Below are 144,179 nucleotides of genomic sequence, written 5' to 3'. Positions count from 1 at the left end.
GTCCTCAACTAGGGAACATGCAGTACAAAACTGAGACAGAACGAAGAAGAGAATAAATATTGGAAGGCAAATTATTTCCTTCACCTTAATAATGCAGAAATATACATAAATAAATATACATATATAAATATAGAATCTTTTTGGACTAAATGCAAATATACATCAAGAAAAATTTTACTTATCTACTAAAAAGCATGTGTTTAAATTAAAGGTGTGTTAGTTTCTACACCATTTCTCCTGTCAGGTATCTTGGATTTTACTTGGCCAATTTTAGAGACTTCCTGACTTCCACTGCTTTCCAGCAGATGAGGTTGTGACATGCATAACTCTCTATTAATTCCTCAAAGGAGTTAATCTCTTTTTAAAATAAAATGCAATGAAACTAATCAAAAAAAATGTGTGAAGGGAGCCAAATTTTTCTAGACAAAATATGTCAGCAAAAGGACACAGCCTCATCTGCGACCACAAACATGGCTGATGCTTTATTTGTTGTTGGGTCCTTGAACTTTGAAAAATATTACAGTAGAAAAGAATGGCCTATTCTGAAATCAAAAGTAATTAGGGAAATAGCATATTTTGCCCTCACACATGGCAAAGTACTGCATTTAAGTACCTGAAACACTAGGAAGAGTAAAAACCTAACAATTTCAGGACCTTAGGCTTAGTGCTATAATTTTATCTTTTCAGATCATTGTTGTCCTCTTAGTGGGCCTCAAAATTTCTATTTGAACAGAACAGGAATCTTCTTTTTCTTCTCTCCTGGTAATGGACTCTGGATGATAATCTCTTATAAAATGCTTGGTCTAATCTGAGTTTTCAGTACAAGTCTCTAGGTTGAGTTAAATAATTTTAAGGAGGGCACAGTCATCTTCAACTCTGCTATGTGGTAAATTCATACATTTTTCTTAGTGGAAGGAAAACTTTTCAGCAGGCAGCCAAGTTAACAGCTCTCTGTTCAGATGACCTGTGTTGGATGGAGTGTGTTTGTCATGGGGCAAGGGGTGATGTGCCACAGCCTAGAATTCTCACGTAACTCACTGCCAAGTCCTAGAGAGAACAAGTCACTCTCATTTTTAACAAGGACACAGCGGGATAAGGAGAGCCACAAGTACTTTTCACTTGATCTGTCTGTCTCAAGGTAAGTTCCACAAGGCATTCCCTGTTGCCATTAGGGTTGTATGGAGGTGGCTAAGGTGCACTTGTGTTGGGAAGAACAAGCTGCCCTTTTGCAGTAAAGCTGCAAGCATCTCATTGCTGAGGGAGGATTGCATACCACTGAGTTCTACCCTTCAGATCTGGTCTCTCACATCCAAGAGCCGATGGCTGCTCCTTCTCTCCCAGTTAAAATGGGATTGTCTCCTTGAAATACTATGACAGGGCAGCACGAACCTATTGCTACACTCCCGAAGGGGGGGAGGAGGAGGAGAAAAGCACACACTGCTGCACCGGTTCTGTTAAATGGAGGGACAAAGTCAAAGCGTCAATTTTGTATCTTGCTTATTCTGGGGTAGGGACACCAGCACAGTGAGTACTGCAAGCCTCTTTGCATGAAGGGACTTGCCAGACCCTGAGAAAGGAGAGCTGTGAGAGTCTGACCTCTCAGCACGTCTGAGCTCCTCTCAGTGTTACCCAGTGTGAGCACCCCAGCTGACAAGTTCCCCACCTCAGGAGGATTTCTGTGTCTTTCTCTGCCTACTGATTTCAAGTTGAAACTCATGGGGACAGACACCCAGGAAAGGTGTGTCTGATAACTTGATTGCAACTTAGCAAAATGCCAAGTAAATTTGCTACCCATAGAAGCAGGACAGAGTCATTTCAATGGTTAAAGACCTCAGTCTCAAGGTATCCTTTCCCTTCAAGGGCATCTGAATCTCTCTGAGAATAGGCTGAATTTCATCAGTAGAGAAAAGAGCTGCCACAGGTATGAGCTGGTTTTTGTTTCTTCTGTTTCTCGGCTTCTTCACTGACCTTCCTTGAAGGGCTACCACAATATCTGTGTTCCTTGTCTTTCTGTCCCCTAACCCAACTTTTCCTGATGCTCCCTCAGCTCCTTCCAGTGCTGGCATGTTTGGAAAGATCTTCCAGCCCTGACTGTGCACTGGCTGATTCAGCCACCACATCTAGCAAGCTTTCTACTTGTAACTGCTTCCTCTTAGTGACTCCTCCTGTGAGCCAGAGTTGTCCTGGAGATCAGCAAAGCGACAGGTTTTGTCTTCTCTTGGCCAGGAACCTTTTATCTCTCTGATTGCTGAATGTCAGTGCTGGTGATGCCCAGCATGCAAGGATGGGTTTGTACCCTGAGTGTATTGACATGAGCTACGACTTTTGTGCCCCTGGGAATTTGGGAGACAATTCCTACCAGTGCTGCAGTGTTTCGTTCACATGGGGATAGAAGCCAGCCACAGGTTGTCCACAAAATTCTTCCCCAAGAGCCAGCTAGCGCAGATCCCAAATGCAGATCTGATGCTTCAAGGCAAAGACTGGGAAAGGATGCATCTTTTTTTGCCAAGTTTTGTGACAAAATTATATATACATATCGAGTGAACTGAATGTTGTTTTACCAGCAGACTTCACATTCTGCTCTGGAGAGAGGTACATGTCTTCAACCAACCCGTGTTGAATCAGGGCTGTGAAAGTCAAGGCACTCTGATTTTAGGGCCAAAGATTTCTGCCCAGTAATACTACACCTAGCCATTGTCTTTTTCAGTATTTTTGGCTTTTTCTCCTGAGGTCTCTGTTGAGTGGTACAGGAAGAGATATGAGCTGTTTCTGCTGCTGATGCCAAGTAAAGCACTGAATAAATGTCAAAATATTTGCATCCCAAATAAGCTGCCCATTCTTATTTTTCCTGTAGAGCATAATCATCTTTATTCCAGACAGGTTCTCTCACTCCATCAAGATCAACCTGGCCTACTTTTTATGTAAACTTAAGTTTGCCTAGCTAGATGCTCATATATTTTTATTTTAAAACCAAATTGGAAAATCTGTGAACATCCAGGAGGAGTGAATATTGCAGAATCTGATTCTCCTCCTATGCACACTTCCTTCATCCAGTACAAAGTAGACTTGAGTTTTGCCAATCTGGTCTTCTCTGAGAGAATTTACAGCCACACGGGGAAACAATCACAAAAGTCACAGGCAAAACAAGCTGTCATCTTCAGCAGAAATTGCCAGTGTGCTTTAATCCCCAAAGAATGTTGTCTTCCTCCCCAGATATGATCAATTCACTCTTTGTAATTGTTAAATGCAACCCTGGCTGTTATTGTGCTCTGAATGATTTCTGTATTTTCATTATTTTGCTGCTATTACTAATGCAGATTCACTTGTTCCTGTGGAATTGCTCTTGGCTTCTATGCAAATACCTGTCATCTTTATGTCTCAATCAATCTCATTAAAAAGAGAAGGTAAAAAAATTAAAATTAAAATGTGCTCTTTTTTCTTTTTTTTCTTCTTTTTCTGACAAGCAGATGCTACATTTCAGCTACTGTTCTTTGGTTACTAAATGTTATAAAGATGATCAAAGAGATGGTGAAATATTAAGTAGTTACTTTCATTGCCTCAAGGACAAACCCAATGAAGCTTTAGTGAGCTGTTGGAGTGAGTTATGCTACTTGATATGCAGTTTAGTGTTTACCAGTTACTATTCAATCAGATATCTTTATGAGAGGTAGCCTGCAATCCCTAAAAATATTGCTGGGTGGAAATGAATTCCTGCATGACATCATGCAATAATTTTCATAGGAGTCGTTGCCAGATGAGGAGAAAAATGAAATGAGACCAACTGATGAAATAAGCTAAGAGTGAGGATTTAGATTAATGGCAAAAGAAATCAGATGCAGGTGGGATATGATGAATCCTGCAATTTTTCAGCATTAAGACAAGGAATCAGAAGAATCCTTCGAGAGGATGTACATGATGTTTATTTGTGCAAAGTGACCTTGTGAGCCAAAAGCCATTAATTTGATAGCGCAGAACACGCTCGCCACCCTGTGGTTGCTGGGAGATTTAGGCAGATGTAACGCATTGCCTCATTAAAAAGCAATTAATCCTACCTGCTCTCTAAAGAGAAGGGGCTTGCAGGGGCTTTCGGGGAGCTTCGAGGGGATGGAACAATGCTGCCTGCTCCCTTGGGAATGGAGGTTGAGAGGTTCTAACATGGCTGGGAAGAGAGGATTTATTTTGAAGGTGGAAGAGTCTTGCCTCTGTGGGTGAGCTATATATTTAACATGTTCCTGAGTTGACAGAATTTGGCTTGATTTTCACAGGATGATGAAAGACACATCCCAGAGAAAAGCCATATGGGAAAACTGTGTTTTTTCTGTAATTCTACATCAAAAATTGCCCAAACATTTTTCTTAAAATTTCCCCTGAAAATATAAGCATGCTATAAATGCCTAGACGATTCACAACATTATTCATAGCTTAATAAGAAAGTAGCCTTACACTTCCTTAGTTTTCTGAGAGAAATCCCTGCCTCCTAAAGGCAATTTTATTCAGGAGGCTTTCTTTATTGTAAGCTACTTTACCTGAGAAGTCTTTCTCCTTCTGTAGAAGAAGACTGAGACGATTATGCTCCTACCCTGGGAGTGCTCCTGGCCAGACTGGATGAGTCTCTGAGCAACCTGGTCTAGTGGAAGGTGTCCCTGCCCATGGCAGGGACTGGAACTAGATGATCTTTAGGGTTCCTTCCAAACCATCCTATGATGCACATCTAAACAATCAATGGATAAACATCCTATCTATAAACTTCAGAAGAGTTTTACAAAATTATAAGCATTGTGAATGAAAATTCTCCAGTGGGAAATGTCAGGTGATGTTTTTAATGGAGCTGCCTTCCAATATTATCTGTATTTTTGTGAATGCTTGGTGCTCATGTGAGGTACCTACTATTACAGGTCAATAAAGCAGGTGCAATGCAGACAGGTGGGAAATTAATTTTCCACAGAGCAGCACTGCATGGGCAGTTTGAGCTGCATGGGTGCAATTGGGTTCTCTGAGGCTGTGGACAATCTCTATGTCTTGTGGTCCTATACTGCAGGAAATTTCTGCACTGTGGACTGCAGCTTCAGTGAAGGCAAAGGTTTTGTAGAGCATAAAGCAACATCTGTCTGACGCTGCTGGATTAGCTTTCTCCATCTTCGTGTTGGGTGACAAATGTCTCATCTCTCAGAGGAGCTGGAGTTGGTCTCTTCTCAGAACACCTCTCTAGTGCCATACTGTTCCTTTTCAGAGAGGCAACTCAAGGATGACCAGCACAAACTTTACTCACCTGCAATTTAATTTAATTTAGAACTGAAAGACTTTAAAAGTTAAGTGAATGCATTTAACCCACTGCACACTTGACCTTCAATACAAATTAGCCACTGTGGACTTCCTACCTTACGGTGGGAGTTTATGCTAACATTTTTCTTCTACCAAATGCTTTTCCATCACACTGAGATCCTGTAAAGGACAGGAATAAATATAGCCACTCACCTCAAAATCAAGATTGGAGGTGAAGAAATATAACAGCAGTGCAGTGTTACCATAGTAACAAAAGCTCTAAAGTGATCTAATCTACTGTTAAATTCTAGCTCAGAGATGAACAAAAATCAACATAACAGAATAAATCTTATATTAGAAAGGGGATGAGGATATTTTGAGACTGATATTATATTTGTGTCCCAAAATATAACACGAAAAACATATTTGAAAAGAGAGGAAATTTTTAGCCATTAAAGTTGCACATTTACTGTATTTGTTTCTAATTTGGATTGTAATTAATCTCTGGTGAGGTTGGCTGTCAGATGACTTTTTGCCATACTGCCCAAGTTTACTCACACAGATATATTGCTTTTCAGAATATTCCCCTCCTGTCACTCTGGTAATGCAGATGGTGAACAGTGCCCCATACGCTTTATGTCCCAGATTTTTCCAGCCATTAAAGCCTCACACCCATCAGTGCTGCAGGATCTAAATGAGTTCAAACACTGAATCTCTTCAAAACTTGGTTTAGAGCATTAGGGGCCTCTGAAGAGTCTTGTATTGCAAGGCAGAGCTGTTCTCAGTGTGTGTTTCTTTCTCTAGTCAATCTTGATATGCCAGTAGGTGTTTTCATTCATTCTGTTAAAAAAAAAAAAAAAAAAAAAAAAAAAAAAAGGAAAAAAAGAAAACTATTAATATTTCCCCTGAGGTTCATTACCTCTCTCCCCCAAATAAAAAGTCAGTTTTGAAAAAAGCAAAGTAGAAGTTCTAAAATTTAGATATTTTCTGCACCATTTCGTGGCATACCACTCTGAGCATAGACACTGAACAGGATGAATTTTCTTTCAAGTTTTGTTTTAATATTCTTAAGGACAGTTGATGCTACAAACAGTTTTAGCTGTTTGTGAAGATTCAGTCTTTTTGGTCTGGGGAAATTAAGGTTGGGAGTTTTAATGTTAAGCTGTCCCCATTTGTGCTGTATGTTTGAGATTTTTTAAATACCTTCTATTTAAGCATTTCCAGAGTAGATAAGAAATTCATATTAGTAGTCTAGCTGAGTTTGATTTAATTTTGACATATGCATAATAATGGGAGAGTAAAAAGAAAATATCTGAACTGGCATCAACACATTTGAAATCATTTCTGAAGGAATTTGATAACTGATGTTTTCAAATGTTCAAGGTAAAGAAAATCTATTCTAGTGACAGAGTTTGACCAAAAAAACCCAGTCCCTCTGAATCTAAGCATCTGGCATATATTTCATAACAAGGTATGTCTTTGTGATCAAAGACACCCCAGAATCTCTCTCTGCTTCATACTGAAGAATAAATTAACTTTGTGTATGTTTTAAAAGTAGGTCTTTGAGTGTATTTCATCAGCAAGAAACAGATGAAAATAGTTTGCAGAGCATCCCTTTCAGACTACCTTAATAGCTTACAAACAGCATGTGAACAGCATGCTTTTCAGTTAAGTTTTCCTTTTCTAATGGAAGGAGATGTGCTCTTAGAAAATGACAACTCATTTGCATGCAATTTGCACACTGCTTTTTTACAGGAATACATTTGACTTTTTGCACTTTTCTCTGGTGGTTGCATTTCATTTTCTCGGTGCAGAATAGAAGCGTTAAGATCACATTTTAACTTAAGAGCATTACTTGCAAAGACAAGAGGCTGCTCTTTCCAGCTCTCTCTTCCAAGCTGTGTAAAATCCAATGAATTTTTTTCTTGGTATCAAATCATGTATGTGTTTCTTTCTCCTCTATACCATGCACCAGACACTGTCAAATCTTCCATAAAGTTCTTGCCTCATTATTGAGAGATAGGGAAAATAGAGCTATTTCTGAGGCAATAATCTTTGCTTTTATGGTCTATTCTCCTTCACATTGATTGCTTGAATTTGAAACTCTCATGGCATTTTGCAGGCAATAAAAACCAGAGGAAGAATGTGTTTCTTTTTGCCAGTGTATTATTATTAAGCCAGGCAGAGCTGCTTACAAACTTGGTGCAGTCACTGCCACCAAATTCAGGAAAATGAGGAAAAAAGAGCAATTTCCATGGAGGATGAAGCTGGAGCTTCCTTCAGCTGATTCACAGGTACCCTTTGCTTTTTTTTATTTTTCAGCTCAATTTGCCCTCATTCTGTTTGAGCAAACTTGAAAGCATGAAATTCACTGGGAAGTAAAAGTAAGATCATTCTCTTCTCAGGCCACTGAACCAATATTCTGAAGTTCAGTGCAGTTTCCAAAGGGACTGGGAGGACTAGAGAGTCTCTGCCCCTGTGCGTGCATCAGGATATGTTACACTCTAATGGGTATTTTTGAGGTTTTGCTGTATTCTTCACACTAATGTGGTGAAGTAAAGGGTACAAGATGATCTATATTGATCAGAGGAGCAAAGTCAAATTTATGGTTCAATTTTCAGGCATATTTCCTCAACAGGATTAAGATCCTTATTGCATGTGGGAGTCACAAGAGGATGCAAAAAAATATTTAAATATTTATCCTGCTTCTTTATATGTGTGTGTATATATATATGTATTTTTATATAATGTAGATTCAGGTAAATACAGCAACATGGGTAGAATCTTTTGGGTGAGCACTACTTTGATGTCTTATTTTCATCAAACCTGAATCATTATTTTAGTTCTGTTTTAGGGTTCCAGCTAGCATTTCAATCCCCATGCTTCCTGTATTTTGAAATCTTTTTTTAAGTAGAATAGTCAAAATTTGTCAGTTGGGAAAAGGAAGATCTCAGTGAGAGCAAAGAGATCTGGGCTTACTACAGAAGAAGCAAAAGAGTTTATGATGCTACAACAGGCTACAGATCAAACCTTCTCTTTTAGTCACACCTTCCAGGCTCTCCCTGGTCATTCCTTTCATTAATTTATCCATTGTTTATGTGGTGGTGGGTCGTTTGGGTTGTTTTTTTTTTCAAGTACTGTTTGGATGCTGGTTCCCATAGTGTCCATGGCAATTAATTTTGACATTTTAGGTATAGATTGTGGTCAAAAAGATAAATCTGCTCTCTTTTCCTGGATTTAATTGGCTGCCTGATAGTTGTTTAAATTAAGAAGCATCAAATCAGACTGGAGAATAATGAATAACTTGTTCTTTAAACTCCTTTGCAATGATATTCCTTAGTTTTACAAAAAATCCCTCCTACCTTTCCTTGACCATTGCTTTCCAAGTTTAAAAACCCTTAGCCTGTGTCATCTTTCTTTGTATGGATATTGTATTTTTTTCTGGGATTGCTTGATTTGCTTTATCTGTTTTCTTTTGCTGCTCTATCCTTTTTGAGGTGGGATGCCTAGAAAGACATGCAGAATTCAAGCTGTGGGAACACCATGGGTTTATAAAGTGGCATAACAATGTTTTTTGCCCTTGTTTTTCATCCTCCATTAATAATTCTTGCCATTCTGTTTTCCTTCCTCACTGCTCCTGATCCATGAACTAACATTTTCAAAGAACTATCAATAACGACTCTCAGATCTTTCCTGGAGGCTGGGGGGTAATTTAGAGTACATTAATATATATATATTTAGACTATTTTCCCCTTTAAAGCTATGCTTTAAATTTCACCTGACATTGATTGATTGTCCCATCATTCAGCATTGTTAGATGATTCTGCTGCTTCTTGTAATCAGTTTTCATTTTTAGTCCCCTGAATAATTTTGAATCATAAAGAAACTCTGTCACCTCACTATTTATTCCTTTACTGAGCTTTAAATGCATTGGGGACAATTCATATGGACTCACAGTATAACTTCCCTACACTATGAAAATTACTATTTATTTTCATTCTTTACATTCTGCTTTTTAATAAGTCATTTACCCTGGAAAGGACCTTCTTTAGTTCCATACAGCTTAATTTTTTAAAAACTCTTTTGTGAGAAAACATGTCAAAATCTCATTGGAAATCCAAGTCTGGAAGATCAATTGAAATGGCCTCATCCCCATTTATCATCTCTTTCAGAGAGCCTGAATACACTTGTGAGACAGGCTTTGTGTCCTGGCTTTCCTATGTTGTGTTTATTTGCCTGTGTGCTGCTTATATCTTTATTGCAATTTTATTAGTTCACTTGGTATAAAAAGTAAGATTTGCTGGTCTAGTTTTCCACTTGTCTGCTAAAGGAATGCTCAGGATTCTGTATGTATGAAGCCTGTTTAAGCTAGGAGTACTTCCATGTGTGATTTCTCTCAGGACTCTTACTGAAATACTGCTAACTTACTCTTCCGCTCTAAAGCCTTGCTTGTTTGCATTTTGGTTTGAGGCAGTTGCTCTGGCTTTTCTCCTGTAGAGAAGCTATATGTCATCTCTCAATTATTTCCTAACAGCCACTGACTGCATTGATTTCACTCCTCTAATAAAGCACAATCCTTTTGACTAATTGTTGCTTCTAGAAACTCTTCGGCCAGCATGCTCCTGTTGATACATCCTTTTGGAAGAAAATCTTTGCTTTTTGTAAATTGATCCTGGACATCACTTTTGCCTGTCCATACTGTGATTTTCAGATTTGACACCCTGATGTGCCCTTTACCACTTTCTTTAGCTGAGTATAGCTTCAAGTTCTTGATTTTGTTGAGTTTGCTGGAAGCTCAAAACTAGATTCCAGTGTAATTTGTTGTCGTCCTTGCTTTCCTTCATAAGAAAAAATGAAATGGTTAACAGTATTGACGTGTGAATTATCTCTGCAAGACACTCAAATCAATCCTGTGCTGAGGGATTTCACATCCCCCACCACTCTCTGGAGACTTGAAACATGAGGATAAATGAAGACACAGTGGCGTGGGCTTCACTCTGTTGCTAATGCGTAGCTGGCTGAAGTCAGTGCTGCTGTATCTTTGGTGCTGCTGTTGCTGGAGATGTGCAGATTAAAGCTCAGCAGCTCTGCTGCCTCCTCTCCTGCCTGCAGTGCAGGCATTACTCAAGCATTTCCTTACAACAGCACTTCTTGCCACCCTGGTTGTCAGAGACCTCACCCTAGACAGACTAACTCCAAACCCAGACACTGTATTCAAAGTTCACTTTATGTGCGTGATTTCTACCAAATATCTGAGTATGTTATTCTGAAATCAGTGTATGGAAAGCAGCTCCATGAAGGCACTTGTTATCAGTGACCCCTCCCTTTCTTTTGCTATTAATATTCCCAGTGCTGCTACTGGCATCAGTAAAACACTTTGGAAAGAAAATATCCCTTTAAAAGAAGTCTCTAAGCTGGCTCACCATCTCAGAAAAACCAAGGGAGAAAGCTGTGGGTATACACTCTGTGACTGTACAGATCTCTTGTTCCTCTGTTTTGAGAAGGGGATTTGTTAATATCCTGGTCAGAGCAAGGGCAAAGACAGGTGGTGGAAGTAAGGGAATATTTCTATAGGAAAAGGTTTTCCTGGCAGCAATCAGATTTGAGTTTTCACCTTCGGCCAGTTCATGAAAAAAGCCAAACCCAAACCAAAGAGAAACTCAAAAACACTCCTTCCCAAATGAGGTTTCATCAAGATAATATTCACAGATAAACCAAATATCGAGCTTCTCTGACTGACTTATTCCCTTTGCATGTATTTAAGGTTTGTTTCACCTAGTGAAAGATCTAGCAATTGCTTTTTAGACAGAATATTCTGCTCAATGTCATAACACCTTTCTGATGAGGTACCCTGCTGCCAAGGCAGCAAACCTGGACCTTACAGCATCTAAGCTTCAGTTTCATATCCTAAATGCAGGGACAATATCCACATTGCTAAATTTGCCTGAGATTTAGAAGATACAGGAGTTGCTGAATTCATGAAGAAACAGAACTCTGAAAAAGTCTTTCTAAGAGGACATCTAGTTCAAGGATCCTGCAATATTGAATAAGGTATTTAGGCAATAACACTGCAAAATTTTAAGAATGCAATGTCTGACTGAATTAGGAGTTTCTGCTAAAAAGATCATATATAACTCCCTGAATGGTAATAAATGCAGTACTTCAGCTTTCAAGATCTCTTCTGTGAAAATACTCAATATTTAGGGACTGTAAATTTGGCATTTTCCAAAACTTAGGCGTTTGTCTTGTACTTTCTGTTTGACACTGATTTCTGTTGCTTTTAAAATGATTAAACAATCCTTACTAACTGAGTATGTCTTCTGTAGTCTTGGGCTTGCACCAGCATTGGTATCTTTCCATTAAATAGGGATGACATTTGTTAGCTACATGAGATTCTTTATCAGTTCTTCCAATTCATTTCAGCTTCACTTCGGCATGTGAAAGACTGTTAGGGTTGGAAGACTTCTCCAATAGCTTATTAATCTCCTTTTAACTCTAGTAAAAGTACTTCCCCACTGCAGACCATCTCTAATCCATGGCTATCCCAGTCTAGGATACTGCCAGGATATTATTAATTTGCATAATAACTTATTCCTAATGCTATGTGTTGCTGTCTGTATTTCACTGTATCTCTTCACAATTCTGATGACAAAGTGGTATGTGTGCTTATACATGTGGTCATACATTTTCTCATAAACAAGAAGGGTGTAATTTAATAATTTCCATAGTGGTTTAGGCTTCTTCTGTTTTTTGTGGGGGTTTTGTTTTTTTGCAGGGTTTTTGGCACACCAGCTCTAGTCTAGTCTTTGAACTGGTTTGGACTGGAACATTGGTTTGTGTTTGCTGTTGGCCTTGGGGGTAACTTTTATTCCTTATCCTACTTGCACCCTCAAAATCTGTTCCACCTACCTAGAAAATGCATTCATTCCTCATCATTTTAATATTTGCAAGGAAAACCTTGGGTATGGATAAGAAAAAGAGATTTTTTTTTTTTTACTTCAAACTTTCTTTTCAAATATTTTTTCTTTAAACTCAATTTCTGCTAGTCTCTTACATATTTATACACAATAATCAAATATGTTTTTGAAATGTAAAATATTTTAGTATAACTTTGAAATTATTTCCTGTTCCATTAAGGTATCTGGAACAGCTGCCACTTGTCTTTTACTCAGCCAGGGTCTTTCTCACGTCTGAAAGGCAGAACTTTGATACTCTTATTTTGCTACATCTAAAGTAACTCCCTGTCCCTGCACCAGTAGATAAGTAGAATATAAATGTTGAGATCTGTGATGCAAATGTCAGAGAAAAGTTTTCACTAAAAGCTATGAGGAAAGCTACTGGAGCTCTATAAAGTTTCCAGTAATTTGTATTAATAACCTAACTTTGTGGCTAATTAAGCTGTTACCCTTTCAGCTCAATATGAGACTTTTTTAGTAATTTGCATGCTGACCCTTACCCACAAAAAATAGAACACAAGTAATGATCTAAAGGCCTGTCTTAAGATGATAATGTTTCAACTACTGCACCCTTTTCCACAAAGTTAACAGGAATTGTTATGAATCTGGAGTTCTCCACAAGTAACCCAATCATAGTACAAATAAGTACATGATTCAATCCCATTCAGGGAGAGAAAAACTGACAGGTGATGCTTGCACTTTTTTCTCTGTTGGGAATAGAGCAGGTTGGTTGCACTTCTCTTTGTCTAAAATAAGCCCAAATTTCTGTGCAATGCAGAATTCAATTCAGAGCATTCACATACAACAGAACAAGCACTGTGTGCTTCAGAAAGCTGTAAATCCCAGTGCTGGGCTGAAACACAGCCCAGGGGAATGCAGGCTTGGCTGGCAATGCTTCTTCAGGCTGACAGTTCCTCTTCTCAGAGAGGAGCAAGCACCTTCCCTTGTTTCTCCTCTGGTTGTAAACCAGGGTTAGTTAGTATGCTGCAGCCGTGTAGATTTTCATTTCTGAAAAAACTTAGCCTGAGAGGTATTTGTTGATGATTGTCAACAATCAGATGAATTATAGATGATGTTGGTAAACAAAATGCTGCCTTGATGAATGATGACTTGGCTATACTATGACACGACTGCTAAGTCATTCAAAGCACTGATTAAACCCATTACAGTAAAATAATCACCATCCATTACCTTTAATGTCGTGAACTGACAACCTAGTTAAGGCAGCTGATGGTGTCAGCAAAATGATTTGTTGGTCCTCATGTCCAATGACAATAAATCACTTCGATAAATCAATGAACAGTAGCAATAAAACAATATATTTTCATTTTTCTTGACATTCAATTACAGAGTGTGTATACAGACTTATTCTTAAACATTCAGTGATACAGCAGGATTCAGCATCCACCAGTAACTAATGCATACAGTTGTTGAGATCTTGTTTTGTCCAATTGTGTTCTACCCTTGGTTTTGTTTTTTGCTGCATCTGCTCTTGTGATTCATCACTTGTCTTACAGAGCCAGATCCATCCTCAGGTAGAAAGGCAGATTTTATATTCCTTTTCCCTGTGTCTGAAGAAGTTTCTTCTTCTAAATTGGTTTCTGTAAGTATTGCATTTTTTGCAAGACTTCAAGGATAATGATCACATTCCTCTTTTTTTTCCTTTCTGGTATCACCTCTAGGCTAATAAAGTCTATAATCTGGTTCACAGGTTAAACAAAAAGTGAACCTAACAATTTGATCAGACAGACCTGGGCTGAGGCTCCTGTGCTGCCCATGAATAAGCAGTGGATGAACACTGCTAAGATCCAATTCAGCCAACAGCCACCGTCTCCTCCCTGTTTTGCTGTCGTTGGGGCTGTGCTGAACACCAGTCCTGGCACACAGACAAATTGGTTTGGGAGCACTGGATTTTATCCCAGAAGTATACACCTGTATCTACCCGTTTCTCTCTCTTATCATAGATATGTTCATGAGGGGATGTGTTAGCAAATTTTGCATATGTAGAGAAGTACCAAACCCTAGAAATCAATCCTACACTCACCAGAACACGTGAAAGGCAAGACACTTCCCAGGTACTTGAAATTATAACATATTTTTATTAGATAAGCTTACATGCTTATCTCAAGATCGACAACCTCAAAATCTTTATTTATTCTTTTTGGCTAAAGAAAATGAAAAATAATTTTTTTCTCTGAGTTCCTTCCTCTTTCCCACCCATGTGCACACATTCCCCCGGACTCTAAAAGTACCCTGAGGAATCCACAGGGCATAATTTTTTGACATAATTTGGGTTACCTCTTATCCAGGAGCGTAATAAGAAGGCAGAGATGGAAAACAAGATGGTTCTGGATTCAGTGATTTGTCTTTTCCAAGGAGTCCTACCATTCATGCTTCCTGAATCTCTCCTTGGTTGGACTTAGCTTCTTTGTGTCATACTTGCATTGTAAGAAGTTTACCAATCATCAAGAGCAGGTATTTTCCACATTTGTACAAAGAGAAGATTCAGTGTTGGTTTCTGGTAGTGACTTAACATGGGACCCATTTCCTTGAGCACTTGCCTGCTGCAGACAGAAAGAGCATCGAGATGAAACTTTTCCATGTGGCTACATTGCAAGGCATATGAAAGATTTTTCTCATTTCTTTCTAAAAATGGATCTGTCAGTAGAGAATGATTGGTCTCAGTGGACATATGGGCAGTTAGAACTAGGAAAGCTGAATGTCACTACAGGATGGTAAAAATGAAATGTTTGACTGTAAATTATTTTTTATGTCATATTTAGATTACAATATAAAAAATGCAAGTAGTCAGTATGAGTTATGTAGCAGACATGAGGACGTGTCAAGAAATGCTCCATTTTTGATTAAAGTGAACTGACTTTGCAGGAGACATAAGTTGATCCTTATTCTCAATGTAATATGTGCAGCAAACACTTCTGCAATGGCCACCTCCAGAACTTTGTGGGCTATGTGCTGTGTAAGAGTTATTAAGAGGTCATTTGAGATAACAGTCATCAATTTGGCTCTCCAAAACTTCAGCAGTTGCTCAGATGAGAGGAAGTAAAACAGATTGCTGTCCTGTATCAAGTCATCTGCCTGTGAGGTCTGTACAAACAGTTAAAGTTTGTAAAAGGAGGGACACATGGAACTTTTGTGGAAAAGTTAAGTATTTTCAAAGCTTCTATTAAATGCAAGAGATTATCTGTGCTAACATGGGTGAGACTGCAGTTTCTCCTGTAACAGTGATTCATTTAGCTGATGATATCCCACCCTCCAAACTGTACCTACATCTGTATGTTCAACCTCATAGCCTTTTCCAGGAACTTCTTGACACTGATGCTTTGCAAGGCAAAGCAATGCCAGTGCCTTTAATCTCTAGGTGTGCTTTCACCTAAAACTTTGCACTTTTTGGGCCTGTTTTGGCTGGTTCATACTTTCATACTACATCTAAGTTTTTCAACTCAACTTCACAATGGTCAAAAGAGGGCTGGGAGCCTGTGGACTGAGATCCCTTCCCTGCTGTCAGAGAACCATTGGGACATGGTGGATCAGTCAGTGCTCCCTCTCCATGTCACCATGCTGTCACTTGCTGTTGAAAGGAGAGGAAGGGAACAGACACTCCACAGACCCTCTCTTCTCCTGACTAAAGCTTGAACCAAAACTTGCAGGACAGCAGGGTCAGGTGTTCCCTCATCCTAGCTTTACCTGAAACATGATGCCAATGGCTTCTGGCAAGGTAGTTCATATTCAGCTAAGGGCTGAAATCAAATGACCGCACAGACATTGAGATGAGCATGGCCCTTTAGAGTCCTCACCAGAGACTGACAGCACCACTGTCCTCAGCTCTGGAGGAAAGTTAAGATGGAATTTCATGTTAACCTGGGTCAGGCTGGCCAGCTCTTAAGTTTGACTAGGCTAGGTGATATTTCTGCTGGTGTAGACACAGACTGTTTATTAGTCTGCCTGTGGAGAACGAGAGGACCTAGTGAGCAATCTTCAGGATGTGCTGTTCTGTACCTTGTTAAAACTGCAAACAACAAGAAAATGTGTGATGCACAGTAGATGAACTTTGAAAATAACATTCAGCTGATGATTCTTTATAGAGTCCTAATTTTGTCTGAGGAGTTGTGTAATTTTTTTTTTTAAGTGAAGTCATCATGTTTTGTACTGTCAAGAGCTAAATTATGAGATTCTTGTACAATGGTGGTATTTACTGTACCTTTGGAAAACATTCAGCACTGTGCACTGTGCACTGGCTCTGTCTGAGAATGTACACCCCAAGGTATTGTTTCAATGAGGCAAAGGCAAGTTTTTATGAAATTTGCTTTCCTACATTCGTTTTAAACTTTTGAGAGATCACACTTCAATATTCCTGTTATCATTGCCTTGAGATTAACTAGACTATAACAAAAAAATATTGATTTAAAATGTGTATTTTTACTTAGGCTATTAACATTTGATATAGTTTTAAAGTTTTCTATAAAACTACTTTTATTCAGTATATATATGATGACATCATATTTCATGATAGTCTGTGGTCCCCCTTAGTTCAAAATAAGATGAATGCATTAACCTTTTTCAAATGTCACCTATAAAATCCATGCAATGAAATAGTTAAGCACATAAGCCCCAACACAATCAATATTTCTTGGTGAAACTGGCTCTGCAGCATATCTTTGCCATCTCTATAAACATTTGTATAGCAACTTTAACATTTGTGTCTGCTTCCTTTCAAAGCTGATGTAGAATTTCTGAAGGTGTCCTAGCTTGTTAATAGCATCAAATATTGAAAGCCTACTCCGAAGTTCCCTTCCCAAAGTCCTTCTGGTCTTGCTCATGGCTGCAAGAAATGAAAAATTAAACACTGAGAACACACAGATCCTGTTATTCAGCTTGAAAGCTCTAACAGACCCTGGTGATCCCTGCAGTGCATCATTCAGTATTGCTGCATGTGGCACAGAAGAGACTGGGCAGATTTGGCTCATTACAGCAAGTAAAGTTTAAAGGCTTGTCCTAAAATGAGGGGAGAAAGAAAAATAATGCAACTACCATCAGGAGATGGACAAGGAATTTAAAAAAAAAAAAGGCAGTGATCAGCATCTGAATTGTAGCTGGTATTAGCTTCTTGTTAACATTTTATCTGTCCACGGGTCACTGTCACCATCAGAGCAGCAGTGTGTGGAGTGACTTGTGCCACAGCTGGCAGCCAGCAGTGCGTCGGGGCTCAGGCCAGCAGGGCCACTGAAGCATCCTCAGAGAATGAGCATCCTCACGGGCTGGACAAACATCAGGATAAGGGCAGAGAGGGGAGAGGAGGGGAGCCAGTACATCCAAATTTTACGACTCTCCCAGTGCTTTTCCTTTGTCTTTGACACCTGCCCTGGAGTACGCACAGCACACTGCTGATTCACATCTTGTCACCAAGACCAAAGGAATGATTATATTCTGATAAGAAGGAAATTTTATTTCACTCTTGTCTAATAACTTACAGCAAGTAACTGCACGGTAAAGATCACTTTCTGGAGAGAGAAGGAGAGGTTCTTAAATTGTCCAGGTATTTTAATACCTTACCATTGAAGCCTCCAGAGTGCCTTATTATAGTCCTATAATAACATTAAAAAAAAAAAAAAAAAAAAAGCCCTCACCTTTCTGTTTTCAACTTTGTCAGGTCAGCATAGGATGTTCAAAACCTGATTTTTTGTTCATTAATTCTGGTAAGGGCTGGGGTAGAAGGATGTAAACAGTTTTTAAAAGCATTCTTCCCATGACTTGCTGGGAAAAAGAAGTGAAACTTACATTTCATCATTAAGTTTGCTGTTTTGACTAAAATGTAACAGTTGTTCATTTTATTATATCGTAAGGCTCCCCCATTTGCCGATAATCTCTATTTATTAATTTCTCCCATAAGAAGAATGTATTCAGGACTGGAAATCTGGTATACAATGAGGCCATATCTGTATTTGAATCCTGAGCTGGTAAATTGCAAATATTTCCCCAAATATTGGCAAGATTCAGAGCAATTTAATGATCAACTGGAAATACAGAGTTAAGCAAATATCTGTTTATATACAACCTGCCTTTCAGAATGTCTTGCAGAATAGCTTTTCTATTAGATCTGTATTGGAATATCTCTGGTAATGGAGTTTAAGAGCACATTTACCTTTCTCACAGCTGTAGCCAATTGGTGACCCATAGTCCCTGTGAAGTAAATTATGTTCTCGTTATTTGCTCTGCTTCTGGCAGTGAGACATCATTTACTCTAAAGGCAGGAGGGGGAAGGAGAGTTTCAGAGTAAATGGTGAGTGAGCTCTCTGAAAAACATCCTCCATCAGATCCAGCTGTACCTGGGTAAGATGCTCCTGGCTGATTCTGGGTACATGGGGTGCTTGGGCAATGGGACTTGGAAATCTCACTTCCATTTCTTGGGCCTCTTGACTTTTGTTGATTCTGGGAATTTAAACTCATCAGTAAGTTAGCGTTGCTGTGGCATGGACAAGTGTCCCACTGAGCCATCCTTGGTTCAGGCTGGTTGTTTTGGTAGGAGGGGCACTTTTGTGACATCTTTTTAGCAGAGCCTGGAGCCTGTCTCCACTCTGGGTCAGTCCTCAGGAATGTGGTGTCTCTGAACAGCTGTTACCAGTGTGGCTGCACCATGAAGCTCCACTTACAACCTGTGGCTGCAGAAAACTTTTTGCTGGCATTAAACAAATTGATGAAATAAACAGGCTGACAACTGTTTTGTTGGCTCCAGGAAGGGATCTGGCTCCTTTTGTCTGAAAAACGTGGTGATTGGTAGAAGGTTTTATCAATATAAACAAGTCCTTCAGTAAATTCTCTATTTATATATTATCCAGAAAACAAAAATATTTGCTATTAGTCAGGATATCTTTCCTGCTATCTGATTTTCCAATGGTGCCTAAATGATCAGCACAAGTCACAGTATTTGTGTCATTACATCATTCCCTGCACAAACTTGTCCAGCAGAAAGATTTACAAATGTTATAAAACACAGGGGCTCTCAAGCCACATGTTTGTTGATAGAGGGAGCCACATTATCTGTCGCAATTCAGACAGGTTATGTTTTCCTTTTCCTGGTGGCCATTCTGTCATGCCACTCCCACAGCAGGAAGTAGCCAACAGTCAAAGCAAACAGCTCACAGATCAAGCATGGGTCCTTTAATAATGGATTTTCTTCCAGGTTACCTGAAGAATATTTGCAAACACACTCAGGAATAGTCAGGCTTGATTAGGAAAACTACTTGTATCCAGACTCTGACATGCCATGATTGAGGGCTGGTAAATGCAATGCAGATGTGGCCTAGGTATCTGGCAGGTTTGTATGAGGATCAAAACCTTTACAGTTTTGTTTCCTTTCTCATTTTCCTTTAGTGATTATGAACTGCATTAGCACAAAGAGAAGTTAATTGTAATCTCTTCATGCCACCTGACCTGTTTTTGTAATAATTGAAATTTCAGATAAGCAATTAAGTGCATTCATGGCAGAAAAGCATAATGGTTGAGGAAAGTAAAGGAGTTTGCTTTTCTTTTTTTGTTTGGTTTTTTGGGTTTTTTTTAATGGATAATATGGATTATTCATTACATCATTTGCTTTGATGGTTAACAAGACACATTGAGCTCCAAGGAATGGCATGGGATTTAAATGGCTTTGTCAGAGGCATCCTTAGTTCCCATGAAGTCCATAGAAGTCCATAGATCTCCATGCAGAACATCTCCACACACACCAGAATTTAATTCTTTTTCATATGTGTTTGTTTCATTTTGTTGTGCCGCAGATATCTGAATTCCTCATTGTCCTAATGCTCAGTTATAGAGGGTTGCTGTGTTGAGCAAGGGTGGAGAGATCTTGGGAATTGAATTTTAAAGGTGTTTCTGCTGCAACTACCAAGAGCAAGTTACTGTGTGGTAATGAGAATGACAGCTTACACCATGCGGAGGAGTTCAAAGTCAATGCAGATTGAAGCAGATTTCTGCAAGCCTGCTGGCTTCACACTGTCCTCTGATGTCCCTCTTGCCACACAAAAGGGAGGCAGCACCGCCTCCTTGTGCCGATGTTGTGGTTTAAAACAGGAGTCTGAGATTTGGTAAACTGGTTGAAAACGATTTCTAGCATGCAAGTAGAAAATGTGATGCCAAAGTAAAATGGTTTTTAATTCAAACACATATCCTCAAAGCGTGCTCATGAATATTCAGATTGAAGGTACTTATGCAGGTGTCTTGAAAGACACCTGAGAGTTTATGAACTATTCCAACAGTGACACCAGAATGGGCTGAATCCTATTTCAGAAATTGCAGAGACGCTGTAGCAAACTGGTAGCATTATTTATGCTTGGTCTTATGAGATTATGGTTACACATCCTGTGTTTATTATTGCTTTTAAGCTTTGTAGTCTCTTTAATCTATCACTGAAGTACTTTCACCATCCTCCTTCTATGCCTCCATACTGGGTCACACATGCATCTGAAATTTAACAAATGGTTCCCTTAGTTAATCATTCTGTGAAAGGCCTGTAGTTTGTTTGTTTCTAAGGTATGCAGTTCCTGTGGTTCTTAATCAACAAAGACATAAATCTGAAAAGAAAAAAGAGGAAAAAATAGAAAAAAAAATCCTGCAATTATAAGGTCTAAGTGAAGCAGTCAAAAAGCCAATGAATGCTGGAGGAAACTTTATTATGTACTGTCAATAAATATAACAATAAAACTTTTTAAATCTCTGGAATCCTACTAAGATTACACCCTCTTCCATAATAAAAGGGATTTAGTACCAGTGTAAGATACACTGCAAAATGATGCTGCCTTCATGTGAGATAGATGTGAAGTGTCAGCAGTGAGCACTCCTGCACTATTTAGGTGTCACATGGTCCCTAGGCACATAAATCTAAATAGGCTGTTTGTGAAGAAATCTGTTTGTAAATGTGCCACAACTGTAGTAAGTCAGCCTGGGAATGGCTCTGATGCCTCTCCTGGCACCTCCAAGAGACTTCTTCAGTGAGCAGTTGTACCACCCTCCTCACTGTGCTACATCTCTTTTCCACCATGATAATTTTTGTAAAATCGGGGCCAGTTTTTGCCATCCTTTTCAACTGCTGATGTAAACATTCCTAGTTCCTGCACTGTGGACACAGCCCTTTTATGGCACACATTCACATTCTGGTGTCTCTTAATCCTGTGATGGCAGCAGATACTTCTGCACAGCAAGTGGATAGGAGCACTGCCTTGTCCTCTGGCAGAGTTGTCTTGGTCCTCTGGATCGTTCACCTCTTTTTGTAGTAATTCCTTTATCCAAGTTTAAGCTCTTCCATGTTTTCTTGCCACTGGTGCCATTCGCTCAAATTTTTAGCTAAGGAGCACTAGGATTCTTTCCACTTCTGTTTGAAGTCCATACCTGCCTCACATACACTAGCCCCTTTGTAGTTTTCCTTTTGTCTCTGTTTTGAGCAGCTATTTGGGCCAGTGTCCCCAGTCATTGACACCTCTGCAGAAAGCTGCCTGCTTTATACAATACTTCTGTAGACAAGTGTAAACCCTAAACAAGATCAGATTTCATTTTGTGCTGCTTTTAGCCCCAGCCTGCTGCTGCCAGCTGGCCTCAAAAGCCTTATTTTCCATCACCTGTAGTTGGTCACACTTGCCCAGCTTAAGATTGCTGCTTATCACTGTTGTTTTAACAATATTGCAGCTGGCAGCACAGCCCAGCTGGAATCTAAACATCGATTTGAGAGTACAGCTGCAAATATGGCAGCTGAGTGACGGGTGCCTGGCTTTGGCTGTGCATACACTCCTTGCTTTTCCTGGAATTGCACTGCAGACATCATCCTCGGAACTAAAGCCCTCTGCATCCTTGGGCTTTGCACGCACTGCTCACCCCTTTCTTCCTGAAATAGCTGCAGCACTGGGGATTACAGATGGCTCTATTTCACATTCTCCTTGCACCTCACCTTTTCTCGCTCCTTGCGGCTTTCTTTAAGTTAAACCTCTTTCTTTGTTTGTGTGGAAGATTTTGGTGTTGGTTTGGGGGTTTTTTTCAGTGTTTGTTTTTGGGGTCTTTTTTGCCCCCAAAATGTGATTTTGCTGGGTTTCCTAGCCACTTGAGTGGTCCAAGTGGGGTGGTAATATTTGGAGATGCCTCTCTGGAGAGAAAGCATTTCTCTCTCAGCAAACTCTCCTGTGGTTGGGATCCTAGGTTGGTAGGGAGCCACCTTGAAAGTTACAGGTAAATAAGAAAGTTTAAAATTCCTGCTACTTATTTTTGTGTAAGTACATGATAGATCTCTTCTAGTTTATTTTTTGGGGGAAGATCATAATGCTTATTCAGCATTTCTATCAGATGTCTTGTGTTAGTGTTATTGTTCTTATCTTCCTTTTCTTTTTTCTTCCCGATGTGATGGCTAATACACATCTCCCTTCTGCCTTTCAGTTCTCTATCTTTTAGCATCTATCCCTAGATCTGTATACAGACTTTGCTTTCCCTGCATTCATGGTTTGTGCCAGATTGTCTTTGCTAGAAATTCAGCATGGCCAATGATCTGAGTCACTCTATGCTAATCATCTTTGCTGCCTCCCTGTGCATCTCCCTGGCCTGCCTTCACCACATTTCATACACCACACATTGGCTCATGAAACAAGAGGGCTTCATGCTGGCAAATCCAAATGGCTCTTTATTTAGCAGCTTACTTCAGAGGTGCTGCAAATGCAGCACGGACGACTCTTACCATAAATAGGTGGATGTCATGGTTCTGCCCTCACAGTGTTTCTCCTTTTTTGCACTTCAGGTTTGAACAGGGAGGATATCTCTAGGGCACAGACAGTCGTTTAAACTCTGATTTCCATGAGTGTTTAGTACTTTTGCAGGCAGCATGCTTACTCTTTCTAGAAAAGGCAGCTACTATGCCAAACAGTAGACATCAGTCTATGCCAAACAGGCAAGCATCTGGAGTTGTGAGTGTATAATTTTCCTGTTCTGGGAAAAAAAAATTTCCCTTTTATTCCACCCACAGGAAAAAGTCCACGTTTTTAACAGGAAAAGGGTTTTTAAATCTGTTTGGTTTGTTGGGTTTCTTTAAGTAAATGGTGAATTTAGTTACACTGCATGCGCATTTTTTTAATTGTAGTTGTAGAGTTTATGTAAATCTTAAAATGAGGAGTTTAAAAGAGGATCAAGAAAAATGACAGAGTTCTTGACCTTCTGACTATTCTTATATGTATTTTGTGTTCAGTGAAGTTGTTTTTGTTTAGCTATTTGCATCTTTTCTTTGATTTCCTGGAGAATTCTCATATCTTATTCAACCTTTTATGCTAGGTTGTCTTTCTTTTCTGTTTTGACTATTAAAAAAACCTTTTGATACTGCTATTACAGAAATATACAGCAATCTAAAAAATTATAAATTCTTGTGCCAAAGTAGCACAAACTGTTAGATTCTGGAACAGGTCTGACAAATACAGGGTGGGTATAGCCATACATATAGAGCTACCTGGGATTTATTATCTTCAACAATTCAAATAATTATTCCTCATTGTGGATAATCAAGAGTGAGGGGAATTAAATATGCATTTTATTTAACAGAAATGTTTTGAAGATGTATGGAATTCTTTATGAATAATTCATGGTCTTTAAGATCAGAACCACTGAAAAAAAAAAAAAAAAAAAAAAAAAAAAAAAAGTGGGCGATTCTGCTGGGATGTGCCAGTTTAGAAACAAAGCAACACTCTTGCCACATGTAACGCAGCTGAAACAGGATGGCTGTAACATCAGGGAAAAAGTTCTTTCCTAAAATGTCTGTAGCAATATAGATGATCTCTTCTTCAGAAAGTAAATTATTCATTTTGTCCTTGATCAATAGCAGTTGGCATATACTTGTGGCTCACTGTTTCTCTATTACAAAAAAGTGACTCACAGGGGAAAAGAAACGTCATGCTTGGGGAAAAGAGCATCAAGAAAACCCTGCCACAATGAAGCCTTCTCCATCTTATGCCCCTACCAGGCATCTCTGATTAATCAACCCTTTCAATGACTTTGGCACTAACAAGTTATTTAAATTTTCCTTGCCTCTCCCACTTCACTGCTCTACTTATTTTTCTACAAGATTAGATACAGAATGGAAATCTAAAAGGAAAAGAAATATTGGAAGGTGCTTTTGATTTGGGACAGCTGGAGAGCAGCAGGTGTAGTGTGGGCTGTTAGGGTGAAGCCTGTGAGGAACAGGTGACAGCTCTGCCACTTTATGTGAACTTTCATATGCTCTCTTCTGTGAGTCTGCACCAGCAGAGTAATATAAGTATAAATGATTTTTCTTTTTTTCATCTCCACATCAAGTCCCTGGCTTTGCAAGGGCTTTTCAAACTGAAGTCAACAGGTATTTGCTGGTGCCTAAAAATCATTGCTTCTTGTTCAAAGAACTGGAACTTTGTGGCACAGGTAAATTATCCCCCAGTTGGTCACTGCAGGGTCTGCTGGACACTGCTGGGGAAACCCTGTCAGAGGACAGCCTTGGAGCTTTCTTGCATTTGTGACATTCTGGCAACATATTCTCTCCTTTCCATTACAGGGAATGCATGAAGCAAAGTGTTCTCCAGGACTGATATTTCTGTCTGGTTTTCCCAGTACTTTGAGGACTTCTGTAGATCCATTTTATCTAGCATTTTAAACCTCTTGGGAAACTGGATGCAGTCTGTTTGTGTTCAGCATTCAGAAGCTGAAATACTTCCATAGATATTCCTATATACAAGCAGAATCCTTTCCCTGTGTATGGTGGCTGTTAGCATATCTGCTCCTCTTCTCAGGGATGAACACCTTTGGACACTCAGGAGAGGACACCTTTGGCTATATTGGCATGGGCTTAGGTAGAAGCAGAGTCTGTCCAGTTACACCCTAATGTCAGGACATTTTCACTGCCTTGGGTACAAAATGATTCTTGTCTGGAGGAGCCAGACAGAACAGAATGGACCAATCTTTCAAAATACTCTTTTTCCACCCCTTTGCTACTTTTTCCAAGCATAGACAAATAAAACTGTAGTTTGGTGGTAAGGTTCAGCCAAATCAAACTGTCTGAACACTGAGCCATTTTTGGAACTGCCGCAGTGTGCCCTGCACCACTTCTTTTCCATTTTACATGCATGCAGAGAAGGTCAAGCAGTGAATTAGCAGACACCTTTGATGGTGCCAAAGACAACAACCTGCTTCAATACATTATCAAATAATAGACTATAAATTATGTAAGCACTGAAATGCCAAGCAGTAAACAGCATTTTCAGTGCTAAATAGAATCACCAAAATCACTAGAAACTGCTAACCCCGATGATGCAATTCTTTTGAGGAGTCTAAACATTAACTCTTTGTCACCATCCTTCCTTTTCTTTCTGCCTCTCTGTCAAATGTGATCTCTTTTTGATCACATTCCCTTGCTATGCAATTCTGTGACACTGGGTTTCAATTCATGTTCAGACCAAATGCATAAGCTGACAGAATTCTAAGGCAGCTCGGGAGTGGCACCACGTAAGAATAAAAATATTGAGTATGCAAAGCTAGGGAGTAAAATTCCTGAAAATGGAGCTGACAACATGGAGCTGTGATCCTTTGTGTGCTGCTTAGCTCCACACTTTCCATAAGCAGAGAGGTGAAAAAGCCAGAGGCTGTGCATGCAATCAGTGTGATACCTCCTGAGGTAGATTCTGCAGCCTCTTGGAGATGGGAATTGAAGCTGGCCATGGCTTCCAGCATCCATGGTAGTGAGAAATCAGGAAAAAAAATTGAAAATGTAAAAGACAGATTTTATTAGAAATTCAGTAATGGTTTGGGGTTTGATGGGGTTTTGGTGTTTAGTTTGGTGGTCTGGTCTGCCTTTTTCTTTTAATAAAGAAACATCAAAATAAATAGGATAGACAGAAAAGTCTTGAGCACCTTGGTTTTAGGAAACACAAGAAACTTGTTACTAAGAGCTTGATATATCCAAGTCAAAGGAGTCTTCTAGAAGTTGAAGCATCCTTGGGGAGGAAAATATTTTATCTACAAACTTGTTTTCACAGAGTTTCCCAGAGGCTGTGGACAGATATTGTTCTGCTAATGCAGTTTGTTAGATACACAAGGGCAAGGAGTGCCACATGTGCAGAACACCATCATCATTTATTGACAAAATGTCTCATAGACTCAAAGGACTAAGTAAAAATTAGGCTAAACCAAGCCAAGCCCAAAACCTGAGATAAATATTAACGTGCAAAAAGTCCACAGTCTACCATGGTGCTTGGTCCCTATGACAGCAAATGTCATGATCATTGGGTACATAGCAGGACTTGGGCAAGTGCTGAGGTCTGTAGGGAAATGACTATTAGTTCACAAACACTTTCTATACAGGCTGCTATCAATGCATTATTTTGGGAATCTACTAAAATTCATGGAATCATTATCAAAGGATAAAAAAGGTTAAGTTAAAATACATCAGAAGTTCCAAATCAAGGGATTTGCTACTGAACATTTTACTTGCTAAGGCTTTTTCTTTCAGAGAACTCTGCAATTCCTAAAAACAACTCTTTCTTTTTCATGATCACATATAGCTTTTAGGACCAAAAAAGAAAAAAGCATCTTTCTTTGTGTTTTATCTCGGTATTTCACTGAACAGTGAAAATTTTTTAAAGCCTCCAAAGCAAAGACAATTTGCAAAATAATTTCTCTACCACTTTGAAAATAGAAACCATCAAAAGATCATGCAATGTCCTGTGCTTCTGTGAGAGAACCTAGGGTAGGAAGCACATATAATTAGATGTTTCACAGCTGAATTTTGCTCTGATTTCTGTACTTGTGAAAATTTCCTAGTAATGCTGGTTAAGGTAGGGATGCTATTGAGTACCTCTTAGTTCAGGTGCTCTTGCTTCCTTTTTCTGCAAGCAAACTTGAAGTCATGATCAGAGAAATATCTTTTCTCCTTGGTTTACTACATGGAACAAAAGAACAGAGGTCTGTTGGGTAGAGGTGCCCAGAATTAGATTAGTTTAACAGAAAAGCAAAAAAGGAATACTTTGCTGCATCTCTTTGGAACAGGGCAAGTCATCCCTTGCCAGTGGGAGTCCCTAACCCAGGAATATTCTCCAAGTTTAAGCATGAGTTGTGATTTTGGTATGTATAAACCAACTCAAATTCATAAAATTAGACATCTACTTGGCAAGCAATGAATTCAATTCTTAGTAAAAGTACCACTGTCCTTACATGAATCTGGAGGCAGTGGAGATACATGACTCAAGAGCTCACTGCTAGAAAGTGTCTCCCATTTGCAGAATTGTCAGTTCCAGTATATTTCACTGTTATAACTTCTATACGAAACAGTGACAATGTTGAAGAGAAAACTTGGGAGATTAACATAAATTAAGTATTTCTATTATCATAGTAGAAGGTTTCAGCTATTGCAAAAAGCTAATTCTCTTTAAGCCAGGACTGGCTGTTGTGGAGTCTTACTGCTGGTGACAAACCAAGGATCTGTAATTCTGTCTCCAGAAGTGCTCATAAATGGACAACTAAAGCAGGCAAACTTATGTCATGCCTCCCCCTAATATACTCTCAGCCTCCAACTTCATACCTCTCTGGTGAGTTCTTAAGTCTCTTGTGGCTGGTTCATTTAGAACCCTAAATCATCTCTTTTTCAGGTAGTCACACAGTTTTTTCCTTGAATCAGTGTCCACTCTTGCACCCACAATAACAAGGAATTACACAAATCTGCTTTCTGCTGTGTTCAAAACCAGCTCTCCTGGCTTCATTTGATAACCCATAGCTCTTGGAATGAAAGAGAGAGTAAAAAAGTTGATTCTAACCCTTTACTTCCATGCCAACCCTTATTTTGCAGACTTGTACCAAATTCTTTTAGATCAGCTCTTTTTTTCAACCTCCTTATTTTGACCCTAGCTATATTTTTACTTTTTTTCAACCTCAATCCAGTCAGAACTCTTCTTTTTCTCCCTTAGCTATTTGACCTTGGTGAAAATTTTTATCAAAAACCTTTTGGAAATACAAATAGATCTCCCTTTTCTGCAAGAATCTGCATAGCAGGAGTTCCCTTAGCAGTTTTTCACAGCTCTGGTGGTTTTCCACACTCTGTCGATGTATCCTTTATTAGAGTTTCTGCTAATTTGCCCAGCGTTGTCATGATTACAGGCCTGTGATTTCTCAGATCTCCCTGGAACCTTATCTTAAGGATTGATATTGCACCTATTCTTTAGATTGGAGGATATTTTAAGTGGTTGGTCTACTTGCAAATTGCCATTAATAACTCAACTACTTTAGCTGAGTTCTCTTACATCCCCTGGGCGACTGCCATTGGTTTTTGCAAAGGTTACTGGTCATGTGGAGCTGAAGTTAACCAGAATAATTGTATTATCTGCCCTCACTGGCTCTCTGATTCCTCTCAGCACAGAGCAGTCACTGCCAGCAGCTTCCTAAGGAGCATCCTTACTACTCCCTGGATGTGGTTCAGTGCAGGCATGTTTCCCTTTTCCTGTTCTAATGATGTTTCTGGAGCTAATTCTCCTTTACAATCCTCTCCCCATCCTCCTCCAGGGAAGATGCACTTAAAACTAAATGGAAGAAAAGGCAAATACTGGACCTTTTTCTGCTTCCAGCCTGCTCCTGTCCCATGCTGTGCCACAGTCAGTTCCCTTTGTAGGTGGTGTCTGGCTTCAGCATTAGGGTTGGGCTTAGAAACAAGTACACTTAGGACTGTGGGATCTGTTGTTTCAATGTTTTTGCAGAACTGAGTGGATTCAGAGTTTAGTATCTGAGAAATGTTTGATTTTTTCTGTAATGAATCTGGAGCTCTAATCTCATCATGGGATCAGAAAACTAAGTAGGATCAAATAGTATTTACTTTTCTGCCTTGGCCTCCTGCCAGAAATATGCCACATGACACTGACAGATCAGTAGAAGACAAAGAAAGAAAGAAATCAAATAGGAGCTATTTACAGATGCTTAACTTTGGTGCTGTCACCTTCATACATGGCAGAAATGTCACCTTCTCCTACACACATCGAAGAATGCTCCTTACAACAGCTGTGGTCTGTCAGTGACGAAAGCCAGAGTTTGTGGTAGGATGTGAAAGTGTGAATATTGGCCATGATCAGCCTTGGGAACTTTTTCCTGCTGCTGCTGCTGGCAAGCTTTCTGCCCAGAAGCTGGATGACTTTCTGGTGTTCTGTCACTGAGGTAGCTTTAGATTTGAACAAATATCCTATCTGAAGGGCATATTTGGTCTGGGTTTCTATTTCCCCAAGAGCTTTATAGACCTTTGTAGTGGCTTGACTTTTGTACCTTGATTTGTGTACCTTGACTGTTAGTCATTCTTTATTTCTTTATGCATAAGTGTGCATAGTGTTAATGCCAAGATGGCAAGGTTGCATAACAACATGTGGAGGCTAAATATTTTAATTTCTTCGATTTTTTTTTTTTCTCTGAAGAGAGTCTTTGTAAGTCATTTTATACCTCATTCAAAATTCAGTCCTCTTCCCACAGTTCAGTGTCACTGCTAGCATTTGGTAAAATCACTCCTATAATGAATTTGAATTGAGATGTATGAGGGTGACCAGTGGCTTAATGGCACAACTGTAACTACTCCTTGAATCAGCTCCTGGGTAATAAGCAAGGTAAGAATAGCTCCTCATCTTGTGTGCTGCACTACCTGAGGTTCCTGCAGGCAATCATTATTACCTGCTACTTCATACTCTGTTTGGCCAGATAATGTCTTGCAATTAGGCCTTAAGAGCAAGCGATGGAAAGCTCTCCATAAAAGCTGATTATATTTGGGCCCAGCAGCACATCCCTAGCACCATTCTCCAAGATTTATGACCTTTTTGATGTCTCTCTGCTGCTGCTCTGATACAGAGGCAAGCTGTTTATCCAGGCTGCTGCAGTCCAAACCTTCAGCAGTGGTGCTCTGGCACAGCGGCACTGAAGTCAAGGACAATATGGCCTGGCTCCTTCTCACTTACATCCCTTCATATTCTGTACTCTGAGCTGTGTCCTGCTGGCACTTTTTCATTTCTTTTATCGTCACACTCATTTCCAGTGGTTATGAATACCATGTCGACATTTACTCAATGGATCCACTGCTGGAATCAGGCTTGCTTCCTGGTTTTTACATAATGATGCTGAAATGTTTTGGGGGCTGTGGGAGATAGCACAAACATAGAAAACCTTGAAAGTTTGGTGAATGTCAATAGAGTTTGGAAATTAACCTTTCCTGTCGTTTACATTGCCATACATGGAAGGGATGGACAGTTAAACTGGCCCCAACTGTAGCCCCACATCCTGAGGGCATACAAACTCCTCTGCTCCTGCATAGCAGCAAGTAAGCACAACTGGCTCCCGAGGACAGGCAGCCCTGCAAGCCTAGGCTTAACAGATAATTCAGCTGGGAATCTGTAAGGGAATTTTCAGCTTTCCTGCACTCCAAAGAGGGCATGTGCATGTGGCCAAGATGCCTTCTTTCCCTTTCCCAGAGCTGTTGTGGTCTGGGAGGGTGTGCAGCAAGATTCTCTTGGTTTGTATTTATTTGGATAAACAACATTGATGTCCCCAAGGCTGGCAGTGCAGCCCCCAAGGGCATACCACATGTTACTCTGTGAGCAAAGGCCATGTCACTTTACCCACAGGCCAGGCCAGTCAGCAGTTATATCAGGAGAAATATTCATCAGCACTGAGCATGAGCTAATGAGCCCTAATGAGATTTCTCTTCAGCTTGGAGCACATGCAGAACAGGCTTGTAAAATATAACCATATCACTTTCTAAGAGAGAGTACAAAAACCTCACCTGAGAGCTTTTGGGTCTCCAAGCACTTTGAACTTCATCTGGTCAAGCAAAAATTAGTCAAAGTCTGGTGTTTATTACTTCATTTGACAGTGTTTAACAAGTTGTATTTCACCTTTGTGGTCCATCTAAAAAACCACCAAAGGAAGGTGGGCATGAAAGGGAAAACAATCTTGCAATTATGTTTGGGTTGTTATGCCTAAACTGCAGTCAGCTTAGTCCCAAAAGTATTTGTTTTTTCCGTCTCATACAACAGGATGTGTCAATTGTTAATAAGTTATATCATGCTAAACCATGTCATGTGAGTGAAAGGGTAAGGAAAATTGTAGTGTAGATGAGAAAAAGTAAATATATTCATAAAAGTGAAATATGTGGTGGATTATGTGTTTTCTTTCTGCTTTTAGCTTACAGAATTCAAGAGATTTAAATGTCTTTTCAATATCTAAAACTTTTCTTCTCTAACCCATATAGTGAAGTATATCCCAGCATTGTCACAGCCACAGGAGCCCTTCTGAGTGAAAGACATGCAATCTGTCAGGGTGGGAAGGCTAACACAAATCTGTTAGCACTTGCTTTTCCTACACAGGTCAGCCTTTGGAACACTGGCCAGATTTCAATTTGGGTAGCTATACATCTGTTAGGACTTCAACTGTGGCTTGTAAAGTTTGTTTGAATCCTTTGAAAAGCAAGTAAATCCCATGGAAATGTCAAGTGGGATGGGATTTCAGAGACAAGGGAAATTTGAGATCTTGGCTGGGATGTGAGGAGAAACCAAAGTGCATCTTTTTCCTTCCCCAGTTTCCCATGGTGGATGCCAGTGAATCCCTGCAGGCAGCAGGGGCACTTCTGCATTGCAGGTCCCAGCTGGATGTGCCAAGAAGCACAGTACAGAAGCCAAAAGTGGCTGCAGGTGGGTCAGAGGGAGGTCAGAAGTTCCATGTGTGTGTTTGTGGCTCAGGACCCCAAAGCACAGCTTCTTGGCTTGGGCACATCTCTGTGGGGTTTTACTTGTTGTGCACAAATCTGCACCTCTCTGGGGTGCAGCCCAGGGGATCTGTCCACCACCAGGCAGTAGATGTGCCATTAGTTGCCCTGACATCATCTGTAAAATGATGCTGGAGGTCTTTCTTTGCTACAGAAGTAGGGACAAAAATGGGCATTAGAGCTGCAGAGCACTTTGATAGCATGGTAATGAGGAGTGTAAAGCACCTCAGAGAGACGGACAAGCTTCTTTTTCATCATCTGCAGAATCTCATTAGCCTACCTGCCGTTCCATTCTGTGCCTTAAGAGCGATGTCAGGACCTTACTCTTCTCCTCTTGCAGAGAGCTGCGCCTGACCTGCTCCCCCTGCACTGAGAGCAATTGCAGGCAGATCAAGGATTGGAGACTCCTCTTTGTCACCTTCCATGCAATAACCTGCTTCCTGACAGAAAAAGTGTCAAAGGACAACTATTCCAAGGATGAATATATCATTGGACAGTCTTACAGCACTAATTTGAGCTCTCTGAAGCAACTTGGAGCTGTTCTTTTTCATTTTTTCCAGGGCTACAGCTGTGTAAAGACTTAGACATGCCTAGCTTTCCTTTTAATGCTCATTTGCTTGCTTTTAAGTGCTTGTGTCACTTTTCATTATTTTATATGCTGAGGAGCAGATCCTGAATTTTTTAGCCATGTTTGGCAGAACCTTGTTCCATAAATAATCCTATTAATTCCAGTAGATCTTTTTGTGGAAAACAATACTGTTCAGCAGTAGCTGAGGAGTCCCAGCAGGAAGCTCCTGGAAAAGTGGTTGAGGAAAATGGCTGCCAGAGATTGGAAAAATATTTACGTTTAAATTGTTTTCCACATCGGCCACTGGATTAAGTAAAATAACTTTTTTTTCTTTGCTGTAAAAGCTCCAGCAAAAGTAGGAAAAACCTTGGATGACCTTCAGGGATTCTTTAAAACAAACGTGCAATATTCATTCTCACTGTTTAGTGCTAAAATAAGACTCTGTGACTCTTTGGCTCCTAATTGTCACCTCAGGCATCTTATTTAGCCTACCTGTCATGAAGGTAAAAGTATACAAAACGCTGCAACTCCTGCAAAGTAATTGAGCCACTTTTTTAACCTCCTTCTATCAATATTAATAACCTACTCTAACTGCACAATGTTTCTTTTTTCCTTTTCTACTTCTTCTTCAATCTGCTATAGGGATTAGTTAGTCATCTCCATCTTCTTTAGGGGCCTTACAAATGTTAATTTTTCACTCTTGCCTGTTTTCTTTTTTTTCTTTTTTATTAAGTGTCAGAATGAAATTAATTTCCCAGAAGGATATTTAGTGTCTTTCATGTATCAATCACAGCTGAGTTCTTCCTTTTCTCATGCAGAGATTGTTTCTCTTAGGCTGCATGAGGTCAAAAGAGTAGAAGATAGGTATATTGTAAAAATATTTCCATTTCAGACCCCTTTAATATATTTTAATGCTGGAAATGCTCACACAACCAGAGTGAATTTAAGGAAATTTGGTTTCCAAATGGCCAAACAAGAGGTTGTTAGCACTGTCTCTGGGCCAGTTTTAAGTATGAGAGGAATTAAACAAATTTTCTCTTCACAGGTATCTCCGTACTTCAATCTTTGAAATTCTCATGTATGCTCTGCCAGGCAGCTCTCTTTCTTTAATATGAGATGATAATTATGGCATGTTGTGGAGGATCATTAAAGTTTCTTTAATTCATTTTATGTCATAATAAATTGTACTTGAAAGAATTAATAGCCACTTGAATTCTAATGAGTAAGAACTTCAGGTTTGTCGCTAAACTGTCCTGAATGGCAGGTTTGTGAACTTTGAAAGGGTGGACAGAAAGCATTGACAGCCTATTTTCTTCATGCTGACGAACATTTCTCCTTTCTTTAGGGATTAAAGACTAATAGCTGAGCAGTGTATTGTAACCAGGCTCAAAAGCAAGTGGCAGTGTTGGTTTGAGGAAAAGCATGAATAGTCAGTCCCTATTTTAAACATCCTAGGCAGGCTTTTTTCTCCTTGAGCCATAAGTAGAATCACAAAAGAATTCAGGTTAAGAAGGGGTCCACAGAGGTCCCACATGTTGCTCCATGTGAGGTCAAACTGGGTTGCTCAGAGACTTTTTCAGTCTGGTCTTTCAAGCTTCTATGGAAGGAGAGCGTATGACCTCTCTAGCAGCCTGTGCCACTGCTTCACTGTCCCCAAGTCGAAACATTATCTCCTTGTAGCCACTCTGAATGTCACTTATTTCAACCCAAGTCTGTCAGTTTTTGCTCTCCCACCATTCACCTCTGTAATGAGCCTGGATCCATCCTGCAGCAATCCTGGGGACTGCTTTCACGTGTCCACAGGCCACTCCTTCATAGGCACTGGGGGCTACTTTCAAGTGCCCACAGGCCATTCCTTCCTAGGCTGAACAAACCTTGCTTTCACAGCTTCAGGTCACAGAGCAAGTGCTCCTGCCCTGGCCATCTTGTGTCTTCCCTGCTCTCCCTCAGTTAAATGATGTCTGCCTTCTACTGGGCATCCCAAAATGGATGCAGTGGTCCAGAGTCCTCAGTAAAGGGGAATAATCACATCTCTCAATTTACCAGCAGATCTTCTCCCTGAACAGGCAGTGCCCAGCCTGCATTGCTGCAGGGAGTTTGCCTTCCAGAGGTTTGGGGCTTTGTGTTTGTCCCTGTTGGATTCCATAGGTTTCCCCTGGTGCTGACATGAGCAGTGCATGGTTATTGATGTCCGTGGGCAGGGCTCCTGGACTCCACAGCCAGGCAAGGTTTCTCTTGCCCCACATCTCTGACCTTCGGGTACCTTTTGCTGGCTGGGAAAGGCGTCAGAGGAGAATATATGATGCAAAGTGTGATTCTAGGCAGCCTTTGGTGTCTCTTGTGCATTATTTTGGTCTAGTCAAACCCACTCATGGACAGTGCAAAGAAAAAGTACTTCTATAACTGTGCTTCTACAGACGTGATAGAAACCTAGCAGATGGGCTGCGTCTTTTATTATCGACTGGGGATGAACAGACCTGAACCCGAGGAGCAGCACTAGATGGAGTGACAAAGATTATTCTCTAACTTCACTCTTGTCTCTTGCATATGTCTCCTGTGGTCTGAAAATACATGAGGTGTTTATATCCTCAGATTGCCTCAGAAAAATCACACAGATAAAGGGCTGAGTGGGGACCTTGTTAGCCATCAAAGCCATAAAAGTATTGGGGCAGAGTGAAATAAAGTAAGTCAAAACTTCCCAGTTCCTCCAGTCCATAGCACAAGCAGAAGCTCACTGCTGAAAAGCATCTGCAGGAACATTAGAAGGGTCTGAGACTCTTCCATGCTGGGCTATGTCCTTCTTGAGCTAAATAGAGAGGTAGGACTGTTTATACAAGGCCATAATTCACCTTCAAGGAGGGAAGTAAGAGCCACAGTGCAGCTGCTTGTTGCTGCATTGGAGACAGCTCCATGTGAAGTGCAGCTCTGGTTTCTGCAGGGGTGCAGTTTAGTAAGGGAGCAACTCATCACAGCCAAGTCGTGAAGTCAAGAGTCAGACAGTCACAGGAATTCGTCATGAGCCTAATTCCATGCAATTTCCAATCCTTTCCCTTACACACGTGTGTTCTCTTCCCGAGTCACTGCACTCCCTCTGGTGGTTGATTTACTGTCTCAGCCTCACTCCGTTTTGGAGTTGAGGTTTCATGCGAGCAGATGGCTAAAGGAACTGAGAGAGCAATAGAACTGCTTTTATTAGGTTACTTTATTGTTTTATGTTCTCGACACCGAGGGCACAGATAAAGTCTGTCCATTCAAATGTATTTAGAATCAATCACCATTCGCAGAAAAAGGTGAAACTAAAAATATTCTGTTCAGAATGGCTATTTCTGGAAAGAGCCTGAAACATATTTTTATCAGGTCAATGATCTGTTTGCCTCAATGATCTGCTGTTTTAAGATCCATGTCGATGATTCACAAAAGGTAAATCAGTGATGTCTCAAGGCCCTTTCTAGTAATTTCCTCTAATTTCCTTTTAGGATCTGCTCCAGCTCACATTGCCAGCTTTTCTGGATAGAAAACACCTTTTTCTTCTCATAGCATGGCAGTCAGGACAATAGAGGCTATTGCTGCTTGTAAAGCCACAGGGAGAAACCATATGCTGGAAATCATCAAAAGAGAAAGAAATATCCACTTCGAAAGGATAAACCTCTTTTGGATGTGTTTTTTATGTCATCTGTTCATGCAGGTGATTGATTTGCCTACACATTTTTAGAGAATGCTTATTGTTAAGCAAAGCCACTGATAAAGAGGCATTCAGTAATTAAACACTGTTCTGAGGCTGGGAAACATCAGTCGAAACAGTATTTACTTAATTAGCTGTCATGCTGTGTTTCAGAGGAGAGAAACACAAGCAGATGCTGCTGTGACCTTGCTTGCCTGTAGGTTGATGCACTCCAGCACCTGCTGACCTTCCTGCCTTAAGGAAAAGAGCTGCTCCCACACACTCAACAGCTGGATTTAGGTGCTGACCTGGCCACATCTACACTGTGGTGAAAGGGCTCAGAGCTGTCGTTGAAGCAAGTTTATTGAAGGCAAGAAAGAGAGAGTTGGGGTGGCTCATTTTATTTCCCACTGTAACCTCATCGATCCAGGTGACAGCATGGCCCAGGACAGGCACTGCTGCTTGGTCAGAGGATGGAGTCTCCAGATGCCCTTGGTTCCTCTGGCTCAGTGCTTGCAAAATTCAACCAGAGCTAATTTTAGAGGCCAGTCCTATCAAGCAGACACCCTTACTACCATCTAAAAAAAGATCCCGTGTTGACTGTATAACCTTGAATTAACTGTTTGTCCCAGACATCATCTAATTTCATAATCTGTAACATCATCATTGAATATCTGTCATAATTCACTTAATTGCATCTCTGTTGCTACAGTGTTTCAATTTGGGGAAATTTCTGTTTTCTTACTCAGGAAAACAGTTTACACTCTCAAGACCAATTTGCCAGCTGGAGCATAGTTCTTCTGCAAATGGATGCAAAGATAAGGCTCTCATAAATATCTGAAAGCACCATCATCTCTGCATTTACACATTCAACAGCATGAATCTCAATGACAGTGCATTCTTGCTCCTAGCACATGATGCTCTGATGGTGGTCCCTGCAACAGGCCCTGTGGGTTTTCAGGTATGGTCGTAGCTCCAAGCTGGCACTCAGGAATGTCTTTGGAGTGCAAATTCCACATAAAGATACCAGGAAGTTTTTTCCCCCCCTTTTTGACAAGAATTTTCTTCCCAAGAGGATATAACTGTGCTCCTGAACTGGGAGTGAGAGGATGACCAGCAATTGATCCATGCATGGGACTGTGCTGATGTGGCTGTGTGCCATTTGACAGTCAGGTGCAGAAATAGGACAAAGTTTCCCAGTTCAAAACCTTAATAGACACTAGAATCTATTCTTTAAGAGCTTGGACCATATGTTTAAAACAACTCAGAGATCCATCTGAATCTTCAGTTATGCTCAGGGAGTTTTAGTGTGGTCCTGTTTTAGTGCTTGTTCCAATATGAGTGAAATGTCAGTTCTGTTTAGCATATTAGCCTGATTTTACTGAATGTACAGATACTTGCATATTTCCATCAAAGTCTTATCTCCCTGGTATTACAAGAGAAGCTTTCAGTCTGGGTAAGAGGTTTATATTCTTTAACAATTGTCATTTCATTCTTAACTGATGTAAATGAAAGTGGAGCAATGTGTACTGTACTGATAAAATGGCCTCACCAAACAAAAATGGAAAAGAGACAACCTCCCTGCAATTTTTGTTCATTATGTTCATGATTTGCTACTGAGCCTGACCCGATATTTTAAAATATCTCTGTCTTACTAGTTGTATTAACATAAAGAATATTTATTATAGCTTTGGTTCCCACTAATAATTGGAAAAATGCCTTGTAATCCTTGTGATATTTTTTGATCTCCTGATTTTTGCCTATAGAAGAATTACTGCTATAATCTGAAATAATTTTTGTGGTTTGATATATGAAACCCAAAGTTAATCAAATTGCAATGTCTTTCTATCAGTGAAAATTGTTTTGACATTCAGAGAATGTTACCACTTTTTCAACTATGTCAACTATTACTATCCATTTCATCAGTATAACGTGACCATTTATACTGATGTATTTCAGTATGAAGAGATACAGCTTAAATTCCTCTGTATCCAAATATTCTTGCACCCTTTATATTCTTCAAACTTCACATTTTGTATTTTGGAGATTTTTTTCAGCCTGCTTTTAGTCTACAACTGCAAGAATTAAAGACTCCATATGGAAAAGACAAAACCCCAAAAGCCTCACATGATTTGTCCTCGTGGCACTTGTTTAAATCCTGAAGGGTGTCATTATTCCAACTTTCAGTGGGCTACAGCAAAAATTTAACTAAATAGGAATTTTTTTGATCATAGGGTGAAATTCTGCAGTTTTCATCCCATTGAGGATGAAGGTGACTGAAGGTTTTACTTATTTCAGAAGACCTTGTAGGTTGAAGATCTTTCAAAGGAAAGGGAAGAGAGAGAGATAAGGAAAAAAGTCACTAAGGTTTTAGAATTATTTTTTTTTTCTGGTAGTCACTGTCATTCTCATGAAACTTAGAAAAATGGACCCTCTTTTACACATACAAGTAAAAGAATACTCTTACAACTCATTATAAGTCTACCATTGTTAGAAAAAGATTGTCATGATTTTTCCTTACTTTTTTTCTATGTGAATAGAAATTCTTACCTTGAGTAGGCTTAAATGACTGAGGGAAAAATAACAAATATTTGGTACAATTGCGATAACTCTTAAGTTTAAGAATTATTATAATTATTTTTAAAATCTTAATTATTCCCCTTAAGAAACATCTAGATTATGAGGCTTGTTTTAAACATGAGAATGATGGAAACTTTTGGTCAACACAATTCAGAGAAAAGATGCTGTCTTTTGTCTCATTAAATTTGCTAATTCTTTTTGATTATGAAAGAAAAAAAAATTTAAAAAACCATGACAAACAAGCTAACAGCAGCTTTTAACAAGATTAAGAAATCCTTCCAAGCAATGGAAAGGATTAAATGAGTTAGGTTCAGCAGAATCACCCATGGCTCCCTCACTTATTTAAAATGCACATGACTTATAAGCTCTGTGTGTGTGAAACAACTATTTCCAGTTTAAAAGAAAAACAAATGAACAAAACACTAAAAAAAAAAAAAAAAAAAAAAAAAAAAAAAAAAAAAAAAAAAACACTTCTTGTAGAGAAGCCCTGGTTCCAGGCAATGGCCTGGTGCAGCTTGACTCAGTGACAGCAAACAGTTCACAGGGCCCCTTCCTCAAGGATTTATATTTGTAGTGAGATATTTTATCTCAGTCAAAAGAGTAAACAAAAACAAATGGGTACTCGAAGACAAGATTCAGCATCCAAGCCTTCTGATGATATTCTTGAAGCTGTGTTCCTCCGTTGTGTCACAAACAGTAATTTGGCAGAATTTCTGGGATTTCTCTTCCAGTTGATGAAATTAGTTTACCAGTCCACAGGGACAATTTGGACTGTGGAGTTTTCTTCTGTTTGGGTTCCAGTAAAGGTGCCAGAGAAAAAAAAAGGAGATGAATCAGCAACTGCATGAAAAATAATCACAGTTGTGAAAAAAAGAGGGCCTTATTTAGCTCTGGCTTCAGGTCTGCAGAGCTTTTACCCCATGAAGTAGACTATATAAAATAACAGCACCTTGCATTTTCCTAGGAGCAATACAAAAAGCAGGGGCCCTTGGATCCATGAATGGGAGCATAAATAGTGCCATAAATAGAGTGCTTCACCTTCAGGGACAAAAAGGGTCTGGGCTGTAGAAAGTAAGAATGCTTTGTTGTCCCTTGGTATCACCAAGTGAGACATGAAAAATAGTGCAGCTGAGAAGGAAGAGCCTTTTCCCAGCGTGTTAAAAGAGCCCTGGTTAGTACAGCTGGGCCCCCTGATTTCAACACCACTTGAAATACAAAATACTTGTGTCATGAAAAATCAACATTGCTCATCTCTATCCCCACTCCAACGCCATAAGGAATTTGGGGTCATGAAGCGAAACTCGCTGAGAAGCCATCCCCTAAGAGCCACATGGTTTGTCCCAGCTTTTGGGGCGGATCTTCCATCCAGGGAGTTGGCCTGGGAGCTCTGTGTGTTCCTGCCTCTCAGATAAAGGAGACGGGCACAGATGTGAAGGCAGAGATGTCTCCAGCCCTTGCCTGCCTGCTGCTGCTCCTGGCGGGCTGCCTGGGATGCCAGCACCCTGCCTGTCGCTGCCTGGGCAGGGTCTTCATCTGTCAGGAAAGCCAGGTGGTCCAGGTTCCCCGGGACATCCCTGCCAACACCACCGAGCTGTAAGTAGGCAAAGGGAGCAGCTAGGAGCAGCAGCCTTGTGGCTGGCTCTCCAAACGAGCTGCTGCTTGGCAAGCCAAAGGTCGGGCTGGCAGGGAGTCACTTGGGAGACTCCACGCCAGCTGTTTGCAGAGCACAGCCCTTCCTCTGACGCTCACTTACTTACACCTTGAAACTCCTCTCCATTTCTCTGATCCTGCTCATTGTATGATTGCTGTTAAGAAAGGATTTTGCACGTTATAATGTAAAGCGCAGGCTAAATTTGAAATGAGCATCCTTCGTGCTGTGACAGTAATTTGAGGCATAAAGTCTAAGCTTTCTTTACAGTTTTGCTTTAGCATTGCTGGAATGTGTAGAGCAACTTGTCTGCCCCAAACAACTTGATGATGAAAGTTTGTTTGTACTTCAGGAGCTTTCCAAAGGTTTGTGCTTGTTTGCCAAGAAGCAACTTATTGTTTTCCCTTTGAAATCTCAGGGGCATTGTAGAAAGGGCTCTGGAAAACATTCAGGGAGGGATCCTCCTCCACCGGAGGAGCAGCATGGCTGTGGCTGGAGAGAGTGAACAGTGTGAAGATAGAGGAGGGGTTTTGTCTATGCTAAAGCTTCTCATTATTTTTCATAAAGCTAACGTGAGCAACAGTGTGTGGCAGCCGTTTTCTGTGTCAATAGCACGGGCAAACAAACGAGTTTGTGCAACAGCAAGTATGTGACTGCAAGTGATTGTTTTCATTTTAATAGTTTTAAGGCAAATTATGTCATCCTTTGCCAATACCCCCACAGACGTCTGGCAATGTTACAACCTGAAGCAAAACCAAAAGGAGTAGTCCTGGATAAAGCCCTTGATTAGTAAGTGGAGTGGCAAGTTTGATGGGAGGATACCATGAAGAATGATGTTACTATTTAGAACAATATACCCCCATGCCAGTTTTACACACCACAGTATATGCATGGTTATTCTGCCATAGTTTTCCTAGGGCAGAAGTTTTGTTTTGTTCAGAAGGAGGAGTTGTTATGTTCACTGACTAAGCAGACTGCGGTGAAAACTCGGGAGAAATGTCTGAATTAACCACAAAAGGTCAGTAAAAGTTTAAATCATTCTCACAACTAGAGGGAAAACTAATCCATTTGTGATTTAGGTCATCTAAATCCTGAGTGAACTGTGCTCCAGGCATATACGGCTAATTTTGTTTAATTTTGCTTTGATTGTTTCCTTAGATTACACTGTTAAGGTCTGCCTTCTAGGGATTAAGCAAAAGCATTTTTTAATTATTTCTGCAAAGTAGAGTATCGCTGAAAAGCACCTGCTAGTAAAATGGGATTTGTTCTCTCCTTGTTAACTTCTGGAGAGTTTGTGGAGGATGCTAATTTGTAGGTTCTTAGCACCAGTGTTATTCTCTGAAAGAGGCAGAATACAACATTAGTGTGACTGAAAACAACAAACGAATTCTTTCTTCTGCCAGTGCTGTGCAAATACTGGAGTTAGAATCTCTCTTGACTCTCTTCTCACTTTATCAAAATAAACCAGCTTTTGGTTTCTCAAGAAGTAATTCAGGTCCCATTCCATTAGTGTAGACCTGGGACTGATTTCAGCATGCCTTAAAAATTTGAAAACTGCCTAGAGTAGCTTTGATTATACCAAACCTTAGCATTACCAAAGCCAGATACATTAGCTGAAGAGCTATCAAGTGACAAATAAATCTTAGATTTTTCCTTCAGGATCAAAGGGGAACTCTAGAAAAGTGCTTTCCTCTGCATGTCTCCACTGAGTACCCAGTGGGGTGATTTGGGTGACTAAAATAGGTTTTACTGCTCCAGATGACACTGCAGGTGCACTACTGGTAGCAGAAGAATCTTGCTTTATGTTTTCTCAAAAAGTCTCAGTGAGTGAAAAGGGTTTGAAATCAGTGTACCAACTTAAGCACAGAAGGCCATGGTGTCTAAGAACCCTATACAGGACACAAGCAGAGACTTCTTGCTATGTACAGCTTCTGCAAGTTACTTTTTTTTCACTTAAGAGTTCATTCTGGGAGTCTGGGTGCAGTCTATTTTTATTTAATATAAAAGAGAGGGATTTCTTCAGTACGGCTTCTTACGGCTCTTCACCTTCCCTTACTTGATCTTGATGGCTTTCCTAAGTTATCTTAGAGTCCTTCTCAAGTACCTTTAAAACACCAAATAGCATGCTAGTGAATGCTTTAGGGTGAGAACAGGAGCCTGATTAGCCTCAAGCTGATCAAGCCCTTGTCCCTTTGCTGCATGTTTCTATTTCACTACAGCTGTGTCTGAAGTTGGGACACTGGCATGTGGCAGCCAGCTCTGACACTTAGTAGGGAAACTCATGAGAAAGGTAAAAATAGAGCCCTCACTAACAATTATCTCCTTGCCATTGCAGAATTTTTTAATTGCTATGATTTTTTAGTGTTTGAGGGCTGGTCCTGAACACATGCTGCCTTGAGGGATTTCTTTGTGATTGGCTTCCCAACAGAGAGAGCTTAGGCTCCAAAGGAAACATGACCTCTGCAGTGTGGTGCATGAGACAGGGGTTTGATCCCAGCTGGATTAGCATCTGCTTTCACAAGGGTGTTGCAAAGGGAAGGCTGGTGGCCTCTTACAGAGAGTGATTTCGTTTTGCACTTGCCTTGTGGAAACTGAGTAGGCATCAGAATCCACAGGCTTTCATCATTCTAATTTCTGCCACACCTACTTTTTCCTTTAAGGCCAAAATCTCATGAGAGGATAATTACAGCTTGGTTTGTACATTGCTTTTTGCAGATTTCCAAGCACTCTGCAGCTGGCATGTCCTGAGTGTTTACAGGGGAGGCTGTGCTTATTAGCTGTTTTGCTTTTTAATCTTCACCTGGATAGAAGAATTTTTGCCATTTTTTATAGATACCAAACTGCTTATGAGATGGCTCTGATTTACAACTTTAGAGTCAGTCTATTAGAAACCAGAGGCCAGCTGTTCAGATTGGAAATGTAAGCTCACCTGTGGCAAGTATTGCCTCAGGGGAAGAGGGGAGAGTGACTCAGTAGCAACTTCAGGGAGTTTGCTCCTTGAAAATCTATTCCAGCCTTAAAATCCAGTGTCAGGTTTTGTAATCCATCATCAGGATTCAGTAAGATTTCATTTATTCATTAGAGGTCTTGCTTTGAGATAATAATACAGACAAAAATAACATGGTCAGAAGGGATCTTTCTTAAGATTTAACAAACTACTTTAAGCAGAAACATTTGAACAGCACCAAGTAACAGGATAACAGGAAATGGCCTCAAGTTGTGCCAGGGGCAGTTTAGGTTCAATATTAGGAAAATTTTCTTCACGGGAAGGGTCATCAGGCATTGGAATAGGCAACCCAGGGAAGTGGTGGAATCACCATCCCTATGAGTGTTGTGGATTGGCACATGGGGATTAATGGTGAGCAGGGTGGTGCTGGCTTCAAGGCTGGACTCAATTATCTAGGAGTTCTTTTTCAGCCATAATGATTCCATGATTCTAGGAGGCAGTTTAGCCATTGTCAGAGCAGTTTAGAGGTATGTTATAGAGAATGTTTTCTCCCAAGCATCTGCAAACTATAAACAGCAGGGTTTTTTATTTACTCACTGCATAGGTGTTTTCGTACAATTGCTCAAGGATATTTACTTTAGACTATCAAGTCAAGGCTGAGTAGATGTCTGAGCACTAAAACATCAGCTGCCTAGAAATAGCAAGTCCTGTGTTATGTACTGAGTGAGTCAGATGTGCTTCCCAGTGACAGAAGCTGCAAATGATGTGAATTGTAGTTGCAACACTGTTACTGACAGCTGCAATTAGGATTTTTTTTTTCTTTTTATTCTTTCACACTTAGAGTTGAAATTACACCGAAACCTGCAAACAGCTGCACTTCTTACTTGGGTGTTTATACTGATGGACTGACCTTAACCTAAGAAAGGCAAGGTGTGAGAGGATAAAGTAAACTAGTGAGATGCAGACCCATGAAGCTTTGAACTCTCTGTGTTGTGGTACTTATTCACAGAGTTAGTCAATAAACCCACATTTTTTGGGGAATGAGATGAGAATCTTTTCCACAGCAGAGCATATTGAGAACATATTACATGCTGACTAAAGACTTTCTAATTACTTTAGGTTTTAATTCAAATCAGCTTTGCATCTGTTAGGGTTACATTCTTCTTTTCCTGAATTTATGCTCAGTTCCTACTTTGAAACAAAAAGCAACAGAGTTGCTGTAATATTCCTGTCTGTATATCAGTGCAGTGGTCCAATTTTTAGGCTGGATTCCATACTTGACATTTTAATTGGGAGGATAAAAAGAAACAGGCAGATCATAAGAGAGGAAGAGAAAGAAACAGAAGAAAATTACACAAAAGGATAAAACTCAGCAGGACAGATCCTTGGCTGGTATAAATGACCAAATATATATCTTTACAGAAACATTCCGTTTCTAAACCTTCAGGAGCTTTTGAACACAAGGAGTTATACTGCACACAATGGAAGCTGCTTTGCAGTGCAGCACTCTGCTGGCTTGCTCCTGATGCTATAAATAAATACTTGCACAGGGCTCTCACCTTGCTCATAGGGTCTACAGCTTGATGCATGTATGAGAGAGGTATGGCCAAGTTTGAAGATGTATAGCTGTCTATGTATGTGTGTGTGTATGTATGTGTGTATGTATGTATAAAACGTATCTTTGAAATGGAAGTGCATTTGCTTAAAATTTAATGACTTGGGAAATGACTGAGCTTTTTGCAGGGAAACAATGAAAGCCAAGACTTGATTGTGTTTGCATGCAGCATTGGGAGGGTACTAAGCTGATCCCCTTCACTGGGGTCAGCTACGAAGAGAATTTCTCAATGTATAAATTCCATTTTTCCAGCAGTCTCTGCCACACACATGCACACACACGCACACACACAGACACACAAACCAGCCTGTGTCACATCCCCACACGTCCAAAAGCAGGCAAAATGGGCTCCTGGGCTAATGAGCTCCATGTCCTGAAATAGAGCCTCTCTGTTAGACATTTTAGGTGTGTTCTGGTTCAATTCCTGCAAAGAATCAATACATGCCTACTGAATGAGATAATAATGTTTTTCTTAAGTGTTTGGAAGATTAAAGTAGTCATTTGTAGGAGTTAAATTTTCTTGTCTCAAATATGGTGTCTTCATCTTGTGTGTCTCCCAATTCAAGTCATGAATATAGTTGAAAACCCAGGAGAGCTTGACAGTAATGTTATTCATGAGATGGGATCTGGTAAATACCAAAGTTAGTGTTGAGGCACGGCAGGAAAGAAAAGCCCTACTAAGATCTGAAATTAGTAGTTTTAAACAAAAATGTGGTAAAAATGGCAAAGCTGGTAAGCCTAGGAGACATCGTAAAGTAGGATGGAGGTCTATCTTTTGCTTCTCCAACAAGAACATGAATCACTAAGCAGATTTGAGGAGTCCTGAATTCACTGGTGTCGCGCAGCAGTTAATTTCCCTTGCTCTGTTAGGCTAAACACTTCAACAGTATGGATGATATCCTAGCTTCATTTACTCCCCTTACGACAGTTTCTCACAACTCATCAGTTTTCACTCTGCAGAAGTAAAACACTGTATTTCAGACTTTGTTGCCTTCTCGTGTCTAATATTAAAATGTATTAACTCCATCTCTCATCCCATGCAGGGACACTTTGGCACAGGGTATCCTATTGGGTATCACTCAAAGATGACTACTGCTAGCTGGCAGAGCAGAACATAGTCAGAGCTCTAGGGAAATGCTTTCACAAATTTGAGTGACAATAAAGTGCTTGTGTGGTTCAGTCTCAGCTTCAAAGAGCTGCCTTCCCATGCCTTCCATAGGGAGTTCAGGGTATTTATGAAGAGAGGGATGCAGAAAGGGGATGGGTGCACTCATGCTCTGACCCAGCAGGGTACTGTACTGTAAGAGCTACCAAGTCAGGACAGTTCATCTGTTATCCCTGTATTTGTGCAGTTGTGCTTTCAGCTCCTCAGTCAGGTTTATAAATGGCATCTTGGGAATTTGAGTTAATAATTTTCTAGATCAGACACTTAGCAAATTCATATCAGCATTGCAGTCTTGAAGAGTAAAGCTTATTATCTCCCTCAATATCCCAGGCCATGCCACTAAATAAAACATAAAATTAAAAAAAAGCTTCTCAAATACTTGATAATCCCAGATACATTTCTGCGATGATTTCTGGAGAAGAGATCCCCAGTGGGATGTGTCTTCAAAAGCTGCAAATCACATTCCTCTGGAAGAGTATCACACTTAAAATGTGTGTCAGCTGATAAGCCAGCAGGAGCAAGTCTACTGTGTACCTCCAGGGTTTTCTTTGCAGATGCTGAGGGGGTCTCATCAGGCTGACATGTCACTGGAAATACCACTTGTGTGAGAGTTTAACAAGGGTGACAGAAGAGTGGATGAGGAATGCCACAAAACGGGAAAAGGGTTGGCCAGACGAGAGATGCTAAGCAAGAATATACATCCCAAAGGGAGAGCTGCTCTAACTGCAATCAGGTTTTGGGCAGGAGGGGGTCCTTCAGAGCCAAGTCAAGCTATCTGCCAAAGAAAAATAGGTAAACCTGTGGGACACCCAACTGAGGAGCTAAAAAATCCATGCCTCAATGTGCCTCACTCTCTCCTCTCTTGCTGGGAGTTTAGTTAGTTCTGCTTAACTTTCCTGAGTCCTTGTGCAAGCAAGTTAACAGATAATTAGGGTAGGCTCACAGTTAATTTAAATTGTCATAGCTTCATTAACTTCAGTGGAAAGCACTCCGTTCATTTTCACTGTCTGGCAATGGGGACCTCTCTCAGCCATGTGTTGTTCATTTTGGCAGCAGCTGACTGGGAATGAGTGCGGTGTCTGTGCATGTGTATGTTTCAGTAAGCAAGATAGTTTGGGCACAAAAGACAGGTATTATTTTTCATGGCAGTCTATTAGTTTTACACAGTGAGGGGCAAGCACTCTGGTAGGAAAAGCCACTTTTCTTTGTTTAAGACCTTGACCTTTTCAGACAAAATCTGTAAATTATTTCACACGCTATGCCTGTAGTTTGATTGGGCTGGTCTTATTAGCAGTGAAATTTAAGTCATTAAAATGAAGCTTATTTCAAATTATAGGTCAGACCAAGCATGGATTTCATGTAAAAGTATAGAAAATTATTTCTTCTAATTGTCTCGCACACACTAGAATAAGGAGCCCAATTTCTGCCTTTTACTCAGGTGCAATTTCTTTGATCTTGAGAGTCTAGGGTCAGAAAAGCTTGTGGTTTGTTTACTTTTGCTCGATGTTTTCCTCCAACTATCCTTAAGTCTTTCAGGAGCTCAGCCTGGAAGGTAGGGATGCTTTTTATCTCCCATTACCTTATCAAGCTACCTACAATCATTTGCTCCTGGGTCGCTAGAGGAGAGTTTACAGACTGTTATTATATGCAAAGGGAGATATGTGTCTGAGTGAAACGAAAACAGCCTCCAACCCAACTCAGCTGAACAAATCCTTGCTTTTCATAAGTTTACTGAGTTTGCCAGCCTCCCTCCTTGCCTGGACTAACGAAATAATGCTGTATCCTTAATGGTAACACACTCAGATCTTCCTACAGACAGGACAGCCTCAATTTCAAGCATATACCCACAGGACAGCCTCAATTTCAAGCATATACCCACTGGGTGAGCTGCAGGCTGAAGCTTTCAGCTCTGCTGACTCTCTTTTCTATTCAAGAATGCTATTACTAGTCAGTATTTTAACATATTTGCCTGGAAATTCTGTTTTGTGGATGCCTATGAAGCATGATTCTGAGAATGGTGCTATTGACATAAAGTTTCCCCATATCCACATCCATGAGGATGAATTTCTGGTATGAATCCTTGTCCAAATACAGCCAGCTAATTTGAATTCATTTGTAAATATTTATTAGTCAGGAATATATGAATCTTCAGCGATTTTCCAAAAACACTGTGTGCATAAACATGCAGTGGGGAAAATTTGCAGGTTTTCAGTGTTTGATTCATCTTTTGTTTGAGAGTGGAGCAAAGGGGGAATATGCTTTCAAATGAAGATCAGAAGATTTTTTTTTTATTATTATTTGAAAAATTAGCATGCAATGAAGGAATGGATGGACTGTGTGAAGATTGGAAAAGAAAGTGGTGCTTGTTTTGTCAGGAGAGTTTCTAGTGTCCTATATTTATGTTCTAAACATAAAATTTGGGATACCATGGCATACTTATAAAGACATCTTCCCTCCCTCTTACCCCAAAACCAGATCCTACCCCAAGAAGTGTGTCTGCACACCTGTGTATGTGCACAGCGTGTCTGTGTTTAACTTTTTCCTCTGCCAGCTTGGCCCTGGGCAAAGAGGATGTGATTGGAAAACAGTGGCATGGATTTATAGCTGTAGATCCTAAAATGGTCCAGGCTGAGGTGAGGGAGTAATAATGGAAAGAGGGACCCTCTGCCTGTCCCTTTTTCCCAAAACCAAGAGTATGGGATGGGAAGAAGTGATATGTGGTTATTCAAGGTTGGTTTTCTTCACTGAAAAGGATTGTCACATAGGCAGGCTAAGAATTATAATGGTTTTCTTTTGAGCACACCTTTGAAAGCCTTTTAATGGTTTCATAATCTGTGCTATGCCTTGTGCTTGGAAATAATCTCTGGTGTAACAGTCCTGCCTACACTTGGCTTTGAGAGGTTTGTATTTCACTGCTTACCTTCAGGGTAAGCTTTGATTTCTTATTTTCACTTGTACCATTAACACATGGTATAAACACATTAGGGTATTGCCTTTAGTAGCCCAATAGGCATTTTTGACGACCAGACCCTTTGTAAAAGGGTATCCTGTTCTGTGGGAAATATTCATGCCTGTGAGAGCCACAGACATTCACTGAGGTACGAAAGTACATCTGTCTCCAGCAGTGGAAGCACCACCTGTGCTGCTTTCTCTGGCATCTTCAGTCTCTCCACAGCTTTAAAAAAAGGAGCGCAGATCACCCAAATCCATTTTTTCCTTCTTGATAACTACTGGGAAACAATCAGTTCTGAAGAGTCTGTCTTTGGAGTTCAGTCACCCAGCAAGAATATTTATAGACATACATAAATTTCTGAACAAGCAAGTATAAGTAGAGGGGCTATAAACCCATGGAAACACAGTGGGTTGATGCCAAAAAACTTCTCTGTCCCCAAAGTTTTGTTTTGCCAACAGAGCTGCTATGGAAATTTTTGCTTTTCATTTTTGGCAAGTGAAGAGTCATAAAAGAAGCACAGGCTGTGCTAGGAAATGACAGCAGACCACGAAACACCTTGGCAGAACAGCTCTCTCTAGGTGGAATTACTGGTTTGGGGGAATACTCGCTACATCCGAATCCCACAAGCTGTAATTTCCTATCTGCAGTATATTTGTTGCCATGGCAGATGAAGCCCAGTCCTCATTCTCTAGTCCTTTGAAATCAGCATTAGTGGCCCCTGTGAGGGAATACCCTACAAGAAAATCCAGGGTCTGATTCCACAGGCATTCATAAACATCCTAATTGCTTGCCCAGGCTGCTCCACTGTTTCCCAGTGGGACAAACCGCAGGTGCAAAAGTACCTGTCTGCACATATTTGCAGATTCAGGACTTTGTGCTATTGCAGTAGACAGGAAACCACTGTGGAGAAAAATAAAATGGGTATTGAAAGCTCAAATGAAATAGGTAAAAAAAAAAGTTTGCATTTTATTTTAAATTATTAGGGGAGATTTTAATTGTTTTGATGGGCCACGTTGAATTGATAAGACTGTCTTAGGGCTCACAATGTTTTCTATAAGTATTTACATTTCACAATGTTCCTGGTAAGGATGTGAATGTGATTTTATCCATGACAGTAACAGCAAAGCTATGAGTTGCAAGAGACGAGCAATTTCCCCAGTGTACAGGGTTTAACCCAGTGACTTAGCCCCACCTTCTTCACCAGACTGTTCTTATATGGCAAAATATTTCTCTTTTCCAAATAGCAAACAAACAAAAAAAAAATTACCTCGCATATTTGTATTTTTCTAACAACTATTTCTCAGCAGAGAAAGTTATAACTCTACTATTTTTTAATGTCAAGAGAGTCATAAAGTTCCAGGGCTTTTTCCTTCAAATGTATTTTTATTGACTTGGTACATCTGCATCCTCACCTTTTCCACTTTCTTAATTTCTGTACTTTTCTTGTATCAGTTTCTGTCACTGTACTAGAAGAACACCATTTCACAGTAGTGTTGCAGTCAGTAATTTAAAAACAGCTGAGATGGAGATTTCTGTGAGTATTTCAATTATGGCTAACTGTCGGCTCTGTTATGGTCAGTAGGATTGCCTATGGAGCACTGATTGGAAGGTTTTCACCCTTTTATGAGTTTAATTGCTCTCTGAGTATTTCTCCTTAGCTAAAGATCTTCACAAATGTATGAATGTTCCATCTACAGGATTTTTTAAATATATATTTACAGTATTCATACAACAAACAATATTTCTTTGACTTCTTTCATTCTCTACACGTTATTGCTGTGTTATGTCAGTGTGGCTGAGCACACTGCCTGGGCCCACACCGCAGAAATCATGTTGGGTTTTGAACACTTCAGTGTAGAAATTGGAGCATGTCCATCCAGAGCTTAACAGAGCACTGTACAGGCTGGACATGGATCCAGCAGTCTCCATGAAGTTCCCACTGAGGAGTGCTTGTCCTTGGAAGTACTGATGCCCTGGCCTGGTGGGGCAGCTTGTAGCCTCAGGCCTGAGGACCAGCACCAGCTCGGGCTTTGTCATTTTGTTTGTCTGCCAGAGGTGAGGACACTGTCTGGAAGGGACGCTCTGGCGGCACTGGAAATCAGGGAGACTGGGTCTTTGTTCAAGGCTTTAAAAGACTGCTTTTTTTCACCCTCTGTGTCAGGCTGCCAGGAGCCGGCCTTGGTTCTGGGTGTGGATTCATGTCTTTAGTGTCCTCCAGGCTGGGCGCACACGGGGGTTATCAGCTAAAATAGGCAAGGAGGCAAGGGGTGCCGCAGAAGTTCCTGCTTGCATCTCCTTGAAGATTTTCTGCATTCCACAGAAAGCTTGTTAACCTCTGGTCTGGTGGGGAGGCAGACTGCTATTTTTATTAGCCTGACTTGCCAGCTAGAGTACATCTTTTACAGTGTCCATTGTATAAAGGAGTTTATAGATTTCCGTAAAACACCACACACTGCTATCCTACTTTTATGAACAGCTTTGGGCTTCAGCCTATGTTGCATAGCAACACTCAGGGTTTTGTTAGTCTGAACTCAAGTGATTCAGGATGGATCTCAATCCTAGAAGCCCCAAAGTCCCAGAAGCCTTGAGCTTCAATAATATACCAACTCATTTTCTAAAAATTTTCCCCGAAGAGGGAAAAAGGTGCACTCAGACTATGTGGAGGTCTAAATTCCACCTTCAACATCAAGTATAGCATCAGTGCAGGAGTATCTGTGTCTTTAAGTTCTTCCTAGTGGAAGGTCTTTTTCCAACCTCAGGATCTGAATTTCAGCAGCTGCCTGATAGAAGCTACTGCCCATGTTTCCTCTGCCAGCCTGCCCAGGAGCATGCTTTCCAAGCTATGCTTAGCTTGCATGGTCATCTGACTGGTCTCCACCCTTGCTGATCTTATTGAAGAAGTGGTGGTGGAAAATACTGTCTAAAAAGAAAACAGTGTCAAACCAATCACTAGTCATTCCCTGCTATCCCCATGCTGAAATAGCAATACTCACTGAGAGGCTACTTCTGACAGATAAAGATAATCAGCTAAAACATCTGTGTGCCTTGGAAGATTACCTTTGAATGAAGGAGATAGGAAAATAAAAAAGCATACACAAAAGCAAAAAATATTTTGGTTGTGGCTTTCTATATTTTAAATGCTTGCTGCATAGGATGAAGAAGAGGCTGTGATGCTTAATTTCTTTTTTGCCTCTTGGACAGTGAGACCTGTTTTCCTCAGGGTAACCAGTCCCCTGAGCTGGTGGGCAGAAGTGGAGAGGAAATACCACCCTGTATTCCAGGAGGAAGTAATTAGTGATATGCTGGGCTGTCTAGAAATTCGCAAGTCTTTGGCACCAGATGCAATTCACCCAAATGCACCAAGGGAGCTGGTGGAAGGGCTCACCAAGCCACTGTCCGTCACTTGCCATCAGTCCTGCTTAACCAGGGAAGTCCCAGACAGCTGGAGGTTAGACAACGTCACATCCATCCACAAGAAGGGCCGGAAGAAGCATCCAGGAAACTTAGAGGCCTGTCAGCCTGATCTCGGTGCCAGGGAAGGTTATGGAACAGATCATCTTGAGTGTGATCACAAGTGCTCACAGTGTGAGCACTTACAGGATAACTAAGGAATCAGGCCCAGTCAGCAGGGCTTTAGGAAAGACATATCCTGTCTGGCCAGCCTGACCTTTATGACCAGATGAGCTGCCTAGTGGATGAGGAAAAGCCTGTGGATATAGCCTGCCTGGACTTCAGTACAGCCCTTACTGCTGTCTCCCACAGCACTCTTCTGGAAAAGCTGGCAGCCCACGGTTTGGATGGGTGTGCTCTTGGCTGGTTTAAGAACTGGCTAGATGGCTGGACCCAGGGAGTGGTGGTGAACAGTCCCACAGCCAGTAGGTGCCTAGTGGTGTCCCCCCAGGGCTCAGCATTGGGGCAGCCCAGTTCTTGATGATCTGGATGAGGGTATCAAGGGCACCCTCCATCACAGACAACACCAAGCTGGGTGGGAGTGTTGATCTGCTGGAGGGCAGGAAGCTCTGCAGAGGGATCTGTACAGGCAGGATAGATTGGCTGAGAACAGCAGTATGGGGTTCAGCAAGACCAAGTGCTGCTCTTAGACCTCAACAACCTATGCAGCATGACAGGCCAGGAGGCAGAGTGGCTGGAAAACTGCCCAGTAGACAAGGACCTGGGGGTGCTGGTTGACAGCATTGAACATGAGCCAGTGTGACCAGGTGGCCAAGAAAGCCAGTGGCACCCTGGTCTGTCTCAAAAATAGTGTGGGCAGCAAGACCAGGGCAGTGTTGTCCCGCTGTACTTGCCACTGGTGAGGCCACACCTGAAGTGCTGTGTCCAGTTCTGGGGCCCTTACTAAAGGAAGACATTGAGGGGGTGCAGAGACTCCAGAGAAGGGCAATGGAGCTGGGAAGAGGGTGGAAAGGGAGTACAAAACCAGCAGAGAATATTCTTTTAAACACAGCAGCCTTATAAACAAAGCCCTGAGAAATAAACATCCTTTACAACTGTCAAACTCAGAACAAATGTTCATTTTCTCATTGCCAGAAGCAGTCCTTAATCTGAGAAAGTGAGAGAGAATGACTGCGATCATACCTACTCTTTGAACAATCTATTTGCAAGAATAGATATGAATGTCACATTAAAAAAAGAAAAAAAAATGTGGTTGGCTATTGAGGTGAAATAATCAAAAGGGCTGAAATAATAAGCACTGAATCTAACCCAACAGGTCATGGGGTGTAAATTAGCAGCATATTTTCTTGACAAAGTAATCAGCTACAAAATCCATGCATTCTTACTTTTTTTTGCAGGGCCAACTTGTCTTTGAAACTTAAAAGACTTTTTGCCATGTAAAACAGAGGAAAAAGATAGGAGATTCTGCAAGGAAGGTGCAATTAGAGTAGAGTAATGATGCAGACCTTTGAAATAAATCTGAGGGAATGATTCTGGAAGGGTAAGTGTGAACCTTCGCAGGGACACGTCAGGTTCAGTGGTTGATGCTGACTGTCATTTTTGCTTGCCCTTAAGCTAAACCAAACATGGTTAACCAAGCCTCTTGCAGTAAATCCTATCAGCTAGATAAGATGTGCAGCACTTAATGTACAGAACATTGGCTGATTGTGGATGTCGCCAGAGAAGAATGTGAGGCCAACTCATTTTTTGGTTAGAAACTCTGACTGGGATAATTCCAAATCTCAGCATGAAGAGATTATCACTGCACCACTGATCGGTTAACCTCTGTTCCCATTATTCAGGTTTCTGCATGCAATAAATTGTCTGTCCAATGCATATTGAAAAATCAGTGGAAGAATTCCTATTGATTTCCATTTGATTGTGTGGCAATATTGGGCCCAGTTTTTAGTGCATTGCTTTAGCACTTGATCATCAGCACTGAAGTGTCAGCTAACAGAAGCCAAGGAGTTGTGGCAACGTTTTTCTCATGTGACTCATGAATGGATGTTTAGGATAAAATGAGAGCATTAGAAATAGCCAAGTTCTTATACAGCTTATACCCTTTAATTACCTTCTGTCACAGCAAGTTATCATTGGTTTTAATTTAGCAGACGCCCTCAGACTGGCAAGATGTGCTGTTTCATCCCTGCTGGAAATGTTGGTTTGGTTTTTTAAAAAAATTTAATATGAGACATCAAGGAGGGGGAAGGAGAGCAGGGGTTTCAAGCACCCTGACATCCAGTACTGTATCTTATGTTTCCCTAACTCTCTGTCCAAGGTGAGCAGTCAAGATAAGCCAATGATCTGCAGCCCATCTAATTTGTTTTTCCATCATTTTCTTAAGTTGTCTCATGTGCAATAATCATTGCAGTGTAAGTGACACTGCTGGGAAAAAATCAATTCTTCTTCACTGAATAGAAAATAAATTACACTACACTTGAATCATAATTGGTATTTTGGTTTTTTTTGTTGGACTTGAAGTTAACCAGTGAGTACTTTGCCCAGGAAAGTTCTGTGTCTTCTGGCAAAGGCACTGCTTGCTATAAACATTAAGGAATCTACTTCCGATCGAAATGTAATAAAAAATGCTTATGGATCTACACTGAATTTTCTGTCAGATGTTCAATATTACGTCCTTGAAGACTTTATAGTCTCTGAATATTTATTAGCAAGATGGAAGTCTGTTCCCAATAGGTTTTGAACCATGCTCACCACTGGAGCATGTGAACGACTTTCAGTAGTACATCTGTCATATATTCTATTATTACAAGATTACTATTCCTCTTCTGCTGTTTATCTATAATTCAACCACAACAATGAAAGACTCTTATGTGCTCTACATGAGCACAAAGCCCACATAACTAATGCCAGCTTTTCAACCTGAGGATGAATAGGAGTTAGCAGAGGTTATCAGCACCTTGCATTGTTCTCACACATCTTAGGGGGTTTTCCCATAATGTGCCAAAAAGCTTTTCAGTTTTACTGTATTTGATAAAATAAATTCAGGACTGGTAGTTTGTACTTGGCTTAAATTTAACAAAAAGTTTTATTGGAGAGGGGAAAAACGGAGGGCTGGGGGGTGTTAAAGGGCTATAATTTTCTGTGTGGCCCTTATTCTCCAGAGCTGATACTCGGGATGTTCAGGATAAAACCCCTGTGATGAAAGGGGAGCTCCTTAGTGACCAGGTCCCCCCGTTAGTGAGACACTGCAGCCTCCCAGGAGCAAAGTCCCTTTGGAAAAAAGAGTCCAACAAAACAAGCAAAAAGCCTAAAGGGGGAAATGAGATGCTAATGGCATCTCCCTTGTTCCCCTCCAGTGAATAATCCTTAGCTGAGCACTGAGGTTAGAGAGAGCTTCTGAGTGTTCTCCAACACCCTTTCCAAACTTAGCCCGTGGAAAGACACTTTTCCAGTGTTCTAACCAAGAATCTCTTCACCCGAGCATTAAATCCCGTAGATAATGTAGGGTACTTGGTGCTTGCTTATCTATTTAATTCTGTCCTCCCCATAAATTCCTGCAGTTATCTTCATGGGGGGAAAAAAAAGATTCTTTTTGGATTTTATTTATTATTTTGGGGTTGATTTTTTTTTTCCCTCTGGGGAAAAGGAAAGGGGGTTTGTGTTTATGTTTGGATAACCTGGAGTATTTTCAGTATCCAGCTCTGTGTACAGCTGTTCTGGGAGAGATACTGAAAAGCTGCAAGTGGATTCTTTTGCCATTTTATCACATTCAGACAAGAGAAGACACCCCTTGGCTTACAATGATAAGCTACAGCCTTGATCGATTTGATCTATGCTTTTGTTCTTCTTCATAATTTGAGCTATTGATTCTATTTATTAAAACTAATTTAAAAAACACAAGCCCTGAGTGCTCTGCTGTTCCATACAGTCTGCTCTAGGCAGTCTGATCTGAAGCTAATCCATTCACTACTGATTTATTTTCACTTTGTTTTCAAGCAGAGTTCTGTTCTGTGTTTCATTTTTTGGTCCTCTGTTTCTCTCTGAGAAAAAAGGCATTTTGTTTCACACCTCCAGTGCAAGCAGAGGGGTTTAGATTCCTTTTTCTGATATATGAAATGAACTAAGGAAAATTTACCTGACTTTTTTTCATGCAAGTTTTGTTCAGAAGGTGGCCCACTGTGTATTGTTCTCTGTTGGCTTAAATCAAAGCCTATATGCTAGGAAAAAAAATTATTTTCTTAAATTCACTCCATCTTCCCACCTTGGAGTTCACAGGAGTCACCATGTTCCTAAACTAAGGGCCAGCAGAGGATATATTTTCCTTGTACATCCTGGGAACCACAGGTTTGTCTAAGGGCTGGATGATAGTTCTCTAAAAGTAAATACCTTCATTCATAGATAAATAGAATTAAGACCTAATTATTCCGAACAGGTTAAAAGATGAACCTTAAGGAGACAGACACTTTTCAGCACCAAGCTGGCTTTGAGTTTGTGGGCAAAGATCAGCATTTAGTGGTTTAGTGGTAATTTATTTACTGTCGGTGCATTTTGTAAGTGATGCTATTGGGCCTCCTTTCCCCCAGTTTAACACAATAATTTAAATCTTTAACTTCCAAATTATTTGGCTGGTTCAAAGCTCTCTGAGTGTCCTGCTTGTGCAAGGACTGCATATTGTGCCTACTGCATCTTTCAGTGTTTGCTGTTGTAATGTATTCTTTCCACAGTAAAAAAACCCTCATAGTCAGTTCCTAATTTATGCTAATGTCTGCCTGGTCATCCTCACAGTCTAAAGCCTGCAATTTCTCTTGCAGTATGTCAGAACTATCAGCTGAAATCAAGCAGGCAAAACATAAACCTTGATATTGTCCATGAAGGGAACAGGCACAAGGTAATATAGAGTAAGATGCTCTGAAACCTTGGTCTGGCTTTGATAACACTGGGCTTTACTTCAGAATCAATATGGGCACAGCAAGATGGAGCCAGTTTTGCTGAATATTTCTTTGTAGGTAAGAAAATGCCTTATGTAGTGCATTAGGAAGATATCTTTGCTTTGACTTGAAAGCCACAGGTAGATTATTGATGAGATACTTGTTACAGCCAACATTTAAGCAAAACCACAGTTGTTTGGACACAGTAAGAAAAAAACTCCCCACAGCCTGTTTGCAACATGATCTTCCCCCAAACCTTCCCAGAGATGTTGTATAGCCCAGAGAGCATCTTCAGCAAAGGGTCAGCAACTCAAATTTGAACCATCAGCTCTGGCTAAGGCCATACTATTCCCAGCTTCCACTTCCTTGTGCCCAGGTCTCCAGGCAGGGTTACAGCCCAGCAAAGGCAGATCATGGTAAGCTTTTCCTTCTGTAGGAAGGGACCTCCTCCTTTGCCTGCTTTCTCCCTGCAATGTCAGCTATGGCTGTAAGTTAATCAAATCTCCTATACACAACAGGGAGTCTTAGGAGATGCTAAGGGTATCTTAAGAATCAGACAAGATATGTGTGTTCAAGATATACAAAATACTCCTCCAGCCTCCAAATAATTCCAGTCCAGGGGGTTGCTTGGAATTTGTGTTGAGGCATCAGTCCTTGCCCACCCTCTACAGGACTTCTATGGACCTGTAGCATCCCTTAAACTTTCCATGCCAAAAAGTCAAATGGGTTATTTCTCTTACAAAATTCTATTGTGCCTGATCAGCATTAGTGCCCTCCTCTTTACCTTTCCCAATACTCAAATACCCTTTTTGAGATGGAAGGGATCAGAACTGCGCCCTCTGTTTTTATAGTAGAGAAGGGATCAGAAGGTATTAGAAAAACAGTGCAGCAAACAAGTGGCACAAAATCCCAAATCATTTAGAGTATTACGAGCCTCAATCTGCCTTCTTGTCTACCTCCCAAAGAGGGCCTGGAAGAAGAGTAAGGGACAACTTGAGACTTTGCACTGGCAGTTCAATTTGCCTGATTTTACAAAGATTATCAAAAATACCTAGGAAAAGAATTTGTGGTGAGCTGAAGCATTCTTTTAATATTTTCATTATTAAGGAATGCTGAAGCGTTCTTGTCGCATTTATTTTTGGTAGTGTCTTGTGGAGCCAATTCTGTGCAATGAAATAGGAGTCTGAATGAGGTGCTGAAAGCATTAAATGGTATCAGCAAGTGCCACATCTACATGCCTTTTATTACCCAGCTTTATGCAAGATGCTTATCACAGTCATTTAGAGAGCTGATGTCACAGTCAAATCAAGAAATATGATGGAAGGGTGTGTAGAAAGGGGGCAGAAGTCTCATCCACTGAGGTTAGGTGTTGCAAAGAATATATTTTTCCAGGCATAACTGCTAAAGACTTTCCTAGAGGTCTTCCATATCTGCAGCTGTGCCATGAGCAGGTCAAGTTTCTCCCATCTCTATCTCACTCTTCTATCACCCTTTTTAGGAGGACTGTGTTTGTTTATTATTTTTAAGTGTTCCATAGAGAGTTCATGTTCGAGAAGCACTCTGAAGGTGAAAGCACGAAGGACATCTTTATTCTGAACACAACCCAGCATTTCAGTTGCCAGGGTGGTCAAGATGGCCTCTTTCTGAAACAGTTCTACTCACTTTTAAAGGCAATAAAGATCCATGCTCGACAACAGTGCAGGCTTTGTCCTGTGTATTACTGAGAAGAGACCTGTCAGTCTTAAAGTAAATAGTACAGTTAGTATTTTTAAGGATAGTGGAACACTAGCTGCCATGCTATATTTAGTCAGGGGCATCATTTTAATATGTGAAAATAAATCCATGGCCAATGGAAGGTGGATAGATAAACTTAACTTTTTGCAGTGGCAAAGTAATTCCTGATAAAACAATAGGAAAATGTAATTATTTATTTGGTTTTGTACAAGGAGAAATAAGGAGAATTCCGTGCATTTTCATTTCCTTTCAAATTGTTGATGTCTATGGGGAAAGGACCTCAATAACAGAGAAAAACTATGAGGGAGAAGAGAGACTCTCAGGAGGGTGCAGGGCAATATTGGAAGAGTCCAGGCACCTGCAGTTGATATCCCTGTGATTGTTTCCCTCAGAAATCCCCAAGAGATGAGCTGAGAAAAGTTATTGACATGGGAAGTCTGTGCCTGGGAAGAGGACCAGTGATATGGGAGTGTGTGTGAGCAATGGCAGTGAACAGGAATGTTTACAGAACTTGAATATAATACAAAAAGTGCATTAAAGTGAGAGGACTGTGACCTCTTTTATAATTACAGGAACCTGTTGCTCACTTTAATCTCATGGATACTCCCATTCTCAGTGGGCTTCATGGTTCACCCCCTTGCACATGCAGCAGCAATTCCAGGAGCCAGCTTCTGAGTCCCTGAAAGAGTCAGCAGACACATTCAGATTAGAGGAATGCATGACCAAAGGAGATTTCCTTTTTTGCACGGTGCTGGAGTGACCAAAGTTGGGGATTATTTTTCTGCTTGGTCACTTTAAGTGTTATTTCAAAACTTAAGCATTTAAAATTTAAATGTGTGCTTCAGTAGTTAAGAAGAAGTCAATTCTCCACTTGTCATGGTGTGGGAGAAGCAGGAGCATGTGGAACAGGCTCAGTACATTTCTGTATTTCAGGACTGCTGTGTTAGCACAAGTCTGGCTGGTGCCCTGGGAAGAGCAGAGTAGGTGCTGTTTGCCTCTGGGACTCCTTCTTCCAGAGAGGCCGTTTTCTCAAGAATTCCATTTGAGTTACTTGTGTTTGACACTCATGCTGCTCTTTGGAAAATACAGCACATAGTAGATAGCAGAGAGAATATTTACTTTTGCAAAGCTTATATTCAGATAGGAAAGAGGAGTACAGTCGAGTCTCCAAGTGCTGTTTCTTAGAGGGCTTCTCACTGCTCTGGCACCTTGTTTGACAGGACTTCAAACAAGCCTTTGCATGTATCCAAATTAATCTAAATATTTGGTGGGGACCCTGTGACTTATTAGACTGTGTGCTAAGTAGGGAATGTAACAGTGAATGTCTTTCTTTTTATTTCATTAATATTCTGGGATATTTTAGCTGTGTCTCATTAAGCAGCATAGGTAAGTGCCTATGAAGATATGGATGAGAAAGGAGATAAAAAGCATTCTAACTGTTTCTAATTTATGTTTCGAGTTTGTCTGTTTCGAATTTATCAGGATGGAGTGATACAGGTAAGTTATTTGGTGTTGTGCTGTCCAGTGATGGTTCAGCAAGAAGTTTTGTAGAAAAGCTTCCTTTTCTCTTTTACCTTTCCTAAGGCAACTCAGAACTTAAGGGATTTTGTCCCTGGAGGATTTGTCTCAGTCCATAAAAATAGCATCATGTATGGTGCTAACACAGAAAGTCCCAAAGTCTTAAAGGTAGAAACACTACACACAAAGAACACTTGTCACCTTTCCAGTATGACATCAGATGATGAACAAACCCCTGCTCTCTCCCTGCTGTGAAGTAAGATCTTTTTTGACACATTCTTGGGACAGGAAGAATCTAAGTGACTGGCTGTGTGCGAGCAGGATGGCTATTCTTGCACTGAATCAAAAGAGGGGAAGAAAGTTGTGAAGACAATACCTAAAAGACCTCCCATCTGATTGAACTGTGGACATTTTCCAGAACCATATTTGCTTTGACAAGTTGCCCATGGGAAAGAACACAAAGTAAAACATTCTTTTTGCAAGAACAAAATACCCAGTACTTGTACAATGCTCCTTTTGTTAGGAAAATATCCAGAGATATTAATATAAATAGATGTAACACCAAGAATGTGCTCAGAGTAAATGAATTTTTAATGACTCCTCCTCACCATAAAGATGGTTGCTGATATCAAGGTCAAGTGTTAAGGAAGTTGTACATTCATCACATGCTGTAGATTTCTCAAAGGCCCCTGTGAGTAAGCTGTGAGGAACAAGGATGTGCTCTTCTAAAAGTAGCATAGTGTCTTACAGGATAATCAATACTAATAAAAGTATAGCTATTTGTAAAAATAAAGCAATCACTATTTCCTGACTCTCTGTAACCAAGACAGGATAACTTCATTCACTTGTGTTATTTATCTTGCACAGAACACTTTTCACAGCACGCCTTTGACATTAATAGGAGCAATTTTAACTGTGCTTTCAAGCTTACTGCTGGCCTTTTTTGTGGTAACTCATTCCAAGCAGTTAAACTCTTCCCAGATGTGAACATGATAACTGTGATTCTGCTCAGAGGCCTAAAGAGGACTTGTTTGTTGCAATTTGTGCTCGGCAGCAAACCCTTTTTCTCTGTAGAGGAATCCAGAGCTCCGGCTTTGCTTTGCTACAGATCTGGGTAAGCTTAAAGCAGGGAGGAGATCCCTCCTCCCAAGACAGCATCACTTTGCCTGCGTCACCTGATGCCATTTGTGTTTGTGACATATTTTGTGCGCTACTGCTACCTAAATCTTCAACAAAATTCATTGTCAGGGACTTTACAAAATGAGTTAACACACAAAAGCAGGTGGTTTGAATAATCGCAACTCTTGTGCCTCTCCAGCTTTGCCTCAGTGTAAATCAACCCAACCTAAACACACTGAAATAACTACAATAAGTAAAGATCATTAACTATCTCAGAACAAGTAAAAGTCTTGGCGTTGCATTCCTTTTTCTGACTGGGAATTTTGCCATCCTTTTTTTTTTTTTTTTTTTTTCCTGCTCCTCTATATCCAGATTCCTCCCGATCTATTCGAGGAGAGCTATTTGAAAAGCACCTTGGAGCTTTATTTTTAACTTGCTGCACGTGTGACCTCAGAAGGAAGCTATCTGCTGCCGTGGGAGGATGTAGCAGTGCTACTGAGGACAGTGTATGCTTTGTCCAGAAATGAAAAGGCTATCAGTGCTGAGACTAAACATGCCATGGCTTTGGAAAACTAAAACTCCTCCTTTGGGAGGAGGGAGAGTAAGATCTACAAGCCCATTGCTTGACCACTTTTACAGTCTTTTAGATGCTTGGTTGTTTTGCTGTTTGTTTTCCTTTTTTTCTCAACAGTTTTCTGTTTCCTTATCTCTCCTTATCAGCTGTTAGCTGCCTACGGGCAGCTGTGTGCAATTAATTAGCTGACCTAAGCAAGGTCCTCGGGGAAAAACAAATCCCACAGCAGATTTGCAGCGTGCCTGTGGGAGCAGCATCACAGCTCTGCTGGGAAAACAGGCGTGTTGTTATCCACGCTGCGGTGTTGTGGGCGCTCTGCAAGTGAAAAGCCTACAGGACATTGGGGGTGCGGTCTTGAAATTCTTCCCTGCAGCTTCTTGTGGCTGGGGGACATTATTATACTGGGTGAGTGTTAACTAAATTTAGAATAGGAACGCAATCAGTACTGTTAATTATCCTCTTAATCTGATTCCAAAAAGAAAAGGAAATTGATTTTTATGGCAGGCCACTGATAAAGATCAAGGAGTGATTTTTCATCAGCTGCTGCACTTATTGCCTTTTAGATTCAGACCTGTAAAGCAGACAGACATCACTAATAACTTTATAATCACAGTTCTAATTGTATTTACCTTTGTCTGTACAGTAGCTCACAAACCAAAATATTTTCTTTCTCACAGATGCCCTTTGCATTACTCCCAGACCTGAAGAGATTCCCAAGTAGCCTTCCTGAAATGAGGATGCATTCCCTCCCAGATTAACCCTATGTTTTCTTCTTTCCCATAAAATATGCATTGCCTAGATTTTCCTTGGAATACTCACCTTTACCAGCTTTTATTATCCCACACGAGGAATAGACCAGCTGCACCATCTAGATAACTTCTTTCTCAAGCATTTAAAAGGGATGAGCAGCTGACTTAAGCACATTAGGTGTATGCAGTGATGAGATGCTTCAATCCAGATTGTGCATGTTAGCAAGGGATTACGCTCTTTCTCTCATAAATCCATTTACATGTGTGTGAAGTAGGGCCTCTCAGACATTCAAATCCATGGATCATGTCTCAGTTGAACAAATGAATTGCAAAACTCTTCCTCCATTATTCGAGTGTGCCTGTGCTGTCAGGCTCCACTCTTTGAAATGACTCTGTAGTTACATGGAGAGTCATTAGAAAAATATTCAGCTTGGCTTTGGTTTTCTCTTAAAGTAATGCTATATCTCTCTGAAAAGATGAGACAGCAGGATGGTGGGAGATGTTTTTTGTCACTGCCTGTGCCATTCCTCACAGCCCTGCTTCAGTCAGCTTTACAAAGTCCCTGCTTCAGGATCCCATGGAACTGAGGTGACTAATACAAATCTTTTCCCATTCTTGAATTAAAGCCTCATGAGTGTTGAAAATAGCTTAGCAGCATGATATGAATGCACTCTAAAGACTTTAAAACCAAAAAGCAAATAAACCCAAGCTTTTTGCATTTAGCTTCATGGTTTTTGAAGCCTGATGTTTTAGCATCCAATTTATAACTTTTGTACTCCTCTCTGCCTGCTGTTAGAAAAGGGAAAATATAGCTTTGTCTGAAAGCACCTACAACTTACTTAATAGATTCCAGAGATTTTTCCACCTAGGCAACTGAGTAGGAGAAATTAATGTTCACATATATCTACATATGCCCCTTCCCAGTGAGATGTTCACTAGAACCAGACCCTAGTCACAGTGAAGTCATATGACAGTGTGGACCCATTTCAGTGAGATTATAAATGTTCTTCATAAATTTAAATTAAATCGCATCTAGCTCTAAAGAATCTCATGATTCATTCTAGTGAGGAACAGGACAGAAGTTTAGAGCCAAAGTGACACAGATCAATTTATTTACACCATTTGGAATGTGGTCTGCAGTACCTATTTGTCTCCTTTTACAGTGCAAAAAGTGAAATAGTCCTTCACTGTTGTATTGACTAATCAAGCAAAAACAGAAAAAAACCCCACCAGGATGCAGGATCTTGTTGATTTGTGCCTTTAATCAAGAGCACATTAAATAGGACATAGAATCATTTTGTCTTCCCCTGATGTAAAGCAAAAATTCATCTGTTGCTTGTGCTGGAACCTCCAGCAGATCTCCAAAGCAAGAAGTAAAAACAAAGAAACAACAAAGAAACAACCAAAAAGAATTACAGAGAGTAAATTAAATTTCACTGTAAATCTTTGTTTGACAAAATGCATATTGCTGCAGAGGATTAGAAGGTGATAGCATCAGTCTATTAGCTCAGAGATTAAAGTAAAAATGTTCTTCAAAATCCTATCACATTTATTTCTTTGGAACTAAAGTTGGTGATTTAGCATTATGGTCACTGAATCTTTTTGGCTTTTATTTTATTTTCCTTTGGTCTTTAAGTTATAAAGTTTATAGTATCTGCTTGATATAGTTCATTTTAACGTCAAGAATTTGCAATTTACATGAGGCAGGGAAGATAATTCTACAATGCACACTCTTCTGATTAACTGTGTGTGACTTAAGTAGATCTAAGAAATGAGTTTTAAAGAGTGTTTTGAAAGACCTAAATTCAGCCATGCTTTATGACGCAGAAATTATTTTATATTTTTTTAACCAGTCTAATTTCTGATAATCAGTGCAGTTCTTTCTTGAGCAAGGTTAATGCCAGTGGCACGAGGAGGCCTTTGCCAAGGAAGGGGGCTGGGAGGAGGGGACACCAAAGCAGTGTGGGAGCAAGTTCTGGTGGGAAATTTATGCTAAAGAGCACCTTAGTAATTGTTCAAGAAAAACTTGTGGGATGAGGGTCTGAGAATTCATTTGATGAATATGTAGAATACATCATTCTGAACACAAATGGCTAACCTCACAAACACACTGTTGGTTTCACTTCATAGGTTTCCTCTGCACTTTTTTTCAGAGACAATTAGCAGAAATGACCTGTGTAAGTCCACTTTTTTATCTTGTAATTTAACAAGTCTTCTTAATCACCCGTACCTTGAGCATCAGATATTTGAATAATGACATCCGTATTCCATCCTTTCATGATGAGGTCAGTCTCCTTTCTGTCACTGGAATCATGTGGGGCTGGATGAGAGAACATTAATTTTTCTGAAGATTTTTTTTTCCTTCATGTCTTATGCTCTGCCTATCTGAACTACTTCAGCCAAAGAAGATACTATTTTAAGAAATGATCAATAAATCTCTTCATAACTGGAAATGTTAGAGGGTTATTCAGGAACATTTTAGCAGTACCTGCTAATTTCTGTTCTTTGCATCATGTCCTCTATAGGATTTGAGATTAACTTGTCACTATGATATTTCTGTGATACTGGACACAGCCATACAGAAGCAAGATGCATTTGTATTGTTTGTCCTTCACAGTGGCATAAAGTGCAAGTCCTCTGTGTTGGTGGCTTCATAATAACCAAGACACCACTGTTTTAAACAATCAGGTTTAGATGTCCCTATACAAATAAATAAATCTATAGGAGATAGTTCTGTCCTCATCCTGACAGGTTTGGCTTTAAGTAACAACATTTTTAGTAGCTTCATGATAGAGGAGTTTACTCACACCGACTTATAAGACAAACTAAAATGATATAATAAAGAGATATATAAAACAATTAAAAATGTAAAATGGAAAAAAGCTGGGTGAATTTTGCATGTTCAGTCCAGAGAAATACAGAAAGTATGAGTGTGATAGTAAAACTATCACAGGTATCTTCAGTTCCTACCTATAAATTTCTCAAGAATCACTTTTAATAGATATTTAAGTCAGGCTTTAGAAACCTCTCCTAGATATCATAGCATGTATTGAAGCAATGGGCCAGACTTGAATCTATCCTTTTACATAGTGAATAACAACAGGTAATATTGCCATTTTTCTGTTCCCAGCTATGTGTACTGCCTTCACACAATACAGGATAACCATGTGACCATGTGGGGCTTGTTTCCTTTTTCTATGTTCCTGCTGTCTCATCTCTTAAGTTTTTTGGTGGCTCCAACGCTGGAGTCCTTTCTAGGACTTTCTCATGTCTTGTGTTGGGCACCTGGCTCTGGGTTTTCAATTCCACACCATTTGTTAAATTTTTAGGCCTTTCAGAGCTTTCTTTGCTGGTACTTAAGTGCCAACATAAATTTTTGGGACCAAATGCTGCATCTCTCACTTCAGTACACTTTTATTTAAAGAAAGATTTTTTTTTTTTACTTGCTTCTCTTGACGTGAAAAATGCTTGAGCAAAGGTGGGCTGTATTCATTTGTTTTACAAAAAAATAGCACCAGAAACAAAACCTACTAAATAAGGTACATTTATTTTCTCCGTGTACCTCAGAAAGAACTGGTACTGAACAGCCAGTATCTCATGTTAAGTACAGATTGATTCTTGGAGACTAATTGGTGAGATTTATTGACAGTAGAGAATTTGGCTGTTATAATAGATTCTATGCATTATGCAGTTGATAATTCAATGAGTAGCTGATTCTGATTTTCACTGTTAGTTATGCCTTTAAGTCTGACTTTCTGTAGCTCACTCAAAGATATTTAAAAACAATTAACCTTATTTTTTTCTAAGTGGAATATGAGATTTCAGCTATTAAACTCCAATTCTGTTTTAACTGCTTCAGGACACTAGAGATGTGCTTCCTGAATTCTGGCACCTTATTAACACAGTATATCAGGGTCTTCTACAAGAAACTCAAGGTCTGATTTTTAGTTCTATGCAGAAGTGGCTTTTCTCATACTAGTAACCCCATCTACGAATGAGGTTCCCTTCTTTTCATTATTTTCTGTATCAGACTGTAATTTCTTGTTGTGGTGAAGCACAGTGTAGGCCAGTGTTTAATTAAAAATTGCATATGTCCTAATGACCTACGCCTGCAGAGAGAGGATTCATTTTAGCACACTGCCATAAAAAAATGATCAGTGGCTTTTCAGACAAAGCCCTTTTTCTAGGGCTCAGAAATTAGGCGTGCATTTCTACAAAGCAGAGTTGGAGAGAGATTTCAAAGCAGATCAAAGTTAAAGGGTTTCCTGATGGTTCAGCTTTGTAGCACTAAGCCTGCTGGGTGTTCTGCAAGGATCCATTGTACCCATCCACTCTGAAAGCACAGCCACAGCTTTGCATGCATTACACCAGCCCTGTTTTCAGTCAGGTTTTACAAATTGCCTAATCCAGGTTAGGCCTTTTCTGGAAGCTCTTTTATCCTTCTAACATTTGCATAATCATCTCAATACTGTAATTCTTGTGTGACAGTGTGTCGAAGCTCTGTCTGATTTACATTAATGATAGCACAAGAATAATGAAATACCAAGTTGACTTCATCGTCTTTCACAACTGAGAATACCATAAATTTCAATGTTTAAAAAAAGTGTGGGATCAAGTTCACTCCTGGTGTAATCACTATGACATCTCTAGAACTAGGTGAGTTGTGCATTGACTTTTTCCTGCTAAAGTAAATATTAACTCATGAGGGGGTAGATTCTATTAAAGATCTACAATTAAAAAAATGTGAACTTGTCACATTGGTACTCTGGCAGATTAATAGTTTTTTTTCCCCTAAAATTTTGACTAAAATACGATTATCTCCCATAAAAATTCTCAGCTAATCATCTGAAATAAAACATAGATGAGGATTGCATGAATACTTTATGTGAATGGCAAGGAAGTAAGTCTCTAGTTTTGAGGCATTATGTTAAAATTTGCAGGACTGCGCAGCAGGTAATTGCAGGCTAAGTTCCCATTTCTGTCCTCTGCAGACCTTACAATGAGACAGCACGTGAGTTGAAATGTGATCCCAAACAGCCATGCAAAACCAGTTCTGAGATTATGAAAGTTAGGGGTATTCCGGCAGATATGTTCAATGACAAAGAGACTACCATGCTAATGTAGAAAAAAATTCATTTCCATTTCCATGAAAAAATAGGCTAAGAAACTGAATCACGGGGTGTGATTGAAGTATATATCTAATGGATTCATGTAGCGTGGGTGACTGGTCTTTTTTTAAGAAAAAAACATTTTTTTAACAACTTTCTGTAAATGCAACCAATATTATCTGATGTCTTGTGATGAGCAGGTCATGTTATTATATGCCTTTGTTCATGCTAGCTTCTTATCAATGATTAAATGTGTAGAAGAAAACAATCATGCAGATGACAACTTATATTTCTCTGAGGAGTAGTAGAAACCATATCACTTGCTTAGTTCCATCAGAATTTTTCTAGTTCCTTTTTGTTTATTGCAATTAAAGGAGATGACTCCAGGTCAACAAAAAGGCTTACATGGTATTTCAAATGAGTTTTCTTCATAAAGCCTATTCTGTGACCTTTAAAAATGATAAAAACATTGTCCTGATGCATGTGATCTGGTACTTCTAAGCCCTAATTTTGTGGTACATTATGAGCTAATTAGAAGAAAGACTGTGAAAAGCCATAAAATCATTAAAGTTGCAATGATGGGAGACAGTAGCTGTGTCCTCAAATTGTCCATGCAGCACGTTAAGGAATTTTCCTGCATGAGCACGGGTGAACCACTTTATGGCCTTGAGGAAGCACCTCATCCCAGTCTGGCTCCACAGGGGTGCTTCATCCTGTGCTTGAGCATCACTCAAAAGAGCACTTGAGATGAGAAAGATGCTGTTCCCTCTCAGCAAACAGAGAATCTGCAAGTCTTGATTTCTTCCTGAAGCAAACAAGGAAATGGCACCTACTAATGGCTGCATTTTCCCCTAAGGAGCCCCAGTACTGTACTGGAATTTTCGATGTTAAAGCTGTATTTAGATGCCAAAGCCTTCAGCCCAGAGACCAACCTTGTTCCTATGAGAAAGGCCTCTCCTGTGCTGGCAAGGCTACTGCAGAGTCCTGTGTTGTGAATAGTCAATAATCACCCCATTTTCTCTATTTTCAGGAGATTTGTCCTCACCAAGATGAGAGTCATTCCCAAAGGAGCTTTCGTGGGACTTGTCGACCTAGAGAAAATGTATGTATTGTGTCAATATTTACTGGGAAACAACTATTTTACTCCAAGCAGCACTTTCTGATTGCAGCTCCTTTTAAAGCCTGTGAGCAAGTCTCTGTCACTGAGCTTCATATAGTCTTTATCTTTCTGTTTAAAGAAAAAATGGAATGCTTTTTTATTGTCACCTTCCAGAACAATGTTGTCATAAATACATTTTCATATCAGCAACTGGGCAGTGTTCAGTCAAAAAGGGCTGGCTGAGCATGGGGTGTCAGTGCAGTTAATAAATACAGTGCCATAGCAGAAGATCACAGGAAACTGATTATTTTGTGAGTTTTGGAATGAAACTCACAAAAAGTGGAAAGATTAGGGAGGAAAGAGCTCCTGTTAATAATAGGTCAGCTAATCCTCTTTTCACTAATGAATAAATAGGATTGTTTTGTGCATGTTCTGAGGCAGCTGGCAGGATGTGTGAGGGAAGTTTCTTATGGGTGATAGATCCAAAAATCTTACTACACAAAGGGTGTAAGCAGCTCATTTCTGTGAATTTTAGTGATCAGCCTGGAGATGCAATTAGGAGCACTTTTGATGAACAGATGCATCTTACATTCATTAGTATGCTATTGGAGGTATTGCATCTCCACCACTAGAAGGGAAAACCCTTAGTAACATGTTTCCTACTTCTCTTCAACAACAAAAAATCTGTGGCTTAGGTGGTGCTAGTGCCAGAAATTATAACCCTGACTGTCCAACCTGAACTATTCTGCCTCATGTATGTTTCTTCTGAAATATTTCATATATGGGCAAATCACATTTTGCTTAGAAATAGAACAGCACTTGCATCCTGACAGGAGAGGATCACAAACAGGTTGTTCACCCAAGAGCAGTCTGAGTGGGAGTGGAGAAATGTACTTAAAATGCAGCACCTTTTTCAGTGCCATGTGTGTAATGGCAAAATTACAAAGGACATTTCTCTGCATCATTTCTACCCTTCTCCCTCATGCTCTTGAATGAATAAGGGATTTAGCAAGACGGTTCGCTTTAGCCCAGTCCTTATGGAAAAGCACTGAGCACTCTGGACTGTGAAGTGGGTTGCAAAGTGCATTGTGAACTGCTTCTGTTATCTTTAATTACTCAGAAACCATATGTCAGATGTGCATGAAGGCATTGAATGGGAAGTTTCTAAGTGGTGATTTATTGTTAACCAAAAAATTATATATGGACATGGGCTCAATTTGAAAATACATCTATCTACTAGTAGTACATGGAGGAGAAATGGGGACAGTCAGTTTATAGCAAAACATCCTTGAAAGTAAAAGTGTGATAAATATGTAAATGAGACAAATCAACATCCACAAAACTGTGGTATTTGCAGATGATACAGCAAACAGATAAAATTTGAAATAGCTCACAAATCCTAAACCTAACCCATAAAACATTCATCAGAAATATTCATGATAATGCAGGAACAAAAAAAGTGGGTAATCAAATAATAGATTTGCATATAAAAACACAGCCTTTGTATGAAAGCCTTTTTACTCTTGCAAGATCATGCACAGAAAGAAAGATTAAGCAAACTGTAGCCTATTTAAGGAAAACAGCTATTAATAATGTGATACCTCCATATGGTAAAATGTGGATGGCCTGATGTATACAAATGAGATACTTCAATGTAGTGTATATGTGTGCTCCCCTAGAACAGAGTAGGCTAAAAATGAAGAGTGACAATATTTTCTGAATATGTTACTGAAGAAAAACAGTATCTTCTGCAGTCCAGCATAGCTGTACTCGTGATTTTCATCACTAATACATCATTCCTAAGTGTGTTTCTGAGAACAGGGTAGATGTTAAAGCCCAGAATTTGGAGGCAAACAGTGGTCTCTGTAATCATCCACAGGGGATGAAGCAGTTGATTACAAGCTGGAAATGTGATGGTCAGAGGCTGTCCTGGGCATAGCAGACTTTGGCCTATTTAAGACACTGGTTCAGAGAGTATTTTGGGAAAGAGTCCTTAATAACAAAGACGTTGAGGAAGGCTGGACATACTTCAAGAAGGAGATCTTAAAGGCACGGAAGTAGTGTACCTATGTGCTTGAAAGATGAGCTGTCGGGGAAGAAGACCAATTTGACTAACACAGAGCTTTCACAGGAACCCAGGGAAAAAAATAGAGTTTATGACCTCTGGAAAGGTCAGGAACTCAGGAAGAGTACAAGGATGTTGTTAGGTCATTTAGAGAGAAAATTAGAAAGGCAAAAGCTCAGTTAGAATTCAATCTGGCCACTGCTGTGAGAGCTAATAAAAGGGGTTTTATAAATACATAAATGACGAAAGAATGACCAGGGGAAATCTCATTCTTTAGCAGACCCAGAGGGGAACATTGACACCAAGGATGGGGCAAACACTGAGGTGCTCAATACTGTCTTTTCCTCAGCCTTTAATAGAAAGACTGGTTGTCCTCAGAACATCTCCTGGAAGGAGATTGTAGCCAGGTGGGGCTCGGCCTCTTCTCCCAGGCAAATAGGACAAGAGGAAATGTCTTCAGGCTGTGCCAGGGGAGGTCAAGGTTGGACCAGGGAGAAATTCAGAATTTCTAGAAAGGGTTTTAAGGCACTGGAATAGGCTGTCCACAAAAGTGGTGGAGTCACCACCCCTGAAGGTGCTCAAGAAACAGCTGGACATCACAGGTGTATTTGACATAGTGGTAGCGTTTGGTCAAAGGTTGGACTTGATGATTTTGGAGGTCTCAATGATCCTTGAAGGACCCTTCCAACTTAGAATATCTTGTGAAATATCTCTCTTTTCCAACCTTAATGATTCTGTGATTCTAGTTTAAATCAGAGATGAGTCCTCCCTAAGAATCCTAACTCTTATATTTCCCTTCAAAGTGAGTGAAGGCTTTTGAATTTTCTGGTTTTCAAAGAAAAAAATAATTCCTTGATATTTTCCTGCTTCTGCTATATGCATTTTAGTATCTTTCCGAACATTCAAACTGCTGAGACCTTTAAATAGATGTATTTTGCCAGAAAACGTCAAATACTTTTCAGTCAGAGTATCCAGGCAAGATCTCATTTGTTTTATATTTGGACTGTCCAAGGACATTCCAGAATGGACACTAATGACCATGATTCATAATGGAAAAATTAGTGTGACTTGGAAAGGTTGGCATGGAGGTGTTGATCTAACCTCCCTGGTGAAGCTCCAGTTTTAGTTACCAAGACAAAATCTTTTGGGTTTCATCTGACTTTTTTTTTTTTTTTTTGGCAATATTGTCATTGGAATATTTTTGCCCCTTGTTTTTTTTCTTTTTAAGAGTTAGAGTCCATTTGAACCATTTTCTAATTTGTCATTATCTTCTCAACCATCTAAATTCCTTCAGTTGCTGACAAAACATGAAATTACCGTTCTGCAGACTGTCCTATGGTGCAACATTTTCCTGAATGTTCTGGGAGAAGCATCTTTTCTTCTTAAATGAAATGTTTAAAGTTATGAAATAAACTTACAGGCTCTAATTATCAGAGACTTCTCTTACTAAACATGCAACTTGAATGTTCCTACAGAAAACTCTTTCAGAATCCCACAGGTCTGAGAAACAGCCTTGCCATCTTGTTGCCAGCAGCTTTCCAACTTCTGCACAACTCTGGCTTCATGTTAATTTAGCAAATAGGTGTTCAGGAAAGCAGATTGGTTATTTTTGCTACATGTTTAGTCTACTCCTAGGTCTTAGTCAACTGGAACGTGGCAGTTCTTCTGGACTTCTGCTTAACCAGCTTGTTTACACTCCTAGAACTAATTAACCCTCCAGTTACTAAATTAAAAAGCAGTCCCATGCAGGCACATAGCTGGCAAAATCAATCTGACATGCTCTGCAGCAGCTATGTCATGCTCAACCTGTACAAAAAGAGCTTAATTTGGAGTAGAGACAACCAGAAGCAACAGTAAGTGTCTCTTTTTCTGTTGCTGAGTTTTCTGCTGTTACTACGAAGTGGTAAAGTAGATTTATGAATCTTGATCTAACAAGGCCTGATCTAACAAGGGCATCATATTTATAGGAAGTTTGGTCTGATTGTGCAAGCAAAAGAGGTTTCATGCCTGTACCCTGAGGCACAATCCCCTTGAAAATTTATCATCAGTTATTTGTTCTTTTTGAAGGGTTTAAGCTAAAACATAATACTTTGGTACATCATTTGTTCTCAAACCCAACCTGTGCCCAGCCTAAGGAAATCCAGCTGTGAGGATGAAGTACTTCTTGAACTGGTAGATGTCACAGAGGAAAAAAACCCACAATTACTGGCCCTGTTTTTATTTTGGAGGAAGGCATTTCTTTAACAGATGCTGGCAAAGACACATTTTAGGAGCATGAACCATGGTATGGATAACAGAGCTTGATGAATTAAACCCTTAATGAGCTCTGGAGATCACGGGAAGCTAAAGCTTTTTGGGTTGAGGGAATCCACCAGAGCTGACACTCCTGGAAACAAAAGTTTTCTGTCCATGGGAGACAGCGGCTATCTACTGCTTCCTCATGAATTTGTAGAGAAAAATAGCCCTGAATCATGTCCTTACTCAATTACTTAGTGCATTTAAGATTTTTGGGTTTTCTCTTTGCTGAGACTGTGGATCCAGAGATAGTTCCTAAGGACAAATGCTGCTGCTCTGTAATCTAGATAACACAAGCACCAGCTTATTTCATAAACACCAACCTGATGCTAAAATCTCTCCTGTTTGCACCTGTAAACTCAAAGGTGAGTCACGCTTTCTTTTGACTCAATTAGATCACACTGAGTTGCCTTTTATATTTTATCTAAACTCAGAGGAGTTACATGTGGGCAACAGAGACAGAAGACAGAATTTTGAATGAAGGGGTGTCTCTCTTTCTGTGGCTGGGGAAGGACCAGAATTCTTGGCTTGATTTTAAGTCTCACCTAGAGAATTTGGCAGAATGCAAAGACTTCACATTCTCTAACAACCTGGCAAATTGATGCATTCACCATCCTGACCTTCTTCAGCAGTAGCCATCAGGCTGCCTGGGCTAGCAAGTTGCTAACTCATCTCATGTGCTCCTAAACTCAGCTTCATTGAGCTCCTGCCATGACTCCGTGACACTTTTCAGCGTAGAGCCCAAAGACATGGGAGGGAAGGGATGGAGGCAGGAATCATGGGATCACCTAAGGACGGGCAAACTGTGTCTTCTGCTATCAAAAAAGCTGTTCAGCATTTCACAGCTTCTCCAGTTCCTCTTGCATTGTGTTCTGCCTCATTTGATATGCAAAAGACTGGGCTTAAATAAGTTCATTAAAGCTATTTTGAGAAAATGGTTATGATTCAGTGTAGCCAAAGCATTTGGAAATTGTATTGAGGCAGGAGTTGCTTTCTACCTTTCATTGCATCATTGGATTAACCTGCTATTTATTTTTTGCAAGCAGAAAAATATGGATTTTTAGGATCTACTGTGATATATAAGTTAAACAGTGCTTATAAACATGCTTCTAAAAGTATTTATTTACATCCCTAAGGTGAAAGTGGTACTCAGACCATTTTGTGTACCAAAATATATACTGAATAAGGTAAAAGTCATCCTTTGGTAGCAAATACTTCAGGGTATATTTTCAAGGTGCAACACTATGGATATTAAATTCTAATTTACATTATAGGAACTTCTGTGTAACTTTCTGCATCTTAAGGGCAGGCCATGAAAATACGTATGCTACTTAATGCATGTAAATTAGTCTATGCATTTTCTCTCAGGGAACAGAGGACTACTGTTCAAAAACATTAAGGGAAGTAACCAACACAGGCAAAGAGATTCAAAATTCAGGCTGTTATCCCAAAGAATAAACGTTTGAATGGGGCCATAACTGTGATGTGAGGCATTCCCTGCAGGCCTGGACAAGTCAGCAGGCTGGTGGTCAGGCAAGGAGCAAGAGGCTTCCTGATATCCAAGAGAGGCTTCCTGATATCCAAGTCCCAGATATGCCCCCACTCCAGCTGAGAGTCTGTGTTTGATGGTGATCAATGGGTTGGAACAGGACTTTTCCTCAGCAGAGGAGTTGGTGGCACTTTCAGGCTTTCAATTCAGCAGCAAAATCACTTAAGAAAGCTTCTCCTCTGCCGGACGTGCATTTCACAGTCCAACAGCAGTGAGGGTGTGTCAGTCTTCTTTTGCCCCCTCTGCCCTTTGAGATGGGTTCCCACAGATGGGATGTGAAAGGCAAGCAGCACTGAAGCTCCTCCCAGGGGTCCTGTATCCCATGGCAGCGGTGGAGCTGTGCCAGGTGCCGCTCTCTCTCTTGTGGCCATGAGCTACCAGGGGACTTCTTCTCCAGGCAGTGCCATTGCTTCAGGAGACCCTCCTGCAGCCTTTGGAAACATCACCCCCTGGACAGCAAGCTTTTGTGTTTGCTGTGAAAATATAGGAAGCCTGGTGTTCTAAATTCAGTTTATTTCATGCCAGGAGAAGCTATGCCGTGTGTTCTAAACACAATAAGCAATGAATGAAGACTGGGTGGCTTTATTATAATCTATAAACCTTCTGCTGCATCATCACTTGGTATTCTGCTTTTCCCTGCCAAAGCTTATCTGTGGAAGAGATCTTCCACTTCGTAGTTAGTGTTGTCATCCCTTGCACAATTACAAAAACTGGAGGAGGAATTTATTATCCATGTCAGTTACTCACTGCCAGTGTCAAAGAGCAGAGATTTAATTACAGTTTTGCTACATTTCAGGGAAAGATAATCTGATCTCAGTCTTTTGTTAATGCTTGGGTGGAACAAAATTACAAATAAAGTAAAAAACCCTTAGAAGAAGAAGCTAGGAAATGTAAAATCAATTAATAGTGTCCATATCAACATCTTCTAAATTTTCTATTCAAAAAGTCTCAGAAAAACACACTAATATTTGCATATTTTAATTGAAGCACATCAGAGCACAAGAAAGAAGTATTTCATAATTCTTTCTATGTGGTTTAGTATCTTGATGCTTGTATTCTTTGATAAAATAAATTTAGAAAGAAAATACATTTTGTCATTACTTGCTTTTGTTGAGCAAGAATGAGCTTTGTGGTAATGAACTGTTAGCAGAATCTTTATTTGTTAACTGCATTAGTGTGAAGCCAGCATTAAAGACTGAAGTATTTAATGGGAGAATCATCTTGCACATCATTTCAGGTCCCTGTTTTACAGCTGTCTAGACAGAGAGAGAGGAAAAAAAACGGGAACCAACTTGTCTGAATGTATGCTAAATGTTTTAATGCCTCTCCCCAGTGACATACTGTTCAGATTACCTGAATTCATAAACACGGAACGTGGGCAAATGCTTGTGTGAGTTCCCACTCTGTTTTAAGAAGAAACTTTGATCCAATGTTCTTCTGTCTTCTTCCATGCGAACAAAACAGATAAAACCAAGGGCATGTTAAATTAAGGCAGCCTTTTTGCATATATAAATGTAGGTTCTCAAGGAGCCTAATTCATCCCAAATGAGATTTGAGGGTGAAATGCACAGTTCTTAAAGAAGGTCTCAGCCTAGCAGGCAAAAAAAACCCCAAAAAAACACAAAACAAAAAAACAACCACAACACACGTCTGTAATTAAAAATGTTGTGAATTATCAAGATTTTTTTTCTCCATTAGTAAGATTATTTCTCACTTGGCTTGCCCTGCTCTTTTTCTGGGCTTGCCCTGCCACCACTAGAGCAAGAAGCTGTGCCACAGGGGTGGAGGTTCTACATCACACAGAGATATTTCCTTCCTCTGGATCATCAGGTATTGCAGGGCAGCCCCAGCCTGGGTCCTTGCATTAGAGGCATGAAGCTGATTCTTGTGACTGGCAAACCCAGTGAGAGGCCTCAGAATTGATGGTCATCCTGTGGTGCAGAATTAATCCCACAATCTTTCTTCTTTTCTCCCGTGGGTATGGTCACTGCATGCTAAGGAGGGTGCTGTCTCCTTTTTGGCTGGCTTTTTGACATTCATCTCAGGTGCTTTTGGGTGGGTTTTTTGTTCCAAGAGGGTAGGATGGAGGCCGGCAAAATCACAAAATTTTCCCCAAAAATCTGTCACTTCTTCAGTTTTCATCTCTTTCCTCCAGAAGGTTCACTCTATTTGGAAATAAAATAAGCTTCAAGTTGTATTTTATTATGAGATTAATGTGCTTTCAAGGTAGAATAAATGACCATCTAAGTGACTTTGTAAATATAAAAATACAAATTTACTAATTATCATAAAATAATTTTTAAGGTGCCTGAGTGGTAGATTTATTACATTTATTTGCATATACCATGGAACTAAGAACTCAGAATTGCCAGTTCTATTTACATTTTACATCTTCAAATATAATTCATCACTCATCCATGGCAAAATACATTCTGTTTCTCATGTGATTGTCAGAATATTGTCCTGAATTTAAAAAATTATCTTTTTGTTGATAAAATCAGTATATTCATTCTAGTATCACCAAATAATTTGCAAAAAATGTTCCCTTTTGTGTGTTACTTACATATTAACTCCCAAATTCCTTGATAGAATTCAAAATTAAAATGTACTGACTTGAAAACAGAACTGTAAATACAAAATTAGGGTTTTTTGAGAAGAAAAGAATATATATATATTTTCTAACTATGACAAAGTTTTTTATAGATTTTTTTTTCTGTTAGTCTTGTTGGGGGTATTGTAGCTGTACCAGCAAGTGAAAGCAAAAGGTGTGACCTCCTCGAAATTGTGCCAAATTTGATCTAGATGGGATTTGCATCAATATTTATTGTTGCCACTACTAAATATTGTTTGTAGAAAGAAGTCTGGCACCAGATTGGAAATGGCAATTCAATTTCAGGAGGATTTCAGGAACACTTTCCCATATTAATTTTATCCTGCTTTTTTGTTTATTTGCTAGTGGAATAATGCTAGTGGAATTGACATGTTGCAATGAAGGAGTGTTTCCCATTGATATACAAATGCTGATATAACCCTCAGCATTTATGGAAAACAAATGCTGAGATGATGTCGAGACATTTATTTTCCAAGCAGGAGATGTTGATTCTCTGACGACATTATAGTGCACAGCCTTTATTTTTATTGTGCCAAATGATTGATGTGGATTTAATCATTAGTTTGATGGCTCCTTTGCTCAGTGGAGAGGCAACTGAGCATTTTATCATTATTAGTGAGCTGCATTTTGATTTTTCTATCAAAAGCTCTGCTGGCCCTAATCCATCCCAGGTGTAAAACCAGAGATTCATTTTGCCCATTGTTTGTTTTGTGACCAAGCCAAGAACAATTTGCTCACAAAACACCATGAATATTTGTTTTGATTTCTAGAGCAAGAACCTGGTTTGGATGAAGACTTCCATATATGTGTGCAATTCTTTAAAAATAAGTTAAGAGTGGTGTACCTTTTGTGACTAAACCACTCACCACCTGGCAGAATATATATACTTAGATACATGCATGTGTGGTGGTGTATACATGGGGAGTAGTCTGGGAAACGTTTAAATTGCTAGGATTTAGAATGGTAGACAGATACTAAGCCAGAAAATATTTTGAATGCTTGGGGAGCCAATACCACAGATGGAAATTACAAACGGTTGTGAGAGAAGTGCAGAAAGCTGGAGAACTCTTGATGTCTGTAAGTTCTCCAGACGAGTCAGCAGAAGACTGGGAGATGGGGACAGAGACAGGCTTTTGACTCTCCCAGTTCAAAACTTTGCCTGTGAGAGCTGCTGATGTCACTTTCTGAAGGAGAACATTCAAGAGAACATTTCTGGAACAACTGTGGGATAGTTCATCTGCATGGAGAATATATTTTATTCACCTCATAGGGTGCTTCCTTCTCTGAGGAGAAGAAACACACATTAAAAATAGGGGGTTTCTCAGCACAAACGCCAGGAATGATCTCTCCATTTTGTCTAGTGCTTAGAAGTTTCTTCACTAAAAGCAGAAATAATGGAGAATTTCATACGACAACAGAATTAAACCAATTTTTGTTATTTGGAAGCATTGTTTATTTCTGTCTTGCTTTTCTGCTCAAGAGCACAAAGATTTACATCTTTATCTGGAAATGTTTATCCTTTCTAGTGTAATTAGGAAGTGAAGGTGCTCATTAGACACGTCTAATCCCTTTGACAATCTTATCTTTTATTCAGAATGGGGTTTTTATGGTGATCTGCTTTTCATCTTTTTTCCCCACGTTTTTAAGGCTTCTTGTGCTGAATTTTTAAGATTTATGCTTTTCCCATCTGTGCTGTGAAAAAGGGTGAGCACGATACAGTGAAAAGAACGTGCTTATTTATTATTTCTGTTTCAAATTAGATGAGGCTCTTTAGGAGAGCTGGCAGCAACAGAGCTCACTGGAGGAAGGGATGTTGGGTGTTTCCTCTGTGGGATAAAGGGACTTTGCAGCTTTAAGGGGCTGCAAGTGGTAGGAGAGTTAGAGGCCAGAGATGGATATGTGTCACTCAAGGTCTGCCCTGGGGAGCAAGGAGCAGCCCCAGGGGTGATGGACAGAATTTACACGAGGTCTGAGCAGAGTTTACTGTCACTAAGAACAAGCCATTGACTAACTTGGCCACTCAGTGTTTAGAGATGGACTGCACAAAAGAGGGGGACAAACTTTTCAGCAGGGTCGATTTTGATTACGTATAAAGAAGAAGCTTTTGACTGTTTGGTGCTGAATCACTGGAATATGTTGCCCAGAGAGGTGGTGGATGAGCCATCCCTGGCAACATTCAAGGTCAGGTTGTTCTGGTGTCTGAGCAACCTGGTCTAGTAAGATGTCCCTCTGGGAAGGTCAACTGCATGACCTTGAAAATTCCCGTCCAAGCTATATTATTCAATGATTCTATGAACTCCAAACCTCCAAAGGCACTGGATGTCAGGGTAGGGAGGGTGTCAAATCTTCCCAGTTCTCTTCCAATATCCTGTAAGGTTTTTCTGCTTTAAAGTTAATTATCCTAGTTGATATTCTAATCAAAGCTGCCTTTTTTGAGCTTAAAACCCTTTCAATCCTTCTTTGAGAATCCTGTGTAGGGGAGATCAAGACACATTGCCTCAAAACCCATGGCTTGAAGTGCCCTCACATGGCACTGTCGAGACTCTTTTTCATTGCATTTTCGCCGTGTGCCACATCCTGGCTCCTCCATGCCCTGATCCGGACCCTCTGTTGGGGGACCCAGTGCTATGAGCTGAAGCTGGAGGCTCATTTGCAGCAGAGGAGTAACCTCCAGGGAGGAACAGAGGACAGAGCCAAAAGTCAATGAATTTCTACAGAGGAAGGTAGATGGATTTCAGTTCATCTGTGACAGCCATGTGCCCAGGCATAATTGACAACACAAACTGTTTTTTTTTTTAAATAAGCTCAGTTTTGCCTGTGTTTCTTGGTAGCAAACCTAAACACACTAACAAGTAAAGCGGCTTTTCACGAGCCTTCATCTGTCAGTATCAAGGATCCTGTTTTGTATTCCCAGGACCCAGAGTAGCTCTGAATAGCACATTATATTTCCATCCTACTGTGCTGCCAGGCACTGTGCTTTCAGGGTAACAGATAACATGTTAACGACTGAAACAGGCTGTAAAAATGAGAGGGAATTGTGTCAACAGTGGGCAATCACTCAGGTCTCCAGAGGGAGGGCCTCCTAATGGGAGGAGGCACTGCACAGGCTTAACTCCAAGGTAGCACCTTCCTGTGAACAGGACAGTCTCCAGGTTTCAGGCACCTTTCCCACGCAGGAAGATTGATTTCATATTGATAAAAATCTAGGACATATTTGTTCTTGTTTTTGGTGGTGTGCAGTGAACATCACTCCCAGCAGTGTGACAGGAAAGTATCTTTTTATCTGCACATGTAAGGATGTTTCTATTCACTGTATTTTGTGAACCTGTTGGCAGGCTGAAAGCTCTCTGCACTCAAGAGGCAAAGCTCTTATTTGCCACGACTCCTCTGGTTCACTGGAGTCAGTAATGGCAGAGCAATAATCATTCTTTGGAGAAGACTACCTTTCTTTGAGGAAGACCATCCAGGAGCCCTTTCTTCCTCTTCTTGCTGTTATTCACTCTCAGTAGCCTTTTTTAAAACCTGTAGAGCTTACTCCAGCTTTTTCTCCAGAGCTGACCTTGTCTAATCGTATTGATTGTTAGTAACTGAAGGCTAATTAGGAAGCAAGTTGCTATGGCAATTCTTGAGTCATACATATAAAGGGAAAATACTGCTAAAACCACTAGTGCATGGTGACTGTTAGCATAGTTAAACAAATTAAAAAATATAATTCATTCAGATACATGCTGGAATTCAAATTAAGACCTAATATGCAACAAGGAAGTTTTTCTCTTGTTACCACATTTTCCTCTTTCGTGGTAGTTTTTCTTTTATTTGTGTGTTGAATAAGTTATACATAATTTTAGGACAAAATGACAAAGTAGGCTTTGGGTTGTTCTCCACCTGGCAACCCACACAAAATATGTCACAACAACTTTTGTGTGACAGGAGAATGGCTCAGGCAGAGGGTAATAGGACTTGGAACCCCCCAGATTTCTGGGTCATTTGTTCATATCCAGTCCACATGTGTGTGATGAATGTTTTATTTTCACTTGGGTAGGCTGATGGCTGGCATACCATGAGAGGGTGATGTCAGCCTGTGCCCTCAGGAGATGGTGATTCATTGCAAGCTAAGGCTGCCACAGCTGGTTGTCAGCAGCAGCAGCCTCTTTTGGCCAGACTTTGAAATAGAGTCTCAGTGGGTGTCCACACTTCTTTGTGGGGCACTGTGAGAATGTTTGATTGCTTTGGCTGTGCTGTGCCTCATCTGTGGATAAATGGAAGATTTTGCCATCCACATCAATAAAGTCATTTTACCTCACTTTTAACTAAATGTGACCTAAAAGAAAATCAAGTGCATTCTCCCTGTTTAATGGGGGCTTTCCTTCTTTTTCTTTGGCACCTTCCTAAGTAATCATGTCACTGACGAAGCTGAGCTCTCCTAACAGGTTTCCATCTGCACATCTTTAAGGAGAATGATATAAGAGCGTGCATCCTGATGCTACCCTTCTGGGCTCTTTCAATGGTGAGGCAAAATGTATCTAGGAGGGTCACAGGTCTAGATGGGAGAGAGTGGTGTCCTGAGTTCAGGTCATAACCTGAACTCCAGGGGAGTTTCTCTGCCCATCTCAGTCTACAGTGCACGAACGTCCTTAAATAGACTTTAGCAGCACACAGAGAAAAAAAGAGAGCAGAAGTGGAGTCATTTTGTAGCATTAATCTCTTTTAACAGGCCTCATAGATAAATATTCTCTGTGTGGCTTCTTGGGACTTGCATGCTCACAGAGGTTCATTCGTTTAACTGAAAGTAAGTCATAAAATTGATTAGTAGTGTGTGCCAGTTGAAAAAAAGACAACAAAAAAAAATCACAAACACAAAAAACCACACCAAAAAAAACCAGATTATGCAAGTATGTTTGAATTCATTAGGATCAACTAAATCCAAAACATCTGATGTGGGGCTTTATGTGGCCCTGAAGTTAAATAGGTGCCACTGTCCTGACTCTGCTATTTTGAAGTACCAATTGCATGATTTCAGTAATTCAGCCCCCAGGGCAAAGACAAAAATTAAAACCATGTATTTAAGCTGCTGCGTAATCTGTCCTCACCAAAGGCATTCAGACAGAACACAAGGGATTTATCTGGGGAATCCGTGGCCATAGCCACGCTGCAGAGCCATCTTGGAACTGATGGAAATAGTATAATGGAACCCTATCACCTTTGTGTAGAAGACCATGGTGTGTGTAGGAGCTGCTGGTTGCTTTCTGTTTGCTGTATCTTTTTGCATGTAAGAAAATGCCCTTCTGTCCAAGGATCTGGTCCAAATCTGAGTAATTTCAAGACAAAGCATCTTTCAGAGGGAATTCTGATCATGCTATATTATGTAATATTTGTTTCTTCATTTTGCTATCAAAATAATTCAAAAATCATGGGTTTTTTCCCATCTGGTGGAAGAAATAAACCAGTATATAATTTTTCTTTCTTGTTTTAATTCAGTATTTAACATGCAAAAAACATTCCTTTAAATCTGAGCTAATTCCTGTCACAGGATTGCCTTTGAGTTTGTGTACTTCTGTGTTCTGTGTATTGAGCTGTGTGTTTTCTAGAGACAATTCTTATTCAGAATTGCAGGAAAATTTGCACTCCTCTAAAATGTAGAACGTTTATGTAAATACAGATCCAGTATTAAAAACAATGGATTTTCATTCCTTCTGAAATTACTTTCATTCCATCTGAAATCTTCTTCAGTCTCAACTAAAGCAATGATATTTATCAGGAATTATGGATTCATTTTCTTTATTTATTTTTTAAGTGTGGTTCATCAGTCTTTTCCAAGTGATAATTTTTTGATTTGGGATGTCTTGAGGAATTTTTTTTCTCCCTTATCAGTAGTATTTTCTCAAAGATTTTTACCGGAAATACAAAAAGGTTTTGCCAGGCTTGCGTGCTGTGAAAACACTGTAACTTCCATTTTATTTTCATCAATACAGGCGGTCAGACAGAAAAAATATCATAAGTATATGAAATACTATTCAGCAAAGGAATAGACACAGCAACTTCTAAGGAAAATATGATTTTTTTTTTATTTTATTCAAACCACATTTCTTTTTCAGCCTCCTTCTTTAGTGCTGTGGCAAGGGAAATTCCTCTTTTCTCTTGATGAAGAAGGAAGACCTAATTCCAATAAGGCTTTTTGCATCATGTCTAGGTCAAACTTCCTTCTATGCCCCAGTTATACATGACCCAGGACAGTGGGGAGAAGAAGTGTTCCCAGGTAGATCAGAGTACTCTGACACAGGAGGAACAGGTTGTTCCCAAGTGGCTGAGAATTGCCTCTGGGTTCTCAAGGCTTTTGCCTCATTCCTGTGGAATAGTTCTTCCCAAAGGCTCAACATCAAAGGGCTGGGTTCAGCCTGAGGATTCCTTGTGAAAGCCCCTCAAGAGCAGAAAGACTTTGTTTGTTTAGTGCTTCTCCAGAGTGAGCTAGAGAGCAGTGGTGGCAGCAGCCTCCTTGTAGATGGGGTGAGATGTGCAGAGAAGCATCTGCTGCCTGCTTTCAGTGAGTAAGAACCATCCTGTGGCCAGGGGGTTATTATTTTCATTGCTTTTATTGGAATATTGTGTGTATACACACACAAACAGAGAAACATTATTATAGAGAATTTTGGGCCAAGTTTTATGACATCTTCACTTCCCCCTGTTAAGACTTTGTTATCTGTGTGCAGCCTTGCAGTGTTTGCTGATAAGGGTTATAACTCAGGTGGAAGCATATGATTTTCCAAGGTTTCATAGTGGACAGCTGTTCAGTTACTTGTAGAATAAGACTCTAGGTATTTTGATCCAGGCTCCTCTTTGCTGCCACTTGGCAAAAGGGTTAGAGATTGTGTGTAATTCCTACATTTGCATGTCATCTTTGCATGCTCCAATACAGAACCTGCAGATTTGGGGTTAACAGTAATTTTTTCTGCTCATGACAGTATCATAATTTGATAAATAAGTCTCGTTGCACACTTGTTTTGTAAAGCTTTTGATTTAGTAGCTTCTTGGTGGTGCATGTTTTTTCTCTGGCAGTCTGTAGCAAGGCAGAGGTTTGGATTTAACTTTAGAAGCATGAAAGAATATTCTTTTGCCTTGTTAGGCTATATGTAATCACACAAACATTTATGCAGTACCATCTTAGCTGAGCCTGGTGCCAAAGCTCGCGATAAGAGTTTGTAGGGTCAAGGCTTCAGTTAGACATAAAACATAAGGATAGTAAGTAGCTTTTATGGAAGGGAAGAACGAATGCAAATAGAAAAGAGAAGACAAGGAAATCTCTAGGCTGGAAAAGAATTTATCACAGGGAGGACCCAACACTAAATAAAAGAAACCTAAATCCTTTCAGTAGAACATTTGAAAGATGTAGTGCATGGTGCTGGCAGCTGTTGGATCATATTTATATTCATAATTGGGCTTAACATTAGCAAATGCTAATATTTTTATTGTGATGGGTCAAGTCATGGAGATTTATTTTCACTGAAGTGGGTGTATGTACTATCTGATTTGCTCTGGTGAATAATACTCAGTGTTCTGGGAGAATTTCTAATGCAAAAACTGAGGACTAAGGATGATTTTTTTTTTAGAATTTCTTATCTTAGCTAAAATGTTTAATTGTGCCTACCTGAGGCACTTGTTATTCTGAATATTTCTATTTCTGTAATGTATTTGAATTAGTAATGAACTGTCCTCCAGAGGCCTCTCGTGAATGTGTGATTCCTTTAAGTATTTCAAAACAGTCTGCTGAAGTATCTGGGAGCATCTGCTGCAGGATGATTTGTTTAGAAAGGCTGTCACTAGACTTTGGGTTCCGGAAGCCACATGTTCTCCCAGTCCAAGACTGTCTGCTAATTGATTTTTCCCAGAAATTATTTGCCACAGTTCCTCGTTCAGCTGCTCTCCTGAATGATTGTCTCAAATGTAATTTCTTCTCTGCCCAGGTCATCTTAATAAACTATTCATCTTTAGCTGGCTACTAAAGCCAGGAGAGAAGTAAGACAAGATGAGTGGCAATAAATACTGCTTGCCCATTTCCATGGAAGGAGTTACAATTTAGGAATATCAGCATCTCTGAAAGAGAAGGTCCCTTCCTTCCTCAGCTGAACACCTTTCTTTTTCTGCCAGCATCATCTCAACATCCTCTGGAGCCCATCATGCCTGAGGGAAAAAAGTGCCATTGTCTGAGTGGGTGTTTCTATTTTACACACATTTTTCTGTCCTCCCTGCAAGCTTTCATAGTCAAAGATAAAAAGTAGTATTACCTGAAGCCAGGGGCAGCAGATGTGTCTGTCCCAGGGCCTGGAGGGCACTGAGTTCTAAGCCCCATCTCTCTGGGCTGCCTGTGTGGAGCCAGATTTCTGGAAAGCTGCCATTTCCTCCAAACATCCTTTTTCTTGTGTGACCCTACAAAGTTTCATGCATTTTCAGCATTGCTGGCAATAAACTAAAAGGAGTAGAATACACTCCCTTAGTGCTGGAGTATGAGGTGATATCTGTTCCCCCAAACTGTACTGATTACAAAATCAATCCTTATAATGATGTAGCTTCGTCTGTTGGATCTGGTTGTTATCAGTCCCAATTCTGCAGACTAATCGTGTGCTTTTTCAGATTAGAGAGACCAATTTAAAACCGTTACATGGACAATTAATTTGATGCAACCAAACTCTCCACAGACTTTCATCTGGATTGCTGGCAGGGTGCTAAAGCACCGATAGAAATAAAATCCCTTTTGCTTCTGTCTGCTGTGCAGAAATTTGCATTATTTTTTTTTTTCCCGTGCCTGCAGGGATTTATTTGAGAACATGGTTTCGTGCCCTTTGTAGAAGACAGGAAGGCACAGCATTAGTACCTCCAGATAATCTCCCTCCAAGACTAGTGCATACACTATCTGGCTCTAAGTGTGGAGTTGCTAGTAGTGTTCAGTTGGTTAAATGGGTTTTCCACTTAATTAGTGAGGCCAGTACAGCACGTATGTATCTTTAGCAAAGCAAAGAGATGATGAGAAGAGTCAGTCCTTGATTTCATTTCTGAAACATCAATATCTGCTAGGAGAAATTACCCTGTAACTCCCTAGTGTTCAATAAATCATGGTAGGGAGACAAGTTTTTCATGTTCACAAGGAAAAGTGACAGGACAAAGTGTCAACTATCTATTTTTAAAGGTCAAAAGTCTCTAATATTTTTAAGAAAAATGGCTTTTCTTTTGTAACCTGTTAAAATCAATGTAGTAGCATTTTCCTGTCACTTTAGAGGGAAGTTTTCAAAAACAGATTTTAGACAGGCTTGTTTCTGATCAGGCTGAAGAAATAAGAGTCACTCCATCCATGACAGAGAGACAGAGGAGACAGAGGTAGCCAGGTGTTTAATTTTTCAGTTCAGACACGTCCCAGGCTGGTCCCATGGGGGCTCACCCACTGAATGCTGGGCAGGATTGCCTGGGCAACACCACATTTACTTGTGAAGCTTGACATAAATTGTGACATCAGTCAAACCACTGAGTAAAGCTGACCTGGAAAATTGCTCTTAGGAGTATTTATATTTATTGAAAGGGGAGAAAATAAGCATTGCTGACCCTTTTTTTCCCTTCTCTTTTCCCTTAAATGAACACGATGCTGTTGATTTGTAGCAGTACAGAGAGCACAGTGAGGCCACCTGCTCTGGGAATCAGTCTTAAACCTCCAACATCATTGCTGATTGCAGGTACCTATAGAGTTTTAGAAAAGCATTCATGGGAATCCACAGGATAGCTATGCCACAAAAGAACTGCATCAAAGACAAAGGATTATAGCCAATAAAGACACAATTATAATGTATCACAGGAAATACAAGGTGGACAGATCAAGTGTATACATACCTGCTCTGGAAGGGAATTTAAGGAAGGCTCTAGAACTTTACAGGGATGGAGTCACCACAAAGACTACAGAGTAGGACTGTGTTCCTGAAGAGGGAGGAAATCCCTTCTTCACACATGCCATATCTGTGGTCAAGGTGCACACACCAAGCAAGGACCAGAGAAGCCTTGACAGACAGGGCAGTCCCCTCTGCTAGTCTACCATGGGGAGAAGAAATGCAGAAATCCATAAATCCCACATTTTCTGTGCCATCACACAGCCAAACTCACAGGTGGGCAGCAGCTTCTCTCTGCCATTCATGCTGCTGGATTTACAAGGTCTTCGTGCTAGGAATCACACATCCCTGGGCATCATGTAAGGGGCTAATGCTGGCCTGAGCTGCTCCTCTGCCTTGTGTGTGCTCTGCTCTTCTTTTGGCACAACTTACCACTTACTGATCTCTGTTAACCTTCTCTATCTGTATGTAGGCACACTACATAAACACGTTTTTAAAACAGTCATATTTCCAAGCAGGAGAAGAAATTGCCTTATGCCCTATCCCTGTGTGCTCCACTCTGATCCTGAAAGGAATTCCTATCATAAAAGACATAAACTTCCAGTCTATTATTCTTTCATTCTTTTGAAATACGAGACCACTTGGCCCTGAGATCATTAGTTTATGATTTTAATGTAATCTTGTTTTCTCTGTAAGACTTCGATTACTCTAAGAGACTTTGCCTTTAGTGGCCTACAAAGAAACTGCTATGAACTCTAACTCCCTTGCTAAGGGAATAGTTTAAAGGCCATTTCGATGTATCTTGATTTTTATGGGTTGTGCTCTGAGTGCAGCTGGTTTGAGGAGGAATCCTTCCTATGGATCACACCGGGCTCTGCCACAGATGCCATGGAGTTGTACCCCCAGCCTTGCCTAAGGGCAGCTTTGCAGATTGAGTGATTTTTCATCTCTCTTTTTTCTAAGACAGGCTCTGACTGTCACACATGGAAATGATACACTGCACTCAGTTGCTGGGGAATGATTATATAATCATTCCCCAGCATTGGGGAATCAAATAACGATTCCAGTTTACTACTTTTAGTGGCAAATTAGAGGAAATGCCTTTATCGTGTGATGTCACATTGTAGAGTCTTACATTCTCTTTGCAGAAAAATAAAAACAGTTGTCCTTTGCATCTTTGGAAAATGTGTTTACTGAATGCATTTTCATCTTTTAGTCTGTATTTGAGTGAACAGTTTATGCTTTCAAGGATCACTGTTGATTTCAGTGCAACTCTGCATGCAGTGAAAACTAAGCTCAGGCAGATGCCTAAGCACTTTGCAACCACTGGGCTGTTGGGATATTTGGGGGTTTTTTAGGAAATTGCCCGACTGTTTTGCACACCATCTATTCCAAGGCTTGTCTGTTTCAGAAGTGATGCTGGGACTGCTGGCTGGGTTTCTGCCATAGCTACCAGCAGCACTAATAGTGCCATTCATTCCAAACAAACAATGTAATAACAGCCCCATCTTCTCTCTTGATGACATATAATCAGATCTGCATTATGAGCAATCATCTATTTGTGTGTATTTATACTGTAAGACAAATCACTTGCACAAACACTAGCCAGCAATCCCTTTTTCCAGTTTGTAGCTGCTGCCTCAGGTGTTATTTGCTCTCCTCTGCAGAGGATCTGAGTCTGCTGAGTTGGTTGTTTGATGTGAACAGCAGTGGTTTGCACTTTTAATGCCATGGATACCTGTATCCAACATAGTGTGGTTTGGGATTTCCAGGAGCAGGTGTGCACTATTTGCTAGATATGAATAAATAGTTCATACAAATTATGCAGCCAAATCCCAGATTGGTGCTGCCTGTTTTTCACAGTGTGTGATTGATCTCCTAAACAGAATGATTTTATTTTATTTATCCTTCTTACCTGAACAACACCTCTGTCAGGTTTATGTGCTGCCCAAAACTGGGATTCATCTGCAAAGAACAATGATGAGTAAGGTCATCACCAACAGGATTTCCTGGAGAGTGTAGCAAAGGATACAGTCCATAGTAAGGGACAAAGAGTCTTTTCCCTCACCACTGCAATGCTCTGAACACAGAGGATGCAGCCCAGCACCAGAAGGGTTACTGCCTTCTGCCACTGACAATTTTCCCTTCTGTTCCTTTTACTGATCTTGAGATGTTCATAGCCTCAGCAGCTGCAAAACAAGTTTGCTTCAGCTGGAAGACAAAAAAAACCAAAACCATTTTAAATAGACATATTTATATATGTCCATATCTTCATCTGTTTAAAAAAGATGACTGTTACCTTTGTACCTGTGAATGGGAATGTTAGAATGAAAGCCAAGTAATTTCCCATGTCTCTGAAAGCCCCCTCACACAGGTGTTATTTAATTCTGTTTAAAACAGAATCTCTAAAAACTTACTATTTTAAAAACCTAATCTTGCAAAAACAGTTTAGAGATTCCTATCTTCCTACCTCTCTTCTTTCCTTTCCTCCACCATGCATTCTCCAAGCCTTCCAGAGTGCCATGGCCTGCTTGTGCCCTACCTTAATCAGATCTGTATCTTCCATTTCTTGAATCAAAACAAAGCCAATAACCTACCACACTCTTAGGAAGCCAAAACACTCTTCTGATGCAGAAACATCCATTTTTAAGCAATCCATTTAAAAAGCTGTGTCATCCAAGTTGTTCCAAAGTTAGATAGCAGATTGGATCATAAAAAATTATTACCCTCAGCAGCACTATCTGCTGGGTAAGGTCACAACTGTATTATGGTTTCTTAATAACCCTTTTTTCCCTGTATAAGGCCAATGCATCTGCAACATTTTTCCCCTGAACTTCTTAGTGACATGAAGTATCTTCTGGCAAAATATATTTGTTGGTATTAAACATGCTGCTTTTTCTGAAGATTTTCTTTTTTCTAGACAGATTTTGGGGAATTAATTAATTTTTGCGATTATTTTTTGACTTTGCACCTGACATTACAATTTCATGTTTTACCTCAGGCCTATTTGAATCTATTTGTGACCATCATAATTTCAAAAGAACAAGATATCCAGGAAGAAGTGTCGTCCAGCTTGCAATCTATTTATCCAAGGCTTCATTCGAAAGATGTGCAGCTACCTTATGATTAAAATGCAATAGACCATGACACTATCACTGAATTACAGCTGCATTACAAATTTTATTTCCTACAGGTGACCTCAGCCTGAGATAGTAACATTTTGGTGCCATTTCCAAAAAAATGGCAGTGAGGAATCTTTTGGCCTGGCTGTCTTTACCTCAACCTCCCTGGTCAGTGCCAGGATAAGTGATGTGATTGGGACAGGGGACAGTGCAGTGATGCCCACTTGATTCACCAGGAGGACTCCTGAGCTCTAAATTACACCAGAGCCTGAGCCTTGTCTTTGCCATCCCACAGATCAAGGAAACAAAGAAGTATGTGCTCTGGGCTAGCAGAAGATGCATTCTGGTGTGGTTCCAGCAGTAAACTGGCCATTTATATCCTGCAGTTCTGTGGCTGCAAGTGGGCATTACCTGTGTACTGACCACATCAAATAGGGTTTGCTCCAAGGTATGGAAAACTTCTCCATACTGATCTCCAGATGCTGTTAACAAGAGCACATTGCTGGTGGCTTAATTTTTAATCTCTCTCCTTTCCATTGGGTCAAGACAGCAGTGTCCTGTTGCTGAAGTTGTGTCATATTTCCTGGGAACTTTTTAGCTGTCTTTGTTTTCAGCCACCTTCATCACCTCTTTTCTTCACTGAGTTAAAAGGTTTCATTATATTTCTATTAGTAATTAGTAATGTCAGAAGTCCAGCAGCCCATGATGGGTAGACCCTGACTTCTAATGCACAGGGACTGGTGACAGCAGGACATGCAGGGCTGATGTTGCAGATACAAACTCCAGCCTCAGATCTCTGTTCCTGACTGTTGATATTGCTTGCCACAGCAGTACTCATTAGTGTTTCTGTTTTTCTTATCTGATATCCACCTTGTTTTCAAAACTCATCAGTAATCTGAGAAGAAGCTCCTTGTGAATTTTTCACTTCTCCAGTTTCTGCTTCACCATGACTTGAAATACCTTGACTTCTAAATTATTTTTCAGAGAGATCTCACAGAATGATGCCTTGGAGGTCATAGAAGCAAATGTGTTTTCCAACCTTCCCAAACTACATGAAATGTAAGTAATGAGCAATCTAAATGCAAAGGAGACAATTATAAAGATTCATTATAGGCAAGTATCAAAGGTTTTGCAGTTTGGTTCAGGTAAGCACTGAAGAATTTGTAGCATTATAGAAGCTTTTGAAATCTCCCTTTGTCTTTTCCATCTTCTTATCTAGCTGTCCCTTTCTTTACCTGCTCAGGTGACAATTTATCCTCAGGTCACTGCCAGGATCAAAAGGTGGTGGGGTCTGCCTGTCTGCTCCCTAAAATCGTCCAGATCCTCTGCTGTCAAAAAGAAAATCTCAGCATATTGTTCCACTATATCAAGGGATAAACATAATTTTAAGATCAATATATTGATATATTTTTCTCTGATGTTTCATTTCCTCTTTGCAGAAGAATTGAGAAAGCCAACAACCTCGTGTACATCGATAAAGATGCCTTTCAACACCTTCCAAGCCTCAGATATTTGTAAGATCTTTTGCTCTTTACAAGTCCTAGAGTCACTTTGAATTACACCCCCGTGTATCTGTCCAGCTGGTGCTGAGCACTTTGGGTGATAAGACAGGATGATTCCCTCTCCTCATACCAGTTGCACATTGTCAATATGCATTTTCATGCCTGCACCTCCTCAGAAGAGCTGAAGATAAAAGCTTCCACAGAGGAGTCCCACACACAAGTTCCTCGAGCCTTTCTAAGCAACAGGCTGAAAATGAGTGACGAGAAGATGAGCTGGATCTTTCTTACATCTATAGAAACAGATTTAGGTTGAAATTCCTACTGGGAGCTTAGAAACAACAACAACAAAAATCTCTCCTCTGTCTTTGCTATGGTGCTGCCTTCTGTGATATGTCACATACATGGTTTTAAGCATTCAAATTATTGTTTCTTTAGCAAAGGTAATGCTATAGCCATAGTCTTCGCAAATGCCTGATGTGAGATGATTAGATCCCCAAAATATGTTTATATTGATACATACAATACAGCTTTATTTCCTCAGCCAGCCTCATCAAGAATGTCATTTGCATCACTGTGGTTGCCACATCTGCTTCTGTGGAGTAGCCATCAAAGTTCAGTGGGAACTGAATGCATCCTTACAGTAAGCTGGTTACTCAAATATATTTTCAGAGCTTTTAGCACATGGTTTTAACCTGACTAATAATCTCTTCTCTGCATTAAAACCCCAATGAAGTCCAATGAACTCCATTTAAAACTAGTTGGTTTTAATGGTTACAGGTTATACAGCTCAAATGGTGCCCTTTGGTGAGCAGGATACCAGTTTATTCACCCAGCAGGATACCAACTTAACTTTTGTATGTTCATCCACCTGAGCACATAAACACTGTCTGATTTTCCTGACTGACAGAAGAAACCTTACTCATACAAGAAGCCTTGTTTTCCTTACTCATGGAAGAAGCCTGGTCATGGTTTCTACATTTCAGTACATAAAAGTAAGCATTTAATTGTCTGGTTAGAGATTTCATAAAGATAGTATGACATCAGGTCTGTGGTCTGATAAGCATAGCTCCCAGTAAGCCAAGGAGTGTTGGAAGTCTCTGAAAATCACTATTATCTGACAGGTTTTGGGCTCAAAACTGCCAAGGGGCATTGCTTTGAATTTGTACTTTAAGATTTCAGATTTAGTACTTGGACTTTAGGAGATAACGTGTATTTAGCACTACAGAAGCCATTTTAAAGCCTCCTTGAACTAGAATATGCGGTTAGATTTGAAGTAGAATTTTCACTCTTCCCAGTATTTTGACTGATTCTCACTTTATCAAATTCATCAGGCGCCTTGGTGAACTTTAACTTCTGTGTTTGCATAACTGAAATGCAGATTTTCTCTTGACAGTAGGGAAATAAAGCTTAGTTTGCATTGTCATGAGGAGAAATCGTGTGCGTTTTTCCTCCCGTTTCAAGCTCGAGTCCTTCAGCAGGGACTGCTGTCTTTGAGTAGCTCTGACCACCTGAAAACAAAACCACAGCATTTGTTTAACCATGTAAAATCCCCAGAACAAGCTGCCGTGGAGAGTACAGTTTTCAGATGTACAGATGGGTAGAAAGAATGAGAGCACATTTATCTCACACGAAATTGAAGAAGAAGAAACATGGACAAACTAAAGAACACACTAATTTCAGTGATCGTTTAAATATGGGACACAGAAATCATAGGTGAAGGTAAATTCACACTCTAAATAACTGAAATAGTGAAAGTTTTTCTCTTGGCACTCATGGATATTGCCTTTCTGAACACTTGTCATTCCACACTCCCATGCATGTTGACTCAAACATTCCACCTATGCAAAAAATCAGCTGCAGCAGCAATCCTAGGACCTGTAGAAGCAACAGATTGAAAATACAGATGATTACTTGTCTACCTGATCATTCCCCTGTCCTCTTCAGGTAGTTTTACTTTCTAGTTGATATCAGAGGAAACTGCATTTTGAAGTTTTTTTAAGATTTTTTCTCTTTTTGACATCGAGGGCTAGAAGAGACTCTCCAGCTGCTGTATCCTATTTCTTCCCGGATCCACTTCATATATTCCATTAATTAAGTGCTTTATTGACATTCTTGATGCTCTTCACTGTTCCCTGCCTTCCTACATTTTCCAGGAGAGGCTTTTCCAGAAATTCAATGATTTGGTGACTCGAAGATTTCCTCTAGTTTTATTCACGGCTCCTTAATTCACGCTCATTCTTGTGCCAAAGCTTTTCTCTAATTTATAAATTATAGTTCTCTAATTTATAAATTTATAAAACCCATCTTTGGTGTTTACACAACTAATGGATTTATGCTGCATCCCCTCTGTGCCTTCATTTTAGGAGGTAAAACTCTCCGGTCTTGCGTGACTATAGCTAGTAGAAAAGGCACAGGTTTCATGGCTCAGAGCTTTTGAATAGATGATTGTGGGGTTTTTTTGTAATAACAAGTGTTGAGGAAGATGTGCTGGGGGTATAAATCCCCATAAATATTGTTGGCTTCAGTGGAACTACATTGCTGGGGACTTTGTACATCCAATGGCCAGGTGTAACACTGAGTAACATCATGCTCAGATCACCTCTCCACATACAGTCACACCTTCATGTTGTCTCCCACATTTCTGGAGGAAAGATGCCATTTTCTCCATCCCCTCACTTCACTGACTGGTGCTTGCCCTTTTGGAAACTGAAAAGGCACAAAGCTTTGCTGTTTGAAAGGGTAGGATAGTTAATTGAATGAGAAAGTAGAAACCTTGATGGAAGGCTGTAAAACAGCCTCTGGTAAAGGTAACCCACTCCTCATATTCACCTTCCTGTGACATGCAAAGAAGAGGCAATACAGAAAAATAAGGTAAGATGTTGAGGAGGTCAATAGATTGATGGTTTTTCAGTTCAGTTGGTGGGGGTGGGTTGTGATGGTTATTCGGGGTTTTCTATACAATACACAAGCAAAAGGTTGTAAACATGTGGGACTATAGTTTAAAATAATTCATAAAAGGGTAAAGCATCTGTGTGGAACAGCTATTGCAAAAATCATAAAAATTTTAAGGCCATGAAAGGAAACTTGTAAAACCTGAAAACTTGTAAACCTGTACATCACTGCCTAATTTTCACATTAATTGCTGTAAGTTAGGAAGGAATAGCACATAGATTTGTCGATATCTTGTCACGTAACAGATTAGGTGATTCTGTCTGACTGTGTCAGGAGGTACAGAGGGACCAAGCTGCAACCAGCATCTCAAAGTACAAGGACTTGAGTACCTGCCCATTCCTCAATCATTGTGGGTCTAGAGCTCCCAGCTATGGGGAGAGTCTGGCAGGGCACAAGACGCATGCTCTGACTCCTTACACATTTCTATGGCTGTAGCAGAACTTTTAAAACACAATGCAGAAAATCTTTCAGAAAAAAAAAAATCTATTTACTGGTGGTTTTCATTTAGAAAACACAGAGAAAAAAAAAAATCAGTCTCAATGTCCAAAATTGAACCCAAGTACCCAGGCCCATTAGTTTAATGACCTTGGCAACACATTGTTTGCAAGGTTTTCTCTGTGTTTCTACAAAAATAGTTGTACAGCCACTAGGTCATGTTTATAGGCAGGCAGAGAGCTGTAGCTAGCCTTGTCAGTCCCCTCATCAGCTTCATGGGCTCATTATGGCCACCAGTTGTTGAATATTAATACGCTTTTATCTCTGTCAACTTGGAGACAAATACATTTCCTCCTAAGCCCACTCTCTTTGTCTCCTGCATCATCATTACCAGTATGGCAAAAACACAAAGGAGATGAAAATGCTGAAAAAACACAGTGCTGAACAGCCTAAACCTTCCAGAAACAGGCAACCTTAACTTTCCCACCAGTCTTTTAGAAGCACAGAAGAGAACTGTTAATTGGTCTTCTTGGGTATAAGCCGGAGAGAGAGACTGCTTCAAAATGGTAACTGGCTGACCTTTTCATGGGTACAAGATCATTTATCTGGCTCTCATTAGGGAGACCTGTGGCATAGTCTTTTTAATAATGTAGCAATGGCTTTTCAAATTAATTTTCTTTCCAGAATTAGTTCTCATATGTAATCTATGTCCTTTGGTTCATTTTTGAGGGGTGTCAATATCCTGTATTTAGCAATCTCAGCTTACAATACAAAGATTGAAATGTAACACTTATCCTTTCAGGTTAATTTTGAGAGCATACAACTGAATTGTTGGAGGGGAGGGGAAATGTAAGTCCCAAACCCATGGGTTTTGCCTGCATAGGGAGCAGAGCCCAACTCCAACATCTTGCAGCTGCTTGTACCTGCCTGGTGCTTCCTAATTTGCAGGTACAGCAAATTCCACAGAATTACTGACCCTTTTCTTGGAGTTGACTTTTCAATAAAGTGATGGTCCACTTCTCCCTTTGGCATGGCAGCCTCCCAGTTAAAGACCTTTCCCCAGGACTGGGGGCTGCAGATTTAAGAAGCCTGGGATACGTGAATCAGAGGAATGTCTCACTGGAATCAGGCTCACACACACCATCAAGTAACCAGAGTGATTAAGGGACACAAAGATAATGATTCCTGAGTGAAGTTGTGTTTATCTCTGCCTACCTGGAGTTTGCAATTTACAAATACCACCCCCCCCAGTAAATTGATGAGGTAAACTGCATTCCCAGATTTGTCAGAATAGGTCCTACAATTGGCACAAAAAAGAGCAGACGTGTTGCTATATCTGGAGATAAGCAGCCAGAATCTTCCAGGAATTAGTTTCTGAATTTTTTTTTCCTCTGCTGGTTGTGGTGCTCTGTTTTCTTGAGTGCTGACTCCAGTAAGCCTTTTCAGAAAGACAATTAATACCTTGGAAAGCAGCCATCAGCCATCTGAAAATAAAAGGTTCTCACCAAGCTGTTTATGCATGGCAAGGGGGGACTCAGTTATAACAGAGATTAAAGAGGACACTTGTTTAAAGTGAGGCTACTAAGGATGTATACATTGTATGGTAAATATATTGACAAAGCTGTCCTGCAGGAAAGATATTCAGTAAATTGGATTATCCACATTCTAAAAAGATTATCCACTTAAAGGCCTCTGGAGATTTGCTGGTGGAATAAAAAAGGAGGGAAGATCTAGGCTGCAGTCTAGCTAAATATTTTTTCAGTTCTTTTTCTGCATTTAATTAAAGGAACATCCTCTCCTGCTCCTAATCACCATTCTGTGCCTCTGTACAGTCAGTGCTTTGTGCCACCTGTAGATTTACTTCAATATGTAATGATTTGTCAAAGATGCTTTCCTCTCCATCTCATGCTGCTCAGTTGACACCAGTGAAAATTGAGCCCTGAACACTTTGGAATTACTGGAAAGATCAGAACTAACCCAAGGCATTGGGGATGTTTTTTCTCACATGTATGGAGAAAGCCCTGATAACCAATGTGGAATTTTGATATGCTGGGATTGAGTTGCCGTTGGGAGCAATGTTTGAATAGCAGATGTTAGTGTCCTGTCACCTTTCAGGGCTGCATCATGAGGACTGAGATTTTCTTGGAAAAGGACTGTAGAAAGAAAAGCTTCTTATGTCTTCTCTGTCCTGCAGTAGCCATGCACTATTTGGCAGCAGTCTCCTCCTTCACTTTCCTACTAAGGGAAATGTATGCCATAATTTGTGTTTAAAAGGGGCTTGTAAAAGAGGATTGCATGAATTTTTAGCATATGACTCATTTAAAATTAAAGGCAGCTTTCTACTAACACCCTGTATATCTCCAGTAATTCAGGGAGTGTATTTTAAAATATTGTAAGGGGGAGTTACAGGTTCTTCTCCTTTTGCTTTTGGTTTTTTTTTTTTCTTTTTGATGAAGTCCTTTTACAAAGTGTAAGTGCAGAAATATTTTAAGTAGCAAGGGTCTTGTGTAATCCACCTGCTTCATTAATCATGCTTTCTATTTAACTATATGTAATAGTTTTTCAAAGGCATTTTTGTGGAGCTTTCTTGGTCACATGTGACAGCTGTTATTTTTAAGTTAATGCAATGTCAGACCACTCTGAATCCTGAGACGAAGCAGCCTTGACATTTCAGCAACTTTCCCAAATTGGCTTCTTGAATATTCACTAATACTACTATAATTTTTCCCTGCATATGAAGCATTGCTTTCTTTTACAAGATGAGACAGATCAAAGTTGGCTTTTCAGCATCTGAGGATACCCAGATACCATCTCAGGGAGCTCAGAGCAGTACTTATGCAAGTGAATGACTTTTTTATGGACTTATATGTCACCCTGAGTTCCCAAATGTAGGATTTGGTTGTCACATGGAGGGGTTCAGTTTCAGCTCAAATTATGAAACCTGAAAGACTGCAACTCTCCTGAAATAATCTAGGTACATTAAAAACCATCATATGAAACAATGTTTCCTTTTTCCAGTCTCAACCAGTCCTTTGATCACAATTCAGCTATTCAGGAATGATTCTGTTAAAATAAAAAAAAGGAAAAAAGAAGTCACATCTAATAATAAAAGAATATTGTTTTAAGTGCTAGGATAAAAAAACTTTTCACTAAGAATATTGGTTTCTTAAGGAACATAGGATATGTAAAGTTATCTCCTCTACCATCTCATATATTAAAAACACAAAGATATAATCAAGCTTTCTAGAATCCAAAATTTCTCTTTGTTTGGTGGGGTAAACATGAGACTTTTTGGTGTCTGGAAAAAGCTCACAAATGTTCAGAGGCCAGTCCAGTCCAACTCCTCCTTCCAGCCATCAGCAGCCACCAGTCATCTCCTGCTGCACGGCAACATCATGTTTCTTGTCCTTGCTATGCTCTGGATAACAAAATTTGACTAAATTAACTGTGGTCCATCTCTGTGGATACCTGTGACCTCACTGGCTGTGAGCTCAGGGTTGTCCTTCAGCAGTGCTGAGTTGCTGCTTCATGGACAGGAACCTGAGTGCAGAGGTGGTCAGTGCGGTGGGAGGGAGGGTGGAGGTATTGAAGGATGGAGACTTGGGTCCATTTCCAAACTCCTGAAATGTTCCCATGGTTTTGGCTCCTCACTATTAAAGGTGCTGGGGAGTAAAACGTCCTAATTCTCTCCTGATTTCATCAATTAATTTCTCCTGGAATTAATTTGTCCTCTATTATAGTAGAAGGTTGTGGTGGGTCGATATTTTTGTTTTAAAACAGCTACTATGAAAATAATTACCCAGTGTCAGTGCAGTGGATTTCTTAGAATATTGTTGGTAAATTCATACGAACAATTTACTGAGATCATCAGGAGGGAGGGAGTGTGTTATCATGCAAGGTAGGGTTTCTCCCTTTACCTCTGTGGGGCAGAATTCAGCTTGTACTTTGGACAAATATATTTTTGAATTACAATTTCAAGTTTCCTACTGGGAAACCCCACTTTTGTAGCTAAACTGTGCCTTTTGTGAAAACCATTTTAAGCCAAATGTTCTTTCTTCTTCATTAATTGCTGCCTCCTTTGCAGGGGCAGACTGAATAATCTTCATCTTCTCTTCCTCTTAGGTTAATATCAAACACTGGCCTTCGCTTTTTACCTGCGGTCCACAAGGTTCACTCTTTCCAGAAAGTTTTGCTGTAAGTTTGAGCATTTGCTTTTCACTTTTTGAAAGCTGCCTTTGAGTGTTCTTCTGCTCCAGCAAAGCCTTTCAAGACATGGTTCCCTCCATGTGTTCATTTACTAGCTCCACAGTGGTGTGTTGATTGTAATTTTGCAGGCCTTGATGATAATGCGGTTCAGAAGGTCTCAGTTCTCTCCAGGTCCCTCTTTTTACAAAGCGTTGGAACTTGCACTTTACAGACCACTCCACCTGCAGTGTGAGCACGTGTCTGGGTGGCCCAGGGGACAGATAACATCCTTTGACTCCTCTTTCAGAAGCTGAAGTCCAAATCAGGATGGTGGCAGTGGAAATTTGTTGCTACCAGGTGAAAATTTTCTGACCTGCATTGGAAGAGCTACATTCTATCAGAACTGGCCACATCACTGAGGAATTAAAAATAACAAAAATAACAAAACAAAACCAAAACAAAACCAAAACCGAAAAAAAAACCAAGCAAACAAACAAAAACCTCAGGGAATTATCTACCATACCCTTTTCTGTTTTCGCCTGGCAGCAAAACTGTCCAGAAAATAAAAATTTTTTGCTATGGAAAATTCCAATGCCAAAGAGGAAGAACATATTTGTGCAAAATTTTGTGTAAAAACAGGCTGTTAATTTCCTAAAGCACTTCTTCTTCTTCTGTAGAAAAAAATACATATCAGAAAAATTTGGTTTCTTTTTGACTGAAAAATATTTTGACATACATTTCTCAATCAGTTCTTAGTATAACTGAAAGCATTCTTTTGGACAAGGTTTATTGTTAATTCACACACAAAGTTCTGCATCTTCAGAACTTTGATTAGAAGATTTTAAACTGCAGACACATCAATAAAAATGGACATAAAACATAGAAGGGGATGCCTGAATATAGTATATAGACATATCAGATAAGAAATCCATTTCAGGAATACATTTGACATATGTAATTCTGAGAACTTCAGTCCATTGCTCCTCGAAACCATCAAGGCAATGGCACTACAGAGACTTTCACCTGTACACCTTTGTGTTTATCATCAGTCTTAACTAGACAGGAATTACTGTGTCCTGTACAGCAAGAGCTTCTAATATTTTAGGTGCAACTCCTCACTTCCCTGTAAGAGTAAACAGACCTTGAAACTAATTGAGTCCCAAACTAGACTTCAGATCAAACCTTGGTCCCTTTCAGGTCAGTAAGAATATTCCCCTTGGCTTCAGATGTGCCAATATTTAAGTCCCAAAAACAGGTCTTGAAACTTATAAAGGGCAGATCTTTAGTAGAAGGGTACAGTTCACTTGCATGGGTGCTGTGTTCCCCTCCTGTTCCTGCCTCTGCTGCCCTCAGCTTGCAGACTGAAGCCTCTGTGTGAGTGTCACTCAGTGCAGAGTTGTGGCTGTATGGAGCTGTCAGCATGAGATAATTTTGGAATCATGCTTAATTTCAAGCTTTGCAGAGAACTAATTTTGTTCCATGCTTTCCAAGAGAAACAGCACGGAAACAGCCATATCCCCAGTCTAAATTATGAGTAACACTATTTAACTTCTTTGAAGCGTATATTGAGCCAGCAACAGAACCGTCCTTTTTTTTTGTATCAGTCACAACTGAGGAAAGATGGAAATTCCTACTTGTCCATTCAACAAACTGCACTGACAGGGGCCCTGCATTTAAGTTCTTAAGCACACACAAAGCCTATAAGCAACCCTGTTGACATCAGCTGAGGAATGATTCATGGGCTGGTAGGTACCCTGCTGAATCAGGCCAAAAAGGCTAATGGCTTTCCTCCTTCTGGTGGGGAGGCTGGGAGAAGGGGCGGCCTTGCAGCCCCTCCAATTGCATTTTCTGGGGAGTATGTTTGCTGGAGGAGCTATTTCATCTACGTCGGGGTTAGAGACCTGAGCTTTTATGCATTTTAATGTCTTCAGCCTCTCTGGGAGGAAAGTATGGGGGTGTTTTGTTCCAGCCTTTTTTTATCAGGAAGGTTTTTGCTCTGGAGGAAAAAAAATGTCTTGGAAACTTTGGTTATTACCCTCCGTCTGCAGTACTTCCTCAGATTGAATATAAGGGAAAAATACTGTGTTTGAAGCAGCATATTTTATTGAAAGGCTCACAGAAGTACAAAAAGGTGTAGTTTCTATTGTATTTTATTTTTCAGAGATATTCAAGACAATATCAATATACGTACAATTGAAAGAAATTCATTCATGGGCCTGAGTTCTGAGAGTGTGATTCTGTGAGTAGACATACAAATTCATTATTCTCCTTGTTAGCTCATTTCTTTTCCAGAACAGGGTCAAGGATACCAGGAGTTGGGCACTTTTTCATACACTTCCAAATTCAATTTGAGATTTTACATTTCTCCTTGCCCCTGAGATCTCTGTATTCTGTTTCCCTACCATGAAACAAATTAATGCTTTTGGGGTTTTTTGTGTTCTTGTCCTGCTCTTTATTTTAGAAGCACATCAGAGAGCGAATTTAATAATTACCAATGCCAAGGCGAAACACCTACAGCTACAGTTCCCTGTGATACAAATTGTGTTCAAACAGATGGCACGACTCATAAATATTTACAGTCAGACACATCACTCAACGATGTTTATTACTTGGGCAGAATGCATGGAGATGTTGTGGAAATGTGGTTTATTTGTACACAAAGTTAATGCATTGGTGCGGGCAGGTTCACAATGCAGTTTGGAGCTGCAGGGTTACATGACTCTACACTTGATCTGAACAGTCATGTATTTTAATGAACTAGCTGGCTTCTTTGATCCTTTCTCTTTGTGTATCAAAACATACTGTTTGCTTGCTAACAAGCTGCCTTCCTTTCACTTAGCCAGTGGCCAGACTGGAAAAAATTCCCATCATGTTTATGTGGTTTACCTGGCACACTGAGAGAGAAAAGCAAGGTTTGAATTGACTGAGCTCACGTCGATTCTGGGGGGAGCAAGGTCAGACAGTCAATAATGAAGAGAGTGCAGTAACAAGTCATTTGGCTTCATCTCTCCCTTTTCCCCATCAGTTATGCACAACCTCTCTCTGCTTCAAGTTCTGAAGTTTTAAACACACATACACACAGACTTTTCTCAAGTATCTATTTACAAAGCACTGCACAACAAATACTATGTTTATTTTCATAATACCACCAAAGGGTGAGATAAATATGCCAGAGTTTTGGTGTGTTTTGACCTCTCTGCACCACTTGAGCAGCTTGAAGTTGGCTTCCCCCTCTCCCCCCAAAATGTTTCATTGCTTATTATTTACAGTGAGGGGGTGAGGCAGTGGAACAGGTTGCCCGGAGAAGTTGTGGATGCTCCACCCCTGGAAGTGCAAAAGGCCAGGTTGGAGGGCATTTTGTGCAAACTGGTCTAGGGGAAGCTGTTGCTATCCATGGCAGGGGCTTTGGAACTGGGTGATCTTTAAGGTTCTTTCCAGCCCAAACCTTTCTCTGATTCTCTGGTATGATTATTGCCTGGGCATTGAAGGATACCTCTTTGGGGAATTCAGGCTGCTGGTTTGCTAGCAAAATTGCCCTGGTGGAGGGTCATGTTCACTTCCAGCTGCTTTGCCCTTCCTCCTGCAGCTCTCTATTGTCACAGGCTCCCCACACCAGCAGTGTGTGAGGAGCAGCAGGAGCTGTGTGTGCAGACCTGGCCTCCAGCACCTGACTGGTCAGACAATGTCCTGACTTTGCTCTAGTTCTCCCTAGAGCAATTCGGGACAGAGGCTGTGCATGTGCCCTTTGAGAGTCTCTGATTAGGCTTTCCTTGTGCTGTGGTGAACTTAGTTCAGTTTAGGCACAAATTTGCCATTTTTCTCTACAAAACTGAAGTCACAGCATCTCAACAGAAAGTTATGATTAGGGCAACATTATTTAGAGAAAGCAGGCATATCAAGATGATTAAAATCATCCACGACCCACTAAATCTCCACATTCTAGGAAGAAACCATATTAATAGACTTAACTGTAGCAGGTTCCAAGCAAATTTCTGCCAGTAATTGGGATTGCATCTGATCCTATGCTGTGCATGGAATCAGCACAGGTGGGAACTGAGGAGACATTTGGTAATGAAGTGCTAGAAATTTATGGAAGAAATTCACCCTGCTACCAGGTCTGCATGCCACTCAGGCTCTTAAGATAGATCTTCCGTGTCTTGAAATAGGGTGTAAATAGTACCTCAGGAGCAGTGACCTCTTGCACTGGGTGAATTTGAAGTTTTAAAAATCTGCTCTAGCAATAAAATTATAAGGAAAAGCCCCCATATCCAAACTCTGGATCACCACCTCCATTGTCACCCTGCTAATGTAAGAGTTAGTGGAGTCAGTAAGGATGCTGGTTGAAGTGAGGGGAGAATTTGCCTCAACAGGAATTTATCTATGTGTACTGTAATGAGGTCTTGGGATTTGGGTAATTTTTTTTGCTCTTTTTACGACTCAGATGCTATTAGCCGGGTGACAGGAGTGTATAGTCCACACTGTGTGGCTACAGTGACTCTGTTTTACAGCCTTAGTATCTCACTGCATTAACATCATGTTCAGTGAGAGAATGCAGTAAGTGCTAATAGTGTGATTAAAAACATATCTATCAGCCTGGCAGCTACAAATTTATAAGATCAATGTAATATAATAAATGTTTGAAATGCTGTTAGCAGGGACCTGTCTCTCCTCTGTGCCTGCTCACTCATGTCTAATAGTGCTGGCAAGTGAAGGGGACGGTGACAGTTCTCCTGATCCAGCCTGACAGACGTTACAGACACAGAGCTGTGTGCATCTGCCTGTCATGGTCAAAAGAGCAATCCTTTCAGCCAGACCCATGACTGATTTCCATGCTGACCTTAGCTCACCACCTCAGACCTCAGATAAGTGGGTCACTTGCATGCTCAGCTTTCAAAGTGAATTAGAAAAGAGTCCAGGTTTGCTGACAGTTTAATTAAATCAGGCCATTTTTGCCATCAATCAGACCTGTCACTGCCTGTTGGAAAGGGCGTGAGCTGCAAAGTGACGTTTAAGGCGAGATGAAAGATTGCACCATAAAGATGATAAATATAACTGACCTAAATGTAAATTTTTAGGACCACAAAGGGACAGAGGGAAGGTCGTTAAACGTTAATTAGGCAATGCACCGGAGTAAAAACTTGGCAGAGAGCCCCAGGAGCTTCAATTGCCAGGTTCACTACCTGTGTCTCCTGCTGGGGAAAGGAGCCTGGGGAGATAGGACCGGGCAGCAGAGCAGACAGGGAGTGTAATTTGTCAAGGCAGCAATGTAGGAGGAATCACCTGCTTTCTGGGCAGTTTGGCTGCCCCCTCCTGCCCTCCTGCCTGGCTCAGTGACTGTCAGCCCCCCTCCTCCACCTGCCTGGCTGTGGATGCGAGCCCATGGCACACAGCAGGCTTCTTTCCCTAATAACTGGCAAAGATGAAGCTGTGGCCCAGCGTTTCAAAAGCATCTTGCTAAGAGTAAAACTAAGTGGCACTTACTGCCACCAACAGGAAAGATCCTGGTCTCCCTGGCTCCTCTGCTGCCTTCCCAGTGGAGCCATGAGCAGCACCAGCATCTTCACCAGCTCTGCCCTTACTTCAGGAACTTACTCCAGCTGCCATCTCTGAGGGTAGCACTCAGCCACCCTATTTGTGTCTGCCACCTCCAAAGCCTTCCTCCAACTACTTACAGGGATCTTTCGGGCCAGCATTATTTCACCATTTTGACGTCCACTTAATTATGTTATTTGTTTGAGATTCCCTGTTTTGAATTGCATACATTTCTGTCATGAAGCATAAATAAGAACACAACTCTCTTTTCCTTCTCTCTGTTGCAGATGGCTCAATAAAAATGGAATTCAAGACATTGAGAATCATGCATTTAATGGAACATACCTGGATGAGCTGTAACTATTTCTGTTGTTTGCAATTCTGAAAAATGAAGATAGTAACTTCTTCAAGAATTTTTTTTCTTTTTAGTCTCAGACTGCTTCAGCATAAAATATTGTGTTTTTCAGAAATCTAAGTGATAATCACAACCTAGAAAAATTACCAGATGAAGTCTTCCAGGGAGCCATTGGACCCATTGTTTTGTAAGTAATATTTGGATACCATTTTTCTCATTATTGACTCCTTAGAAAAGGTCAGAGAAGAACATATGAATGCCAGTCTGGATTTCAACATCTTGCAAACCTTGGAGTTCAAGACCAGAGGTCTAGTTCTGAATAAAAAAAGGAATCCATAACTGAAATTTCAGTCTAAAATTTTATTTTCACTTTGTCCTCAAAATTTTGAGAGTATTAGGTCCAGGTGCCTCTCCACATTTTATTAAATTGTGCAAGAGAGGAGTGGTTCTGTTTTGTTTTTTCCTCTGGAAAAAAATGCTTTTGATTTTCTGTTTGAGCACAACCAAGACTGAGTGAGTGGTTCTTAGTGCTGGAATCTGAATTACTTGCCACTGAAGATCTGCCCCTGCATCTGTGCAGCTGAATTCTGAAGCAAAATTCCCATCTTATGGGGAGGGGGATTGGGATAAGTATGAAATACATCCCACACATATCCAGCAGGATGTCCTTGGTGGGTAATGAGCTGGCGATCGAGAACCCAGCAGTAGAAAATTTAGCAGAAGGATGTTCGTGGATCTCAGCCACCATTACCTCAAGCCACAGTTTGCCATAGGGTCCAAAAATATATGAGTTTGCACAGCTCCCTGCGTTTCTGAGCACAAGTCACCACATGTAAGGGCTACAAGAGAGATGTGTGATTCCTGATTCATCGAAACCTTTCTCTCTTCACATCTACCTTGGGTGTCCAGAGAGGGCTAAAAGTCACCCTGAACCAGTGAGAGGGGTCATTGGATCTGTTGGAAGATTTGACACAGGTGCTAGAGTGGTTAAAAATCTGAAAAGAGGGAGAAAAAATGTCTGATTATCCTTGAGTTGAGTCCAGAGCTCCTCCTCCGAAGGCTATTTTCTACTGTGTGATGGTCAGTGCACCTGAGTGCAGAGCTGAGTTTACTGCATTCTGCTCCACTTCCATTGTTTCTTCAAAGCATCCTTTTTTGGAAAAGACTGACACTGGAGCATCTTCTCATCAGTAACATCATAGGTGTTACTTTGGGAAATCATTGTTTCCTGTAGCGAAAAGTGAATGCATTTTCTTTGCAAGCTATACTTGATACAATCATATTCTGGAGGTTTATCAAATTGATTTGCCTGTAGTTGAGATTCATTTGATAGTTCAATTTCTAACACTGAGTTATTTGTGTAAAAAGTTTTCTGTTCCATTACCAATACATCCACTATTCTGTGGATGGGAAATTACCTTTTTATCCTGGATGAGATCATGAAAGAAGAGCTTTCTTACTCATCCATCACTGTAGTGTACACCAGGGATCTGCTTTCACTTGTGGAAATGATTGACCCATAATCATATCTTTGCTGGGACAAATCATATTTTTGCTGTTGCTGCAATCAAATCCATGTTGCAGACCGCAGTGTTTTAATAGAATGAACATCAAGGTGGTTTAACTCCTGATCTTCTTGAACCAGTGTTACAGAGTCAATTAATGCCAACTTCTATTTTATAATTCATCATATTAAAGTAATGTAATAAAAGAAAGAAAGACAAACACAAATAGCACCAATCATAGGGCTTGTAGAGGCTACAGAGTTTCATAAATAAATTCCTCTCTCACACTTATAGCTCTTGACTGAATTAGAATCTCTCTTTGGGAAAGACGTCAAATTTTGAGTTAAAGGATTTCAGCATTGACAGTAGGCCAGCAAATCAAATAGCTAATAAATCTCACAACTATTCATATTCCTTCTATACAGATACACACTCTCTTTCCAACTTGGAGTTTCATAGCTTCAATTTTCAGCTGCACTGTTTCATTTAATTGTCTGCTGCTGCTCTCAGAGCTGTAGTGGCTTGCACCAGCCTTTGCTGGTGTCCATAGTTCTCTGGCTGTGTCCTGACTCAATGCAGGGTGAGGTATGGCTTTGGCCCATCCTGCCCTTGCAATTTGTCTTCATTGGTAATCCCACATATGGAGGCTGCAGGAGAGCTCCAGTAGATCCCCAGCTCAACAACTGAGTCCCTGAACTGCAGCCAGAGATCAGTTTAGATACAAGCACAAAGAAAATTGTTCTCCCCAATCCACCCACCCTGCACTGATTTCTGCTCCAGGAGCTATTTTTTGCCATTTTTGTAGGTGCCTTTCAGACTTCATCAGCTGGTCAGTGCTTTTGCTAATCCAACAGGGGCTCCCAGTGGGAAAGGGAACTGACTGGAAGAGAAGGTAGATTCATTTTGCTCTTCCTGCACTGGCTGCTGTCAAGGCTGATGACTCACAGCCAAGCAATGACAACACAAGAACACATATTTCAATTGCTGATTCCTTCTGGTTTGATTTCCTACTGCCACTTTATAATCTTGTTGATTGGGCGTATTAAACTTATCAAGCCTCTAACTAGAGCAGAGCATCCCAAAGAACCTCTGCACTGAGGTGCATGTGTGTGGTAACTCAGTGGAGTAATTTATTAAACCATCTGCACAATGTCTGTGTTTGCTTTTTGGGGCTTGTCAGTGGTGTATCCATAGCTATCCCTCACAGACATACTGAAGAAAAACCCACAGGGAAAACAAAGCACTTTCCCTAACTCCATTCTGTTGATGTGTGATAATTGGCATTAAAAGAAAGGCTTCTTAAATAAGAAGAAAAAAAATATTGTGGAAAAAATATTTAATATCTTTGAATCTATTTGGAGATGATGAGAGATTCAGTAAACTTTTTTAAGATTTCTTAAGTGCTATTCCTACTCATAATTGCTTATTTCCACACAGTGTAATACCAGTTTGGACTCAGTAATGATTTTTAGCTAAAAAGCCAAAGAAAACATTTTCTGTGCTCTTGTTCAGAACTATGAAGTTACACATTCTCTTAATGATGCCATGAATGATGCTGCCTGTGGATTTAAGCAGAAACCTGCTGTTTAGTTTTTGACTCATGAGCATATACTCTGGGTGACAGTTTTCATTAGGCAGAGCACTGAGGGCAGTAGTCAGCACAAGTGAAAATTGAGGCTGCTCATTGCAACCTAATTACCTCTTCAAGCATCCAAGCTAGAAATCAATAGCCTAAAAATTCTCATCAGCTGCTGGGTTTAGCTCCTGTAGAAACAGGCTCAGGACCTCAGGACCTCTTCTGTGAGAGGTGTGACTTCTCTCTGCCTGCCCTGCAGAAGTTCACAGCACTTTGGAGTACACAAGTCTGTCTCCCAGTAAAAGTCACAGTCTCCAGCTGGGGCAGTGGAGTGGAGTTTGTGTTTGCTCCTCTGCTGCCACAGTCCATTGTCCAGTTGTTGAAGGTGGCACATTCCTTCAGAGCCTGGAGGTAAAGTCTCAATTGTGGACACAGCACGGACACAAAGATCCTCTTTACTAATTTTACAAACTGCTTTATCTTCTGCCTGTGAACTTAGACTTGGCTGGAGCTCAAGCAGAGCCCTTTCCTGGTATTCATTTTGCTTTCTAGACCAGAAAACAGAGGTGAAAATGTGTGTGTGCTACACAGCAACTGTCTAAACTTTATTACATGCTGCTAAAACCTGGTCTCCCCCCCCCCCCCCACATGGCACCACTCTCCTGTATTAATGCTATAATAAAAGCAATTTGTGCATGTTGGGTGATAGAGATCAAATAACATGTCCTGACATCACATTGTCAAAGATGAATTGGAAACTGTACTTTCAAGGGGACATGGAGAAAACTGCAAATATCGTCAGTCCAATCCCTTGATTAAGGAGAAATCTTTTCTTTTCTTGGAGAAGAAAAAGCACAGCAGCCTCAGCAAACACTGCATCCTGGATCAGTCTCAGGCTGTGAGAGCACAGGGCTTAAAGGAGGAAGGGTGATTTTGTGCAGTTCACTTTTACCTTTGCTCTTCAGAGAAAGGAGTTGATCTCAAGCTGTCATGATCTGAGGGACATGGTTTGTGCCCCAGTGAGGGAAATGCAGAGTTGTTTTTCCCCATCTGCTACAGTCTGGAGGTATGGGGATGGATTCCTGAGTATCTCTTAGCCTAGAGATGGAGCACCCTTGGTCCTTCTTCCCTGTCTTCATTTGCATGGCACAAGTCAAGATTAAGTGTTTGCAGAACATATTTCCTTTTAAAAGCCCCTCCAATGCTCTCCTTTGTACTTTCATGGCTGCAGATTCCATTGTTGCCTCTGATAGCCTGCCCCACAGTAATTGCCTTCCACATAAACACATCCCTCCCAACCTCCTGCAGGCGTGCCCCTTTCTTTGCTTCAGTCTCTGCTATATTTGTTTTCTAAACCTCCGAGAAGGTTTTGTTGAGATTTTTTTTCCCCTAACAGCCTGAACAATGCCACCCCCATCTCTCTTTAACCTGTTTTTCTTCCTAATGAGTACAAAATCTGATATCCCCAACCTGTCCTCACATCTGTACCCACATGTGAGCTTCTCTCTTTGTGTTTATTGCCTTTTCCACAGCAGCCTTCCATGATGTGATGTTCATATAGCAAACTTCTTTTGTGATTTCATCAGCCTTTTTCTGTCGTTTAACAGTATTCTGGGATGACTGCTGCAGTTAATAGCTACTTACTAAACTCAGCATCATATGGCAGTAATAGTTTATATGCCTGCTAATTTTTATCCAAAATATTATGGGATTTTTTTTTCTTTTGTTCTCACACACTAACATTACTTGATTGTTGTTTGCAATGGATATTAGCTCAGTTTCCTGGAGGAACAGCCAATTTAGCACTGGATCATCTTTTCAGTGTAGATTTCCAGCTGATCTGTTTCCAGTCACTACTCTGAGGATGAGTAGGACAGTCTAAAACACAGATCCATTGTTGAGCAGAAGTAAATTTGCTTTTTACCAAGATTTTCATATGTTTTTTTAAAGGGATATTTCCAGGACGAAAATCAGTTTCCTGCCAAGTCATGGATTAGAACTCATTAAGAAGCTAAGAGCAAGGTCTACATACAATTTAAAAAAGCTTCCTGACTTAAGCAAATTTAGATCTTTGATTGAGGCAAACTTCACCTATCCTAGCCATTGCTGTGCATTTACAAGCTGGAAAAGACAAAAGTAAGTGAATTAATTTGTTTTTCTTTTTGGTGCTTTTCAGCCGTTGATAGTGAATTAAATAAAATTCCTCAAAAGGTGGATAGAAAAGGTCTCTTCAGGGCAGGTAAGTAAATGGATGGAAATAAATGAATACACAATACATACAGGTTTATGCATGCCACACAGTGCACTGCCTCTCCATTGCAGTGAATTATTAAATTTTGACAGACAGAACTCTCTCCTCACCTGTCATAAATGTGCCTTTCACTGGGACCAGCCTGGAGCCACACTGAAGACATTAAACAGAAAACATTTGACAACTGTTTCAGAAGGTAACTGGAGAGAAGGCTGTGCTGGCAGAGAAGCTGGTCAACACTTGGTCATCAGTCCAGGAGAGCAACAGGACCACTGAGCGATCCCAAACATTTCTTCCAGAAAGCCTCATTCACGTTGGAGCATGGCCCAGCCAAGCTTCACAGATTCATTATCTGTTCAGTTCATACTCGCAGCATTTTAGGACATTTAGGTTTTCTGAGCAGATCCATTTCATACAAATCAAAAGAGCAGGGTGGAAGGCTAAGGTGTCTTTTTAGACTCCAAAGGTTATTTTCTGTGCTTTTTTTAATTTTCCATTAGCAAGTTGCAGTGAGGCTTTAGGTATCAGTGATTCTCATTGAGTATTTTCACCTCAGTCATACAGTATAAAAATGTTCACATTTGGTAGTTAATGAACCTCTTGAATCTGTGCCACTGGAAAACATGAGGAACTGATACCTATAAAAACCCTTGTTATTGTTTGAAATTCTTCCTTTGCTGGATGTCCTGAAAGACTTGGACTTTGCCATGGCAGGAAAAAAAATCTATGAATCATTGTTACAATTCACGACATCATCATCAGAAGTGGCATAAAACTCCAAAGAAAAGTAAAACCATGCAGAGAAAGCATAAACTGTTAGTAGCTTCTATTTTAATACCCTCAATAGCCATTTATTTTACTTTTAGCATTGTACTGTCACCAGACAAGGGAAGATAACTGAGTTAGCTGATAGCTAAGAAATATCATCTACATGTGTTTACAAAACTGTGTAAAGAGTGCAAGTGTGATGGTGGAGACTGTAGTGAGAACAGAAATATCTGACAGAATCCATCTCCCATCACCCGTCTTTGGTCCAAAATGCTGTTTTCACCAGAACAGTTGATCTGCAACGTTTTCACACACTTGGGCAGTCTTATGCAGACATGGTGCCTGGTGGCTTCTAAGCAGGAATGAGTCCAGTCCTTCCAGAACTGGTGGCAAAGTGTTATTTTCCGATGAGTCCAGTGTTTACTTCTGAAGCTGCAAAGAAACACTGATATCACTGTGATTCATATTTTTTAAGGTACTTGGCTTCTGGGCTGCTTGGGCCTAATCAGGACCCAAATCCCAGAATCCACTCCTTAAAATAGGCAACAGGACTTTTCAAAAATGGAGCTGCTATTGAAAGAAAGCTACAGGACAAAGCAGTCCCAACCCTGTGGTAACCTCTCAGTATCTAGTCCTCTCACATGGGCTTTGAAGAACTTCCATGCCACACACTCATTACACAGAATTAAAGTCCACAGCACTCACTTCCCCATTAGTATAGCCCCACTTTTTGAAGCCTTTCCCTGGCTAGCAAAAAGGTAAGGAGAGCAGAACACAGCCCCTTCCACAACCTGGGTAAGTGTAATTTTGCGAAGAAACATCAAGAAACCAGTGAAGATATCACATAGCCCCAGTGTGGATGTTCCAGGCTGGGCTGGAGGACCATGCCATGATGAGGCTGCTTCTGGAGCAAGTCTGCTCACAACTGTACCACCCTGGTCAACAGGACAAAATTGAACATACTTACCCATGTCTTTAATAGTTACCAGATGTATTTTCTAACAAGCATTAAGCATAAATGCAAAATTATGAGAACATATTATTTAGATGAATCTTTGCTGTCAGCTTCTTTTTAACATAATTAAAAATTGTTATTTCTTCCTTACAGTCATGTCTCTTGTACTAAAATTGGTGTGAAACTGAGATCCTCTCTCCTGATTAAAGAGAGAAAGTGGATGCATGTGTTTGGTTTGAAGACTGAAAGTATTACCATACAGTTTAGCAGAGATTAGTCACACATACAGTAGCTACACCCTCTTTCATTTCAAAGCAGTTTTTGTGACAGCTGGCACAAGCTGCCTGTGCACTGAAGGCTGCTCAGGCTGGTTTAAAGTTATTAATAGTTTGCATAGTGCTTGATCACTCAATGTGTAATATTCCTTTGGTAAGGGCTGTACTTGGCTCAGAGCAGCAGGCATTGCTTGTGGTGGTGGCAACCCTGGCGTGACCTGGCTTGTCGTGCACCTTCACAGAAGACGGCCATTCCACGTGGCCATTTGGCTCACAAAATTCTTCCAGGCAGTCCAGGGAGTATAAAAATGATGTCTCACCACCCCTAGAAGTGCATTTCTAAGGATCACAGCAGCAGCTGGTGTTCACATGGGAACTTTTGGAAGGAATTAAGACAGGGATGTGCGGCCCCTTTCTGGCTACCCATTCATGTTTGATTTCAGCTTTTTGAGACTTTCGAAGCACTCAAAGCCCTAGACAAAATAAGTTACCATAGTGGGTCACCCTCAATGATCTCTCCAAAAACTATCTGCAGCAGCAAACAGATGCTGTTGTGATAATGGAAAGCTTAAACCTGTTACAGCAACAGTGCTTTTTAAGTTTTGGAGGATGCCACATCAAGCACAGCATTGCCAGTCTGAGACACGTGTTAAAAACATAAGAGAGTTTTGATGTTTTTCTCATTCCAGTAAGGATTATATGCTAAATATTGATCTGTAGTTTGATCACACTGGAATATTGTGATGCTGGCCTAAGAGAAGGTAAGTTACATTCTTGAGAAAAGTCTAGCACAGTATGTTGAACTCCCCTCACGTTTTTCTGTGACTGGAAAATAATATCCTTGAAGTGCGGATAGGGCAGAGGCTGGATGTTAAAATGCTCAACTTGACACAGACCATTATGAACTTCAGCAAGATTTTGGCTTTCTTTGACATAAAGATCACCCTCTGCCCAAAAAAATGGCATTGATATGACTCTGTCCTTACACTTGATCGTTATTCTTCAGAGGAGCTGTCACTTGAAATCCTACTTTTTCAAAAAATGTGGCAGCATCAGGAATGGTGTTTGGGCCTAGTCTCACAAGAACATACTATCAGTTGCTCACAACTCACTTAATGGCACTTTTTGGTGAGGATGATTGGTTTGAGATAGGACTTATTACGGAACATAGGTCAAGACTATTTATTCTGCTGGGAGCTTTTCTCAGCACAAAAGATCCTGCTGCCACCAGATCCAGACGAGGTGCATAAAATAACTACTTAAATAACCACTTGTAGAAAGGTAGTAATTTTTGTTTATTTTTGTCACAGCACTCTGCCAATTTCAGTTTTGTTCTCTAAGTTGCCCTGTCTCCAGTTTATTTTTCTAGTTTATTTAAGCAAAATAACGTTAAACAGTAAGAAAAGTTTACACAGAGAGGGAATAAATTAACTGTTTTACGACACCCACAGTCTCAACAGAAAGCAAGGAACACATCCCTTGGCAAATAATGTTTTAAATTGTTGCTCTAAGTGCACTGCACAGCCCAAAGGGTGAGAAACACAGGGCAAAGATATGACTAGGAGTCTGTGTCAGAGGATAGCTTTTCCTTTCCTTGGGAGTTTCATCTTACCTGCTCCCAATACAGCAGGAGGAACCAGCAGGACACTCCTTGTTACCCTTCCTTGGACCAAACACCATATTTTTTGGGACTCTGGTTTTATTTGGGACACTGGCTGTAAGAATAAGGAAGAATTATTGAATTGTAATAATCAGAAATATTTAATTGTCCTTACATAGCGCTGTTGCCAGGATATATATTTAGGTCCAGGCAGTGACTCTAAAATTTTAGAAAAAGTCTTTTTTTACCTCATGCTGAGAAATGATTGGCTACAAACATTTCCCTCAGTTCATTTTGAAAGAACCACCAATTGCTGTAGCTTTCAGTGCCCCCAAGTGCCTGTTGCACTAAAAAATGAGGAACTTTTTCTCCTGTTATTGCTCCTTGGAAGCCTATATTCTCTTTCAGCCGGAGAACTGCTGATATATTGATCAATACTCTGGACCCTTCACTCATCCTTATGCGAGTAGAACACAGGAGAGCAAAATGTAATGCCTTGTTATTGCTACTGTGACCTTCATAGTGCATATTTGACCTCACAGAAAATCAGTTTTCTGACTCAGTTGACAGGCAAGATAAAAAATATTGATAATAGTAGAGGATGTTCAGAATCTCATAGGAAATGTCCCTCACCTTCTGGTGCTGGACCTTCATTAGTTTTCCTTTTCCTGCAGACCCTTTAAACTCAATTTTTGGAAGATGTAGTGAGTGCAGAAAGTCAAAGGGTAAAATTAGGTTGCAAAGAAAAATTCTCCCTTTTAGGCTACCAGTTGTTCAAAATTTTAACATTACTTGTCTAGAGAGTTTTTTTCTCAACTGTACTCAGAATCAGGGTGGAAGAAAAGCTGGGGTCCTATCCTAGAAATTACACACCTAAACTGCAGCTCTGTAGGCAGAGCTGAACTGGGTTGGTTTTACAACAAAATGTCAACTGTTTTATTCCAAAACTGGATGCAAGTTCATGGGACAGCCAAACTCTAAGGCGGCCAAAGAGCTGTTGTAAAAACTCACCATTCATTTCATGCTTACACTTGATATTTCTTGATATTTACAATCTTGTTGGAGTTGATCATCTTTCTATCATCACAGCCAAAATATTTGTTTTTTCTGTAGATCTAGGCATGGAGAAGGGCACAGAGCTAATATTCTATAAAATAAAGCCAAACACAAAACTATCAAAAATGCTAATATTTACCTGTGCTACTAAAAATTCTTAAAATGTTTAAAAAATACTTTCTGACAGGAACAAAAGCAACTACTGCTTCCATTAAAACATTTTGTTTAATTTGATTTGATTTGGTTTGGTTTGATTTTGCTTCACTTCACTTGATTTGTAATCCACTTCTTTTAAAAAACAGTCTTTAAGCAAAATGGTCTCCTGTGCCTTGTGTTTCTGTTGGCATCTGTCATCTATAGATTATCAGGAATCCTGCATGAATTTATTTGTGCTATTTACTTGTGTTACTGGCTAGTCAATATTTTGATATGAGGTACTAAAAATGAACAGCACAAAATGGAGCTATGTGCCCTGACAGAATCACAAGACAATGGTGAACAAAACCTTTAGGAAAAAGGGAATTTGAGAATAACTCTAAGAGACAGTAGCATTACTGTGGTTATACAGACTCCTTATGAGCACAGCTGATTTGATTTATTCCTCAAAGCTCAGTCTTACATCGGTGTTCCTCGTCACAGATTTCCCCCGTGCACAAATCAGCTTGTCAGTCACAGATTAGGTGAGAAAGTTGTTTCAAATGAGGGAGGCTTCTTACAGAGTGTGTTATCCAGGTGCATAACTGCATCGTGAGCGTTAGGCAAACATTAGGTTTTCCTTTCCCATGCAGTTTATGATATTTCCAAGTCATTTACATGTTCTTGTAGTATTTTATAAATAGGGACCAGCCACAGTATTAATTCCAGGCTCCAGGGTAATCTATATAATCAGCTAACCAGAAAAACTGAGCTGTTAAATGGAAATTGGATGATTTTATGTTGGATTTTTTTGCCTCATACTGTGTCTCTAAGCTTCCAACTCTGCTCTTTTTACAATTTCAGGACCGAATTGCATCCGATATGTAGCATATCTCAGGTGAAGCAAGACTTTGAGGGGAACCCTGGCACAAAACTACAGAGAAGGTCGGCAGCTGAAGATTATATTTCCAGCTATGGCATAGGATTTGACCCAGCAGAGAATGAATTTGACTATGGTTTATGCAATGAAGTAGTTAATGTCGCCTGCTCTCCTAAACCTGATGCTTTCAACCCATGTGAAGATATCATGGGATACAACATTCTGAGAGTCCTGATATGGTTCATCAACATTTTAGCTATTACCGGGAACACTGTTGTCCTCATTATTTTAATAAGCAGTCAATACAAACTCACAGTTCCTCGCTTTCTAATGTGCAATCTTGCCTTTGCAGACCTCTGCATAGGGATCTACCTGCTGTTTATTGCCTCCGTAGACATCCAGACCAAAAGCCAGTACTACAACTATGCCATAGACTGGCAGACCGGGGCAGGATGCAACGCTGCAGGATTTTTCACAGTGTTTGCCAGTGAACTCTCGGTGTACACGCTGACAGTGATCACCCTGGAGCGCTGGCACACCATCACCTTCGCCATGCAGCTGCACCGCAAGGTGCGCCTGCGCCACGCCGTCACCATCATGGTTTTTGGCTGGGTGTTTGCTTTCACAGTAGCACTCCTTCCCATATTTGGGGTCAGCAGCTACATGAAGGTCAGCATCTGTCTTCCCATGGACATAGAAACACCGTTTTCCCAGGCTTACGTTATATTTCTGTTAGTGCTGAACGTACTTGCGTTCGTCATTATTTGTGTCTGCTACACCTGCATCTACTTTACTGTGCGAAACCCCAACGTCATCTCTTCCAACAGCGACACCAAGATTGCCAAGCGCATGGCCATCCTGATCTTCACCGACTTCCTCTGCATGGCACCCATATCTTTCTTTGCCATATCGGCCTCACTCAAGGTTCCTCTCATCACAGTTTCCAATTCCAAGATCCTCCTGGTTTTGTTTTACCCCATCAACTCCTGTGCTAACCCTTTCCTCTACGCCATTTTCACGAAGAATTTCCGCAGGGATTTCTTCATTCTCTTGAGTAAGTTTGGTTGCTGTGAAATGCAAGCCCAGATTTACAGAACAGAGATCTCTTCATCTGCTCATACTTTCCACACAAGAAATGGCCATTGCCCTCCTGCATCGAAAAACAGTGATGGCACTATTTATTCTTTGGTTCCCCTGAATCGCTTGAACTGAAACACTTGCATAAATTTGTGTCTGAGACAGTGTGCTAATCACTTGCAAGTATGTGAATTTTAATAATGACTTTAGCATAACATGCAAACTTCCGTTTTATGAAAAAAAAAATTCCTATTTCCTATTTTTGTTCAATGAACAACCATCAGAGATGACATATCATCTTCATCAGTTCTTGAAGAACAAAGTGCCAAAGTTTTCATGTAGAACTGTCTCAAGAAATAAATGAGATCATAAACTGGCATCTCCCACCATGCAGGAAGAGATTCCCTTCATTCTAGGAAGATGTTTGTTGCTTATTGACAATTAAGTAGTGGTTATATACAGTTTCAAAAAATGTCTAGAATTAATTTCTTTTCCTGTGGATTGTGTTATAACAATACAGATAATTAGCTTTTTCATTAATCATATCTCTTGGGGTTACAGGAGACAGAAGGCCAATTTAAGCCCTCCTCCAGCACAGGCTTGTTAGGAATGAGAATGTCTTTTGATGTTTCCATTTCTGTTGAGCACAGCAGGGAGGCAGGAGGCAACTCCAGCTATGCTGGATCTTTGCTGTTCCAAACTGTGTGGACCTGCCTTAGCCCGCACAGAAGAGTCACTTTGGGTGGTATTTGTGTTGGTTTAGATTGGCAGGCTCAGGGAAACCTATGAAGTCTGTGTTTGTATCAAAGAGTTAATTTGGTTTAGGGTATGTTTTCAAGGTAAGAAAGAGCAAGAATGAGGGCAAGAGAAACCTCTCATAATAAAAAGGGTGTTTTCTAAAGTTGTTTTCACAAAGTTGAATTCACTTGTGTGTCTGGGAGCCTTGGATATGCCAGTGTGGGCCAATGGGCTGCTCCACCACAACATGAGACAGGTTTGCCATACAACAACATTTGTGTATTATATTATACTGCCTGGGCTGCACAAAGAACAATGGATCTAGATGTGGCTTTCAAATCCCTGCACAAAATTTCATGTTAAATTCTAATTTTTGGTATAATCCTTTTAGGATTTCTCCTTCCCTTCTAAAAAAAAATAAAATCTTTTGTGATGGTCCAGATTAGAAGACCTGAAATAAATCATAAACTGCATATGTTGAAACAAACAAACATACGAACATACAAACAAACAAAAATAAAGGTAAAAAGAAAGAAAAAAATTAATCAAGATTTCCTGATTTTACAGGGGGTTTTACTAACATCTCAATGGATGTACTGACTTTTTTCATTATTTGAATATCTAATTTTTGCATGGTTCATAATTCCATATTGCAACAAAGATTCATGGATGGGTAAGGTTTTCTCATGCTGATTCTGTGTATGTATGTGGATATGTGGGCATTAAGAAAATACCAGGAGAGCAGTCTGGGCTTCATTCCCATCTCACAAAAAAGCTCACAGTTCTGCCCCATGAAATTATAAAAGCTTGGAGTCTTCATGGTTAATGTGATGTGCTTTCAATGTTTCCTATCTACAGCTCATAAAATTTCAGTAGCAAACCTTGATGCTTCTATCCATAATTTCGCCTGTCACCAGCTTCCCATTTCAGCATCTGAATCTTATGTGAACAACAACAGGAGGTGATTATTCACTCAGTCTTAGCCAGGGAAGGAACTATCAGCTCCCTAGTGCATAAAACAGGGGAGATCAAAGACAGTGTGTTTTGGCGGGGGAAATTTCATTACTCAACACAAGTAACACTCCCTCCATGATCCAGGAAAAGGAAGAATGAAAAAGAAAAGTGGGAAAGACACTTCATCTCTGAGAAGATCATCTGACTACTCAGAGGAAACATTTTTTTTTTTAAAAAATTCTTTATGTCATACACAGTGTGCTGGTGTGCAGCCATTAAAACCCATCCCAATGGAAGTAACTGAATGATGATGTTCCAAAACGACAAATAATCTAGTTATATTTTTAAAGAGTCCTAAATCTATTATTTGGCTAAAAATGAGGGATGTTCTTTGGCAAATACTACCCCACTTTTGATGATAAATAGGGAAAATTCTTGCAGTGTGTCATGTCATGCTTTTTTGCCTCTGCTCTGTCCATTTACCAGGAATGAGACCTGGCAGCTCAGGAAAGCACAGGCACAGTAGTCTAGAAGCCAGTCTCACAGATACATCAGGCACACGAGCTTGATACAGACCATCTACTTCATGCAAACCCATTGCCCAGACATTTGCAGAATCAGGACACAGTTAAATATTGTTTTCTAATTAACATCCCTGAAAAGAGACCTCGCAGGGTTGTAGCCAGTCAGACCAGGGCCCAAAGGATTGAGCCACCTAGCCCATGGGACTTCCTCCAGAGGACAGGAGTTGATACTTGAGAAGGAAGTAAAGCCTGCAAAACTGGACACCTTGCCCAGTGAGAGAACATGTCATACTGCCCACACATGCTGCTCAGGAGCTCTGGTGGCAGCTCCAAAGCTGAGAGATTGACTGTGCAGTTACCAAGACAAAATTCTCCTTCTTCTAGCCCTTAGATCTCCTTGGCTTTAGGTAGTCTATTGATTTTAATTTTAATAATCTTCCAAATTGCGAGGGACACTGTGGGACATGTGTCTTTCCCGATGTGAGATATTGGTCTTTTGTATGATTTTTTTCAGTAGTGTTTTTATTTGAAGAAAACAGTATTAGAAAAAAAAACCCTCAAGATACATTTTGTCCATGCTTGTAATGTACAAAAAGCCTGCTGGTGTTTGGTGTGGATTTCCTCAGCTCTCAAACAACATTTATGTTGCAATCTCTAAACTATTTTACATTTCCCTTTCTGAAATCTATTTTAATAAAACCAATATCAAAACAGAGTGCCTTGAGAACAAGTGTGTGGCCAGAGATATGCTGACAAAGTATGCAATAAATGTTGCGCTGCTTATCTGGAGAGCTCCATTTATGCAGTGCAGCCTCCACAGTCGGGTCACTGTGACCTATGGATGAGAGACTCTGCAGAGAAAACCCTCCTGCAGCCTCCTGGAGAGTTAACAAAGCGCACACACACACAGAAAGGTGTGCTTGAAACCTCTTCAGCAAATAACACAGAAAGACTGACCTGTCTTTGTTTTAACAAATCTCTTGTATTAACCCATATTTCTTATGAAATAAGATATTAACCATTGCAGAACTCAGACAAGCATATTTTTCCTCTTTAATTCATATGAACGGCTCTTTTTATGTGATGCATTCTAATTTTTTCCCCCTCATTTTTAGAGCCAGGGCTTTTAATTCTCTTTTGTTTGGTATTTTGCTCAGACAAACAAGTGCGTGTCTATGTGTGTACATATGCTCATATGAGTAGGCAAGACAGACCAAAAGTATCAAGGAAACTGAATCAAAGTCTAGCTCTGATTCACAAGAAAAGCCTGGGAACTGGTCTATTATCAGTAGAATGGACATTCATTGCATTTTAGTCTTCACCAAGCCCCCAGAAATGCTGAGTTATCTCTTTGCCCTTATGGTGTCATAACCAGAGTGACACAAAGAGACTGTGCAGACAGTGAGGAGACAAAAAGCAACTTCTTGATCTTTTTGATAGAAACATCATTCCTTAAGGCATGTACCTCGTGGAGAACCCAAACCTGACCTCCCCAAGAAACATTCATCAGGTGTTGTGATGGGAAATGAGAAATGGGGCCACTTCAGATTGGCAGACTAAAGGCAACATCATGAAAATTGCCGCCATGGGTAAAGGCAATAGGAGCACCTGGTCAAAAGTGCCAATAAAAACAAAAACCTGACTCGGCAGAGAAAATGAACCATGATCCATTTTTTTTACAACTTTGCTCTGGGGGTTGCACAGATATGCCAAGCAGAGTTTGCTCATTAGAAGGCAGGTCTGTGTTTGAGCTTGTTAAGAATTCAAGATGAGATTTGCATCCCATTTAGCAAGTCTTCAAATCATTTGACCACATTCTTTCCTGTAGATTCCCTCCTAATCATTCCACTGAGGACACAGCAGATCATCTTACTTTTAATTTATGCAGCTTTGTGGTTGAGAAGAGTTAATAATGCAAAATTATTTATCCTCAAGGAATGATTTAACCATCCCTCCCCTCTCTGAATGAAAGAACAGAAAAGAAAGGTAGGTCTGGTTCAAATGGTCAAGTAAGCACATACAAACCTCCTCACAGATTTGCATCTTTAATATGGGCATATGCAATCTCCCATTGTGTATGCAAATGAGAATTGCACATGCACACTCTTCTTCCATGAGAGCTTTTGTCTAAGTACTTGGCTACAAGCACATATCTGAAAATCTGGGTGTTGTTGCTTTAAAATATTCAAGCACAGGAGTAGGATTTTATAGCTGTCATCTGGATAATTAAACTCTTCATTAACAGTTGTTCACAAACCAGTAGGTGACCTTTAATTAGGGATGAAAGTAGTCAGGAATTGATTTCAAACATTAAGACACTGCAGAGGAGCCCTTTTCCCTCCACTTCTCCAAGTCCATTGAAAATCTTATGTAAAGAATTGGTTTTCCAACAGAAATTATGCTGGGTGAGACAAAAATATATTTCTAGGCTGTACTCAACAGATACACATTTTGTTTAACCTTGCTGTAACTAAAATATTGTACTTTCTGTTTTCTGTCTCATGCAAAGTTTACCATGTGTTACCTGGGTATTTATTACCCCAGCCTGGACACCTGTACCAAGTCATACCCCCACCAAAAAAGAAGAGAAACTCAACAAGTTCACACTGAGAGCAGTGCACAGATGGGAATGTGCTGTATTTGTGAGTGGGTGGAAGATTTCAGGGCAGAATTGAGCAATATGGACATTTCTGTTGAGTCATTTGAATATCCAGTCCTAAAATTCTACATGAAAGGGGCAGTTTAATAGTTCCCAGGAAGAAATCAATAGAAATTTGCATGGAAAAATCCTATGGAGAGATAAAATTTAAAGGTAAAGTCAGTGAGGTTTAAAAGCAAAAGACTGATATAAGGAGAGTGTGCTGTCTCTGGAAAGAGAGATAGCAACTCCTTTAGGGGCCATTCAGGCACCAACACTGCGCCGTCACCAGTCACCTTTGCACTGCAATTCCGTGTATTTCTTGTGGGCTACAAATGCCTGATGAGCTTTAAATGCTCACAGTTTCTTCTTTTCTTGGCTACGCCGTGTGGACAGGGACGTACCCCGTGGACATCTACACTCTTGCCTCTTCATTGCCTCAGCTTTACCCCATGTTGTCCCTTTCCACAGCAGTGGTTTGTGCTGTCTGTGCTCACAAGTGCTCTGCTTTTACCTGCAGTCATGTAAGGAACAGAATCCACATCCCTTAGAAACATTTTTTCATAAATCAGCAGTTGGAAGACCAGAACGCTGCTCATAGCTCTCTGTTCTGCAGTGCACAAGTCTTCTTATTCTGCCTTCCAGCTTCTCCCTCCCATTTTTGGTTATTTGTTTGAGTGACTGTTGTGAGGATAACTGGCCCTTTGCCAAGCTTGAGACATTCTGCTTTGAAATAATCATTGTTTGAGCCAGACAATTTCCAAAAATCAGAGCGATGTTAATAGAACCCTCTCCCTGACTCTACATATTTCCTGGACTTTGCTGATGGAAAAAAAAAAAAAAAAACACACCACTAATTTTTACATAGATGATCCACAATTTCCTTCTCCCACATTGCCAGCTGCATTTTCATCTTGTCCCACAGATATCAGGGTGGCATGAGGCAACCTTAAGTTCCCTGGAGAGGCTGTGGAAGGAGGAAGGAGGAAACACAGTCTGGATAAAGTAGGGACATCAAAGGTTAGAAAAGCAGAGCCAAATCGGGGCAGTTTTTAAATAACCCCCAAATGCTCTAAGAATCACCAGAACCCACATCAAAGACAAGCCCAAAGCTGTTCTATTTTTTCATTCCTGCCACCAAGGCCTGCAGTCAGAGAAGATTCACTCTGATCCATTGGGTCTCTGAGTAAAACCATGAGGTCTGTCTGTCAGGAGGCTGTGCCAAACACCAAGTTTAACAATGGCACCAGAAACAGTGATTTTGCTCAGTGCTGTACCTGTGCTGAAACACTGTTCCTCTGCAGAGTTAAGAACCTGAACTGGGCAAAAAATTGTATTGAACTAGACTTTTTTCTAGAAGTGGCATATCCACGGTGCTGTTTTCAACCACATCAACTTAACCAAGGTTTGGGCTTTTTTCCCAGCAACTTCTCCTGCTACCCAACGTTACCTTTCTCCTGGAATGCTTGTTCCTCCTTCCTTCAAAAACCACTGCTGCTCACAACCGACACAACCGGGGGAAAATTCCTGGCTAGCTCCACGCCCCGGCTTGCGCCACGAGCTTCTCCCCCAGACCACTGCGGGCCCCAGGTGGTGGATCAGAGAGGGCTGTGCTCCCCACGGCACAGGCGTGTCGGGCACTGAGGACCAGGCAAAGAGCAGAAAGAGGAGTCCTCAGTGTGGGTCTCAAGGAGGTACATTCCTCAAGACAGTCAGGGACTGAAGACCAAGTGCAATGGCTGCGCCCAGAGTTCTAAATAGGGGAAGTACAAGGGAAGCAAAACAGAGTAAACAATCAAGGAAAAACTGAGGAGGACCTTGAGGAGGGGATTACAAAACTGGGACCAATGGGAGAATACAGGGGGAGGGTGCAGTCTGCATAGATCAGTGAGGCACTGAATAACATGAAATTTGCTAGAACAGGGGGAAGGAGTAAGCATTAGCTGACAACCAAATAGGTGGGGTGACAAATAGGAAGTGAGGGGCTTGTTCGGGGGAAGATTGGCATAGGATGTTCTGGACAGAGGGCAGGGTTAAGGGGGTGACTGGCAGCTGGGAAAGGGAGGTGACAACTCTGGGGGAAACCAATAACTTTAGGGAAAGAATAGGAGTCGGCCAAGATCCTGAAGGCAAAAGAAGGTCATGAAGGCAAAAATATGCACCACCACACACAACCACCACTCTTAACACCAGTTTTCCTTCCTTCTGTGGATGGCGGCATCTTTTCGTGTGATTACACTGGAGTCAACCAAAGCACTCATTAGTCACTGAAAAAGCCTTCAAGGCGTCAGCACTCTACTTTTTCCCAGAAAGGTGTTGCTTTTCTTCATGGCAACACTCAGAACATTTTTCCACACACTTAATACCATCATAACTAGTGCTCAGCTTTCAGTGTCTGTCCTACAGAACACCATTATGCAGACATTAACTTGGTGGTGCTTTTGGTCCTGGTTTCACTGTCCTTTCTGCACTTGTGTAAACCAGACAAGTGTCACCACTCTCAGATCCTTAGAAGAGACCTCCCAGTTTGACTGCCCTAATTGTAGGTGCTAGTCCTGTTTTGATGTTCACCTGGAGAGACCTGCTTTCGTCCCTGAGGAGGGCAAGCTGTGAAGTCATGATAAATTGAGAAGGAAATGGGCAACCTGTGTTCAGAACAGCCTCACCATTGCTCTAGCACCTCGAAGGACACTTGAAGGGCAGCAAAATCTCACGTGTAAACGTTTGTAATTACAATTTTGTCTCTGTCCTTGTTGCTGTTGATAAACCTCCGTGTATCACGTAGCACCACCAGTGCTGTATCTCGGAGCTCACAGTGCTGGAGCTGCAGTTTGTAAAGCACAGTGGGACCTCTCCCGTAAAACATGTGTGCATGCATTTGTCACTATGAGTCAATAAAGGTCTCTAAGAGTTAACTAGTTAGGCAATCAGACAATTAATTATGCAACTAATTAGGTCTGACCTAATTTCTGGAAAATAACCACCCAGGAATCCTTTGGTTTGTTTCCTCTCTCAGAATAATTTATCAGCAAATACATATATTTCCTTTCTGTGAAGAGTCCCCCTGTGAGCTGCAACCCAAGTGGCTTCTGGTTACTTCTTTCATAATTAAAGACCCTTTGTCACTTTTTTCAAAAGGTGAGAAACACCACCAGTGCTGTGTCTGGCGTCCCCTTGCCAACCAGGCACAGATGGCAATGCCTGAGGCTGAATGAGGAGCTGAGGCTGTTTGCATAATGCCATCTCCACACTCCCCTCACTCTGCGAAACTCCAGTTAACACTTGCGTGTAGACAACAGCGAACAAGATAGGCAGAGAGCTCCAGAGGGGCCTCAGTCGTCCAAGATTCAGGGATATTCATTCAGGAGTTCAGGGAGAATTCCTTTGAAGGTTGTGGGTTTTAGCATCTCTTTAGTCTGGGGAAACTGTTTGAGGGAAGGGTTTTACATGAGGCAAGATGATGCCCTATTTTAATTAATACTTGCTAACACAGAGGCAGGTCTCCAGCAGTGCCCTTTTTACCCTCATGGTTTTCTTCCCCTCCCAAAAGGCCGAAAGAATAAAAAGGCTTTTGAAGGGTAAGCCTGGAGAAGCACTCACTGCTACTAGAGTGAGAATTGCAAATAAGGGAGGGAGGCAACGAGGGAGAAAGGGAGAAGGGAAGTGGATGGATGGATGGATGGATGGATGGATGGATGGATGGATGGATGATATCCTGGAAAACAAGGTGCACTTAACAGGAGCTTTTGTCATATTTCAGGAGTAGAATGATTTTCTTAAGGCTGTAACCAGAAACCAGGTGGTATTGAGGCAAAATCTTCCATGTCCTGTGCTCTTAACATGGCTGTCTGAAGAGAGAGTCTTAGGCTTTCAAAGGCTTTATACTTCTTTTTAATGTTGGCAAACTCTGAGGAAAAAGCATTGGGGAAGGAGGGAAGGAGGGAAAAGGATGACAAGGAGAATGAAATTTCTCTTACTTAAAATAAAACTATACAAATAATTCTTATGAGGGGAGTGAAATGATATGCACTGAGGTGGCTCATAAAAAAAAGCCATGTTTAATTTTTTAAGCTGGTCCTCCTAGAGACAGCAATGCTCTGCACAGAGACCAATATCCATCCCTGCTCAGAGAACCAGCACAAGGACTATTTCCACAAAAAATGACCTTTTAAAGTGGGGCTGACATGATGTGTAAGTTTTGTGCTGGCCCTCTGCACTGCAGCAAATTGCATGTTGAGGAGGGAAGGCTTGTCTTTCGCCGGTGAAAAATGGCCCACGCCTGCCCCGTCACCCCCAGCCACTCCTAACACACATTTGTTTATGTGCACGTTGGGCTCCAAGGCTCTGCATCACAGAATAGCACCAGAGCAACACGCTGTTTTTAAAGTAAAATGCATGGTAAAATCCTCCCCGAAAAGACAGGGGACTCCTACCTATTGCCTGGGATCAGGGCAGTCTTTTTTGAGCTGAAATCACATGCAGGCTACATGAGCACCTGAGCTCATATCTGTTCAAGCTGTATAGAAAAAAAATAAACAGAGGTAAGAAAGCCTGGACAAAGGGAAGGAACATTTGATTTGAGTATCTCAGCTCTCAGTCTCTTGAAGCCAACACCCTTTCCTCTGTAAAAGGGTGGTTAAAGGGCTGGAAGATCATGAGACCCCACCAAATCTACCTTGTGGGCTTGCCATTGCTTCTGACATGGATTTGTATCTGCTCATACTTAGAAACAAACCAAATTAACTCCTGTGCTGAATTACAGCCAAATTTACATGCAGAAAAGACCCTCATGTTTCATCACCAAGCACCACTTTCACCATTACTGAATGCAATCTTCTCACTGCCTCGTCACTCTAAGCTTTATCTCTACATTTCCTTACAATTTTCTTAAAAATATATATTTTCCTAATCGAGCCCTTCCTAGTGCCAGAAAGCCTATCTGCAGTAAACCACTGCTGCAGTCCTCCATGTCTGCTCAGGATACTGACATCTCCACTAGTGGCAGAGTAAACTCTCCTCATGCTGGCACAGGACAGGCAGTCCAGGACCTCCAGGACCCCATCCCTCTCTGCTTCCTGGGCAATGATATCAAATATCAACAATCACAGCAGGGTATGCAGACTGACTCAAGCCTCTACTTCACCCCTCAGAGGTCATCAGAGCTGTGCAGCCTGGCAAACCCAAAAATGTATATGCAAGGCATGCTCTCCCCAGACAGAGTGGTAGGTGCTGCAAAATGAGAGCAAGACCTCGATGTTTTTGCAGAATTGCTTCTGTTCACACTCTGCATCAGAGCAACTTGCAGAGAAAAGCATGTGAAATAAGTGAGCACATATTGTCCCACCTGCTGTGTGGGCATTAAAGCCAAACAGACTGTGGGGGCTGCATGGAGGAGAGCAGGAGAGGGCTGGAGAGTCCCTGCTCCCCCTCTGTTTCATACAGGTCCCTTGTTCTAGTGCAGAATTGTTTATACAGGTGAGTATGATGAGCAAGAGAGCAAGATGAGCTCAGGAGATGACTAGATGAGCATGTTGTGCTTTGCTAGTGCACTCTTCTTGCTCCTTGCTAAGAGCCAGGACACCAAAATAGGCTGGTGCTTGAGCACCATTAACAACTTAAGGGCACTATGTGCAGGGTCCATGTGAGCAAGCTGAGCTCCACAGCCACTCAGGGGTTTTGGGTGGGGGAAGAGTTTGCCCTCCAGGTCTCCTCTATTCTTTGTGCATAGCATTTTAAAAGCTAAAGCATCCACTTGTGCAGAGCAGGAGAAAGCACACAGTCAATCTGGTTACAAGGAGAAGGAGGCACTTCCTACCATTACAGCTCCTTCTTGCCTCCTTCATTGTTCACCAAGCTGCACCACGTCTCTTCTGTAATCCCCTTCTGTGTTTTCCTTCACCACCTCCCAAGGCACAGGTGTCCTCTTTCCGTCTTTTTTGCTCAAGTGCTTTGTTTCTTCCCTTTCCCTCTCTGTTAAATTTCTTTGAACCAGCCTGGATGTTTCACTTCTGACAGGAATATTCTGTGCCCCTCAAGCATACAAGCAGCTGAGAGGGGAGATGAGGGAGGCTCAAGGCAGAAAGCGTGAGCCTGAGCAAGAGACTGATGGGTCGGACAATTTTTTCTGAGGAACTTAGAAGAAGAAGAGGAAGGATAAACCTTGGCTTAGCCCAAAGGGTCTGTCCTAATTTGGGATAGACTTTTGAAACCAAAGACCGAACCCTTCAGAAGGACTAGGTTTATGCACATTATGAGGGAGAGGCAGAGATGCTAGCAGTTATGAAAAGACTGTCACATTATTTACAGGGCATTGGCTGGCATTTTCCAGCTAATAAGAGGAATGGTAAAGAAAGCTGCTGTGCTTTAAAAGCACTGCAGTTTAAAAAAAAAAAAAAAAAAAAAAAAAAAAAAAAAAAAAAAAAGCACTGCTAAGCAGCCTCCAGCCACAAAATCAGGACTGGATATATAAACCCCACACTCCACAGGTGGCCCAGCCAAGCTCCAAGGATTGAGAAGCTGCTCCAGAAGGCAGAAATGCCAGTTGCTGGGAAATTGCTGCGAACACGAAATTTTCCCCTCTTCACTTTCCTATCTCTTAGCACATTTTCTTTCTGCCTGCTAAGCCCTGTGGGCAGAGAGCAAGAGCACAGCATCCGTAGATGGGGACCTGGAGATGGGCTGTCTCCACCAGCTGGGTGTGGCAGGGCCAGAGGACAGGGCAAGCTTGTGCAATGCACCTCAGCTCTCTGGGAGCACCCCGGGGCTTTGTGACCGCTTGCTATTTTTGTACTTGGAAAGTTTTGTCATGGTTTCTTATCCATTCCCTTAATGGGATTAACTCACAGTTGCATAGAATACCCAGCTTCAATTATTAATAATGCAGAAACTTCCCTTTCCTCTTAAAGTAGAAAGCAGCTGCCCTGGATTTCTACAGTATCCGGTGTTTAGCATATGAATGGGATGGCATTAGCTAGCCTGCTGCTCAATAGCTGTTTGTCCATCTAGATTCCACCTATGCATCTGCCAGAAATGGACTTCAGTTCAGGCTTTCCAGGAGCAGTGAGTATTTCCTTCTCCTTTTTCATGCCTCAGCATCACCAAATTTTTCTGGACAGCTCATTTAACCCTTTCTCTTCCCATGACTGAGGGAGAAGCTGCTGCTACACACTTCCTCCAAACTTCTCTTAGACCAAAATTATTGCTCCCAGAGCTTTTTCTATTTTGTCTGGAAGAGGGATGTGACATTTTAGTGTAGCCTAATGAAAATGTCCACATGGTACTAAAAGAAAAACCAGGTCTGGCTTGTTGCTTTGAGGTTAGAGACCAACAGCCTTCACATAGCAACACACTCTATATTCGGTCAAGCTTCCATTGACCTCTGAGCCATTTTGGACAAATGGCATAAATTTTTCTGCAGAGACTTAAGGTCTTGACACATTCAAGATTGTTGCAAAGTAAAATGCAGTGACTTGTACAGCTGCTCAGGTCAAAGATACGTTTTGACCTCTGATTATTTTTCCATCTAAGAAAGTAAGGTTCCCTGGAGTTGCAGAGAGGTTTTCTTTTCTTTACTAACCAGTTCAATTGGTAAAAATATTGTGGTATTGCAGATTTGCAAATCCTATGCTTTTACACCCCAGGAAAATGTGCTCATTATACTAGAGAACTTCTGACCTTGCAAGGCTTTTAGGGAGGCATTTAAACAACATTAAATTTAGGTGAGGCATTTAAACAAAACAAACCACCACCCCTTTTTCATAGTAACGCCCATGTGCTGGCTGTCGTCAGGACACTGCTGGGCACCTCTTATTCTCCTCTGCTTCAGTCCTCAGGGATTCCAGCAATCCTGGCACATGTGCAGCAGCTGGAAACGCTCACTCACTGCTCTGCTTCCTCAACGTCTTTGATCAGTTTCAGGCCAAGGCATCCCAGAGGAGTTTCTCATGATGGAATTTCACAGCAGTCACTTTGTGCTAGTGAAACAGCAAAAATATTAATAAATTCTGGCTTGCTTTGTGGCAATACAATAGGCTTTTATGCCCAAGGCTCAGGCTCAGAGAAGGACATGAAAACCAAGGCTGAGCAGCAGGAGCTGACAGAAGTTTCTGACTAACTGAAAACTTTTGAACAGCATAAAAATCAGATGTTTTGCCTGTGGGAATACAGAAGAGCTTGCAGCCAGGAAAGCTGGTGTACAAATGATGGGCATGGCCCGTGGCAACATCAGGCTCCTGGGGCAATCTAGGCATAAACAGAGCAGGCACATAATCCCAAAGAGGTAGTTGAGCAACACTCCAAATGGCATGTCCAACCTGCTTGGAATCATCAGGGTGCTTGGGTAGCTCACCATTATCCTGGTCTCTGGAGAGTGTTTCAAGCTGCTGAACACAGAGGGAAATTTTTCCCATTGCCCACGGAGACACTGACATTTTCTCTCCATGCCTCATGTACCTCAGGCTTGCAAGGTGGTGGAAAGGACGGGCTTTCATTCCTGAGAAATGTCCGAAATCTCCCACAGAGGGCACAAAGTGGAGGGTACAGCAGCTCCCTCCTGCTGCAGCTTCTGGCTCAGGAGAGAGCCATGGAGCCAGAGGTGAGGTGAATGAGTCCTGTGGGACAGGTCTGTGGCAGGAAGCCAATTCCACAGTGCTCACTCTGCCTCATTCACAGAACGCCTTGCAGGGAAGATTTGCCTGGCTCCACCATCACTCCCAGATGGCAAACAGCAGGCAAAGCAGCCTCTGGCATGGCGCTGTCTCCTGGCTGCTGCCCCCATCCAGGTCAGCCCAGTGCCAGGGAGGTTCCTGCTCGGCCCTGCTGTGCCTGGAAAATGAATTGCTCTGGGACTGACATTGTGGTGTGCTCCCACACACAGCTGCACAGTGAGCTATTTAACTGCACAGACATTAGTGAGGCACAGACTGCAATGCCTGTTTTCTTTCTGAAGTGAAAAAAGCAGCATTACATCATGCCTATACTAAGAAACACTCCTTCCTTAAGGACAACAGCACAAAGTTTATCTCAAAATGCGTGATTAAAATGTGTGATTAAAATGCAAGGATGCTCGCAGGTAGGGAGGGAGAGACTGGCTTGTGACCTTGCCCTATATTATTCCTCTGCTTCCCACGTGTGGGGAGACCACTGTTTGGAGTTAGGATGAGGAGTGCAAGGAAATTTTTCTGGTTTCAACCACAGAAAAGCAGTGAGGCACCCAGCATCTCCTGGGGGTCTGAGGAGAGCAAAGGACTAGGAGGGTCCCTGAAGTGCACACTCAGCTTTGGCATGGGAGGGTGAGAGGGAACTTCAGGAGATGCTCACATGGTTGGGCTTGACCCATGGCCAACCCTGTAAACCAATCCCTGGAGCACAGGCAGGTGATGAGAATTTAACCCCTCTGCAACCGTTCTGCAAGTGCTCAGCACTTCTGAGTGTAAATTGGAATGTGCACAGGGCAAAAAAAGAGCTGTAACAGGGCTGAGTTGGGTCATTGGAACCATGGCTGTGGTTTCTCCTGTGCTGTGTAGAAGACTCCCAAATTTTAATTCAGCTGCTCTTACTGTTAAAGCCAACAGGATGCCTTTAATACCAGGTGAGGAGTTGGAGGCAGTGCTGCACATGTGAATAAACCCTTACAGGAGCCTGACAGAAGAGATTTTTTCACAGCAAAAAGGAAGATTTCATCTTGATGCATCTTTGGTCAGGTACTGCTGCAAATATGTTATTTTGTTGCTGTCTCTCCTCCCTCTCAAATAAATATTGCATCTAGAAGGAAATTCAGAAAAACAGATTATTTCCAGCCATGTGAGAGATGCAGATTCACTTCAGAATGTCGCTCTCTGCACTGGCAAAGACTTCCACTGTGCTTTCAAAGACTTTTTTAAAAGCATTTCTGGGTTTTTCCACTTATGGGACAAAAGATTAATTGTATCAATAAAAAGACAATGTGCTCTGTGAGTCAGTTCTGCTATACTGAGGTTACAACTCCTGTACAGAGATCAGATCTCTGAGGTCCCAGTAATTCCTACAAAACACTCCACACTCTCAGGAGGAAGAAGAAACTCTGAGTTTCCTTGTGAAGACTGTGGAAATAAGTATTTTCCATATGTCCTTGGACAAGAGCTGATGCCTAAGCTACAAAGTTTTAATATAGGCAGCTTAAATTGGCTGCAGTGCTGGTGCTCTCCCGTAGTTTGCTTAATGATATCATATACCCTTTAGTGGTTACACTTAGAAACTGGTGTTAAATCTTCACTAATAAGAAAACTTACTTTGATTTTTCTGCATTGCTGCCTATACCACCATAATCTAAAACAGCAAGAATATAAGTATCCTATACTGGCCTAACATGTTCACACCCTATTTATTAATGATAAGGATGTAAGAGATTATTTATTTGGGAAAAAAAAAAATTGAGAAAAGTCTGGAAATTAAAACAGCAGCAGAAAAACTCCCACAAAATGAAACTTGAAACACCATCATGTTCCTGGAGCTATTCCTGGAAAGGTTGTCATGTCTGTGTGAAATTCTGGGGAGGGAATGTATGCAAGCATTCTGCTCATCATGAACCCCAAACACCCACAACACTGCTAGATTCAATGTAATAATATGTTCTGAAAGAAGAAACACTACACAGCAAACTGAACAACCCTTCAATACTCTTTGACACCCAGAAGGAAAAGGTGCCCAGGGAATGTTGTTTTTCCAGCCAGCACACCAGACCCGCAACAATCAACCATAAGGCTCCAAGAGAAACATTCAGCCAGGTTGTCAACAACAGCAAAACCTGACACTGGAGGGAGAAGTCCGTGTTTGAGGAACAAGGGGTTCTCTGTGGGATGGTTACTCCTATTAAAGCTGTAGACCATAGGTGTTGTGGTTTTGAAAACAAACCAAGTGAGAGGCTCTAAGTCAGAAATAAAATTTAATGAGAAGAAAAGGAAAATAAAATAGAATAAAATAAAATAAAATAAATACAAAAAGAAAAACCACTGACAGAGTCAGAATACAACCTGATCAGGGTGATGGAAACAGTCCAGACGAGGTGGTCTTCCTGAAACAGAAATCTTGTAGAAAGGTCTGGTAGCTCCAGTCCTCTAGGAATCCAGTGGGTGAGGGCTGCCTCTACTGTCCCAAATCCCAGCTTATATCCAGGTGAGAATGCTTGGCTCTTCCCCATGGGCGGAGCATCTCACAATGGGATGATGAGTCATGGAAGAGGGCCTTGATGGCCCATTAAAGAGAGAGATAACTCCCAGAGGGAGTTATCTCTGAGTCATGCAAAAGGCATTGATGGGCCATTAACTGAAGATGGTGATAGAATACATCCTAAACTACAACCCAGGACAATAGGGTCTCCAGGACTACTGACAGAGGATCTGCCCTGGCAAATATTTATTTCTTCTTAGAAGCAGTGTTAGTGATCATCCATGTCTGCTGAGGAACATACTTGAGGGTTGGGGTAACAGGAAAATCAGAACATGAAATAGAATTCCTAGTTTGCTGCCTTTCTTACTGCATACAGAGTAGACACTCATTCCAATGGGATTGCCTGAATTGTATTAATTAGTAAAGTAATAAGTAAAGGAATATCTGCAACAAAAAGTGTGCTTTACTCATATGCTCATAACATATGTGGTTTTATATCCCAGAGGGTGGCTGGGCACTGAACAGGCTCCCCAGGGCAGTGGTCACAGAACCAAGACTGACAGAGTTCCAGAAGCATTTGGACAATGCTCTCAGGCACATGGTGTGACTTTTGGATGTTCTGTGCAAGGCTGGACACGATGATCCTGATGGGTCCATTCAAACTCAGTATATTCTGTGATTCTGAGGTTCCTTAATATTTCCTGTCACTGATCTTGCAAGAGTACTGAAGGATTGAAGACAAAGGACATTCTACCTCCCATCTCATAAATGTGATTTACCCTAGGAACATACAGAGTGCCACCCTAACCATACAATCAGAGGGAGGGGTTAACCTTAGACTCAGGAAAGGGCATAACTGGGCAACTCATTACTTAAATCATGTGTAGCCCCAGACTGAACCACCCAGTTCTCCATCAGGTATGCACAGAGTGCTTTTCAGATTGCTGGAAGACTATCTTCTTTTATGGGCTAGCTCAAGGCTCCTCAGCTGTTTTGCTGTCTCAAGGATGAGGGCAGAAATAACAAGTGCAGACACGAAGTAGAATCGCAGTGAGAGCCCTCCAGATCCACCCAGCACTGTTCCCCCTGGCTAAACCAAGCCAGCCTGATTTTGAAAGAAACTCTTTCTTCTCTATTATCTGCTTGATTAGAGGGTCATAGGCAAAAATAGAGTTTTTTAGAAATATTGCTACGCATTACATTATAGCTTTTCTTCTAGAATCTGAAGTGACTGGCCTGTCTTTATTGGAACAGATGCTCTACAGCATCAAAATTTTGTGTTAATTAATTGTCTCCCTGCAATTAATCAGTGTGTCCATTCCTGTAGGCAGGTTGGAGAATTGTGGTTTACAGACCTGGGCAGCCTTCCCCATTCAGCTCACTGGGGGTATGAAAAAAGGAAATAAATAATCTGGTACATAACAAACATCTAACAGAGACCGACCGGCATGGAGTCTATTCTACCAGCTCCTGCATGTGAGCTCTGAAGAATGAAGGCCCAGAATACTTGCCATGTGGATTTTATTAATGATCATGAAACAAATCAACGGAGAGTCTGACACAAGAAATTTGTGCTGCTCTGGAGGCAGCTAAATTATTCCATTTTCAATTTATGCTTAAGATTTGCAGTCTCTAAGAGATCTCAAAGAAAGCCCTTCTGGAGCTAGAGCCAGAAACCAGTTGAGTATCACATGGCTTTTGGATATGATGGAAAATCTTTTTCGTTGCTGAGTAGAAGAGAGTTACTGAGTGTTTTTTATTTTGAGCATAAGAAAGAAGAAATTCAGACATATTTGTCTTTGCTTCATGACACAGGGAGAAAGAGAGAGAGAAAGAAAAAAAAAAAACGAAAAAGGAAGAAAACCATCCAAACTGTTGTCAAATTGTGCTAAAAGAGTTTGTTACTGTTGTTAGCAGAGCCTGACTCGGTGTAAAGAGAATGTTTTAAATGTGTGAATATATTCAGCACATCTGCATATGAGCCCCGGTTGTTTATGGTGGCTGCCCCCTGAGGACAGACACTCGCTGGAGCCAGAGCTGCATGAAACTGCAAACCTTTCTTCCCAGAGGGAGCACATCTCCTTGTCTCCAGCTGAGACGTTCTGCAGAGATGCTCTGCCAGCTCAGAGGCAAAGGCAGACACATTAATGATGTATTAGTGCACCAAAGACTGTTCTAGGATTCAAAGCTGCACTCCAGTGATGTAGTTTAACCACAGGAGGCTTGTGCTGAGTATTGAGGTTACGCAAGGATTTTTCTGTCAGAAGTAATCTCACTCTCAGTTTATTTTGCTTGGTTTCAGTGTTTTGTTGGATAACTTAGGAAATTGTGAGTTTGTATTTTTTTTCTAAGTTTTGTGTTTGATCTCAAAATTTCTAAGAAATTTGTTTCAGGTCAGATCAAAATATTTACCTTTACCTGAAAAAGGTCACAGGAAAACTCTAGGAAACATGTATATTCTGGAAGAGGTAAAAAGTCATATTTGACCTAAAACTCAAATGTTTTGGATATAGTTTTCTGTTGGATATAGTTCTGTGTTATATAATCAAGCGTTATATTTTAAGCAAATTTTGTGTTAAGTTTAAATGGGAAAAAACCCCATGTTTTGTGGAAATCTTAGATAGTAGTATAAAGCATTGAAAAGAAATGTTTTGTTTCAAAAATAAATAATAAATTAAAAACAATTCTTCAAAAACAATGGAGTTTTTTCATTAAATTAATTGTCAGTGGGTTTGGATATTTTCCTTTGCTCAGTTGGTTGCTAATTAACAGCAATGACAAATTTCTGGTACCACAAAGATTAATAGGTCGTAAAAATTGCTGTGATCACTGTTGTAAGGACTCAGCACAAGTCACCAATAACTGTAATGATCTCAAGGAAAAACACAAGTTCGTCCTGCCTTGCAGATGGAAAATATGGGGCACAGATCCTGAAATCACCTTGTGGTCATGCAGGATATCTAAGACTGATGAAGTAGCGCAGCCCAGGAGGAGTGGAGCTATGGAGAGAAAAATCTGAAGAGGACCATGATATTTTTGTTGGGATCAAAGCACCCACATGGAGAGTCTTTGCTGTGTACTTATTTCTAGTCTGGGCCCATAAGGCTGGACCCACACTCACAAGCAGAGTGCATCAGGTGCACGATCTGAAAAGGCCATGTGGTCCAAAACTACTCCACAATGGGAACCAAAAGTGGAGTGAGGAGAAATGGATAGGAAATTAACTTCAAAACACACTCCAGTTCTGCTTGAAGATGCTAATGCAGATACTGCATTGTGTGTCCTAAGAGAGCCTAGGTCTCTGAAATGCTAATTCTGGACTCACTTATATAATTTTCTCACTTCTAACTTGCAAGAGGTCTATTGTGAAATGGTTTGAGTGTTTCAGTAGTACTAGCCAAAAAATGTACGTTTCAGGAGTAGTCACAGTCTCAGTCAACAGTTACTGTTCGTTGCCAGAAGAGGTAGCCTGTCCCAATTCTGTGTTTCAAACAGAGTTTTCTTGGTGACATCACCATCCTCATAAATATTTTTAAATAGGTTTGAAAGCACATATCAAGAAAACAATAATAGTTTGAAAAAATCTACTGGTATAAAATCAAATAGCCATGAGTAAATCAAGAACAAGTTCAGACTGGAAATAGGAAAACTGGTTCTGGTTAAGAAAAAAAAAGAAAAATTGAAATAGCCTACATAGAAGATAGAACTTCCCATTGTTTTAAAATGAGGATGATATATTAACTGGATTGTATAAAAAAGGGATTAAGACACGGGATTGCTGTATCAATCCTGAAACTTCCAAATTCTCAATATCTGCAGAATGGGGAGTGGATTGGATCTCACTTGTTAATAGCACTTGTTCACACTCTGTTTATTCTGTACTTACACATGCCTCAAACCTCTCTGTACCAGCTCAGGGGTGTGGGAGCTTTTTTTGGTTTTTTCTTCTTCTTTATACAAACACAATGTGGGTTCTGAAGGGCTGGTCCTTTTCCACCTTCTTCTGAAGCACAAGAGCTTGTCCACAGGAGCCAGTTCAGTCTCAGTGATTTTTAAACCCTTCCAGGTGGCCATCTGTCATTTTTCCCCCATTAGTTCAGGGTTAAACTCATCATCTGTCTTGGACTCAAACCTGTTTTTCTACAGATCACTTTGAAACAATTATTGTTTCCTGACTGACCACTTTTAGTTTCTTTGCTTTCCATCTTTTTCTGTTGCTTGGGATGGGCTCCTTTTCAGGGCAGTCTGGGATTTTTCTCCAGCTAAAACATCGCCGTTGTAAGACTTGGGACTCTGGAAATGCCCTCAGGTGTCCTGTGACACACTGTGTTTGGAGTTTTTGGTCTTTCACCACATTTCTTCAGCTTATTTTGTAGCAGGCTAAGCAAGCAATAAATGTAAGAGCCAAAGGAGTGCTGGGACAACTTCTTAGAGTTTTGACCACGACTCCATGTCTACAGTGAGTGGAGATGAAACCCAAGATCCAAAAGGACTGAACTCTGGCCAAACCCAGAGCCTGACAGCAGAGCTGTGACACAGTGCAGGTTTTTAAATTTCTAGTTACACCTGTAATTTATTCTGAGAGCACCACTGTGTGACAGATTTCTCCCGAAAGATACAATCTGAAGGAGAAGCCAGTGAGGAGTACAGATCATGTCTGATGTCAAAGGGTTACGGTACTAGAGAGAAAGGGACCTTCTCTTCTTTACATTTCTCGTGGGTTTTGCCAGTGGTGGGTAATGTCAAAGCACTACTGAGCACTTGGTGCACGTGCATTATTTAATCATGCATTTTTTTGTGGCAACGGTTACAAGGAGGAAGCAGGGATGGGAAAAATGTGCTATGTAAACAGCATGTGGGGAAATTATCAGTATATACACGATGATAATATTAGGCAGTAAAGGTGCTACCAAAATTGATTGATATGCCTTAATAATGCCTTTTCACTTTCCTAAGAGAGCCAGAAAAAAAAAATGGAGCCAAGGCTGTTCTGTGTTGGAGATGATATTTTGTAAGTTAATGTTTCTTTTCAATCACTTTGTAGGAAAGGATTTTGCACCGAGAGTATTATCTTCTCTTAAAGAACTCTCCTATTGTGCTTCCCTTTATGAGCCAACATTAGCTGTTATTAAAATACATATTTATTTACATGGAACTGAAAACACTCTTGTTTCATTTGGCTTCTACAAGTATATGGTAATGGTAAATGTATCAGGTCACTGTGCTCTTTGCATGAGATTATCTCTTTTTAGATCCTGTTCACAAATATAGGAATAGATTAGAGCAAAATATACTTTAACACATAGCAAAATGCAAAGTACTTCAAAATAAAATCATTCTTTTCCAATTGCCTTTATGCTGTGTTTTTGGTTGTTGATTTGGGTTTTTTTTTTTTATGAGTTTTGCCTAAGGGTTTGATTTCACAAAAGTTAGATGGGTATTCTGCATTTTTTGCCATCCAGAGACTTTTATTGCAGGGATGAAGATTGTAAAAGTAGCATGAGACCTCCAAGCTGATCACTTGTGTTGATAACAAAGAACCAGCCTCCCATAATGGCAAAGTTACATCTGTACAGGATGATTAAAATTCTGGAGGAGAAAATAAATGGTGATTCTGTCAGCACAAACAGCACTACCAATGAATGCTTTGTACAAAGACCCCAACCCTTCACAATATTTAACTGCCCTTAAACCCAAGCCTGACAGCAGATTCCCAGCTTTTTGCCACTTCTTCTCACCTCTTGAGACTGATGCCCCTGCTTGTTTAAACCAGCAAGACATTCCTCATTTCTAAAATCTTAAGGATTAAGGAAGGCAATACTGACAGTGGTACAGTGGTTAGCTTGGCACAGCCTCAGCCAGCACCAGCTGTAGCAAGCTTACAGCTTGGGCTGAGTCCCCTGGGAAGGTAATTAAGCATGGGTACAAATCTAAGTGACCCCAGAATAAGATGGGTGATTATATCACTGTTTGAAGATAAAAGAAAGAAAAGCGTGCTTTAATATATTTATGTCCATCCTGAGTAATATTTTTCCCATCTCTGTCCTTACTCTTTTTTTTTTCTGCTGCATTATACAGCCGGTTTTTACCAGCAGCTTCTCCTCTAGCTAGGGTAGGATTTATAAGTGAGCAGCTTGCCTCTTTGCCTTGGATAAATGAGACACACCCTTCTAATAAAAACAACTTTAATCTCTCTTTTCAAACAAGGTATCCACAATACGCCCACCACGGTATCTCCAGACTACTGTTTCCATCAGTTTGGCAAGTTCCAGTTGTTTTTCAGAAATCAAAATATACTGTGTTAACATGATTAAGATAAGCAAATTGGTATTTCATAAACCTAAAGCAATACTTGTGCTATTATTTTTCTTTCATTACTTATGGATCCTCTTCTATTTTTACATGATGTCTCCTCCAGAGAGTTGTGAGATTAATTTGTCTGTAATTTGCTGGGTCATTCGATTTACCCCTTTAAATTGTGACATAATATTAGCTCTGGCATCTCTCAGCCCTCTTGCTCCAAGACTTGCTTGAAATCAGCACAAGCAGATCATAAATCTCCTCAGGCAACACTTTCAATGCTTCTGGATATAGGCACTGTAATTCTGAGATTTTAAAATGTTTCATTTCAGTAGTTGCTGTTTAACATCCTCCATCATAATTAAGAACAGAAGAGAAAGTGCTACGTCACATGTTCTTAACATGAAACCATCATTCTCCTTTCTTTCTGGGCAATGAACAAACAACTATTGAACAGTCCTGAGGCAAAGCTTTTGGGGAGAACCAATATCTTTATTGGACTATCAAATAGGTTCGATCATGCTGATAGCAGGTATAATAAAAGATTTTATCACTGCCTGGAAAATCTGCTTTACCTAAATCTTTAAGCTACCATGGTTCCAACAGCACCCTCATGATAAAGATTTCAGTCTTTTAGTAACAGTATTAGATAGTAATAGTAATTAGATAGTATCAGGATTAGATTTAGCAATAAATAATTTTATCACATCCTTCTCTATGATTCTCTATGTACCAATGCTAAAATTTCATCTGTTCTTCAGGCTGTTCGGAATTGTCTTTAGCCTCTTTTATAAATATTCTGAATTTTATCTTAAATTTAAGAGCCCCACATTCCAGTTTCCTATCTGGGAATGTGTATAAACCTATTTGGTTTCACTTATAATCACTGCCCTTCCTTCTAATCGGCAGGAGGTTGTGGCCTGTTTCCCCCATCACTGCTGAATTGTCGAGGCTTGAAATTTAATAAACATTTTCTGAAGAGTTTCCTATTACTGTGTGTACTCTGGTGTTTCAATTTTTTTCTCATTATGATTTTGCCTTTTGAGAATTATCCCTTTTTAAAGCAGAGAGGAAGCAAGAGAGGAAATTGCGGGATATGTCTGCCTTCCAGTCAGGATCAGCAAATGCAGCCGGGGCTTTCTTAATGATATTTAAAATACCTTTGGGGGTTTTTGTGCTTAGAAAACTACCTATCATATTTAGAAACTCTAAGGTTATGGTGTGACTAGAAGAATGTACATGTGCTTCAAATTTTTCCTCCTTTGCTTATTCCCTCTGCTTAACTTACTTAGGTTATAAGGGGATGGTAGCCCCTTGGTGACCTCCCAGCCCTTCTGTATCTGTCCTGTGACCATCAGCATGTAAGAACTCTCAGCCTTTTAGAAATAAATCACTCTGGGGTACAAATGGCCTGTTTGACAGAGAGAGCTGCTTCCAGCCTATCACAAGCCCCCAAAACACATACCTCTCTGCACAATTTAATGTTTCTACAGAGGTTATGCCCAGTATTTGGGCACTCCAGGTATTTCAGGCTTCCAGCCACCTCTCAGTACTCCTGAGGGCATCCAATTTCTTTTCATGTGTAATTCCTCTTATTTATTGCCCAAGCTTCTTGTGTTGGTAGGAATGCTGCTACAGATCAATTTTTTTTAAATGCCTCAGTGCTCTGGTTCTTTACACTGCTGTAACCTTAAGTAACACGACCAGAGAGAATGTGCTCTGTTAGTGTTTCTTAATTCTCTCTCATTTGTAGGCTGCTTTAAAATCTTTGGGGTCACTTTGGGCAGGCAGCTCCCCAGAAGATGGGCAGCTCTCTCAGACCCAAGGCACACATCTTCCAGCCACTCCCCTGCCACCCCTCTGGTGTGCTGCCACCCCCAGCTCTGCAGTGCCAACACACACAAGGATGAAACTCTCACTTTCTCACACAGAAGGCACTTAAAAGTAATGGTGTAGAGAATCATGCCCAAACCCCTTCTTAAATGTACTTCCTCCTGTATCTTCATGTCTCTAATACACATTTCATGATGCTTAAGCCCAGTTGTCCCCTCCTCCTCCTCCCAAGTGCATTGACTGCAGAAATCTTCTGGATGCCCATATAGCACAGTGACGTGTACCTATTACACTGAAATTATTAACAGTGCTGGTTTTGCTGACGACTATTTGTGCAATTCACTGCTGTGGCATGTGACAAGTGCCTCCAGCCCCATTAATCACATCATTTCCCTAGGATGTTAGGCATTATGACCACCAGGATACAACCTGCTTCTCCTCTAATATCTGCAAGCCACCTTATCACCATGCAAACTCACAGCATCAAGAGGGGCCTGAAAGACTAAATATTCCTTCTGTATGACATGAAACCCACATGGAGAGCTCTACCCACCCCCGAGCACTGCTCCTCCTGGTCTCACTGCTGTTATAAATAAATTGCATGCTGGCTATGCTGTCTTCACAAACTGGTGTTCCTCAGGCGGCTCTTCACAGCCTTGGGATGAGCTGCAGAGATTAGCTCCGGGTGTGCAGCCCTCAGGGATGTACTGTTGTCAGCTTTTCTCTCTCTTTTTCTGCAGGAGAGAGGAAATTTGACAAGTCCATCTAGTCCTGATAACAAAGCCATTATGGGAACTCGAGTGAGACCAGTGCTGGTTGCTGTGTTGTGTGTCCCTCTGTTCCCTCGGTGCTTATGAACCTATTCAAATTCTCTCTCATGTTCACAGACTAAGCATGGCACACGGCACCCTTGCAAAAATCTCCTCGTGTTCATATGGTAAACCATGGACAAGTCAGTGCAGAATATTGGCTGGGCTAGGGAGCCTGGCTCACTCACTGAGGCATCTTGCATGTTTTAGCAAACCACCTAGAAAAAGCGCTTGTGTTTTAAGGCAGCAGTGGGATAAACGTTCTCCTGGCTCTCTACAGCAAACGTTATCTTCAGCAGGACAGATCTGCAGATAATCAGTTCAGTGTGAATTCTTAGTACAACACGGTGACCCTGGACAAATGCAGTCATTAGGTGCATAATTAAAGAGTACAGATAGAAGCAGGGAGCTTAGATTTTGTCTGCATATGAGACTTACCCATCTGTGATGGAAACACAGCATCTGTCACTCAAAAAAACTCTGAAAAGTTGGAAAAGATTCCAAGAAATTTCCTGACAATTACTGAGTGGTTTGAAAGTATGCTTACAAAGAACCAACTCCAGGGGCTCCAGCTATTTATCCCATCAGGCCTCAGGGGCTACTTGGATAGGTTCTAAAAATTGCTATCTAGCAGTCAAATGCATCAAATACCAAATGGTTAGAACCTGAGGCTAGAAAAAATGGTGCTCAAAATCCAGTACAATTTTTAAACAATATTTGTGCTTAATCACACGATCAAATTCCCAATGGTAAATTTGATTCTCCGCCACAGTAAAATGTTCCATTAAAGCAGGAGGGGTTGCCTTGGAGTCACTCAAAATTCAAGTAAAAATTAACTCAGGCCAGTGTTATGGCCGTGATGGTTGCTTTGGGCTTTCCAGTGTGTAGAATTTCTGTCCCTGACCTCCAGAAGAGGCAGAGAGCTGTCCTGCCTTCTGCCACTCAGCCCTCCTGCCACAGCCAGAGCAGATCCCTCCATGGGAAACCTCAGCAGGCACAGAAACAGATTGCAGCCACAGCATCCCCTTTCTCCTGCCACTGCTGGCAGGGGATCCTCTCCAGGCCAGGTGTGAGTCTATTCATGCCCTCACTCCCTTTTATTTCCTTTCCTTCGATACACAGTGCCCTCACACCTCCAAACATCCCATGGGGATCAGCTCCTTCTACACCTACCACATACTGGCATACTTGTCCTTGAAGTGGGTAATACAGATCTTTTGTCATTCTGCATCCCTGCCTATGGCAACAAGCTCGGGCTTCCATAAGAAAACCAGACAACATAAAAAGACAAATAGCAAAACTGCCTTTTCATTCCCACA

At 40.7% G+C, this 144,179-nt stretch overlaps 1 protein-coding gene across 1 annotated transcript; it reads left to right on the top strand.

Annotated features, from left to right (window-relative positions):
• Positions 1-40,208: 40,208 nt before the first annotated feature.
• On the top strand, positions 40,209-119,072 carry FSHR (follicle stimulating hormone receptor). Its single transcript, XM_066316352.1, has 10 exons — positions 40,209-40,400; positions 69,307-69,378; positions 91,865-91,939; positions 92,320-92,394; positions 99,892-99,963; positions 102,116-102,193; positions 105,774-105,842; positions 105,954-106,028; positions 110,873-111,058; positions 116,827-119,072. The coding sequence occupies exons 1-10, from the start codon at positions 40,249-40,251 to the stop codon at positions 118,052-118,054; spliced, it is 2,082 nt and encodes a 693-aa protein (XP_066172449.1). The 5' UTR covers positions 40,209-40,248; the 3' UTR covers positions 118,055-119,072.
• The last annotated feature ends 25,107 nt before the right edge of the window (positions 119,073-144,179 follow it).

Source organism: Sylvia atricapilla, chromosome 3, assembly GCF_009819655.1.
Source record: "Sylvia atricapilla isolate bSylAtr1 chromosome 3, bSylAtr1.pri, whole genome shotgun sequence".
In the NCBI taxonomy this organism is placed as follows: domain Eukaryota; kingdom Metazoa; phylum Chordata; class Aves; order Passeriformes; family Sylviidae; genus Sylvia; species Sylvia atricapilla.
This window is presented reverse-complemented; position numbering and strand designations above follow the sequence as displayed.

Excerpts from the sequence above, each read along its gene's own strand:
- FSHR (XM_066316352.1), top strand. The coding sequence starts at position 40,249 with ATGTCTCCAGCCCTTGCCTGCCTGCTGCTGCTCCTGGCGGGCTGCCTG. Across the intron at positions 91,940-92,319 it reads CTTCCCAAACTACATGAAAT|AAGAATTGAGAAAGCCAACA; the intron begins GTAAGTAATGAG and ends TCCTCTTTGCAG. Across the intron at positions 111,059-116,826 it reads ACAAGCTGGAAAAGACAAAA|GACCGAATTGCATCCGATAT; the intron begins GTAAGTGAATTA and ends TTACAATTTCAG.